The 143,182-nt window shown below is 46.4% G+C and overlaps 2 protein-coding genes and 1 non-coding gene across 7 annotated transcripts; 1 reads left to right on the top strand and 2 right to left on the bottom strand.

The window, feature by feature from the left end:
* The first annotated feature begins 2,486 nt into the window (after positions 1 to 2,486).
* On the top strand, positions 2,487 to 77,810 carry LOC122445932 (nebulin related anchoring protein). Of its 5 annotated transcripts, none has more exons than XM_043475493.1 (42): positions 2,487 to 2,801; positions 3,099 to 3,193; positions 3,754 to 3,841; positions 8,248 to 8,352; positions 9,663 to 9,767; positions 11,891 to 11,995; positions 12,759 to 12,863; positions 13,837 to 13,944; positions 14,239 to 14,343; positions 18,715 to 18,819; positions 19,781 to 19,897; positions 22,542 to 22,646; positions 24,107 to 24,214; positions 25,254 to 25,358; positions 29,862 to 29,960; positions 31,513 to 31,617; positions 33,338 to 33,445; positions 33,712 to 33,813; positions 35,388 to 35,585; positions 36,182 to 36,286; positions 39,144 to 39,242; positions 40,548 to 40,652; positions 42,208 to 42,315; positions 43,961 to 44,272; positions 45,400 to 45,504; positions 48,589 to 48,687; positions 50,503 to 50,607; positions 51,571 to 51,678; positions 52,228 to 52,341; positions 54,010 to 54,207; positions 56,159 to 56,263; positions 57,514 to 57,612; positions 59,796 to 59,900; positions 60,243 to 60,350; positions 61,216 to 61,527; positions 67,811 to 67,915; positions 68,722 to 68,820; positions 70,073 to 70,177; positions 73,749 to 73,856; positions 75,601 to 75,912; positions 76,892 to 77,023; positions 77,564 to 77,810. In XM_043475493.1, the coding sequence occupies exons 1-42, from the start codon at positions 2,730 to 2,732 to the stop codon at positions 77,666 to 77,668; spliced, it is 5,193 nt and encodes a 1,730-aa protein (XP_043331428.1). In that variant the 5' UTR covers positions 2,487 to 2,729; the 3' UTR covers positions 77,669 to 77,810. The 5 variants fall into 5 exon arrangements, with proteins under 5 accessions (XP_043331428.1, XP_043331427.1, XP_043331431.1 ...); XM_043475492.1 differs by having other exon boundaries at positions 2,553 to 2,801; positions 11,888 to 11,995; XM_043475496.1 differs by lacking the exon at positions 75,601 to 75,912 and having other exon boundaries at positions 2,553 to 2,801; positions 11,888 to 11,995.
* On the bottom strand, positions 65,735 to 65,807 carry TRNAC-GCA. The gene has a single exon. It is a non-coding gene; the product is annotated as a tRNA-Cys (tRNA).
* Positions 77,080 to 111,862, bottom strand: HABP2 (hyaluronan binding protein 2). Its single transcript, XM_043475498.1, has 13 exons — positions 111,710 to 111,862; positions 97,706 to 97,742; positions 91,455 to 91,565; positions 89,891 to 89,998; positions 88,358 to 88,474; positions 87,503 to 87,622; positions 86,808 to 86,979; positions 85,511 to 85,608; positions 83,311 to 83,566; positions 82,779 to 82,921; positions 81,808 to 81,942; positions 80,681 to 80,826; positions 77,080 to 78,394 (listed from the first exon to the last, which is right to left on the bottom strand). The coding sequence occupies exons 1-13, from the start codon at positions 111,776 to 111,778 to the stop codon at positions 78,230 to 78,232; spliced, it is 1,677 nt and encodes a 558-aa protein (XP_043331433.1). The 5' UTR covers positions 111,779 to 111,862; the 3' UTR covers positions 77,080 to 78,229.
* Positions 111,863 to 143,182: the final 31,320 nt, after the last annotated feature.

Genomic DNA, 143,182 nt, shown 5'->3' on the forward strand with positions numbered 1-143,182 from the left:
GGGAGTACAGAGTCTTAGCCACTGGACCACCAGGGAAGTCCCTAACCTGTAGGCCTTAGTTCTTTGCCTTTACTGTTCCCATTTGTTCAGGCTGTGTTGTATCACATTTCAGCCTGAGTCTTCCTGAATCTGGGGCCCCTACTCAGAGTCTCCTCTGGTGCTGAGAGGGCAGCTCCGCGCCCCCTCTTTCTCTGTGGGGAACCTCACAGCATCCTCTCAGCGTCATGGTGACGCTGTTCTTCATCTGTTCTGTGGCCTCCTCCTCCCCGTGGTTCTCCTGTCACAACACAGAAGTACTACTGAGTTCTCTGTCTTACCTGAGGTCTCCCCAGCAGAGTTTCCTCAGAGCCTTTTCTTGAGGTGGAAAGTCACTAATTGGTAGTCTGCCGACTAAGTCCTGCCCATGACTCTGTTTTATTGTTTTATTCCCAGTGTTTTGCAAAAGAGGGAATTGCAGGTGCAGATGCGGGTATCTGGCTTTTCTGGAAAAGTCAGAATATTTGTCCCTGCTGGCTACTGATTCCCTCATCACAAGTTGGCTGGGGTGGAGAGGTGGTTCAGATGGGGCATGTGACCTATGGCTTCACCTCGGTCCTTGCAGGCATTTTGGTATCAGTGTTAATTTCTTTGATTTGATAAATATTTGTTGAGCACGTTTTCTGTATCAGACCTTGTTCTCGGCATTGGGGATACAGAAAGGACAACATGGACCAAGGACCCTATTTTGATGAAACGCATATCTTGATGGAGGAGACATAATTTCTAAAAGCAGATATACTAATATTTAAGGTGTCAGGTGGTGGTAACTGCTGTGAGAACATAAAGCAGGAAGAGAGTTGTAGAAGATAGTGAGCAGAGGGGTGGGGACAAGTGTGTTGCCATTTTTTGTAAGCTGTTCCTGGAAGGTCTGTTTTCAGTGACATTTAGGCAATAAGGGGCTTCACAAAGCCAAGAAGAGAAAGTTTGTCTTCACGCTGCTCCTTTCAAGCCTGAGAGGCAAGGGACTAAGGAAGACCTGGAAGGCAAGGAATTTTTGGAACCAAAATCACTGCAGATGGTGATTGCAGCCATGAAATTAAAAGACACTTGCTCCTTGGAAGGAAAGTTATGACCAACCTAGATAGCATATTAAAAAGCAGAGACATTACTGTGAGAGTTGGACTGTGAAGAAAGCTGAGCACCGAAAAGTTGATGCTTTTGAACTGTGGTGCTGGAGAAGACTCTTGAGAGTCCCTTGGACTGCAAGGAGATCCAACCAGTCCATCCCAAAGGAGATCAGTCCTGGGTGTTCATTGGAAGGACTGATGCTGAAGCTGAAACTCCATACTTTGGCCACCTCATGCGAAGAATTGACTCATTGGAAAAGACCCTGATGCTGGGAGGGATTGGGGGCAGGAGGAGAAGGGGACGACAGAGGATGAGATGGCTGGATGGCATCACCGACTCGATGGGCATGAGTTTGAGTAAACTCCAGGAGTTGGTGATGGACAGGGAGGCCTGGCGTGCTGCAGTTCATGGGGTCGCAAAGAGTCGGACACGACTGAGCGACTGAACTGAACTGAACTGAACTGAAGATAACAGAGGTCAACACACAAAGAGTTCTCATCTGTCCTTATTTTTGCATCCTTGCAGAAGCTAAACATGAACTGATATCTTAATAAATTTTCCATCCTACTCTTATAAACATTTTAGTTTATTTAAAAAAATTTCATTGAAGTACAGTTGGTTTACAGTATTGTGTTAATCTCTGCTGTAGAGCAAAGTGACTCAGTTATACATACATATATTGTTTTTTGTATTCTTTTCCATTCTGGTTTGTCACTGGATATTGAATATAGTTTCCTGTGCCATGCTGTAGGATCCTGTTGTTTATCCATCCTGTCTGTAACAGTTTGCCTCAGCTAATCCCAAACTCCCAAGCCTTCCCACCCCCATCCAGCTCTCTCTTGGCATCCACAAGTCTGTTCCCTATGTCTGTGAGTCTTTTTTGTTTCAGATACATTCATTTGTATCTTGTTTTAGATTCCACATATAAGTGATATCATGTAGTATTTGTCTTTCTCTGTCTGACTTACTTTTAATCATCTCTAGGTCCATGCATGTTGCTACAAGTAGCCTTATTTCATTCTTTTTATGGTTGGGTGATATGAAACATTTTTAAGAGATAAGGCTAAATTTCAAATATGGTATTTACCCTCCATGGAGTGAATAAATCCTTTTTCATTTTCTTTGGAGGGGTGAGGTGGACTTTCTGCTTTAGTCACAGGCCTCACAGAGCGAGCTTTTCTCATTTAGTCGTTGTATGAGGGTGTGGGGTATGCCTTTGGCTTCTTTTCTTGGGTTATGATCACAGCTAGTGTTAAACTACTGCATGCTGCCTGATCATACACAAGGATTTGGTCATCCACATAAACATGATGCTGTTGTGAGTTCACTTTTCTATTTAGAGAAACATGTCAGCTAGAAATACCTCCACCTTATTACCCAGACGCATGCGTGCCGAGCAAGTCTCCAAAATAGCCCTTTGAGTAAGTGGCAGCTTTAAAAACCATCCAGCCGCCGACTTCAAACCAGAAGGTCAGCAGAGGAGAGTGGAGGTTGGATTCTGAACGGTCAAGGTGCCCACAGGAGTTTAGTAGGAGTCAGGATTTTGGAGACTTGAACAGCCAGACAGCGGCTTCTCCTTGGATTTCTTGCCTGTTCTTGGTCTTTTCTCTTCAGACTTCACGATGAATGTGCAGGCTTGCTCTAGGTGTGGGTACGGAGTGTACCCTGCTGAGAAGATCAACTGTCTAGACCAGGTCAGTAGACATTTCTTGGCCTTTGCAGATTGTCACAAACTTGGGAAATATATCTTATCATATATGGACATGTGGGTTTTTTTGAACCACCAAGATATGATGTTTTCCCCACTTTTCTTCAGTTCTACCCATTTCTAGCTACATCTCCTGTATTGTCTCAAAAAAAAATGTGAGTTTTATCACCATTTTATCCCTAAAGCTCATTTTTTCTTTTTTTTTTTTTGCCCAGAAATATATAAGATTCCTGAGAACGAAGGAAAAGGTAATTTTGCTCAATCTTTTCTGTTTGGTTTCTAGATATGGCACAAAGCTTGTTTTCACTGTGAAGTTTGCAAGATGATGCTGTCGGTGAATAACTTTGTGAGTCACCAGAAAAAGCCATACTGTCACGCGTAAGTGTTTGATGCCCCTCCATACCACCTCTTGAATTATATTTGTTTTGTTTTTTTTTAAATAAGTAACCAACCAGAGGTTCAAATCGCACACTCCAGGGTTATATCTAAGAACCCAAGAAATGTCTTCTCAAAAATTTTTACTTACATACAGTCATTAAAGAGATCTGACACAGGATTTTATGCAATGGACAGAAAGTTGAAAATTTCAAATTTCTTACAAGTGAACGACAAAATCTATCCTCTATAACCCCATGTCAAATTATTAAAGATTGTGCAGAACAGTGTAATTGCTGTGGATATACAGAAAGCTTTAAAATGTTTTCTTTTAAATAATTTCAGGTAAATAATTTCCAGTTAAATTTGGTGTTTATGTTAAATAGGTTGAATTTATTTGATTTGCTTTTCTTTCTTTATGCCTCATTGCCTGGAAACTCTTGAATTTAATTATTACGTCTTATTTTTTTTGATGTAAAAAGTAACTCTTCCTTTAAGAACAGTCACTCAGTCATCTTGGATAAAGTACATTTCTAATTCTGATTTATATCTACTTTTTGTAGCCATAACCCCAAGAACAACACTTTTACAAGTGTCTATTACACTCCATTAAATCTAAATGTGAGGAAACCTCCAGAGGCCATTTGTGGGGTAAGTTACTTAATTTTGAATTTCAAAATAGTGTTTAAAGAAATTCTCTTAGCTCAGGCACTTCTTAGGTTTTTAAGTGTCTTTGTAAATATGGAGAAAATGGGCAGGTTTATACCTAGGCATGTTTGAGTAACAAATATTGCTGTTTGTCCTGCCACAACATAGAGGCCCATACAGGATAATCCAGCTTGAATATCTGAGGATCTTGTATCCATTTTAATCTCCTTGTGCCTGTCAGCTCTGTACACATTGATACAGCAGGCCATGCATACACAGGTGCTTAATACATAAAACAAAGTTCATATAGTTGGAAAATATTACAAAGGCCTTTCTTTCCCCATTATATTTGGGTACAAACATGGAAACCTCTAGTTCCACACTATTAAATCTCTCTGCATTCGGTAGTGTTTAAGATCTCTTTCCCCATGGGTAGGGGGTAGGTCAGAGATATTCTGATCTGTAACTGATGTTTCGGTAGGCCAGGAGGCCATATTGATTAACCAACCTGTTTTGAAAAACTAACAGTAGAGTTTTGTCAGAAAACTATTGATTGAACGCTTGCATTTATTAAAATGATGAATCATTTCACTTGCCTCCCCCAGGCCTCATAGCAAGTTGTTTTATGGGGTGGAACTAGCAGCTTTCTAAAATTAGAGAATGACACAGGAGGTGGAAGGCTCTCTAGTAATCTGCCTTCCTCATGTTACCTCACCCTATCCTGACTCTCCTGCCTGCCCAGGCCACGTCCTCCTCAAGAAGATGGTTTAGGTTGAGCTTATCCTTACCATGGCTTTCTATACATAACTGCCAACTAGCTTATTTCACTAAGTGCTTTGCTCCAATTGTGAGTTTATTATTTTTTTTAACAAGCTTAGGTAATATTTACTGTGTAATTACTTAACTAATTTAACACATTACAATCCAATAGAGTAAATACTATTATTATCCCATTCTACTGGTGAGGAAACTGAGGCTTGGAGAGTTGTTCATGTATCTATCATTGACTTCTAACAATTGAGAAGCCTGAAGAATTCATGAGCCATTGATTACTGAGAAGGCTGATTCTTTTTGCTTTCAAAAATCCTTTTTGTTTTTGCTTATTTGTGTGGGTTTTGTTGTTGTTTGTTTTTGTCTCTTAACATCTCACACAAAATTGACAGTACTGAATTTAACTCTCAGTTCGACAGAGTGCCAGACACTTTGCAATGCCCTTTATCTGTATAATCTCACTTATTCTTCACAAAAACCCTCTGCAGTATTATATTACAGTTGGGGAGGCTGAGGCTCACAGAAGTTAAGTAACTTACCCAGTTTTACTGGGCCTGTTGAATGGGTACAAATCCAGACATTTATCACTCTAGGACCCGTATCCTAAACTGCTCAGTCAGCCTATTCCCATGTACTTAGGGTGTGGCAAACTCTCCAGAAGTAAAAAAAAGCACTTGTTTATGTTTACAAGCAACCAGATATTTCAGCAGCTCTGGGGCCAGAGTTTGCCCACAGATTGGAATACAAGGAGGTGTGCTTATATATCAGAATATTGTTTGTGTTTGTCACAAAAAGATCCATAATATCTCTATCTTCCACCCTCAGTGAGGTGTCAACTGGCATGTCCCCCTTACAAAATCTTACAACAGATCAGGCAATACTTACCTTCCTTTGAAGTGGTGGTGAAATCAGTTTTTTGTAACTTGTATGACAGGCCGGACCTGGAACGAGATTATCTCTCATTCTATTTCCAGCCACAGGCAATGACGTGAGCTTCCCAGGAAGCCTGTGTGTGTGTGTTAGTTCAGATCTATGTGAATATGTGTGTATGTGTGTAAATATGTGTGTTTGCATATGGGGAGTGTATGTATGTGTGTATGTAGGTGTAAATATGTGTGCATGTGTATACATGTGTGTATACACAGTGTATATACATGGGCGAATATATATGAATGTGTATATACATGCCTGTGTGCACATTTGTGTATGTGTATGGTATGTGTATATATGTATATGTGTGTTATCTCTGTGTGTATATGGTGGATGTGTGTTTACATGCGTGTGTTTACATGCATGTGTATACACTTGCATATGTGTGTGCATGCATATGTGTGCATGCATGTACACACACGTGTGTGTCTGTGTATGTATGCATATACGTGTATACGTGTGCATGTGTGTGTGTGCGTGTGTACAGAACAACTGACTGCTGAGACCCCTTTCTCCTCCTTTCCCACCAGGGGAAAAATCAAGTGGACACTCCTGTCCCTTCTAGACCCCAGATCTTACAACCCCTCTGGGGAATGTTGTGGATTGCATTCTTACTCCCTTTTCTTCTCTGGGAGACTTTGCCAATTGAATAAAAAACAGATTCATAGTGCATGTGCTAAAATTAAAAAAGGAAAGAAAGGGATTCTTCAGTTACGGCGATGAAGGTGAAATGGCATTTGAAGCTGTCAACATTTTTCTGTTTTTTTTAAATGTCACTCTTTGAAAAATAAATGCATAAATAAATATTTACTAAGACAGAATTTCCTGTTTGGTAGGTGTGAATGGAACTTTTAGCAGAATAGAACATCTAGATTCTCTCCTATTCAGAGAATGAACTTTAGCCCTTAATGCTTCCTTACTCCACAAAGAACATTTATGGCTTTTTTCCTCTTCCTATTTCCTCCGAATAGTCATGAGCCCTGTGAGAGGTCTCTACGGAGGCAGGCACCCCCCTTGCTGCCTATACTGTGGGAGAAGGGCAGAAAATACAGATTCCTGTGTACTTTGGTCACGTGATTCTGATTCCTTTAGTCAGTGGCTCTAAAGGAGGTCGGTTTTGCCCGCTAGGGGGTATTTGGTGATGTCTGAGGGACTTTTTCTGGTCAAAACTGGGAAGGTAAGAATACTGGTGGCATCTGGTGGATAGAGACCACCCATCTTGCTCAGCATCCTGCCATGAGCTAGACAGGCTGCCCCCAACAAGAAATGAACTGGCCCCAAATGTCAGTGGAGCTGCTTACAAGAAACTTTGCCGTGAGTTTATGTAGTGTTCAAGGTAATTTCTCAATAGCCAAGAGAAAAGGCATGTAAAGATTTATCAACTTATGTACTTAAAAATATACATGTTAGTGCTGCATTAAATAAGTCCAGACAAAGTGCCCTTGACAGGGAACTAGAATTCCCGGGTTCTGAACCTGGCTTTGCTAACCTGCTGAATGATTTCAATAAGTTTACTTCTCTTCTCTGAGCTTCTTTCCTCATCTGTAAAATTAATGATTTAAATTTCAACTTGTTTAAGTTGCAGATTTCTGGGCTCCATCTTGGATCTCAAACATTATGATATCTGGGTTTGAACCTAAGCCCCGATATTTTCTTTTGTGGTTAGTTCTTCTTATGTTCTCTTTAAGAAATCTTTGCCTATTCCAAAGTCATGAAGATGTGGTTAGACATCAGTTCTCTTCAAATTGATCAACGCATTCAATGCAGTCCCAGCCAAAACTCTGGTGTTTTTCATAAAAATTGACAAACTGATTCTAAAATTGATGTGAACATACAGCGATTCTAGAATGGCCAAGAAATCTTGAAGAACAAAATCAAAGGACTTAGGTGACCAGGTTTCTAGGCTCCTCTGTCCATGAAATTCTCCAGGCAACAATACTGAAGTGGGTTGTCATTCCCTTCTCCAGAGGATCTTTCCCATCCAAGGATCGAACCCAGGTCTCCTACATTTCAGGTGGATTCTTTACCATCTGAGCCACCAGGGTGCCTCTTGTAATTGTTAACTCAGTGGAATAATATTGGCATAAGAATTGACAGGTCAGTGGAAAACAATACAAGGTTCAGAAATAGAGCTGCACATATGTGGTCACCTGAGTTACAGCAAAGGCACCACTGCAATTCAGTGTAGCAAGAATCATCTAAATAAATGGTACCCGAGTGACTGGACACTTACATAGAAGAAACGAACCTTGATACCTACCTCATATCTGTACATAAACATTAATACAAGGTGTGTTATGGATCAAGATGTGAAAGGTGGAATCATAAAGCATAGGAGAACACCTACATGAATTTGAGGAGCCAGCATTTAACAAGCTCCCTAAGTGTTGCACAGGCTAGTTAGGAACCACTGCTGTCATGTCTAGTGTTTTCTAAGCTGAATACTTGGTGCTGGGCGATACGCTTGTAGAGACATTGTCTTTTTATTTGCGCTGCAAAATAGAACTTTTCACACAGTAGGTGCTAGCCAGGTGCCACTTGGCTGGTGGTACAGATGAAGCCAGTGGTGACACTTGTCAGCACAGTACAGTTAAGACGCTCTGCAGTTGAGACTTCGGATCTGCTCCCCCTCCCAATTTAGTTCTATATTATTTGTTACCTTTCTCGTGTCTGATGGAAACATTACTGACAACATCTTCATTGTGCAGATCGATGGCCAAGAGGATGGTGAACGGTTTAAGTCAGTTTTTCACTGGGACATGAAATCCAAGGATGAGGCCGCTGCACCAAACAGGCAACCACTGGTGGATGAGGTGAGGCGAGAGTTATAAACAGGTTTGGAAGCAGAGAGAAGAATGACACATTGTGCAGATGACATGTGTAGTCAGCATTACTTCTAGAGGGAATTGGTTAAGCTTTCTTTTATCCATCTTGTCATTCCAGCGGTCTACAGAAGACCTCCATGGTCTGTTTCCCACATTCTCACAATACTTGGTATTACCAGACAAAAGTTTTGACAACCTGTAGCTTGGTTTTTTCTATTTAAACTTTCCTGATTGCAAGTCTAGTTGAGTGTATTTTCACACATGAATGATCTGACTTTTCAGATCGCCAAAGGATGGTTCTACTCAAACTGCCCAATTTGCCGTACCTCCAGCCCACTTGGCTCCCTATCTCTTCCCCCCAATTCCAGTGAAATCCATTTCCTCATGGTCTTTCACACGAAGTCTATCATTGCCTTCATGCTTTTATTCATGGCAGTCCCCACTCTTAGAATTTATCCAACATGTGTTATTTTTTTTCTTTTTTAAAGTCAGCATGTATTTATTGAGTATTATATGCCAGGCACTATTCCAGGCTGCTGGAATACTTCAGTGCACAAAACAGACAAAAATCTTTGCCTTCATGGAACAGACCTCCTTGAGCAGATGCTTTTTCTTGTCCCATTGCATCATCTGGCAACTGACCTCATCCCTGTAGGTCCAGCTCAAATTCCTGTCCAAATCAGGGGCCCTCACATGGAGATTGCTTTTTCAAAACTCTCACTGTGTTTATCTTCAATACAGTACATTTAAGCACCAAGCATTTTCTAATCGCTAATTGTTTCATGTGTTAGTTTTATCTCCCTAGATAAACCACACATATCTTAAAAGAGGAACTTTGTCTTCTTTTTTTCTTTTTTGATTTTCTTTTCCTAGTGTTAATTGCTTAATCTAGCACTTGGCACACAACAGGTAGCAGGATTTTGAAGCTTGGCTGAATAATGCTGATTACTCTCAGATGACCTGTCCACAGCAACTCCCTGCTGCCCCATCTTGATGCAATAATGAGCAAAAAAAATGTTACGTTACGTTTGGAACTGCTATGATATCAGTCAATCTCCGAAAGTTTTGGTTATTTAGGAGATTAGGTTATTTTCTAGTTTGAAAAAAATGAACATTCTGGTTAGCTGAGACCTGCCATGTATCAGGAGGAGTTTATCATTTTTAGAGAATTTCTGTCTTTTCTGTCATATGTTGACGACGTAGGTGAGCATTGCTGGGAGGGTGGGGTAGGTGGGGTGATCTTATCAAGCAAGTGTGTGGGCTGTGTGTTTATATGCATTTGTGTTTTTCCTCCCCAGAGAGCCTATTGGAGTGGATACAGGGAAGGGAATGCCTGGTGCCCAGGAGCTCTGCCAGACCCTGAAATCGTAAGGATGGTGGAGGCACGAAAGTCACTGGGTGAGGTAAGGGCCCTAGAAAATTACCTTAGCAGTTAGCTTGAATGTTCATTAAGATTATGATAGAATACTGGCCCTCCCCCAAACATTCCCATGTCCTAGTCCCTGGAACCTATGAATATGCTACTGCTGCTGCTGCTAAGTCGTTTCAGTCGTGTCCAACTCTGTGCGACCCCATAGACGGCAGCCCACCAGGCTCCGCGGTCCCTGGGATTCTCCAGGCAAGAACACTGGAGTGGGTTGCCATTTCCTTCTCCAATGCATGAAAGTGAAAACAGAAAGTGAAGTTGCTCAGCTGTGCCTGACTCTTAGCGACCCCATGGACTGCAGCCCACCAGGCTCCTCTGGCCATGGGATTCCCCAGGCAAGAGCACTGGAGTGGGGTGCCATTGCCTTCTCCGAATATGCTACTATGCATGGCCAAAGATATGATGAAGGTAGGGATTTTTTTAATTGAGGTATAGCTGATTTGCTTCCCAGGTAGCTCAGTGGTAAAGAATCCGCCTGTCAGTGCAGGAGAGGCTAGAGACATGGGAGACACGGATTTGATCCTTGGGTCGGGAAGATCCCCTGGAGCAGGAAATGGCAACCCACTGCAGTATTCTGGCCTGGAAAATCCCATGGACAGAGGAGCCTGGTGGGCTACAGTCCATCGGGTTGCAAAGAGCTGGACATGACTGAACCATGGAACAAACGTACATATAGTTGATTTACAGTGTTGTGTTAGTTTCTGATGTACAGCAGAGTGATTATATGTTATATATATGTTATATATATGTTATGTGTATATGTATACATATATACACATATATTCTTTTTCCTGTTCTTTTCCATTATAATTAATTACAAGATAATGAATATAGTTCCCTGTGCTATCCAGTGGGACCTTGTTTTTTATTTTATACCTAGTAGTTTGTATCTGCTAAACTCAAGTTCCTAATTAAGGTAAGGATCTTGAGATAGGAAGATTATCCTGGATGATTAACGGGGACCAAATGTGATCACAAGGGTGCTTATAAAGAGGGAGGCAGGAGAGTCAGAGTCAGAGAAAAGATGATGTGGCAACAGAAGCAGAGGTCAAAGCTGTCTGGGGCTGTAAACCAAGCACTGTGGACAGCCTCTTGAAGCTGGAAAAGGCAAAGAAATGGATTTCCTACCAGAGATTTCAGAACCAGCCCTGATGCCCTATTTTAGATTTTGGACCTGTCGCACCATAAGAGAGATCTTAGTAGGTTTTCATCGTAGGAAAGACAGTTTTACCCCAGGTTATGGAATTCCTTAATGATCTGCATGCTGTATCCTCTAGTTCTCTCCCTAAACACAGGGCACCTGTCCTTTGAAGAAACCACTTTGGAAAATGTTGCTAGTCTTGAGTAACTTTTCTTTAGCACATGGAAAGAAAACAACTGAAGCACAGTTGCTAAGGTGCTGTGTTTTGTTAGGAAAGCAGACTAGCAGAGATATTCAAAAGTAAGGAGGAGAAAAGAACAGATATTTCACTCCCAGCACTGTAGAAATGTGTCTGGTGGTGGTTTAGTCATTAAGTCGTGTCCAAATCTGCAACCCTATGGACTGTAGAGCCGGCCATGGACTGTGGGCCCATGGACTGAGGAGCCTGCCGGGCTTCTCTGTCCATAAGGACTTTCCAGGCAAGAATAGTGGAGTGGGTTGCCATTTTCGTCTTCAGGGGATCTTCCTGACCCAGGGATCTAACGTAGGTCCCCTGCACTGGAGGCAGATTCTTTTTACCGACTGAGCTACCAGGGAAGTCCAGAACTGTGTCTAGTGGATGAGTTGCTGAAGGGTCTCCTGCATAATAATTGCTGCATTATCTTACAAGCCTTTGAGTCAAGGGGCCTCCCTTGGGTTGTGCCAGGTTCCACAGAGTTTAATATAAACATTGAAGGGGAAACTCTTTGACCTGGGAAATACGATTTCTTCAGCCTTGAAGGTGTTAATTTAAATCACCAAGTGAATAATTTTCAAATTTTATTCCAGGAGACCAAAATATTTTCCTAGTACTGTATACATCCAGTTGCATTGGTTCTGATGATGCTTGCTATTGCAGTTTTATTCGTTCTCATTGGAGATCCTATTGGTTTTCATGCTGACATTGGTCTGACCAGCAGGAGTATCCAGAAGACTGTGAGCAACAGAGAGGCAAAGGGAGTTTTCCAGCCATGATCACACCTGCTTATCAAAGGGCCAAGATCGCCAACCAGCTGGCCAGCCAAGTGAGTATCTTAGTGCTTACTCACCGTTGATTACACTAATTTTTGTCATTAGTGAATCCCTGGAATTCAGGTAAAATCCAACAAGAGAGTTCTTTGGGGGGCAGTAAGTACCCCAGTACAATATTATGAAGAAGACTGTGTTCTTACCTTTTCTGTATCAGTCATTCTCTATGCCCGTGCCTCCTCTATCAATGGAGAGAAGACCATGTTGTTCACCCCAGAACTGAACCAAATAATTTTTAGAGGTTAAGCATCAAGGACACTGATTTTTATTAAGAGGATGGCAGATCCTACTGAAAAACAGCATAGCTGGTTGATTTAGAGCTCAGATTCTGGAGCCAGCTATATTGGGATTTGAATCCTGGCTCTCTTGCTTCGTAGCTATGGGACCCTGCACAAATTACTTAACCTCTCTGTTCCCCAGCTGCTCATCTGTAAAATGGGGAAAATCATAGTCCTGCCTCATGTGACTGTTACGGAGACAAATGAATATTTGTTCAAGTTTAGCAGTTCCTGGCGCTCTCTTGGACTGAACACATGTGCATGTTTTTGGAGAGGAGCCCATAAAGCAAGCCAGGAAGACCTTCCATAGATTGCCTTAAGTGTTGCCATTAGATTGCCATAGATTGCCTTAAGTGTTGCCATTAGATTGCCATAGATTGCCTTAAGTGTTGCCCAGTGGTGTAGCTTCAGCTCAGTCACAGGGAGAGGTCCTACAAAGGCTGCTGGGTGTGACCTTGACTCCATGCTATCTCCTCGCCAGGTGGAGTACAAGAGAGGACATGATGAGCGCATCTCCAGGTTCAGCACGGTGGCGGATACTCCTGAGCTGCTCCGGGCCAAGGCTGGTGGACAGATTCAAAGTGATGTAAGAAATGATAGAAGCTAGGGACTTCCCTGGCGGTCTAGTGGTTGGGACTTCAAGCTTCCACTTCAGGGGGGCCTGGGTTCAATCCCTGGTCTGGGAACTAGGATCTCCCATACCATTTGTGTGTTAGTTGCTCAGTCATGTCTGACTCTTTGCGACCCCATGGAGTGCCACCTGCCAGGCTCCTCTGTCCATGGAATTTACCCAGGCAAGAATACTGGGGTGGGTTGCCATTCCCTTCGCCAGAGGATCTTCCCGACCCAGGGATTGAACCTGGGTCTCCCACATTGCAGGCAGATCCTTTACTGTCTGAGCCACCAGGGAAGTCTGTGGAATCCCATGCCATGTGCAGTTGCCAAAAAGAAAAGAAAGCAATGACGATGGTGGCCAGACACTGTGACTCTTCTTTAAGGTTCCCCACTCTTTTCTAACATGGAGAAGGGTGGTCAGGTCAGATTCAGCAGCTAGCACAGACCACGTGAAAACTCCTCCTTAGAAAAGTTTACATGGTATTAGTAACAAACTAGATATTTCTGATTAACCTGAAAGAATTCTCTCCTTGTCACTGCAAATTACAGAATAGAACTTCCAAAGAATTTGTACCATTTGCATTTTCCATTCCAGTTGCTCCACAGCATAATAAGATGGAAAACTTAGTGTTGTTCTGATTGGGAAGTTTAAGCACGAATCCAGGTTCAGCTTAACGAGTGGCTTCCACTTGCCTTGGTTGGCCTGCACCAGCTGCTCACAAGTATGTGTTGAATTCTGCCTTGAGCATCTCCATGTACCAGACACTGAGTGTTGGGAATAAAATGGTAAATAAGGGCCCATCAAGCACTAAACCTACTACATTGCCTAAGAGATCTGATGGAAGATGTGCAGGTGTTATGGAGCCCTTAGCGGGACTTCTCACTCAGATTGCCTGGTAGATGGTGGGATTGTGGTATGTGATTTAAAATATTTCTTTTTCCAGGTGAGATACACAGAGGCCTATGAACAGCAGAGAGGGAAAGGCAGTTTTCCTGCTATGATCACACCTGCTTATCAGATAGCCAAAAGAGCCAACGAGCTGGCAAGTGATGTAAGTGTCCCGGGCAACGTTGTCACGTGAGGGGAGGGGTCAGGAAGTTACCCAGACCTGGCGAGTCCAACTTCCTGCCTTCTTTTGTGCGCACTGTGGATCCAAGAAGGAACTTTCCTTCAGAGTTTTCAGTCAGTTTTACTAGAACAATGATCTGGCACTTTTATGTCTAAGACACACTCCCTAGACTCCAGCAGAAAAAGAACTTTCCGTAGACATTCATTTTGACTCTTCTGACCCGTGTGCATAAGAGGCTAAATTTACCAGGTGTATCCTTCTCTCCCCTTCAAATAGGTGAGATACCATCAACAATATCAAAGAGAAATGAAGGGAGTGGCTGGCCCTGCTGCTGGAGCAGAGGGCCCGTTGCCAAAGGATTACATGGACCAGTATGGCCAGGTATGTGATAAAGTGACTTCCTGGGAGACTACCCTTTTGGATGGTCAGGTCTCAGTTTGGCAACCCTCTAGCCCGTGACCCAACCTGTGACAGTTTACTCAGGGATTGGGCTGTCATTTGTATTTGTCCTATTTATGGAAAGTGGATTTCAAAGCCAGAAAGTAGCAGGCAAACAATTACACAGGTTTCAACTTGACTCACTTAGGAAAACAAATTCTAAGTACTTTATCTTTCCTTTTTTAAAAAAAAACTAAAGGACCTATATCAGAATGGTGCATTTGCTAGGAATAAAGCATCTTCACCTATTCATTGAAGAAAAATCCTGAGGACTCAGACTGGCTGTGTTTAGCCTGTCATTACATAGTAGTACCAAAGGGATCAATGCATGTATTGAAAAATATTTCACTGAGTAGCAGGATTCTTTTTCTTAGAAAGTGAATTTCTTATCTAGGTTGCCAGATAAAGCAATATGCCAGAGGGGGGAAAAAAAAAGCATATTGCTTTATGCCTTTTTTTCTCAATTTCATTTCTTCAGTGAACTACATCTTGACAGGATGTAAAAAGATTGAGTGACAATTACAAGCTAATTTTATTTACATATTCCTCTGTATTTTCTGGTACTAGACAGCTGTTATAAGGGGAAAATGGAACATTAATTTTTCGTGATTGTAACTAAAGAATGTTGGAAGATCAAATGTGTGTACTGGAAGAGTGTGTTCAGTTGGGCTTAGTTGATATTTTTCTCTTAATTCGACAGTTGTTTAAATTTTTTGGCACTGAGTAGACTTTACAACACATGTAACTTATTCGATATATATAATTTATAAAAGGAAACAAATAACTGGTTTCTCTTCTTCAGAAAACTGAGTTGCTTATATTGGGGGATATATTCATGTGAAACTTTAATTTTTTTAAATTTTTAATTAGTTTATTAATTAATTTTACTTTACAATATTGTATTGGTTTTGCCATACATTGACTTGAATCCACCATGGGTGTACATGTGTTCCCCATCCTGAACCCCCCTCCCACCTCCCTCCCCATCCCATCCCTCTGGGTCATCCCAGTGCACCAGCCCCGAGCACCCTGTCTCAAACATCGAACCTGGACTGGCAATTCGTTTCACATATGATGATATACATGTTTCATGTGAAACTTTAAATAAATATAGGTTTCGACCCCTTTGCAAATGTCTGTCTGAACACAAATGTTTGAATTTATAAGGCCATTTTATTAAATTCCACAATAATTGTTAGTCAAATGGTCTCTTAGTGCTTAAAGCTCAAGGAGAATATTTTCTGTAATTGTATTTATTTGTTTATTTTGGTGGTGCTGGGTCTTTGTTGCTGTGCGGGCTTTTCCCTGGTTGCAGTGAGCGGGAGCTGCTCTCTAGTTGGCGTGTGCAGGCTTCTCATTGCAATAGTCTCCTTTGTTGCGGAGCACAGGCTCTAGGGTGCTCAGGCTTCAGCAGTTGTGACACGTGGACTCTAGAGCAAAGGCTCAATAGTTGTAATGCATGGGCTTACTTGCTCTGTGGCATGTGGGATCTTCCTGAATCAGGGATCAAACTCATGTCTCCTGCATTGACAGGCAGATTCCTTACCTCTGAGCCCCCAGGGAAACCCCAAAATATGTTTTTATTGGTTTTATGTTCTAAATATGTTGCTCAGATACTCTGGACAACTTTTCAAAGTCAGTTTTAAAAATACTTGGCTTCCATATTCAGCAGAAAATATTTTGTTCTATATTTGGGCCGTCCTATCTACCACTGTTATTACACACATATAATTTCTTATGTGTGTCTAGGCCTTTCTATACACAGTGATGAAATCTAACTTCCTAGTGCCAGAGTGGAGCCTTGATTATTAGGGCATTTTGGTTGAAGTTTCCAATCGTGATAATGGGCTTCCCAGGTGGCGCTACTGGTAAAGAATTCATCTGCCAATGCAGGAGATACAAGAGACATGGGTTTGATCTCTGGGTTGGGAAGATCCCTTGGAGTAGGAAATGACACCTCAGTCCAGTGAACTCGCCTGGAAAATTTCATGGGCAGAGGAGCCTGATGGGCTATAGTCCATGAGACTGCAAAGAGTCTGATATGACTAAGCGACTGAGCACACAGCAAGTGGAATCATGATAATAACAAATACAAGAATCAAACTGAGTCTGGTTTGATAGCACCACCAGCAGCTGTCAGTCAAGAGGACTCCATCCCCTGTGGTGTTTCATTATGATTTACATGACTCGTCAGCGTGAGAGTAGCAGGGAGTGAGAGGGAAACAGGCAGTCAGATGAACTATAAATATCTGTAATGCCTAAATGACAAAACAATTCATTCTTTTTAATGCATATTTTTAGGTTAATGGACTTTAGCATGTAATCTATTATTGTAACCAGTCATCTTCCCAATAGGATTAAGTGTCTCAAAAAGATTTACATACTAAAAAAAAAGATTTACATACACAACATATATTCATATAAACAGAGACGTTAAAATAAAGCTACAAACCAACTCCAAATCATAATGCAGAAAGGGCAAAAGGAGGCTACCAAAGAATTTGAGTCTTTGTTATTATTATTTTTTTAGCTTAACTATTTTCGCTTACTACATGTGGCCCAGAACCTTCTGGCAACCGACCAAAAAGGAGCTCTTAGGCTAAGCAGTTGTCATTACTGGGTAGAAAGGGACCCTGGGCATTCTAATTTGACCCAACTCTTTCATATAAGAGAGTAGTATGCCAGACTTGGAATGGTGTTTCTGGAGCCAGGCAGCCCCACCACGGAGGAGGCCAGAGTGAGATGGAGTCATGAGCCCGAGGGGACACACTAAGGGTTGTTTCAGATCGGTGGGAGCACAGATGAGGAAGCAGCCGGTTCTGCCTGGGGCAGGCCCGGGAGTGACGGAGGAGTTCCCTGGAGAGAAGGTGGCATCTGATGGAGTTTTGAAGTACATCTGGTTCCTGACTGCTGGGGAAAGTGTACACCAGTGACGTGGGGCTTCCCAGCTGCTGCTGCTGCTGCTAAGTCACTTCAGTCGTGTCCAACTCTGTGCGACCCCATAGACGGCAGCCCACCAGGCTCCGCCGTCCCTGGGATTTTCCAGGCAAGAGTACTGGAGTGGGTTGCCATTGCCTTCTCCATGCAGGTGGCGCTAGTGGTAAAGAACCTGCCTGCCAATGCAGGAAACGTAAGAGCCTTGGATTCGATCCCTGGGTCGGGAAGATCCCATAGAGGTGGGCATGACAACCCATTCCCATACTCTTGCCTGGAGAATCCCATGGACAGAGGAGCCAGGTGGGCTAAGTCTGTAGGGTCGCAAAGAGTTGGATGTCACTGAAGCCAGTTAGAACAAACGTGAGGACATTTCCATGAGAAGGAAGGTTCTCCTTTATGGGAGCGGCAGGGTGATGTGGTGGGGAGGAAGGAAGAAATCGAGACTCAGATTGTAATACTTAGTTTGAAGTATACATTTGGTCCCAGTTGAGATCATCTTATGGAAATCTGAAATCTTTTCCTCCAAATATCAAAAATTCAAATTGTTATATAACCTTCCTTTATTGGTAAATGAAATGAATCCATCGTTGGGGGAGGCAGTTTGTGGGATATCAGTGCCTCTCTGCGTAGATCTGCCAACAGGTCTGTGAACAGTAGCATTCAAGACCCTTGGAAGGCAGAGAGACTTTCCTGGTGTCTTTTAAGAAATGTTTACTCCATGCGCCTAGGAGACTCATACAGTGTCTTATCTGATGGGAACAACGATGCCAATGATAGTCATTTCCGTTTACTTAGTGCTCACCCCAGTAAGTGTGCTGGACAATAGTAGGTGGGTCTGCCTCCAGAGTCCACCAGCTCAATAACCACATGTACTGCTCTTAGGGTTGAACACAGGAGGGTTCAGTGTGGACAGGCCTCCATGGGAACAGGAGGTGTAAGGACAAGAGATGTAGGAGAGATCATTGCTAATCCCCTACCCATTCCAGTGATAGAGCATTGCTGATTAAAGTGTTTTAAAATTAGCTAATTATTTATTTGGCTGCACTGAGTCTTTGTTGCTTTGCTTTCTTTGTTGCTTTGCTTTCTCTGTTTGCGGTGAGCAGGGGCTACTCTCTGGCTGTTGTGCATGAGCTTCTCAGAGCTTCTCAGAGCTTCTCGTTGTGGCGGCTTCTCCTGTTGCAGAGCACAGGCTCTAGGGCACTTGAGCTTCGGTAGTTGCTGCAGTCAGCCTCAGCAGTTGTGACGCACAGACTTAGTTGCCCCTGCGGCATGTGGGATCCTAGGTCCCAGGCCAGGAATAGAACCCGTGTCCCCAGATTCTTAACTGCTGGACCACCAGGGAAGTCCCCTGATTAAAATTTCCGATTGACCCCACAGGGTTACTCAGAAGAGTATGCTGAGCACAGAGGAAAGGGTAGCTTCCCGGCCATGATCACCCCAGCTTATCAGAACGCCAAGAAAGCCAACGAACTCGCTAGTGATGTAAGTACCTCATTGCGACAACCCACAGAGCCACAGAAGCAGAGGAAAGATGAGACTTTGGAGACTGTGCTTGCTGAAACCTACAGCCAGTTAAATTTTTCAGAGCTGAGTCAAAGCAGAATGTTAACCTTCAATTCCTAACCAAATTTCCGACATCTGCTTTTTGGGTTCATACAGTTAGGTCACATTTGTCTGCTTTAAAGCAGACTGACATGGACAAACCACATCACTTACTTGAGGTCAGCCGAAGCAAGTGCAGATACCAGTCCAGCCAAATAAGATGGAGTTAGGAGAGTCTTTGCAAAATAACCCACTTTAGAAATTGGGCACTCAAGAGGAATAGCTGCTTAAAATAAAGAGTATGATTATCAAACTGGGTATAACCCAGTTGATAAAATAATTTTTATTTGTAGAATGTTAGCCAATTGTCCATCGTTGCAAGATAAGCTATCATTACACCTGGTAAAGTGACATGCACACTGCAGATCTTTCACCATCTTGATCTTGATCATCAGAAGCCCAGCATTCGTCTCATACCCCCTTTGCCCTTCTTCTTTACTTTGTTCCTACTCAGTTATTACCCATTTCCCTAGAAAAGTGCACTTTGTCCTGAGAGGGGAAATAAAGGACACATTCATCACTCGAGGCTGGGTGAGAAATGGTTGTTAAAACCAAAGGCAGAATGGGTTTTTGGATGATACTTCTAGGTATGATCATTTTGAGACCTTTCTTCACGCAGAACTAGAATGTAAAGTGTAAAAAATGTGAAAGGGGGCAGTAATATTTTAGTCTAAAAGGGAGTCAGTGGTGTAGGGACTTAGTGGAGGAAAAACCCATGTGATTGTTTTTTTCCTCCAGGAAATTGTATGAAGTAAATGTTGACATGAAATGTGGGGTAGATGTGGAGTGACTTCTCTCCTGGAGAATGAAAGCAACTCTGTTCTTTGTGTGCTTCTTTCAGATAAAATACAGGCAGGACTTCAATAAGATGAAGGGTGCTGCACATTATCATTCCCTCCCAGCCCAGGACAACTTGGTTCTGAAGCAGGCTCAGAGTGTGAACAAGCTCGTGAGTGAGGTACGTAGGGGGACAGCCCCATCTGTGTGCTGTCACCTCCTTTGATTCCGACAGACAGTGAAGGGGTGACCCCAGAATGAAAAATTCTATGTTAACGCCACATGAGCTACACACGTGTTACCAGTTGCCAAAGAACGAATAGGTAGTCAAAAGCAATTCATAACAGAGCCTAGAACCAAACTAATTAAATCTTTCTCTGATGGTTCAGAAGTTTCCTCCTAAAATTCTCACAGGGCTGTGGATATTCCAAAGTTCCCGGGAGTAGATTTCTAGTTGCCCGAATATTGGATGAGCCAACCTTTATAACCATAAGTCATTCTTAAAGAGTGGAAATCAAAGATGAGGAGTGTTTTGAACATGGAACCTCCCTCATTGTCTTGTTTTTGTAGTCAGGTTTCCAAGAAGTTCTGTGTGCTATATGAATTCCCCTTGCCTTAGAGGCAGACCTGGCTGCCAGAGACAGTGTTTCGTTTGGCCTGCCAAGGGGTTAGGATTTTTAGAATTGCTAGGGCTGTTTGCAAGGGAATATCCCCTCTAGTTCCCCATATCCTTTTTATTGTTCTTGAGTTTCTTATAGCAGCTTCTTCTCTGTTGGCATCACCTATCAGGACCCTGAAGTCTTTCGAGTTGTCAGCCTCTTGCCAGGCTCTGCATAGGACTCATCTAACAAGTTGTCTGAAACTCAAAAAAAGATACGCAAATATCCTAAAAGATTTTTCTTCTCTTTCCTGAGAGTCAGTCCTTTATTCCAAAAAGTGCCTTAGCCTGTGATGCTGCTCAGAATCACAAGAGTGTACATTTCCTGGGCATCATCAGAAACTTCAGATACTTAGAAATAGTGGATAGGTGCCTAGCCCTTGGAACCTGCATTTAAAAAAAAAATTGTATATTTGGCTGTGCCAGGTCGTAGTTGCTGCACATGGGATCTGGTTCCCTGACCAGGGATCGAACCCAGGCCCCTTGCATTGGGAATGTGGAGGCTTAGCCATGGGACCACCAGGGAAGTCCAGAACTTGCGGTTTAAACAAATTATCCATATGATTCTTATGCTCTAGGCCAGAGGTCAGCAAACTATGACCTGAGTAACAAATCTGGCCTGCAGCCTGTTTTTATAAATGAAGTCTTATTGAAATACATCGTATATCTGCTTTTGAATGATAAAGACAAAATTGATAGAGATGGTATGTCCTGCAGGGCTTCCCAAGTGGCACATCGGGTCACACAGAGTTGGACACAACTGAAGTGACTCAGCACACACACACACACACACACATGTCCTGCCAAGACTCAAATGTTTACTATCTGCTCATTTATAGAAAAAGTTTGCTGAATCTTGTGTTTTGACTCATGGAACATTAGATCTAGGTGGGGTATTTGCAGTCTTTTGTCCCTGGCTTTGTCATAGACCTGGAAAAGTCAAGTGTCTTATTCTGGTTTCATAGGCTTCTAGGGACAGAACTAGAAACAGACCCAGGAATAACACTTACCATTTTGGCCTTTTTCTACGTGAAAGTGTTAATTGCTCATTCGTGTCCAACTCTTTGCGACCCCATGGACTGTAGCTCGCCAGGCTCCCCCATTCATGGGATTTTCCAGGCAAGAATATTGAAGTAGGTTGCCATTTCCTTCTCCAGGGATCTTTCTGACCCAAGGATTGAACCCAGGTCTTTTGCATTACAGGCAGACTCTTTACCATCTGAGCCACAAGGGAAGCCTTTTCTATGTGAATATACTATAAATAAATATATGAATATAAAAACATATTTTCATAGAATTAGAATTCAACTGTGTGTACAGTTTTATATGCTTTTTTCATTTTATATCATATTATAAGCATTGTGATGCATCTTGCAAACTTTAAGAGGCATATTCCCACCAAATGTTTTATACGTATGATAATAAATTGTATTTCCTTTGGTAAGCATCACAAGGGAACCTTCCATTTCTTTTTGCCCTTATGTTTATTTAGTAAGACTAACCAGCCCTGCCTCTATTAATGGTAACTAGCCTTCAGCTGCCTTCTCTAATTACCTGGAACAACTTGGAGTCTATTTAATAATGACCTCACATCTTACATACAACTACCCAGAGGAGCTCAACTAGCCATTTAAAATTAGAAGGCACTCTGCGTTTATGTGTGGTCTCATTTATTACACTCTTTTGTAAAGTAACTTTTTTGGTTAAATTCTACTGAAGTATATATACAGAGAAGTGCATATATCATAAGTGTTCAATAGGAAGAATTTCCACAAGTGGGCTCATCTTTGTAATAAGCAATCAGATCAAAAAACAGAACATGACCAGAAGTCCTGACATCCCCCCAGACACCTGTCCCCAGAAGTGACCACTTCCCTGTTTTCTAAAACTATTTTGCCATTTTTTGAGCTATACTATATAAAAATCTTAAAGTATTTACTCTTAAAAGGGACTATATATTTTTTAACATTCAGAACTAAACTGATTATTTACTTATTCACTATTTGAAAGGAAAACATGTACTGTTGACCTACAGTAGCCTATGCCTGATATTTTAAAATCTTCGGTTGAAAGTTTTCTAAAAATATCCCAAGTTGAGCCCTGGTGACATTTTTAAGAGTGACTTCGGGTTTGGTTCTCTTGTGCATCTGGTGTTTTGGTTTCCAAGGTGGAGTATAAGAAGGATCTGGAAAGTAGTAAAGGTCATAGTATCAACTACTGTGAAACGCCTCAATTCAGGAATGTGTGCAAGATCTCAAAATTCACCAGTGATGTGAGTTTTTAATGCCTAAGCCTTTGTTTGGCCTTTTTTTTTTTTTTTAATGACCTGAATTTCTTGGTCTCCTAAGAGAATGCATCTGGGTGTCTTGGAGAAGCATGGCTTCTTAGGCACAGATACTATGAGTGTTGATAGAGATTGCCTGCTGGGCTGGTCCATGGAGTGTTAAATCCCCAGCATGCACTTGACCCTGAGTCCTTAGGGCGGCATCTGCCCTCTTGCCTCCTTCATGTAAAACAGTATCCGGATCCTAGTGGCAAATGCCGGTGAGGAAGCCTAGCTGAGCATGCAGTGTTCCCTCTCAACTTGACTCTGTGCTTCTTAAATTAGTACACAATCTCAGTTATCCTGCCCGGTCACCTGGGGGGCCAGGTGTTACTTCCCCATCTTACAGCTGAGCAGATGTATGCTGGCGTGGCATTTGCAAATTTGGAAATTCTCCAAGTCTGGGGATGTATCCTTGAGAACATCAAAGACTGGTTTATATGATTATACTTCTACTTATACTATAAAGTATGCTTATAGTAGTAAAATCTGAAATCACGTGGGACTTTGTAAGGCTCAGTAAGGAATTTTTTTTTTTTTTGCCTACATGCCATAGTTGAGCACACCAGCTTTGGAGCTGACGGGCCTGGTTCCATAATTGGCCAAGTGGCCTCCTCTGGGCAAGTTGTTTAAGTTCCTGGAGCCATTTTGCCTGTCTGTAAAATGGGGATGATAATAAATCCTTCCTCCTCACAGAGTGTTTGTGAAGATTACTGAGATAAGTAGAACTGTATCTGAGGCAGAGTAATAGTATTCTGTTAAAATACTCTCAGTGCCTGGACACTCAATGGCCTCCCAAGGTAGGTGATTTTAATGTAACTTTATTAGAAAGTACTCCGATTTTTCTACTTGTGACTTCTTGTCTTCTTGTTTTGTTCTTTGTAAGCTGCATTTGGGACATAATATAGCTACTTAATATGGTTGCGGTAGTAACCAATGTGTCATGTAAAAGGCGCAGAATTTGGCAAAGCTCAGGTTTTATTCTTCATATATCTAGAAAGAGTGGTAATGGCATGCAGTGCAGGGGCCTGGGGCATGGGGTTGCATGCAGCCCCTATATCATCAGTGCTTGTCCTTGGAAAGCTCCACATTCATGTGATAGGTTTTCACATTGGAAAAATCTGGTATGTTTACAACTGAAAATGTTAAAAAAAAAAATCAGGTCTGTTTTGTGCTGTCCATGCATCAGATCCTGTGTTTGCTTGTATGCTTGTTTTACACCAACTTCTTGAATTCTAATTTTTTTTTTTTTAGGTTTGTCTTATTTTTAATTTGCTGACCCACTGAATACATAAATAGGCTCTATTTAATCATTTATGTGTTGGATTTAGCACATTAAGATGAGTCGTTTGTCTTCCATGAGTTGGGGGAGAGAATGCTTTTGTTGAAGGTTTTGTGTTCCCATGTAGAATAAATATAAAGAAAACTACCAGAACCGCATGAGAGGCCACTATGAAGGAGTTGGGATGGACAAACGGATGCTCCATGCTCTGAAGGTTGGAAACCTGGCAAGCAATGTGAGTCCTGTTGTGAAGGGCCTGCGTGTCTCTGGGGTCTACTGGGGTGGAAGGAGAAAGGGCACGAGGAATTCAGCCAATTCTTTTCCAACCTCCCTTTTAAAAAGTCAGTGTTTTGTTGTGTAAAGACTGACCTCAAAGAGTTTCTAAATGTTAATCAATACAACCAAGGCTAGGTAAAAAATCCTTGAAAATTTTCAAAAGCTTCCATGTATTAATCTCAGCTTTCTCTGCTTTGAAGAGTACTTGGATCTATTGTAATTGATCCAGTGTAACAAAAACTTTCAGTTTCTGAGAGATAAAGAGAAGTGGATGAGCATAATTCTCATTTGAAATGCTTCAGATTTCCAAAGCATTTGTGATTTATTTGAAATTGATTGGTTGGTTGACTGATTTATTCATTCGTTCCACCTCAGTGTTCATTGTAGATTTCCTGTGTCCAGGCAATGCTCAAGACGGTGGGATAACAAGATAGATCAGGCCCCTCTTTTTGCTAAAGCATGTGATCTATTAATCTCTGGCTTTGTCCATTCGGTTTACACATTTGCAAATGCCAAATTGTACATCTTGGAAGTAAATGACACCAAGAAGAAGCTGATCTCATTATTAAAACATACACATGTCAAATTTAATCTGCCTGAGAAAGTCAAATTTGACCTTTAGAAAAAAATTTCAAGTACTCTGAAGACTCCTGAATTTTCATTTATTTTCTGGGCATTAGCCAAGAAGCTCTTTTATTGTATACTTGTATGCAAATGCTTCTTCTTTACAAAAAAATCTACAAGGGACTCCATGATTAATAAGAAAGATAAAATAAATGTGTTACAGATGAAGTTAGCTAATTTTGGGTTAATTAAGAAGAAGAATTCAAATTAATTAAAGGCAAAAGTATGAATGTAATTTAATTTTCCTTGGAGGTGATGAAACTGAATTAATTTTGTTTCTGGTTATTTAAAGAATATTTTTATGACATTCAAACAAGGTCACAAGAAAGTGGGAGGCTAATTTCTCTTTTCTTGCTCTTTTCTTTGTGTTTCAGATCGCCTACAAGGCTGATTACAAACATGATGTTGTCGACTACAACTACCCGGCCACTCTTACCCCTTCCTATCAAACAACAATGAAACTGGTTCCCTTGAAAGATGTGAGTCCTTCTCCAATAGACCTTTATTCCTCAACACGTCCCTCCAACGGAGTGATTCTTAGGCAGTGAGATGGAAAGAAACAGGATACAGCAGTTCATAGGAGATACAAGGAACTGAGAAAAAGTAATTCTTTTCTAACAGGACGTTCATATATGTCTGGAAACCCTTGGATTTCCAGCATAAGGCAGAGACAGCCCTGGTTTCATCTTGGAAATATCCTAAAGTCCCATTTCACCTCTTAGAATTTGGGAACTATATCTGCTGCTGGGCACATTTAAAGTAATTATTTGCTAGCAGTGATGAGGTTTTTTTTTTTTTAAGTTTTATGTTTGAGGACCAGAGGAAGTAAACTGAAATAGCTATAAGTTGAGAGGAAATGGTAACATTGGCTTAATTATTTTCTCTAGAGCACTTAATTATTTTCCCCAGGAGAAATATGTGTGTAATTTTAAAATTTAGTTTTATATAATATTAAATAAAATAATTTAAGATTAAGTAAAATAATTAATATTACAGCAGTGATTTTATTATATTTGGTTTGTCTCCAATGAAATATATATAATTAATTAATTTCATTGTTTTCTAATTACAAGAATTTTGCCACATGTTTATTACAGAAAATTTAGAAATACAAAAACAAACAAGGGAAAAAAAAAAAACAAACAAGGAAATCAGAAGTTATCTACTGTTTTAAAAAGTACATAAGGTGGTTTAGAACTGAGTTGTCAGTTCATGTTTGTCAGTGAAGGTTATCTTCAGTCAATCATTTAATGTAAGGACTTCCCTGGTGGTTCAGTGGTTAAGACTTTGCCTTCCAATGCAGGAGGTGAGGGTTGGATCCCTGGTCAGGGAGTTGAGGTCCCACATGCCTCATGGCCGAAAAACCAAAACATAAAACAGAAGCTATATTGTAACAAATTCAATAAAGACTTTAAAAAGGGTCCACATCAAAAAAAAAATCTTAAAAAAATAATTTAGTATATCATTCAACTTGTGCCCATTGAGTGCTCAGGGCTACTTTCCTTCACCTTCCTCTGGAGTCAGCACAGCTCCAGCAGTTGACTTGGTCTGTGCTGTTGATAGATAGGTCTTTGCAGCTCTTTCCCTTTTGCTTCGAGTCGGAGCAGTGTCAAGTTTAGCTGGACATCTCCAGCATCTAATATAGATACAGGGCAGTGAAGGCCAGTCAGTGGCAAATGACAGCTTGATGGATGAAAGGGACTTTTCAAATGTGTGAATAAGCAGGGTATGGGAAGTAGAATATAAAGAGCCCCATTTTGCTTCTCCCTTTTCCAGAAAGTTTGGTTGCATTGACTTACTCATTCCACCTTAATGAAATTCAAGTTTAAACTTGACTACCAAAGCCAGGTTTCTTTTTTTGGCTTTCTTTTTTGACCTGAGAAACTTGAGGAATCAAGAGCATCTCATAAAAATCTTGAGTGAGTTCTTTCACAGGGGGCTTCTGAGTGAGTTCTTTCTTTGAGTGGGCTTCCATAGTAGTTCAGTTGGTAAAGAATCTGCCTGCAATGCAGGAGGCCGGAGTTCAATCCCTGGGTCAGGAAGATCCCCTGGAGAAGGAAGTGGCAACCCACTCCAGTATTCTTGCCTGGAAAATCCCATGGACAGAGGAACCTGGTGGGCTGCAGTCCATGGGGTTGCATAGAGTCGGATATGACTGAGCAACTAACACTTTTCACTTTCACAGTAGAATTCTAGAAACAATGCTTAGTAACAAACAAAATGAGAGAGGGTCCTACAACTATTATATAGGGTCCTATAACAGCAATCCTGTTATAACATGACTTGCTATGACATTTGCCTATATAAGACAGTGGATCAAACCAGGCACCTGAAATAGAGCCAGCTCAACCTGGAGAAGTCTGAGAGATGAATTAAACCAGATTGGATTAGAAATATTAATTGGAAGCAGAGGTAAATTCTGCACTGGCAGCCCATGAGCCAGATCCAGGTTGCAGAGGTATTTGGTGTGGCCACACAGTGTTAAGAAAAATTGTTTTTTGAAACGATATGTAGAAATTGTGAGTTCATATAGGAACTGTGGCCCTAGTTCGTGCATGGCAGCAGTTGATGGGGCCTGAGTGGCCACTTCTATCACCTTAACCTGCTTTACTTTATTTTCCTGGCTCCTGTGTGAAAATTTTTACCGCCCTTAGTGTAGGACTTTAGTTTTCAGAAAGTTTGCGTATCCATTTATAAGTATATTTGTGGTCTGTCTTTCTGTCTGGTAGTCTTAGAGTTGGTCAGAAAGCCCTGAAATTAAGTAAACAAGCATGGGCCCTTAATTAGAGAACATTCCTTTCAGATGGATTTTAAAAACACTAATAGCATTAAAATGAGACTCTACCCTCAGCAAAGGGAGCTTTCAGAAAGTAGACTGGAGCATTGACCGAGCATCTGTGATGTTGCAAAGATATCATTAATCATGGAGAGTGTTAATTATGTCCTGCAGAGGAGAGTAATTGTGCTCTGCAACATACTTAAGGCAGAATTATCAGGAAGGAATGTGCCATTTAAAAAACACAGTTTTGTGACATTTTACCATGCATAATTCTGAATTCTATTAGACTCTGAGATGATAATTTTCCCTCTGACTTAGTGCGTTAGGAAGCTACTATAGTGTAATCTCATTAATATTTGACATTGAAATGACTTCATATTTCCTAGCTTTTCTACATACCCCAGGTCCAAAACTCAGAATGTGCAAAAACTTTTTTTCCTTGAATTGTTAACTAAATAGAATGAAGCAATGCTGTCCCTTTTCTCCAAATCCCAACAAAAGATTCTGTGGTCTAGTATCTGGAACACCCTGTTCTTAGATCTTGTTCTAGAAGCTAATTTATAAGTCTTTTTGTTTTGTTTGTTTTCTAATTTGTCATAATACATTTCCTTCTCTAAGCAGAGATAGCTCTGGTTATAGGGAACCCCTGGCTCATCTCTAAGATAACAGGTAACAGTTCCAAGTACAGCAGCATTGGCAAAACCACAGTTATCGTATGCAGTCTGGGAGCTACTTTGGGAGGCCGACTGCTGGGATTTGAACCCTAGCTCTGACACCAGGGACTTTCCTGGTGGCTCAGACAGTAAAGAATCTTCCTGTAATGCTGGAGACCGGGATTCGACCCCCTGGGTGGGGAAGATCCCCCTGGAGAAGGGAATGGCTATCCGCTCTAGTATTTTTGCCTAGAGAATTCCATGAACAGAAGAGTCTGGTGGGCTACAGTCCATGGCATCTCAAAGAGTCGGACATGACTGAGTGATTAACACTCCCTTTCTGACACCAGCTGGTGACCTTGAGCAAGTCACTTCAGGGCTCTGTGCCTCAGTTTACATGTTGTGAGGTGGGGATAACAGTGCTCCCCACAGGGTGGTTGGGAAGATTCAATGTGTAAATAAATGTAAAGCACTTGTAGTAGAGCCAGGCGCATGGTAAGTGCTATTTTTTTTAGCCGTAATTATTGTTTAGCTCCTGTTGGGACAGGTAAGAAAAGAGCAAGTCCAAGGAAGAGATGCAGTCTCAAGCTTTTCATTGGGTCTGTTTCCCTTGGGTCAGTGGGTTTTAAAATATTGAACTGTTTCTCAGCATTTAAAATTGTAAGAATTTATATAATAATATAGATTTCTGGTTTCTTTGGGCTAACTGGACTGTCTGGCCACTCCGAGTCCCACTTTGATCAAGATCACCATCCCCCAGAGCTGAGTGGTAGCTTTGCCCTTTGCCACAGTCCCCACCACTCCGCATTACTCCCCCACAATGAGGCCAAACACCGAGCCAAGATGAGTGCCATCTGGCTAGTGGTCTGTGACTCACAGGGGTGAGCTGTCACCCAGGGAGGTGGCAACAGGAGGTGACAGCAGGTGGGTAGGATGGCAAAGACCTCAGACTCTGGTTTAGACAGACAGGATATTGTAGGAAAGTGCAAGGCTGCCCCCTGTGAGGGCAGAGCCCCCTGCTATGGGGTCATGGTCAGAGGCAGTAGATGGAGTATGGACAGAGAAGTAAGAGCTAGTGGGATGCAGGAAAGTGGAGTGTGGAGGCCTAAAGAAGCTGCAGTACTGTGCCGGATACTGGGTGGGGCCCTGGGCTTTGGGCAATTAAACAGAGGCATGAAGATCATGTGTGGGATGTTTGATGGTGATCTGACTGCTACTAACAGGTCCAGAACCTAACTGACTAAACGGCCTAGCATGGTGATGGTAGGTATTAAAATTCCTTTCTCTGATTAGCGATGTGGACGGTCACCCTTTCTTTCATTCCCTGGCCATTCAGTTGAACTCTTTTTATGAGCCGCCTGTTCAGTCACTCACTCTCCAATGAACTGTTTTTCCATCTGTGGGCTTGGAGTGTCTGTTGGTCTCCAGTTGGAATCTTCGGGTTTTTCTTTGGTCATTTGAGAATCACGGCTCTATAGGGCTGAGGGGGAGGGAGCTAAGGAAATCTTAGAGCAAAGTACAGCTGACGCCTTGTGCCTTTCTGCATCCAGGTCAACTACAGGCAAAGCATCGACAAGCTGAAGTACAGCTCTGTGACCAACACGCCTCAGATTGTTCAAGCCAAAATCAATGCCCAGCAACTGAGTCATGTGAGTGACACTTCTCCACCCAGCTAGATGTGGGGGACTCGCAGTTGCTTTGCAGGGTTCTGGATATCTGGTTCCCAGAGATTTGACTTCCATCGATGGTGTCATATGTCCTGTTACAACCATGAAATGACTCTTTTTAAAAGTTATTATTTTTAATATTTATTTATGTTTGGCTGCACTGGGTCTTCCTTGCGCTGTGCATGTAGCCTTTATATAGCTGCAGCAATCAGGGGCTACTGTCTGGCTGTGGTGCTTGGGCTTCTCATTGCGGTAGCTTTTCTAGTTTCGGAGCATGGACCCTAGAGTAGTTGTAGTGTGCTAGCTTAGTTGCTCCGCAGCATGTGGGATCCTCCCAGACCAGGGATCAAACCCATGTCTGCTGCTTTGACAGGTGGATCCTTAATCACTGGACCCCTAGGAGAGTCCAGAAATTACTCTCTTTGATTTAAACTTTATTTTATAAAATTTCAAATACATTCAAAAATAGCAAGGACAGCATAATGAACCCCCAGGCAGCCGTCACTCAGCTTCAATGAATTAACTCGTAGACAGTCTTGCTTCTGTATGCACATCCACTGCCCCCCTCCATATTATTTTGAAGGAAATCCTAGGTACTGTGTAATTTAATCTACAGATATTTTAGTATGAATCTCTAAAATATAAAAATAATTTTAAACATATTTGTACAATTTTGATATATCACACCAAAAAACGAACAAAAATTTTTAACATCACCAGTGTCCAGGTGGCATTCAGCATTCCAGTTGTCTCATAAGATTATTTTTTTTTTTACAGTTTGTCTGAATCAAGCTCCAGATAAGGTCCACACTTTGTGATTGATTGATATGTCTTCAAGACTCTTTTCATCTTTAAGTTTTCCTCTTTATCTCTTTTCTTGCAAGTTGTTTGTTGAAGAAACTGAACTGTTTATCCTGTAAAGTCTCCCACATCTGAGCTTTGCTGACTGTATCCCAGTGTGGATTGCATATGTGTTCTTCTGGCCTCCAGTGCCTATAAAATAATAGTTGGATCTCTAGGTTTGGTCAGGCTCAGGTTTAATTTGGGGGCAAGACTGCTTCTCATATGATGCCATGTTCTTCTGTTGAGAATCATAAAATGTCTGGTTGGCTGCTTCTGTGTGTGGTTTAAGATGGTCTGTTTCCAATGTGGGCAGACATTTGATAATTACTCTTTGAGTATCTAACTGCACATAGCGAGAGATTTAGCATTGCAGTAAGTTTAAAAAAGCAAGTTTCATACCCTCAAGTGCTTCAGAGGCCAGCGGGTGAAGTAGCCACAGGGAAGTCTTTTGCAAACTTGTAACTGTGAGCATGCCTTTGAGTTGTTTGACTTTTCATTTGGCATCTTCCATCTGTTAATTTAAAATGCTCATAAAATTACAGGCTTCCTTGTGAAATGCCTTTTCCAGAAATTCCTTCTCAGCTACGGGCCTACAAAAAGAGAGTGTAAAAGAGTGCATTCTCTCCAAAGTTCTCCTTCTGCCATGTCAAAACCATGTGCTTACCCTTCGGGTTTATTTTAAATCCAACAGGTGAATTACCGTGCTGACTATGAGAAAAACAAGTTGAATTACACGTTGCCCCAGGACGTACCTCAGCTGGTGAAGGCCAGAACCAATGCAGAATTGTTTAGTGAGGTGAGCAAGGAGCGTGGGTGAGAACACGGTGGGGGCTATAAACAGATGTGAAAATGAAGGGACAAGAGCAGTCCAGCAAACAGGGCCCAGGGACTCCTCTGTTCATGGAGAGGTTCATCAGAGGCGCCCATCAGGTTGTAATTTTGAATGTTGCTGCCTCATGGCATGTGGTAGTTCAAGAGAATAAATTGATCACAGCAATTGAATTCTCACTGTATGTACATGTGTATGGTGTATGTTGGAACACACACACATACACATACTCATACATACTCATCATCATCCTGATGATTCCTAGCTGGTGCTTTGCTGTGTGGGTAAAGTTTAAGTTTGAAGAAGACCAAACTTAATCACCAGGTTCTCCCAGGAGTCACTATGAGGCTATGACTAGCCTTCTTATTCTAGATGGGAATTGTAGGGCAGAAGAATTCTGCACTGTGGGCAGATTCTTTACCGTCTGAGCCACCAGGGAAGCCCAGTTAAGAGTTTGGGATTAACATATGCACACTACTATCTATGGGATAGGTGAATAATAGGGACCTACTATAAAGCAGGGAAGCCTAGTGTGCTACAGTCCATGGGGTCGCAGAGAGTTGGACTCGACTGAGCGACTGTACTGAACTGAACTATATGGCACAGAGAACTGTACCAAATATCTTGCAATAACCTATAATGTAAAAGAACTGAAAAGGATATATATGTATAATGTGTATGTATATATATATCTATCTATACATATATGTGAATCACTTTGCTATGCACTTGAAACTGGCGTAGTATTATAAATTACACTTTAATAAAAAATCTAAAAAGGAGAAAATAATCTTTTTTGTATGCTTATTCTGTGCTGGACACTGAGATAGGCATTATGTATGGAATTTTTCATATATATTATATTCATATGACCCCTTGGAGTTATTTATTGCAGAGACACAGTTGGTGGCATGGGCTTTGGTATCAGAGAGCCAGGTGTTCCTCCCATGGCAGCAGCAATACCCTGTATCTGTTTGCACTTTACGAACTGAGGATATCTGTTCTCATGTACACAATATATTCTTACTGCCACCCTTGTGTGAAGTCACTTCAGCTGTGTTTGACTCTTTGCAACCCTATGGACTATAGCCCACCAGGCTCTTCGGTCCATGGAATTCTCCAAGCAAGAATACTGGAGTAGGTTACCATGCCCTTCTCCAGGGGATCTTTCCCACCCAGGAATTGAGCCCAAGTCTCTTATGTCTCCTGCAATGGCAGGTGGATTCTTTACCACTAGCGCCACGTGGAAAGCCCCTTAGACAGATATATAATATTGTTTTTGCAAATGGTAAACTGAGGACCAAAAAAGTGAAGTAATTTGTCCAAGGTCACATGATCAGGCAGCAACAGTGCTAGGATGAACCCATGGGTCTTCTCATTGTCCTATCCCATCACTACCCCACATGGCCCTACAGTGAGGGAATCAATGGTGTTAATAATTGTTGTTTTTCACCTCCATGGTATTTCCATTCCTCTTGGTGCTGCTCCTTTTCATATAACTCATATGACTTAATAAAAGAATGAATAAAATATTGAAAAAAAGATTGTTGTTATCACTTTGGTTGTAACAGCCAAGATTCTGCTCTGTAAGCAGATGAAGGCTCCAACTTTGTATTTAAAAAACTTCTGTTCAACTTTTGACAAGACTGGACAGTGAGTCCCATTCACCTGTGATTCTGTTTGTCAGGTCAAGTACAGAGAAGGCTGGGAGAAGACAAAGGGGAAAGGATTTGAGATGAAGCTGGATGCCATGTCTCTGCTGGCTGCCAAAGCTTCCGGAGAGCTTGCGAGCAATGTAGGTTTCTCTAATTAACTCAGAAATGCATAAAAGACGGTTCCAGTAAAACATCAGTGGTCCCGCAGAAAAGAATAATGACTGTTAACATTGTAAGCATTGCTACGCTTTAATCTTCAACTGGGTTTGTGAAAGACTGGGAGGTGTTTTTTTTCAGGATAGTTCCCCTTGTACTTGTCACCTGGACATGGTGCCCCTTGCACTAACCACAGTCCCTCACATGGCAAAGTTTATCTCTCACAGTTGACTTTCCTATTTCTTTCCAGATTAAATACAAAGAGGAGTATGAAAAAGCAAAAGGCAAAGTCCTGGGAACTACAGACTCGAGGCTGCTGCACTCGCTCCAGGTTGCCAAGATGAGCAGTGAGGTAAAGTCTTCTCTATTCCTCAACCCCCTGACTTAGGGCTGTGTTGCTGTGAAAGTTTTTCCCAGCCTGCTTCACTTGAGGCTGCTTGTAAGTTCTTTCCTGGCTGATGTGGGAAATGTTTTCTTTCTTTATCTTGGCAAAGACTACTATTCTTTGAAAGTAGATGAGAAGTGTGTGGTCCCTAAGGGTGACCGGCATCTGCTGTTCGCAGTACAGGATGTTCAGCCACATCTATTCACTCTGAAATGTTTACTAAACACCTACTCTGGCGAGATATTGTGTCAGACACTGGAGTCGTAAGAGTAAACAACGTATAACTGGTTTCTCTCTAATGGGGTTTAATAGACAGGAAGCTTTCTGTTTATTGAGGTGGTGTCCTGGATGAATCCTCTCGTCCAAACACATGTGGTATTCAAGATGTTTAGCCAACAACTGGGGCATCTAGGTTCCAGCCACTCAAAATGGCAGTACTTATAAACAACTCTGGTGGCAGGGGGTTAACCTGGGTAAGTATCCCTTAGCAGAAACCTTTGGGGAAGGAGTGGTCTGCCAAAAGGGTCAGATTTGGTTTCCAATGAAGACTTCCCTGTCGATGCCGAACAGGCAACAAAGAAGCATGGTCATTGATTGTGCTTTACCATGGTGAGGCTGGCTAATGCTGCTTTGGTTATGATTACCTGATGAGTCATGGAGGAACCAGGGCTTGAATAGAATAAGAGAATTGGCATCTTGTAATCCTTTTGGATGTGCCCTGTGGAACAAGCCCTCTAATGTCCTCAGTCATGAAGCATACAGAGACGCTGAGTATTTGGCTTCAGTTTAGACAGAGAACAAAACTGGTATTTCATACTTGTAATTGGAGCAAATGGGGCCAAAAAAGATGGCCTTGCCCAAAGTCATATTGTAGTCAGTATGGCTGAGAAATAGAGAATTAGACCATAGAACTCTTAACTTACTGGCTCTAGGCTTCTTCTACTGTACCACACTTCCTCACCATCACACCATCATCACCACCATCACACCATCACCACCACCATCACCACCATCCATCCTCATTGGCCCCCTCATTGCCAACATTTATCAAGTGTTTGCTTGCACTTGATACCATCCCTGCACTAAGTGGGTTTCAGCTACTGTTTTGTTTACTTTTCACAATAGCCCTCCAAGGAAAATGAGCCTTTAGAGAGGTGATGTGACTTCCCAGAGGCCATCTAGCTGGCAAAGTTCAGATCAGATTTGAACTCAAGCTTGGCTGACCCTGGAGCCCAAACTTTGCTATATTTGCCTCTCAAAGCTTCCACAGAAACCATGGATCGAGTGTTTTCTTCCTAGAGCAGCTGGGTGAAAAGAGTCAGGAGGCATTTCTCGGGGAGACAAAGTAGTGTGAAACCTCAGTTCCCAGGTGCCACCACCTAACAGAGCCAGGACTTGGATCTCACGCTTTGGACAGACGGGTGGCATTGCCCAGAGTGCCAGCTCCTCCTGGAAGCCTGGGCTTCTCTCCTGGGCTTGTTTTCACATCACTCCCGCCAAGGCGGGCTTCCAGTAATACAGTGTGTTTTGGTGCCTTCAAGGTTGAATACAAGAAAGGCTTCGAAAAGAGTAAGACCCACTTTCACCTGCCCATGGACATGGTCAACATCAGGCATGCTAAGAAGGCCCAAGCTCTGGCCAGTGACCTGGACTACAGGAAAAAACTGCATGAATACACTGTGCTGCCCGAAGATATGAAGACTCGCTGGGCCAAGAAAGCCTACGGGCTCCAGAGCGAGGTGAGCTCTGACTCTTTGCCCGCTCTCCCCATGCAGCTCTTGCAGCTGGATATGGTGACACTTTCAGAGTGATTTAGAACTTGTCCATGAGTCTGTTAGGTGACTCAGGACCAGGAAGAACTGTTGGAGATGTGCGAGGCCCAGGGAAGATGGAGGGGGAGGCAGAGATAGAGATGGAGTTACAATCAAGACAGTGGAGACTGGAGGGTGGAGGGTTGGGACTCAGAGCTATTGTGAAAAGTCAAGGTGTGTTGATAATGGGATGAGCAAAGAGGAAAGCAAGTGCTGCAAGTGGTAAAGCTGATACATGTTGTAAAGTAAATCTAGGAAGTATAGCAGGTTGGCAGATAAGGTTCTTAGGCAAAAAGTCTGAAAAGCCCTCTCTTTTGGTAAAGGTGGTGGTGGTGTTTCAGAGCTAAGGTAGAATAGCCTCATTTGATTACAAGGTGGGCTGTGGCTTCACCCCCGAGCAGAGTTCTGCCTGACTATAAGATGAAGGGCAGAGAAAAGGCAGGAGTGAGCGCTTTCCTATGTCTCTGTTAACTTCTCCCAGTCCGCATCCATGTGTCTGATTAAGCTTGGTCTTCCTCTTGCAGCTGCAGTACAAGGCTGACCTGGCGTGGATGAAAGGGGTTGGGTGGCTGACTGAGGGCAGTCTCAATTTGGAACAGGCCAAGAAGGCCGGACAGCTGGTCAGCGAGGTAACCTGAGCCCAAGCCCCTGGCTTCTTGTCCTTCTCAGACCAAGTCATCCCGGAGAGCCATCGTTCCCTCTGAATTCTCCTCAACCCCCAGGCTTAGTTTTTGAGTGAGACGGGGGAGTACTTCTTCATTTTGCACGTGTAGCTCACCCTGAACTAGCATTCTACACCCTTATGCTTCCTGGGAGGTATTTGTTAGAAGCCGACCAATTTAAGTAGTACTTACATCCATGAATCAGAATGGTTGTGATATACAATTAGGACATAGGAAATGTGTTTGTCGTGTGAGGAGTGTGTGATTGCTTCTGAATCAGAGGATCTGGTATTTAGAGGTCAGGGCTTCCCTGGTAGCTCAGACGGTAAAGCGTCTGCCTACAATGCAGGAGACCTGGGTTCAATCCCTGAGTTGGGAAGATCCCCTGGAGAAGGAAATGGCAACCCATTCCAGTATTCATGCCTGGAAAATCCCATGGACCGAGGAGCCTGATGGGCTACAGCCCAGGGGGTCACAAAGAGTCAGACATGACTAAGCGACTTCATTTCACTTCACTTCACATTCTCATCATACTTTTTGGAAAAAGAAAACACCTGATGCTGGGAAAGATTGAGGGTAGGAGGAGAAGGGAACAACTGAGGATGAGATAGTTGGATGGCATCACCGACTCAATGGACATGAGTTTGAGCAAACTCTGGGAGATGGTGAAGGACAGGGAAGCCTGGCATGCTGCATGCACTCCATGGGGTTGCAGAGTCGGACTAAGCAACTGAACAATAATTCTCACTGTGTGTGTGCCTTAAACTCACTGTAGACTTTGGGCAAGTCATTCAACCTTTCCAATCCTCCTTCTCTCTTATAAAAATGCGAAGGTTGGCTAGGATCCTCCCCAAATCCCTGTGGCTCCAAGCCTGTGCTTCTCTTTACTCCGTGTACAGCTGGTGTTGGCAGCAGGCAGAGGAGGACTTTTGAAGGACATTTCATTTGCAAATGTGACTATTTCAGGAACCCTGTTTGGGATCTTCAAAGGGTGTTCTTATTTTGGTGCCAGGAAGGCTGAGTCGGCATTTTTCTTGCACATGGTAATCATAGCGCTGATAACAGCTGCCGTTTATGGGCTGATAATAATTATGCAACCAGTGCTATCTTTCATTGATGACTGTGGGTGTATTACACACCCATGGTTCGTTTATCACTCACATTTATTACTCCTCTGTGAGTAGACACTAGTATTATTATATTCATATCCCCATTTGACATAGGTGGAAGGTAAGACAGAGTTACATTTCCAGAAGTGGCAGAGCTGGGATCTGTACTTAGTGTTTTGGTCCAATGCACCAGCTCTGGACAATTAAGCAATATTGGATTCCCGAAGCACCTTTTCTAATTTATTCTTATTTATCCACTGCACTCATGCTTCTCTCAGACACAGACACATTCAAGGTTAGGGTGTATGAATAAGGAAGGTAGAAGAGAATACCCTTGAGGGTTCCCATCACTTAACTTCTTTGAGACCAATTGAAATCCAAGTGGAACAAGCTGAGCCCCGTTTGTCTTGGACAGGGGTGTGGTAAGGGGACCTTCTGCCTTAGGCATGCCTGATCCTGTCTCACTCCTGTGCTGACTCATTGTTAAGCTCCTTCAGGGCCAGGAAGATACCTATCCTTTACCTGTCTCATAGCCCTGCTCCGCCCTGGGCAGGGTGGGTTCTTGGCTCCTCAGCACTCCTGATTTGACCAATGCAGAGGCTGGGACAGCCAGGGATCTCCAGCCATGGAAAGGCAATGTGACTTCCTTCAATTGTGTGGTGAAGGAGTTTTCCCATTCGACATGCTCCAATGAGAAAGGGAAAGTACAAGTTTCTTTGGAATATTTTTTGTAGAATTTCTTTTCTTCCTCCTGGGAGAAATATTCTGAATATTTCAATATTCCAGTCCCTATCTGTGCTTCAGTTGGTCTCGACAACCCTCTTGCTGACGGCCCTGGGGATTCTGCTTACCTGTGATCTCGCCACAAGTTTCTGCTTCAATAAGCCATTCTCAGCAGCTTCCTTTCCCATCAGCTTTGGCAACTCCAATGGAAAAGCCAAAGGAACTAAACCTCCGGGAAGGACAGGAAGTCCCCGTGGGGGAACAGAATTGCACATGTAGTTTTTGCCAGTGGCTTTGCGGCTGTGAGATGGGGACATGAGGAAGACAAGCCCTCAGTAATCTGGAACACGGAGGGCTGTGAGGGCAGAACCCACGTGGCCACCTGCCTTCTGGCTGTGTCTCCTGGCCTTTCCTTTCACAATACTTCCTGGAACATCTTGACAGCGCTGTGAATAACAGTGACTGCAAGCACAGTGAACGCTTACTCTGCCCACGGACTCCACTCGTGGGAAGGGAGGCTTTGAAGCCTCCGCACCACCCGCAGTGAAACAGCTTCTATTGTTTTCCACATTGTACAGTCCACGCCTGAGCAGCTCAGGGGACCCAGGGATCTGCCCAAGGCCGTGAAGCCAGAAAGAGGTCGGAGGAGAAATCTCCCCCGACCTTGGGATTCATGGCTATCAAGTCCAAGTTCCCTCCACTCAGCTCTCCTGTGTCAGATCTAGGTTTACAAAATGGATCCATCCCAGGGCTCACGGTGACACGGGGTTCACTGAAGGGAATATTCAAGTCCCATTCAGTAGAAGGGACTTAAACAAGCTCACCAGGCTGAAAGTCTCAGGTCTGAGTGGTCCTCTTTAAGCTAAAGGAATAGCTGGACCATCCCCCTTGGGAAAATTCTTGGGTCACAGAAAGTATATGGGTGATTGCATGTATGTGATGGTGGGGACAGCCCAATCTAATGCTACCGGGTCTCTTTTCTTTGGAAACAGAAAAACTACAGGCAGAGGGTAGATGAGCTGAAGTTCACCAGTGTGGCAGACAGCTCCCAGATGGAGCATGCCAAGAAGAGCCAGGAACTGCAGAGCGGGGTGAGTCCCGGGCTGCTCTTTCTCCTGTGAGCTGCTGTGTCATGGGCCTGGGAACCTCCGGGACCACAGCAGGTGCTGCCCAGGCATGAGCCAGGAGCCAAAGAGCCTTCCCTTTAAATAGGCTGGACCCTTATTTCCACGGGCTTCCAGGCCTCCCTCCCTCACTCACCATATTTCTTCTCTGGTTGTTAAGGACAGATGTCAACTGACATTGTTCCTTTTCAGTTTTCAATCTTGCCTAGTTCCTTCTTTCTTTCTCCTTCTCACTCTCTTATCAAGGACTCCAGAATTCTGGAGCCAGTAGAGAATTATCTTAGAAGAGGATAGCATTTGCTTGTGAGATGGGTACACTTCATGCCCACTTGCACTCAAATGTGGAAGGTAGAACAGTGAAACACCACATATGTTATTTACATGTTAGGGATCAACAGCTGAGCAAGTGTAGTTGCTACCATCTGGCCAGGACGTTCCTAGCTTTCCTTTCTAAAGGTCTAGATACATCTGCCAGAAAGGATGCAATTACCGTAATTCAGAGTTAGCAGAAAGCCACCGCATGGAAACTCAAGCTGGGAAGTGGGAGAGAAGGGAAGAGAAAAAGAGCAGGAGTGATTCAGTTTCCATGGAGAAGATGTTCACTCAGCTGCCTTTTTGGTCACTGTTCACTTTCCAGGTGTCACTACCTGTGGATGTGCTAGGTTTGATCATGGGGTGCAGGAGGCAGGAGATACTTCTTATTTTTCCCACTTGGCGAGTCCATGTTCATCTTAGCCCTCTAGTGGGTCATTTTTGTGGCCATGGATACTGTGGATGGGAACAGCTTGGGGAAGTTGATGCCTCCTGGGAAAATGGGGCTTCTCTGCTGGCTCAGATGGTGAAGAATCTCCCTGCAATACAGGAAACCCAGGTTCGAGGGTCAGAAAGATCCCCTGGAGAAGGGAATGGCAACCCAATCCAGTATGCTTGCCTGGAGAAGCCCATGGACAGAGGAGTCTGGCAGACTGTAGTCCATGGGGTCACAAAGAGTCAGACACGACTGAACTACTAACATTTTCACTTTCTTTAAGGGAAAATGAGAACCTTAGAGGGGTTCTCAGATTGGTCCCCTGGCCACGTTTTCCTCCCAGCTGCTCACTGCTGCTGCTCATTCCCTCGTCATCTCTTCTGCCTTAAGCCTCATTTCCTGCATGCTGCCAGCCAGCATCTGGCCTGATTGATCTTGTAATGGAGTTTCCATGTAAGACACAGAAGAACCGAGCAGCCAGCTGCCTCCTCCTTTGCTCCTGACCCAGCGTTCTCTCCCAACAGGTGGCCTACAAGGCAGAGCACGAGCAGTCTGTCCATCAGTACAGCATTAGCAAAGACGAGCCTCTCTTCCTTCAGGCCCGAGCCAACGCTGCCAATCTCAGCGAGGTACAGTCCAGGGGGTGGGTGGCCGGGGGCTCTACTTTCCTATATGTAGGCACCTGATCTGTAAAACCCAGCAGCCATATCAGTGTGTCTGTGTCTGGTGAGGCTGCGTACATCTGGTCGTTGTAAACTCCTTACCAGTATTAGTGAGCAGGAGGGGCTTTCCTGGTGGCTCAGCGCTAAAGAATCTGCCTGCCAAACAGGAGATGCCAGTTCAGTCCTTGGGTCAGGAAGATCACCTGGAGGAAGAAATGGCAACCCACTCTAGCATTCTTGCCTGGAAAATCCCAGGGACAGAGAAGCCTGGTGGGTTACAGGTCTGTGACCTGGTTTGAGGTCACAGAAGAGTTGCCACTGAGCAGTGGAGCACACACACATGCACGCATGCACACATGCATGCATGCAGACAACCTTTGGTAGGAATGAGCACTGACTATATGATGGAGGAGGAGGCAGTGGTTATTCCCGGGTTGGAGTTGAAACAACATAAGACTAGTGATAGAAAGGGGAGTGAATAAGAGCTCAGACATTGGCTCCAAACTGTCTGGGTTTTTAGCACTTACTAGGTATGCAACCGTGGACAATTTCTTTGCTCTCAGCGTCCCACTGGCAAACGAGGGCACTCCTAGTTCCCTCTACACTGAGTTGCCCCGAAGTCTCGGTGAGCTGATATATGGAAAGCACAGGGAAGAGCATGCTCAGGGAAATTATTCCTTAGGCACGAAAGCTTGCGGAGTTCCAACTTTTCTTCTCTGTCTTCTAAGGAAGGGCCTTTCTTGGTTCTTCTGCTGGACTCCCAGGTCTTTGGGGTCCTGATGCAAATATTGGGGAGAGCGGGGAGAACTGGAAGGAGAAACAGAAGCTAAATTGATTCACACAGAGAAATGGAGGGAGCCTTAGATGGTAAAGAATCCGCCTGCAATGCAGGAGACCTGGGTTCAATCCCTGGTTTGGGAAGATGTCCTGGAGAAGGAAATGTCTACCCACTCCAGGATTCTTGCCTGGAGAACCTCATGGACAGAGGAACCTAGTGGGCTACAGTCCATGGGGTCGCAAAGAGTTGGACACCACTGAGCAACTTTCACTTTCCAGAAGAAAGAACTTGAAATCTGGAGGTGGGGGCAGGACAGGAAGTGGGAGGAGCAAAGGAAAGACTCACATGCAGTAGAGGCTGGGCTCAGAAAGGGGTGCACCGGGAGCAGCTGCTGGGCTGGTGGGGTGTGCAGACAGAGACGGGGAGCAGACTCTTTGGACGTTCTGCTGGGTGTTGTGTGGTGTCATTCCACCTATGACCTGTCACTAGACTTCTGTGAAGACTCTTAGTATTTTCCAGGGCTCTGGAGTTCAGTGTCTGCTTCTGTCATCCAAAGCCCTGTAAGGCAGGAGGCCTTAAGGTAGGAACAATAAGGCCTGCTTGTATTCAGGCTCTAGGTTTCTCTGGGTCTCAGGGTTTCTATGGAAGGATGTAATGGGTGTTTGCCCCCTGGAAAGGTTGTTATAGAGTCTAAGGGAAGTCCTCTCATTTCAGGATGATCTCTTTTCTCCTAAATCCCCTTAGAAACTGTACAAGAGCAGCTGGGAAAACCAGAAGGCGAAAGCGTTTGATCTGCGTCTTGACTCCTTGGCCTTCCTGGCAGCCAAAGCCAAGAGGGACCTGGCTAGTGAGGTGAGTCAGTCCCCAGTTTGTACTCGGCACCAGGAATCCTGACATCTATATCTGGGGGAGTCCGAAAGTGTCCTGGCAGGTTTTTAGTCTCTCTGAGCCTCAGGATTCTAATCTGCAAAACGGAGATAAGTATGACCATCTTGCAGTGAGATAATCACGTAAGTGTCTAGGACACTACCTGCCACACACTTGTTTTTGGTAAGTGGTCACTGGTATTATCACTAGTAGTAGCGTGAGTAGTAATCCAAACCACTCATTTTACAGGTAAACTGATGCCCAGAGACATTCCATGACTTTTTAGGGATGTGGAGGCCTGCTGAGGTTAAGAGTACAGGCTCGGGTGTTGGAATGACTCAGGGTAAAATCCCCGCTCCATCACCAAATAGCCTGTGACTCGTGGTAGGCTGTCTCACCTTTCAAAATCTCAGTGAACTCATGGGTAAATTGGTAATTGCAAAATGGTTATGAGGAAATGAGATGCATTGATGTGTGTTAAGTGTTCTGTAGCCCAGTGCTGTCTATTACGGTTCCGATGTGAGAGAAGGAGCTTAGGTTATAAGTCTGGTGGCTCAGACAATAAAGAATCTGCTTGCAATGCAGGAGACCTGGGGAGCAGCTTTCACTTTCACTGCTTCCTTCATCGAGAAAGTCTTGCTTCCAAAAAAACCCCAAATATACATGTGTGTATACATATTCTGTATCTATTGTGTATGTATATGTAATAATATATATATACACAAAAATATACCCATAAAAGTGTATAGCTATCAGCTGAACTAAACAATGGCTTGGCAATGTGGTTGATATACATTATAACACAAACCCTTTGTCTCATCACAGACCAGCACTTGTCTATAGATGCGCTTTTGAGAGGCATGGATTTATACCATCCCTGGCTCATTATAAGGGTTCAGTAAATCATGGCGGATAGTGATCCTGTTGTTCTTGTTGGCAGATTTGAGAGTAGAGCCCACGTCTCCTGATGACCCCAGTAATGACGATGTTGAAATGATGCCACACACCACCATCCTGCTACAGTTTTCAAAGCATTTCCATATTTATTGTTTCTTCGGATCCTCATAAATCTTGGCCTAGTGTTTCTTTTTCAGGCCGGTGTGCTCCCTTTTGCTCCCCGTAACTCCTAAATATTTACATGTACCTCAGTTGTCTTTCATTTGAACTTCTTTCTGAAATAGCAGTTGTATTTTAGGTATTCTGTGTCTTTTTCATTTCCTGATGACTTTCCATACTATTCTCGCTGTTATCAAAAAAGATTACAAAGTGGCTTTCATGAAAGCAACAGGCCACTTAAAAATAAACCCAGAAAGAGTAATCTCAAGTCATATAGAGACAAGGTGGAATTTCACCAGGAAATGGGGAGAAGACTGTTTGATAGCTGAACTTCAAGTTTAGTTCTGAGGTTCTGGCAGTGCAGGTGTAAAGGGAAATAATGAGTTGTAATGTTTTTTTTTCAATATTTGATGAAAGGAAATATATCAGTTGTTCAAAGGAGGCATGCTTTTTATGACACTAATTCTGATAGGTCCTGTTGTATGGCTTTGTTTTAACTTTCTTGTGTGGCTTGACGCTTAATTCCTTCAGGAGATATCTGCTAAGGTACCCCTGCTCTCTTTCTCTCGTTTAGGTGAAGTACAAAGAGGATTATGAGAAATCCAGAGGGAAGCTCATTGGAGCTCAGGGTGCCCAGGGGGATTCGCAAATGAGCCACTCGCTGCAGATGTCCAAGCTTCAGAGTGAACTGGAATACAAGAAGGGCTTTGAGGACACCAAATCCCAGTGCCACGTCCCCCTGGACATGATCCACCTAGTGCATGCCCGCAAGGCTCAGCACTTAGCCACGGACATAGGCTATAAGACGGCATCCCATCACTTTACAGCTTTGCCCACAGACATGAAGGTGGAATGGGCCAAGAAGGCTTACGGTTTACAGAGTGATGTAAGCTCCTCGTGTGTGTGTGTGTATGTGTGTGTGCATGCTAGTGTTTCCCAAACCCTTCAGGACATAGTCTGTTCTTTGAGATATCTGTTTCTGGATCCCTCAGTGGAAACGTTTAAGCTTCCTAGTGCTTTAATTTTACTCAGAGCTATGTCCATTTTAGATTCGGTACTACCAAACAAAATTATACAGCTTCCTTTTTCCTCTTGGCATTCCGATGGACATAGGTTATCTGTATTTCTCCTTATTCCTGGGTTGGCGGGGGGATATCTATGTGACATTCTTAACTGTGACCCTGCCCGTGGAGAGAGCATTCTGGTACTCAGTCCAAGGTCAGTAGTCCTGTGTTTAGAAAGGGCAGCTTGCTAGTCCTCCACAGCCCTCTCCCCTTCCCCATTATGTTCTTTCGTCTTCAGTTGACTCTTGCACAGGAAAGTGGGCGAGCTGAAAAGACAGGTCAGCGACAGTCAGACTGTCGCCCGTGGAGGTGGGGTGGGGGCAGTGCGGACACACCCTTCCAGGTAGAGCTGTTTTAGGTTGGAGAGGTGATCTGCTAGTTTCAGAGAGGTGTCCATACAAATGATTTTCCATTAAAACTACTACTCCTTCCATGGCAAAGAAAGAAATGAGAAATACCCCCCTGCTGCCCTGCACTGAGGTTCTTAAGAAGGAATTGGCACTGTGGGAAGTCTCGCACGTCTTGTGAAATTCCCTCAGATAGCGCCCCACCCGGGTTCCGTTGTGGATTCTCATTTTCTTCTCCCCTGCGTGTTATTTTAAACAAGAAACCGGGGAAAGCAGACAATGAGGCCGCGCTTCTTCCTGAGGTTGCCGTGGACCTGTAATGAGGGATGCGACTGATGGGGGCCCCCCTCCATCCAGCTTCACCCCCAGCAGTGTCGGGTGGGGCTAAAGCCACCATCTGCGGGTCGGCTCCAATTAAGGGAGACATTAATTTACATTTTGGAGCCCTACCTGTGACTGTGCAGAAATGGATAAGACAAAAGTGGCATCTAATTTGACTCAGCTGGCACCAAGGTGGCATCGGGGAGCCATTAATAGCCCTTTAAATGTCTGCACACCAACAATGGACTGCCTTTTTTTTTTCCCCCTTTCTCCTTTGTCAGAACCAATACAGGGCAGATGTGAAGTGGATGAAAGGGACGGGCTGGGTCGCCACCGGGTCATTAAATGTGGAGCAGGCGAAGAAGGCAGGAGAACTCATTAGCGAGGTGAGATTCCCTGACAGCGTGCGGCGGGCCTGGCTGCATTAGGCGTGCGGCATTTCTGTATAAAATTAAAATAATTTCCACTCAAAAGGCAAAGAAAAAGGCAAAGCTACATGAAAGGCCTCCAAACCCAGACTAGGGCCAGTAATTAGAGGAAAACCACATACCAAACACACCCCAGTAGGGGCCCACAGAGCCCTGGCAAAAACAAAGTGGGTGACAAATGATATTATGAATAATAATGACAATCAAACAGAGCTCAATTGCTACCCACCAACTTACCTTTTTAATGAAGCAACACGGGAGAGATGATAAAAAGACACATTTATCGCACCCAGAAAGCCCTTTGGTGACTTCACGCACATTTTCTTCCTCTTTCTTTCCGAGGCAGGCAGTGTAAACAGTTTTTGAATATTCACGTGGTGTCAAACATGTGACATGGTTCTTTTTTTGTTGGAGGGCCTCATTTCTGTTTGAATCTCACCACTGTCTACTTGCAGACACCCTGGTTGGACCCACAAGCTTCTGAAAGGAACTGTTTCCTTGCTTTTTAGGACAGTATCCTTGAGCAGATCTTTTAAAGACTAGGTCAGCATTTCTTGACCTTGGCCCTGTGGACATTTTGATGACTCTTTGTTGTGGGGCTGTCCTGGGCCTTGCAGGGCATTTGGCAGCATTGCTGGCCTCTAAGCATTAGACGCTCACGGCACTCTTTCCCAGTCGTGACAAACAAATATGCCTCCAGACACTGTTGCAAGGTGGAGTGACTGCTCCTGGGCTGGACACTTCAGAGTCATTTTGTCTCACATTCACAGAGAGGCTGCACACCCTCAATAAGCCAGATCCACTCTGTATGTAATGTCTGCTTCGGGAGGCGCTTGCTCGGCAGCCTGGTCTTTCTGGATGTTCCGGGGTGAGCAGGAGACATAATGACTATAGCCCCAGAAGACTTCAACCTTGAGACAGTGAGCAGCCTGGGACAGTGTTTTGGTCCCAGGTCCTCCTAAATGTAAAGCTAAAGCAGAAAGACACCTGTAGTGTAAGCACACCTGCCAAGCATTGATATTTTCCCGTGGGTGAGCATTCCAGTCACCTGACACGTCATAGTTTATGCATGATAAGTCGCTTCAGTCGTGTCCAACTCTTTGCAACCCCATGGACCGTAGCCTGCCAGATTCCTCTCTCCATGGGATTCTCCAGGCGAGGAGACCAGAGTGGGTGGCTGTGCCCTCCTCCAGGGGATCTTTCCCACCCAGGGATCAAACCAGCGTCTCTTATGTCTCCTACATTGGCAGGCGAGCTCTTTACCACTAGCACCACCTGGGAAGTCCAATGTGTCACAGAGCTGATTTCAAAAATGGCCTTGCTCTGATTGACCTAATTTTTAGAAATGTTAGTGGACATTCAAGGCTCAGAAGACCCTGGGAGTTCTGTAGAGATTGTACTGCCCTAAGTATTAAATAATTCAGTCTTATTAAGGAGAAGCTCCCTTAGGAGGGTGAACATGAGAAACTTACAGGAGGAATCTTTTAGAGTTGAAGATTCATGCTCCCAAACTCTCCATATTGGACCCACTCATAAAAATAAAGGCCGTTGTACACATCATTTAGACTTTGAGATGATTCCTTCATGTATTTAAGTCTGGAAGACAAGGGATCTTTTTTGGAACCATCTTTACTATAGGGGCCTTAATTTTCCATCACATTTTGCAAACTTATTTAACAAATTTGCTTATCTTCTGTGCTTTGTGTGTGCTTACCCAGTTGGGTCTGACTCTTTGCGACCCCGTGGACTGTAACCCACAGGCTCCTCTGTCCATGGAGCAGGAAATGGAGCAGGTTGCCATTTCCTATTCCAGGGGACACTCCATGCTTTATACAGGTCTTCAGACTTCAGGAAGGACATCTTTCAGCAACTTTTCCCAACCATCTCATTCTAGTTCGGCATGTTTCCAGTTTAGGGTCAAGTTGAATTGATTTCTTAGTTTTCAGATGGAATGCCAGGTTCTATGAAAGAGCCACAGATGCACACACACTTGTCATTTAAACCAGGAGTTAGCAAACCTTTTTTTTTATAAAGGACCTGATGGTAGATATTTTTGGTTTTGTGGGCCACCCCACTTCTGTTGTAACTACTCACCTCTACCATTGTGGCCAGATACAGCCATAGATAAACATGTAAATGAATGAGCATGACTGTCTTCTAATAAAACTTTATTTACAAAACAAATGATGGACCAAATTCAGCTGGACATTTAACTGTCTTCTTAAGATAATCCAGTATACAAATATTCAACCCGAAGGAAGTGTTTCTAAAATAATTGTTTTATTGGATAAAGGATACACTTCATAATTCCATAAAGAAAGCAACCATTTTACTCTCCTGGAACTGTACTTTGATTAAAAAAAACAAATTAATTTAAGCATGATTTTCAGAATGTTTCAAATTTTCAGAATGTTTCAGAATGTATCTCAGACTTCGTTAGCATTTGTATTTCTTGTAACCCTTATTGTTTGTTTCAGTCTCTTTCAAATTGTCTGATGATTCCTTTCAATAATAGCACTCTTTTTCTTGTTATTATAACATTTATAGAATTATTGCATATGTTAACTGAACCAGTTTGTAGGATCACTGACTGTTAAAGTAAGGGTTTTGACTGTGATATCTCTTCCAAGTTCTTTTGTGGAAAGAACTTAGAAAGCTTCAACGATAAATGTAACTATGAATGTTCTTTCTTGCTTGGAAGACCCAAACTAAGGTATGTAAACAACTGCAAGACAGTATCTGAAGGCTATATAAAGAATCCTTTCCTAAGTGTGTATCCTACAGTATTTTACCCATATAACCTAATTTTGAGATGTTTTCTTTGCACCAGGTAGAAATACTTTAATGTTAATTGACATGAGGTTATTCTTAAATTGAAACAAATATTAACCTGAAGGCACCTAGGATATAAAGATGGAGGAAGCCGAATAATAATTATGTTCACAAATTCACTCTAATCTCAAGCAACCTATGATTTTCTCTTTCAAATGGCATGAAAGAGCAGCACAAAATTCACAGCTTTGATCTTTTTCTGCTCAACAGAAGAAGTACCGGCAGCATCCAGATGCTTTGAAGTTTACCAGTATTAAAGACACTCCGGAGATGGTCCAGGCCAGAATTAGTTATACCCAAGCAGTGGATGTAAGTGATAATGTATATACATCATGACTCTAAGCGTGGGCTCTTCTTTCAACCCTGCGATTGAAGCTGAGGGGTTCTTGGCTTGCTCCTTCTGTTGTTCTAAGGATGAAGGAGCTTCTTATCCTTTGCTGAGACTCACCTTAGCGGGGGTGCCTCTTCATCAGGATGCAAATGGGGTGTTACCGCTGCTCTTAGCCGCCAAGTGGGGCGCCACCACCCCAGTGCCTCTGGCTTTCATTCCTTCCCATTTGCATGTCTCCAGGATTTGTCTGAGGTCAAGGCCTTTTCCCCTCTCCTTTTGTTTTGAAACATTGTTTTCAGAAATGGGACTTTGGGGCGAAATTCTTGATGATTGGAATATTTAGGAATTGGAATGCTTAGGGTTTCTTGGGACCCAGGGCAGGAATTCTGGCTTTCTGAATTCCCCTAAAGACTTCGAAAGTGATTTGAATCTGATTTATGTACATTAGACTAACTTTCAAGCCATTTCCCATCTTCCCTTTATAAAGTGAAACCAGGATCTGGCCTTTTGCCTCTCGGCGCAGGGTTCCTTGGAGACTGGGAAGAATGACGAGGTCCTCTAAAAATTCACGTTAAGACAGGATTAGCCCTGTTTGGCTGATTCTACTGAGAGGGGCCCCTGGGTCATTGCGCAGGACAGACAGGCCTTTAAAATATCTTCAGACCTTTTAACTTGCCACGAGGGAAACTGATAAACCTTGGTGGGGAGGAGTTGCCAAATGTCTCCCTTGCTTCCCAATTGAAGAAATTACTCCTGTTGTGCCATATTCGATAGTCATTCTGAGATGGCTTGAGTGCCTATCTGAATATGTTATGGGATGATTTACAGACTTACGGGTTTAGAAATTTTATTATTTCTTGACCATCAGCCCGTCAGAAGCAAATTTAATTCTGGGAAGCGTAGATGGTCAAACAAGAACTTGTGTAGCAAGAGAAAAAAAAATACCTGCTTTTTCCTTATCCTAGCCAACTCTAGGGGGCACTGCTGTGATACGTAGAAACTTGGACATGTCTAATAAGATTTGGGATGGAAAGCCCGGTTTAGAAACTTTCTCTGGTGGTGGATGCCAAGTCCATGTGTCACTGCTAACTGCTAGAATTATCATAAGCCCAGATCAGAGATCTGGATGGACAGAGCCCCAGACCCACCCAACCCACCGGGAAGAGGTTTATTAGCTAGCATAAGAATCCTTGAGGTGGCAGGGATGGGGGGAGGATGGAGGTAGGTCCAGGGAAAATCTCAGCTGTGGAAGAACCATTCTCTCTCGTGCCTGCTGTATTTTGAGGTCCTGTCCTTGTTTGTTCAGCCGCTCAGTCGTGTCAGCTCTTTGCCACCCCATGGACTGCCGCACACCAGGCTTCCCTGTCTTGCCCTATCTCCTGGAGTTTGCTCAAATTCATGTCCATTGAGTCTGTGATGCCATCCAACCATCTCACCCTCAGCCGCATGTCCTCTCCTAGCTCACAGTTAATAACAAAATTCCTAGAGATTAACCAGACCTCATTCTCTCATTGGACACCCATCTCAGCAGTGTGCTCCAAGGGGAGTGTTCACTGAGAGGGCAGGTTTCAGCCTGTCAGGTTCTGGGCTGGGAAGTAGAACTCGGGAGGGAGTGAAGTGCATGTCACCGGGGAGAGGATCACTGTGCAGTCCTGGAGGAGGCAGGACGCCCAAGATCCTGTCTCCACGGGGAGGGAACGGCGGCAGCGCCTATGTCTCCTGGAGGGTGACCTGGCTGATGGCTGCGTGGGGGAGGCTTCTGGGTTTAATGCAGAACCTCTCTGCATCCACAGAGGTTATACCGGGAACAAGGAGAAAACCTAAAGCATCATTACACACAGACCGCTGACCTCCCTGAGGTCCTGCTGGCCAAGCTGAATGCCATGAATATCAGCGAGGTGAGGCTGATGGAGGGGAGAGGGAAAGTGTTAGTCTGTCAATCACGTTCGACTCTTTGTGACCCCACGGACTGTAGCCCACGAGGCTCCTCTGTGCATGGAATTCTCCAGGCAAGAATACCAGGGTGGGTAGCCATTCCCTTCTGCAGGAGATCTTTCCGACCCAGGGATCGAACTTGGGTCTCCTGCATTACAGGCAGCTTCTTTACACGTGAGCCACCAGGGAAGCCCTGATGGAGGGGTTGCTGGTTTTAATTGCGGGAGATCCTGGACCTGCACGGTGGCACCGCACCCGTGCTGGGAAGCATCCCGCACTCCTGCTTTCGGTTTAATGCTCTGCTGTCACCGAAATGTGCAAGGTTTCTGACAAGGGGCCCCACGTTTGCCTTTGCGATGGACCCTGCACGCTGTGTGGCTGGTCGTGCAGAAGAGCCAAGCACATTGATGAGGATGAGACTAGGAAAACTTCCTTCATACAAAGGGCATTTATACCGAGGGGCTGGAATCTAGGTGAAGCCCTATTTTCTATATAGAAGCTATATTCTATAGCCTCATAATATAGGTGAAGACATCCAGCCAAAGAGAGACTTGGGAGACCGAGCTCTTTCCTTCCCTCATCCCTGTCGGCACCCGCCTTGCCTCTTCTTCAGCGGAGACAGTCGAATCCTCTTGATTCTCCGTCAGGAGCTGTGCACCTCCAGCCTCATGCCTCCTTCTTCCAATCAACTTGCTGCTCAGAACAGTCTGGTTCTGACTTCAGAGCTCTTGCCTCTTAAACCCCAGCCCCAGCCCCACGGCACTCCCCTCCAAGGCTGGACACGAGGCAGGTTCCAACTCTCGGTTGGTTTTTGCCGGGCCACAGTGATCTCTTAATTGGGGGGGAACACGTCACAAGAAACCAGATTCTTGTTTTGATCGTGGGAATTTAGGAAAGGTCTTTATTGGCGCCCGTCTTCTCAACAGACACGTTATAAGGAATCCTGGAGCAAACTTCGAGACGGTGGCTATAAACTGAGACTGGATGCCATTCCGTTCCAGGCAGCAAAGGCTTCTGGCGAAATCATAAGTGATGTGAGCTTCACACCCGCGTTCCTGTGACAATGTTTAATACTCACCCATTTGTATTCCTTTTGCCCCTAACCCCTGCCTTCTTTTGCCTGTGGCTAATATCCTCTCCTATCCCCAACTGACTGTGTCAGGGCCATCAGATAACGACCGGCGAGAAAGAACATGCCTTATAACAACAACAAAAATCCCCTAGCCGGGGTACAAAGCTGATGCTGGACTGTAAATATGGACCCCGGGCAGATGAAACGCACCCTCCGCCAAGCGCTTTCCTAAAGCCAGTCCATGTGACGAGACTGTTAACAATGCACCCACCTTCCTCCCAGCCTGGGCCGCCCAAGCGCTCTCATGCCCTGCCATTTCATATCCCAGCCCTTTAGTCATTGGGAGGCTTGCATATGAAAGAATAGGCCTTTTGACGACTCCCGCGCCTTTTCTTTCAACTCACCCAGTTACTGTCAAAAGAACAAAACATTTTTTGCCCAATACCCACCTCTTCCATTCCGTGTCCCTTGTCCCCGAGCTGTTACTCTCTCCCGCTCTCTTTCCCTTTAGTACAAATACAAAGAGGCATTTGAGAAAATGAAAGGGCAGATGCTCGGCTCCCGGAGCTTGGAAGATGATATCAGCCTTGCACATTCAGTGTACGCGAGCTCTCTGCAGAGCCAAGTAAGTGGGAGAGAACTCAGTGGAGCCTGGACCCCCAAACCTAATGATGATGCACAGCCCACAGATGTCCTGTGTCCTTCTGGTTGTGGGTTTTGGCTCTGTCCCGGCTAGCTGGGTGGCATGGTCAGGACCCTTGGCCCCTCTGGGCTTCAGCTTCTTCCTCGGTCAAGTGAGAGACTGAGCATTCTTTGATTCTCTCATTCTATGATGTTGACCAGCGGCCACAAATGGAGGCCTGTGGGTTGGGTTTTGGACTGCAGAAGTATTTTGTTGGGTCTGCAGAGAAAATGAATTGCAGACTTTTCAAAATGGGAAACTTGGCATGAAAGTTTTAAAGTTCTGTGCCGAAGCCAGGCCTGGATTCCTCAAGGCTACCGTTGAAGTTGATTACTGAGAGCCCCATTTAGAAGGGATCTGTGCCCTCCTGGTCATGCAGCCAAGCCCTGCTCACCCACTTCCTCCTTCATTCAATTATGCTACCTATCTGGCTCCTGGTGACATCTGGGTTTGCACCCCTTGACTTTGATCCTCTGGTTGCTGGTACATGCGTGTATGGTATCTCCTTGTACATATGTGAGTTGGCTAATGGCTGGGATGAAATCTAACATGTGTCCGACATGTAGCAGAGGGCTACACCCTTTAACATGCAGTGCCTCATTTAATCATCAGCTTATTTCTAGGAACATTGTTTGTTCACCCTGGTTACTGGTAAGGAAACCTAGACCCTGAGTGTCTCAGTCCCTTGCCCAAGGTCGGCTGGAAAGGGGCAGAGCTGCACATGGAGCCAGCTCTCCATCACGTGCTCTCTCCACAGCTTCTCTGCCTCAGTTTCCCTGTTTCTAACACTTATTTCCACTTTCCGTACCAGGGTGGGATTGGACATGAATTGTCCGTGGCTTTTAACTAGGGGTTGGGGGAGGATGAGCAGAAGTGGGGGTGGGTGGTTAGGAAGGAGGGTGGGCAGAGCTTGGAGGGCAGTGAGAAGACTGGAGGAAGAAGAGATGGTGATTATGCATCTGACTCCTCAGAAAGCCCAGAGTGAGTTTCAAGGACCTTCAGACAGCTCCTCCGAGGACTGGGGTGGAGCTTGAGGTCTGCAAATGGGCCTCCCCCTTCCTGCTGCAGGATGTGTGTTGGGCTCTTGGGAACTCATCCCTCAGAACTGGCTTTTCAAGCATCTGCCCGCTGCTCCTGGTTCCCAGATTTACTAGGATGTCATTGTCTAGTGTTTGAAGACGCTGTCCATTAGCTAGCGTAGGGGGAGAAACCCTGGTGTCTCAGTCTGAACTTGTGAGGGTGATACGAAGTGCTGGGGAGCAGGAGGCAGCTCAGCCATGCCTCCTCTTGCTTTTCGAAAGCGAGACGATCTCGACTGGAACTAGGGAACCACTGAGATTTTATCTGCCCCTTGAACTTCTGTATTTTCCCCAAGTGGGGGAGCCCTGAGCCTGGGTCCCAATCAATGACCGCAAAGAGCTGAGAGTGGCGAGTGGCAGGACCTAGAGATAAGTCCTGCTTATTAAGCCAGTCCCCGTAAGAAAGGAGGACTGGGCCTGCCAAGAACACCCCTTGGGGCTCACCTGGGACAATCGCAGCACGTTGTTCTCCCTTGTGGCCCTGATGTAAACGGCGGCTTTAAAATAACTGTTGATCTGTCTGCCCATCTAGGTGAATTACAAGAAAGACTTTGAACACTCAAAGGCGCAGTTCCATCTGCCGTTGGACATGGTAACCCTGGTGCATGCCAAGAAGGCTCAGACCCTGGCCAGCGACCAGGACTACAGACACCCACTCCCCCAGTACACGTCCTTGGCTGAGGACCTGAGGCTCAGCTGCGCCAAGAGAGCTCACAAGTTGCAGAGTGAGGTAAGGGGACCTGCCTCTCTCTTCGGGCTCTTTTCGTCTTAAATTTGACTGTGAGGCAGTGACCCACAAGCTCCTCTTGGCTCAGTGGGGGCTCCAGAGATGAAGAATCCTATACCTGGGATTTCTTTTGAAGCACTGCCCCTGTTGTTCCTGCCTTGCTCTTCATAAGCCCAGTCACATAAATCTATTAATAACAGCAACAATTTATTGAGTGTGTTAAGTGTGTGTTTAGTCGCTCAGTTGTGTCTGACTTTGTCACCCCATGAACTTAACTTTCCCCTGTGGAGCCTGCCAGGCTCCTCTATCCATGGAATTCTCCAGGCAAGAATACTGGAGTGGGTTGCCATTTCCTTCTCCAATTTATTGAATATTTCTGCTGAATTCTAGGCGTTGCGTTTATAAGCATTGTCTCTTTTAATACTCAAAATAACCCGATAGTTTTTATCCCCAATTTGCAGAGAAACTATAGTGAGTCTCAAAGACGTTAAATAGCTCATGCAATATCACAAAACTATAAATGAGAAAGGGGGTGCTGAGTTTGGAGGGAGTTCAAGGAAGATGCCTTTGAGGCTCACGGTTTAGCATGTTCAGGACCCAGGTTGGGCTGGGGGTTCCTCTGGGAGCCTCATATGTTCCTGGGTCACCCGTCTTCTGAAGAGGCCTGAGGTCTGCCCAGACAGGTGCTCAGAGCCCCTTTGGAACTAACCCAATTCAGGCAGAGAAGAGTGTCGGGCGGTTCTTGTTCAGTCGCTCAGTCATGTCCGACTCTGTGACCCCATGGACTGCAGCACGCCAGGCTTCCCTGTCCTTCACCATCTCCCGGAGTTTGCTCAGGCTCATGTCCATTGAGCCAATGAGACAGAGCGCAGGGAAATCAGGGCCCCAGAGACCATCCGTGGGCCCTCCTAAGGACTCTCCCGAGGCCTTCACAGTCCCCCCAAGTGCGTTTCTAGCTCATGCTGCCCATTTTCTTAAGCAGCCAGGCCTGGGAGCATTGGGAAGTGTTGAAGAATTTCCTCACTTACCGATGTATCTTCCCAACTGGCAGCAGCATCCTTTTTGGTGCTCATCTTATCCCCCAGCTTGCTACATTTCCATTGCCGGGAGATTTGCAAGTAATGGGCCTGAGTTGGAAATAAGACAAGCTCTCCCCGCTACACCCCTCCCCCTGAAAAAAAAAACCAGCTTTCTGGTTTGGCAGAGCCTGAGAGCTGAGTGGCGCTCAGATCTGGGTAGCTGTCATCTGTTGGAATTTTCTGCCCGTGTGCAGCGTTTACTGAGTGACATAAACTGTCGGGAACCCAGGAGCAGCTGGAGGAACTAGCGAGCCGCCACGCTCAGCTCAGGGACCCGTTTGTCACTTGAGCAGAGCCCTGGCTGTCCCTGCCTCTCATTGCCTTAGCAATTGGAAGGAGACACACCCAGGGGGTGCCTCGGTGGCTGAAGGGGAGTGAATTTGAGGCCCTCTTTAAACTGTCAGCCCAGACCCTTCCGGTACACCCCCCCGCCCCCGCCCCCATCCCTGCAGACTCGGGGCTTTGTCAGATTATTCTGGATTCATTTATTAGTTCTTTCTTAACCCATGATTAATTCATGCCGCCCTCTGCTGCTGGGGTTTGTTTTGAAGACCTATTAAATCATTTCCACATTTGCCCCAAGACAGCTGACTTTCTAACCACAATCCGCTCCAGCGATTATTTTTTGATAGCCCACATGAAAATAAAAATCCGCTGAGCACCCCTCTAACAGCTACAGAGACGAGTGACAGCAGAATTATTTTCTTCTGACCTACATTTTTGTTTCCCTAATGAGCATTTACTCAGAAGCCTGTGTGCGCTCGCTGAGTATTATGTGTCTGGAGACGCTGATTTGGCCTTGAGTTCTAATCATGATGCTGTCTGTTATGGGTCCTTCCTTGTTCCACGTGATTGGTTTTTCTGATTCCTTGTAGAATTTGTACCGGTCGGACCTGAACTTTATGCGAGGTGTTGCCTGTGTCATTCCAGGCACATTAGAGATTGAAGGGAGAAAGAGAGCATCTGAACTCATCAGTGAGGTAACTGGGGGCCCAGGACGGGGTGGGGGTGTCGAGTATATTCCCCAGGAGAGATTAAACAACAATCAGTTGTGTCTTACTAAAGCCAATTAGATGGTACATTTGTTAGCCATAGTGATTCGCCCGGCGTCTCCCCTTACTCCCTTCTCCATTCAGAAAGGGTGCCACATAAGACAACTTTCCAGATTCCAGGTCAGGTCCTGTATTAATACCATACAAGAATTATTCACTGGCTCGCAAGATGTACTTTCCCAGAATCCCTTTGAAGAGTGGCTTGTGAAAAGAGAGCAGGCTTTGGAGACACAGATGGTGATTCATTTGCTGTGTGACCTCAAGCCAGTCACCTGCCCTCTCTGAGCCTCAATATCTTAATCAGTCAAATGGGACTACTCAGACCTGTCTCATTTAGTTTTTGAGAGGATCAACAGTCATCTAAGCACTGTGCTTCTCTGTTGGCTGTATATGAAATTGTTGCTGTGAGCCTGGTGATAATTTCTTGGTAAAAATATAGAAGTCTGGAATTCTAAGCTTTTTGAACTCCTGAGGAATCTTGCCCACCCCTGGGAGGACTCTGGGACTTCTGTTCCCAGTAGACTGGCATAGTGGAAGGCATTGGAAGTGAAAGGCGGTCAGCGTCCAGCCTGGGTGCCTCAGACTGGCTTATGCATTGATTGATTAGAAGCTCTGAGCAAGCAGAAAGGGCCTCACTGTGGGAGTTGAGATTTAACTTTGTGCTTTGCTTTTCCAATGAAATCTCTAAAGCAAGTGGTTTCTAAACTTCATGGCGCATCAGAATCCCCTTTGGAAACTTAAAAAATTTACAGAGGCCTGAGGCTACTGCCGATTTATTGAATCCCATTTCCTGGGGTGGTGTGCAGGCATGTGGGTTATTTTAAGCTGAATGATTGTTTCCCGTGTACCCCCAAAGCTGAGGAACCCAGGGTCTTCAGTGAGCAGAGGAAATTTGGGACCAAAACATGAATTTCAATAGTCACGTTCATATGCGTGGCAAAGGACTAGCTCTCCCTTTCTTGTTAATAAGCCTCTGATTCCGTCTGTCCTCTCCTCTCCTCCGTTTCTTCATCTCCCTGAGTTCTGAGGTCACAAGAGCAGGTGATGGACTGGATTCTGGGTCACAGACTGGCAACCTTTGCAAAATGAGGTTTTATAACTAGTGCTTAAAGAGCTGATTCTTCCTCTGGTTTTTCATTTCACCTTGTCCTCTTATTCCCTCCTGTGTGTGACTTCAGAGTAAATACCGTCAGCATCCCCAGTCGCTCAAGTACACAGCCGTGACAGACACACCCAGCCTCACTCATGCAAAGCTCAGCAACCAGATTACAAACGAGGTAAAACCTTTGGATGACTTCAGGATGGGCTATTTAAAAAACTGCTGGATTGTTTGTTTTTTTTTAAAAAAGAATATCAATATTTGTGGGATGGGGGAGGTGGGGAGCAGGGGAAAGCATGCGTGTTTGCATGGAAAGAAAGGAATATCATTAGATGAAGCCTAAATGGTTTCCAGAAGGAAAAAAGGCCCAGTAGAAAATCTGGTTTAGTCTGTGGTCTTGCCCCGCCCTGCCACCCCAACCCCAAATGCATTTACAGATTGACAGCCTCAGCATCCCCTGGGAGCTTGTTAGAAATGCCGAACCTCAGGCCCCACCGGAGAGCCATCGAATCCACAAGGTCATTTAAGACCCTCACGGCTTGGCTTTGCACATGAAAGTTTGAGAAGTGCTGGTCTGTCATTTGTCTGTTCTAGCTGGGCAGATATTGGCTAACCCTTCTTCCATTGTCATTCCGTCGATGGTGATGGGGAGGATTTGTGGTTGTCCGGGGACGGTGATTGATACAGTGTGAAGTCTGCCAGGCTTCTTGGTTCTCTGCCTTCCCATCTTCTCGCTCACCACTTGCCCAATTCTCACTGTAATATTCGAGCAGAGGGGGCCCAGGGGAGAGACTCTTAACTCCGTCAAATCATCGTTCCAGCTCTACCTCTTCGGAGTGGCTCTCTGACATGTTTGAAATAGCAAGTGAGCTTGGCAGAGAATGAAATGAGTTTTTCAGATTCTCCTTCTGACCCTAGCTTTTAAAATTCAGTTGAGATTTGGGTATTTATATATTAGTTTCCACACTTACCCCAAGATTGAGCTAAGAAGACCCAAAGGGCTGTGTAGCGATGTTATCGATTTAAGAGTCCCACCGAACCTATCTTGCCTGCTTTGTGATCGGGGTACTGTGGGATAGTAATGCCTCCTTCAGTGGCCTCTGGCCTCGGAGAGCTCGGCAACCGCAGGCCATTTCTAATTACAAGAACATGTGTTTTCACGCCGGCTGAGGCCCTGCACGGGAGCACTAGTGTGTTTGCCCGTGGGAGGATCCTGGGACTTTAGTGAAGGATGCAGACCGGGGTTTGGGAACCTCCTTTCCAACCAGCAGAACAGCTCCTAAATTTCCCAGATATTAATATTGTCTTTACACCGTGTCCTCAGCAAAAAAAAAAAAAAAATCTACAATGGAAAGATCTGTAATGGTATTCCTAAAGGTGTTTTCCAACCGCCGCCCCCCCACCCCCCCCACATTATTGAGCAAAGTAGAGGGCAGGGAAAAATATCTTTTCTTTGACTCACCTTGAGTTCTCGGCTGGGGCTCTGTAACAAAAGACAGATGAACAAGGGAAAAGCATGCACATTTATTTAATATGAACTTTAGGGGATGCAGGAGTCTTCGTAAGGAAATGGAGATCAGGAGGAACCGTTAAACCTGAGCGTTTTTATTCCAGGTTTGATGAAGAATGTAAGATCATGGGCAGGTGTCATAGAACAAAAGGGGATGAGCTGAGGGTAGGAAACTAGGGGACACTGAGTTTGTTCAGATGCCTCTCGGGTTCCTCGGGGTTCAGAGATCAGATGCCCGTTTCCCCCTCCACCAGAGGGAGGGCAGCTCCCCCAGAAGGCTGTGACCTGCTTTAGGGGGGAAGGTCAGAGAGAGGTCTTCCATCTCCTGCTACTTCCAGATTCCTTCTGCTTAAAATATGCACTACACTCAGGTACCCTATTTGGGGGTAACATGTCCCGAACCCCGTCACAACCAACTTGCAATTTTTTTACGTATTCCTTTCATAGCACTCAATTTGACTCATGAAGGACTATCTTTCCTTCAAGTTTTTTTTTAAATTTTGATGTGGACTATTTTAAATCTCTCTTGAATTTCTTATAATATTGCTTGTTATTTAAAAAATTTATGTTTTTGGTTTTTTGGCCGTGAGGCGCACGGGATCCTAGCTCCCCAACCAGGGATTGAACCCACACCCTCTGCATTGGAAGGCGAAGTCTTAAACCCTGGACCTCCAGGGAAATCCCATGAAAGATTACCTTTATTGAAAGAAATATCTTCCCCAAGCTGAGGGTGTGTCCATGACACAGTGAACGGCCTTTTACAAATGGATTTCCCTGTTGCAAAGGAGGGACCTCCAGTCCTGCAGAAATGCACAGCGCTTACCTTCTTGTTTTTTTCCCCTCCTGCCCAGCGCCTCTATAAAGCAGCAGGAGAAGATGCGAGACACCAGTACACCATGACCCTGGGTCTGCCCGAGTTTGTCCGAGCGAAAACAAACGCGGCCAATCTGAGTGACGTAAGCCTTTCCCATCGCTGGGGCTGAGATGTTCTCCAAGGCCAAGTCAATGTCTGTGATGGGACGTAGCAGTGACCCTGCTGGCATTTGCAGAAACTTTCAACCATGTATCTTGTTGACATGCATGTTAAACATACCTTTCCCCAGATGTGTTGATATATATGTGTCAGAGCCCACTTCCGGGAGGGTGCTAATAAGATTTTCTTTGCCAAATCGAAAGCTTTTGATTGTCAGAAATCCGTTCTGCAACACCACACTACAAATGAAGTGGGTAGCCTTTGTTCATGGAGTCATGTAATTTTTTTTTTTTCTTAAGAAGATATACATGTGTTCCTACCATAGGCAAAATACAAGGAGTCTTGGAGGAATCTCCGTGCTCAAGGCTACAAGTTGACAATAGATGCTCTGCCCTTCCAGGCGGCTCGAGTCTCCGGAGATATAGCCAGTGATGTGAGTTGAATGATACGACCTTCCATTCTGCCTAATTTCTGTTAACTTCATGTAAAACAATGTCTACAGCTGATTTCCCTGAATTAAAGCAGATCTTTCGCCATGTGAGACAGCATGTCATCCATGGAATATATTAGTTATGAATGAGATTCTTTGATGAGAGAGGGAAAGAAAGGCCCTGGTAATCAGAAGCTAAATGCAGGCAAAGATCTCCAGCAGAAAGGAGATTACAATTTATTTCTAATTGTAGCATCTAGGCAACCATCTCTCCGTAATGTGTGAACTGTCTGTTTTCTAACTCCACCCAGAATTAGAAAGAATTTGCAGTAGAAATTGTAATGTGGCCATAGCACAGTCCCCTCTTGACTCTCTGTAGCTTCCTGCATCGGCGGTAGGGTTTGCAGCTGTGTTTCAGCCACTATCCTCATAGCGTCCATAGCTTTGGGACATGAAGGTGACTTTCTCTTTCCCACAAACAAATCACAGAAAATGTAGACTTCAAATAAATGGATCCTGTCTTTTGGGTTTGATGTTTTGCCAAGTGTGAGGGGATAAAGCACAAGTTTCTCTTCCACCCTTTTTGATAAATTCCTTTTGGCCATAGAACTCGTAAGGGGAGCGGGCCCTCACTCTGGTTCTAAGGATCTGGTTTTAATTAGATGGGAGGAAGGGAGCAGTGTTTTAATTGTCCCTCCCCCGGGGTGGGGGAGGCAGGCTCTCAGGCCAGCCTCGCGATGCCATTTCTTTATCATCATCCCCGTCTCGTGTAAGAACAGGTGATCTTCTTAGTGACCGCGAGGAACAGGCACAGATAGAACATCAGGGGGCCACACGCCGACCCCTGACCGCCTGGTTCCCCTTCCAGTTTCTCTACAGACATGACTTTGTGAAGGAGCGAGGACGGCTGATCGGGGCCCAGAGCGTGAGTGACGACCCCCGGCTCCAGCACTGCCAGCGGATGGGCCGGCTGCAGAGCGAGCTTCAGTACAGGAGGCAGGCGGCGGGCAGCAGAGCCCAGTGCCACCTGCCCATGGACATGCTGCCGCTGGTCCACGCCAGGAAGGCCCAGGCCCTGGCCAGCGACCTCGACTACAGGACGTGCTGCCACGCGTTCACGGCGCTGCCCGAGGACCTGAAGATGGCCTGGGCTAAGAAGGCTCATGCGTTGCAGAGTGAGGTAGGGAGCCTGTGGATCACACATCTCCCCGATCTTCTTCCTCCCACCAGGCCTGGGGGTAACCTCGGCCTCTTGCTTAGCCTTTCAGATCCCTTCACCAGCCCCCGCCCCTCACCAATGACTTGCTTGGTCTGCATCATCTTGGTTGGAATTATTCAGTTAACAGATATTTATTGAGCACCTACTATGTCACAGGCATCCCTCAAGGCCCTGGGAATATAGCGGTCAGCACAAGAGTCCCAAAGTTCCTGGTGTCAGGGAGCTTCCAGTCTGTGGGAGGGAGATACGGCAGGAGTGAGCTGTGTGGTGTGTCAGAGGGAGACAGACAGAGCAGGAAACTGGGGTGTGTGTCAAAGTGTGAAAGTGTTAGCTCAGTCATGTCTGACTCTTTGTGATTCCATAGACTGTGGCCCACCAGGCTCCTCTGTCCATGGGAATTCTCCAGGCAAGAATACTGGAGTAGGTTGCCATGCCCTTCTCCAGGGCATCTTCCCGACTCAGGGATCAAACTTGGGTCTCCCCTGTTGCAGGCAGATTCTTTACTATCTGAGCCAGCAGGGAAGGCCAGGTAAGCATTATGTGTGCAATGTAAAAAAATGGGGGACAGGATCATTCTCATCCTCTGTCACCCCCTTCTCCTCCTGCCTTCGATCTTTCCCAGCATCAGTGAGTCAGCTCTTCGCATCAGGTGGCCTAAGTATTGGAGCTTCACCTTCAGCATCAGTCCTTCCAATGAATATTCAGGGTTGTTTTCCTTTAGGATGGACTGACTTGATCTCCTTGCAGTCCAAGGAGGATGAGATGGTTAATGGCATCGCCGATTCAATGGATATGAATTTTGAGCAAACTCTAGGAGATAGTGAAGTACAGAGACAGGGACAAAGATAGCACTGGCGTGCTGCCATCCATGGGACCGCAAAGAGTCGGACACGACTTAGCAACTGAACAACAACAAAAACGGCCACTCTCTTTGCAGAGGTGACATTTGAGTAAAGACCTTGGGCGGCAGCAGCCTCAGCATATCTGGGACTGAACTGAAGCGAGTGCCTGAGTGCGTGAGTGAGGAGGATGTCCCAGGGGATGGGATGGGTCCGAGAAAGAGACCCAGGGCCCGACTGTGTGCTGGGGGTGTCCGTGAGGCGAGGTGGAGAGCTGGGCCCAGAGCTGCCGTTCCCTGACCGCTCACCAGTATGGCACCCTCACTCCAGCTCTTGGGGGTGAGGACCTTGCTCCTCCTGTTGCGCAGATGAGGTCATGTGGGAGGGGCTGAGGCAGGCCTGGCTCCAGAACCCACACTCTCAACCATGCCACCCTCCTGGAGCAGGGGAGTCACGCTTTCTATGATGCAGGTGTGGATGCTTAGGCCCCAGAGAGGGGACGTCCTGGCCCACGTGGGGGCATTAAGTCCCACCCTCAGTGGAAGTCTCCAGACCAGTGCCTCTGAAGTCAGTCCCAGGCCACTCCAAGTCTCGGCTCCCTCAGAAGGGCCAGAGTAGTGATGAAAATGTGGTCACGGTCAGCACTTCCAGGCCACATGCCCATAGCAGGCTCTGCACCATGTTTGCTTATGTGTATCATCTCCCCCAGCCCCACAGCTCCCCTGGGAAGAAGGTGCTCTCGTGAGATTTTAGAGTAGATCTCATGAGACTATAGTCCCATGAACCCTTATCATCCATATCGGGGTTTCCAAACGTGGGCACCTTTGACACTTGGGGCTGGATGCTTTGTTGTGTGGGCCTGTCTTGTGCATTGCAGCATCCCTGACCTCTACCCTCGAGATGCCATTAGCACCCCCCTCAATGTGACAATCAAAAACGTCTCCATATATTGCCAAATGCACCTAGGGGGACAAAACTGTACCCGACTGAGAAGTCTGTTCCCAGTTGAGGACTGTCTGTATGATGCACCGTGCCGAGCACAGACAGTGCATAGTCCATAGGAACATGCCAGAGGGGGTGAGCTGTGAGGATTATGTTTTCCACCAAGCCTTCTGATTCTGGAGGCCTTCAGGGCAGTGACTACTCCTAGTTTAGTTAGATGACACAGGCAGAGTGTTGAAAATACCCAGTTGATGATTAATTATGACAACAATGATGTAATGATTTAATGAATGCCATGATGGTCCGATTATGAATCAAGATTTGTTGGGACTGTAGTACCGAGTGGGCACCAGTCAGGAGAGCGTGGAGCAGGGCATGCGTTTGCTGAAGCACAGCCCAGGACCCACTTAGAAAGCCTTCTACTTACTAGCAGGCCACCCTGAGGCCCCTAAGGAGAGGCTCTTAGTGTGACTCAGTGCCCAGTCCAGGACCCTCCTGTTGGTGGCCTCTTCCAGGGAGAAGATAAACCTCCTGGGATGGGACCGGCCACTGTGGGGAGGTTGGGGGCCCAGTTAGAAGCCCAGCTTCATCCTTCAGCAGCCACTTGGCTTTCTAGGCCTTCATGCTTCTACTGGAAGAGCAAAGATGTTTGATTTATTGGTGATCTCAGATTTCAGGATTCATAGATAAATGTTTTTTTAAATGCTAACATCATCATAGTATCATACTAGTTTACTCAATAAGGAAAAAAACCAAAAACCAACTCTTACCTCAAGCTACCATTTATATCACCGTTACTTCTGAAAAGAAAGGATATTTTAACACACACACACACACAAATAAAAACAACAACAACAACAAAAAAGGTAGTCCTTCCCAAGAAATGCTTGTTGGCAATCATAGACTTAACACTTTACCAAATGAAATATGTTTTGTGCTGATTGCCTGATTTAAGAATGACCATGTTGGGCTTCATGTGTTGTTTTGAAACTTCAGGTTTGTTAAACTGGGTGGTCTTGGACCCCAAGATCCTGTGAACAGCAGACCCCCAGAATGTCCATCTGGTTTGGAGGCTTGTTTTCTTGCAGTCATCACTGAAAATCCAATTCCATGTAGTTACGTTCTAGCGAAAAGAAAACAAAGACTCGTTATGAGCTCACGCAGTTCAGCAGAGTCTGGGGCAGGAACAGTAGCTCCCATAGCCATCAGTCGTCCTCCTGACCTCTCCCATCCAGGCCAGAAAGCAAGCTGTGGGTGTCAGTGCTCACCCTTGGCGGGAGGGTCCTCAAGGCTGGGACTGCTGAAGTCTTGGGAAAGTCACGCTTACCTCAGGCATGCATCTGAGACACGTGCTCCGCCCAGGCTGTGCTCCACCACCAGGGGGTGCTAGTTCAGTCACCTGTTGCTGCTGCTGCTGCTAAGTCACTTCAGTCGTGTCCGACTCTGTGCGACCCCATAGACGGCAGCCCACCAGACTCCCCCGTCCCTGGGATTCTCCAGGCAAGAACACTGGAGTGGGTTGCCATTTCCTTCTCCAGTCACCTCTTAGTCCTTTCCAAATCTGCCACTCCACGCTCCCCTCCGTGATCTCACGGGCTGTGGGCATCCTGCAAAGCATATGAAGGGACAGTCAAGGGGACAGTCTTAGCACCAGCCTTTATGGCTGCACAGCTTCAGGAGACTCCTTAAGCGTCCCCGGCTTCCGTTTCCCCATCAGAAATAACAGCAACGACAGTAACAATACCTAAGAAGTACGGAATGCTTATCCCGGGCTAGGCATTTATTTAACTATTTTGCACAAACGATCTCGTGTCGTATCTAGGTAGGTACTGTAAGTACTCCCATTTTTACAGATGCGGTGACTAACACACCTATAAATCTTCAGGAACTTGGTCAGGGTCATAAGCTGCCAGGGAAATGACTTGCTCAAGACCATACAGCTTAGTAAGAGGCAAAGCCAATGACTTGCTCAAGACCATACAGTAGTTGAGGCAAAGCCCATGTCTGGGCTCGTGACTCTGCGGTTAGCGCTCTCTGGCTCCCCCTGGTGGCCAGAGTAGGAACCCAGGCGTTCTGGCTCTTGAGGGTTCTCTTAAGGACCACCTGCACAGGATCCCAGAGGACAGCAGCTGGTGACTCTTCTGAGAATCTGAGCAAGCATTTAACGCCCCCCCCCCCCGCCCAGATTGTTCTATAGTTGGGAATAAGAGCTAGTCCTTTGAGAACGGCATGAGGACTGAATGAGGTAATGGAAGTTAAAGCAAAGTCACTCAGTCGTGTCTGACTCTTTGTGACCCCATGGACTGTAGCCTACCAGGCTCCTCAGTCCATGGAATTTTCCAGGCAAGAGTACTGGAGTGGGTTGCCATTTCCTTCTCCAGGGGATCTTCCCAACCCAGGGATCGAACCTGGGTCTCCCGCATTGCAGGCAGATGCTTTTACCATCTGAGCCACTAGGGAAGCCCCAAATGAGTCTGAAGCAAACCACACCCTTTGCAAGATAGTTGTTATAGTGATTCTTATTATTAATATGACAAATATACCCCTTCCCCTGGCCACCTCCTGGGTGCACCTCCTGGTTATGTAATTCCTTTTAGAGCTCAAGGGGTGAAAACCACAGCTTGTGCGTCTCCAGAATGGGGGTGCCAGGAGCCCCACGTGTGACTCTGAAGGTGGCATCCAGGCCTTCATATGTACAAGGGCAAATAGTGAGGTGGCCACTTGGGGAAGTGAGATATAGCTGGGCAGCCCAAGAAGATCTCTTATCTTAGAATCCTTCTTGGAAACCATCTTTGGGCCGATTCTCCTCGATACCCTCCTTGCTCCCTGCCCCCCTCCCCTTTTATGGTGAGGTCTGGGGCAGGTGTGTTGTTTTTAGGGTCTGCGTGAATAGTCAAAGCGGGGCTGGGAGCAGAAATATCAATAGACAATCCATTTATAAGAGAGTCGGAGGCGCAGTCAGATCTTTGGGGAACCTGCGTCTTGCCTTCTGACTCACCTGCGCTCGCACTGTTCAGCTCAACAAAAGGCAAGTTGAAAGCATGCGCCCCCACTTCATCTCACTTATGAAAGGAGCAAGGCCCGGCTGTGAAGAGGCCCTGTAGGATTATTCTCTCTAACTTAGAAATTTATCCAATTTTCTCTGTTCTTTATCATAGTGGAAGGCAAAAGCTTTGCTGGTGTAGACTGAAAGATCGCGGTATAAAAAGCAATTTCACTGACATGGGGTTTTGAAACGTGCTCCCAAACCCGAGTGATGTCCCCCTTCACCAGTTGGAAAGCAGAGTGGAATTTGCACAGGGGCCTTAACCAGCAGACAGTAGATCAGAAACGGACCCTCTTTGAGGCCAGCTGTGAGGAGCACTGTGATTCCTGAAATGAAAGAAAACTAAAAAGGCCGAAAGGCTGATTTCAGGAGTGGGTATTTTGCGTTACCGCAGAGCTTGTATCTAAATTAGAGAAATGCCAGCAACTTCGTTTAGGTCCAAATTTCACATTTCCTTAGAGAGTCCTTTTTCTTCCTTTAAAAAGGCGTAATTTCCATATAGAGAGGAAGAAAAGCTTTTTCAGAGACTGTCTCTATGTAGGTAATGGTGGGCAGATCAAGGAATGGTAATAAGGTTAAACATTTCAGGAGATTGCTAATCAGGCCCATTGTCTTAAAACCCCACTTATTATTTTCTTCCTGGAATTGACGCTGTAGTTCTGATCTTCTGAGTCCTTAAGAGGAGGAAAATGGATAAAGTTTAAGCCCACTGTACAATGTAGGCAAATCCTGAGTAACCATAGGAGGAGGGGTAAACTGAGGCATGGAAATATTAAGGCAGTTTACACACCATTCCCCAGTTGTAGCCAGGTTTGTTGCAGTTTTGAGTCCTGCAAAGAACTCCCCCTCCCCTACCACCGCAAAGAAAAAAACAAATCTAACACACGAGAGTGTCTTTTACCCCTCAGGACTCTCAGGTGTTTCCATGAGAACAGAGGGATTGTCATGACCTTCGCGTATCACAGAGAGAAACTGAGTCACATTTTGGTACAGTGATTTGCCCTGCGTCACAGCAGGTTTGATCCAGAGCTCAAAGCCCTTTGATCCACTGAAAGTGTGTAAAACGTTTCTGTTTAGGCAGGCGGTCAATCGCCTCACTGCCAGAATGAAACCAAATAATCAAGGCTGACGTGTGGGCTGGGGTGTATATCTCAGATCTTTCTTAAGGGATCTTTCCCATAGGTTACAACCTTCTGCTTGGAATCCAGCCAGTTTACAAGTGGGACCTTCTTGTGTCTTACACATGATCCGTTACTTAATTCTGGGCGAAATGCACATACTCAAATAGTTTGCCTTGATGACATGCAGAACGCACCCAAATGAAAATATTGAAATGTTGTGATGAAGCATTTTTACGGATGCCCCAATGATTTGCAACCGTTTCCTGATAAAAGCCAGTGTTTTTTTCTTCCCACAGTTGCGCTACAAGTCGGACCTGATGGGCATGAAGGGGACAGGATGGCTGGCGCTGAGTTCCCCACAGATAGAAAGTGCAAAGAAAGCCGGAGAGCTCATCAGTGAGGTATCGTTAACCTGAGTCTACCACAAATGCAACCTGGCGTTTATCTCCTCCTGACGAGGGAACCTGCAGATGGACTGGAGAGCCTGGGAGGGCCCCATGGCACTGGACTCCCGATATCTTTCTGGGGCTATTTGCAACCAAATCCCGAGACAGAACAGTTTTGGCTCCCAGTGAATTCACTTGCTGGGGAGTTAAAAGTCTTGTTCCAATCAGGCAGTGAAAGAGGGGTGATGCATTAGACGATGACCAACAAATGTATTATGTACAATTATGATCTAACCTGACCCATTATCTTCATGGAGGTGAGGAGAGGGTTTGCCACCCGTCTCCTGAGTCTACTCAGTTCAATGTCCTAGGCTTACCTGACTTCAGAGGGTGTTAAAAGTTGCCCAGAGATGGTTACCTTAACTGAACTCCCCACCATGTTGATGACCCAGAGATTCTTGCCCTGGGAACTCCTTGAAAGCATGGCACTGCCTTCCTTAATACCAGAACCTACTTGAATAGGGTCAGGGCAGGGCCGAATTAAGGCTGAATCCTTCCATCTAGTGAATTCCTTATCTTGTGATGAGCTTTGGCATTTTGCAGCCTTTCTTTTCAAGAATGTAAACACCTGTAAAATGGTCCATATCACAGAGGCAGCTTGAATCTCTTCTGTGTGCTGGTGAGGTGGCCACAAAGAAGAGAGATTTCTTTCCCAAGCGTGTCATTGGTACTTTTGGTACTGAGTAGGTAGGGTGATGCTGCACCCAGAAAAATGCATGGTGTTTGACTGTTTATTGAGAATCTTGGCCTTTCTCTTACAGACCAAATACCGTAAGAAACCAGACACCATCAAGTTTACTACAGTGGTTGACTCTCCAGACCTAGTTCATGCCAAGAACAGCTACATGCATTGCAATGAGGTGGGTGTTTTCTGCTCACTCATCCCAGGCTTAATAGTGGGTAATGCTTCACAGTGGTCAGTGCTTAAGATGTAAGGACAAACCTTCTGTCCCTTACCTGGGTGATCTTGGTCAGTTTTCTAATGTCTTCTAGTCATGGTTCCCTTATTTGAAAGAAAGATAAAGATAGCAACCATTTCATAAGATGGAGTGAATTAAATGAGGATGAAGTAAATAAAACTTCATGAAGCTTTTAGCAATTATTTAGAATATATAGTGAGTTCTCAGTAAATGTCCCTAGTTAAACTCTTAATCATCACATAGTAATACTAAATATTATTGATGGACATTACCAAACACTAGGTCATATATATCATACTTGTCCATAGATATAATGGAATTAAATCTTAACATAAGTCGATTAGAAAAAAAAAAGTAGCTATATAAAGAACGTCTTTCTACTTTTACTCTGTATAATTTAGCCCCATTTCCTGTCTCCTGTATTAATTTTGAAGAATAGGAAATTACATATTTTCTTCTCTGAAATCATCCAGGGATTGGATTTTTGCACACCGACAAAGCTGCCCCATGCTCACAGAGTCCACGTGCAGTACTGACCAGTTCGTGTTTGCAAAACACAAACTGAATTTGGGAAAGGGTTGGGATGTTAAATATTATATTTCCTCTTTAAAACTGGGTGAGACTCAACCACCTCCTAAAATTATTTGCAGTCCTTAGATCACTGCCCTAAAAATAGCCATTAAGAGAAAGCTTGAGTTCTAAAATTGTGTCTTCTTGGGACACAGGGTGGACTATGAAAACTTTAAATTTCTTAAGAGATATTAAGGCGTTTAAGGTTTTTTAGCTGCTATGTCTTTTTATTATTACTATTAATGTTTAGTAACAAAAGCATTGAGGCATTTTGTTACTAGTAAAAAGCTTGAGCAAATGCCTGATTGCCAAGATCCTCTGAAGTATCCACCCATCTTTTACTGTTTGTGAAACACAGGTACAGCGACCCAGGGTGATGGTTTGTGACCCTTTTGGAGCAAAACTTGATGAATATTTTAAATACTCAAAACCAGCTCCCCACCACCTGACCCTGGCCACTCGGGCACCTCCTTTCCCGGGTGGCATCTGGAGGGATGCTCTCCAAGTGCAGGATGGCTTCTGTACCCTGGGGTGGGAGGGGCAGGAAAGGGCATCAGCCCCCTCTTCACTTTTGACTGCAGCAAGTGTGGCTTCCCATTTACCGTGAGCCTTCTCCCTGCAGCGGCTGTACAGGTTGGGGGACGCTGAATCCCGACACAGGTACACGCTGGTGCCCGACCACCCCGATTTCACCAGAGCCCGCCTCAACGCCCTGCATCTGAGCGACGTAAGTGAACTGGCCGTTCATGTGGTGTGTGCCCATTTCTGTAATATGATCTGTGCCCAAATGGGATTTTTTTTTTTTTTTTTAAGAAAAAGAATTCCTAGGAAAGGAGCTGGGAACAGAAAGCACTGTAGACTGAGAGTAGGATAAATGGCATGTATAACTTTGAGCCACTTTTCTCGCTGGGCCTCAGTCCCCCCAGCTGCAAAATGGGGATGGAGCTGCGCTAGCCAACTCCTGTGGTCCTGCCAGCGCTAGCATCCCAGTGCTGGGTGTGGCTCCAAAGACCTCAGTCAGGTGCTGGGCTCCAGCCAGAGGAGCGGTGCCCTGGCCCCGCGGGTGTAGACACCTGCTCTGCTTGTTCCCCAGACTCCTCTCCTTAGCCATTCAGAGCCTTGTAAGTTTGGAGACCGAGTGGCGCTTTCTCTGCTTTCTGCCGGTTAGAAAGACGCTGCAATTGTAGTCCATGGGATCCCAACACAATCCGCTCCTTTGTGCCTGAGGCTGTGGCCCCCGACACGTCTATTCCCTTGGATGTGTGCCCTTTGCATGCATCTCCAAGATGCTGTTTCCTCAGCCCGGGCTTGTTGTTGGCAGGGGTCGGAGGCCCCTGGTCGTAATAGAATAGGCGGCCGCTCTGCCGGCAAAGCTGTGATCCTGGGATAACAGGTACCGAGGCGGCAGAATCAAAAGACGCTGTCAGATCAGAATAACACAGGCTGAGTGTGTCGGCCTGGGGCCGCGCGGGGCCTCCCAGAGTCCGGCCATTCTTCCCGCCCTGGCCCTGCCATTGTGTCCTGGGGCTCCGTGCAGATCAACAGCTGCTGCTGCTCACCCCAGAGGTAGCCGCCTCGCAGGGGTCGGCGAGAGGCGCCTTCTAGTTAGCGTGTGTATTAGTTTGTTGCGTTTGTAAAGCCCTGTGGGATCCCACGCGGTGAATGTGCCGGTGCTTTGTAAATATGAGTTATTATGACCATTTGATGCTTTTGAGGGATGCGCGGGCGATAATTTTAGAACAGCAGCTCTGGTGGGCTGACCTCCATCTGGGGAAGCGGGACCTCCCCCTCAGCGGAGCTCGGACAAAACATCCATCTCATTAATGCCTCAAGGATGGGGAAAGGCCAGGCCTCCATGTGAGGGACTCCTGGAGGCCCATCACCCTGGACGCTGGGATAGAAGTGCCCGTCCTGCGGGGACCCGACTTAAGGAGGACAGCCACCCTGGGCTGGTGGCAGAGGCATCCTTCCTTCGACAAGGGGAGCCAGTCTGCAGAGTCCCAGAGCTGAAATTAGCTGCCAGGGCACGCGGGTATGGAGGACTCACGAACCTCTTTTGAAAGAGCACTTCTTCGGGGGCGTGTAGGATACGCACAATTGGATCAAGTGCTCTGTGAGGAAGATGTGGAGGGAAAGTGACCTTCCTGGGCAAAGAAAGCCATTGAGATGTGTAAGGCAGCCGAAATAACTAAAAATCAAATGACTCTAATGTGTGAGGATGAGGGCAAAGCTGTGCCCACTGTGATAAAGAAGAGGAACGCCCAGGGTTCCAAATCAAAGAGCCTGCGGAATCTAAAGACTCCCAGTGGCAAGGCAAAAACCTCAACAGAATAAAAAAAAAAAAAACTCAGGGAGGAAGCGATGACAATCAAGCAAATAGTTTACAGGGAGAGGTGGGGTGGGGAGACGGGGAGCCAGCGCCTCAGGCAGAACCCCAATTTGGGCCTGCCCTTGAGTTGACTCCCATGTGGTGCAGTGGTAAAGAATCTGCCTGCCAATGCAGAAGACGTAAGAGACGGGAGCGGGTTCAATCCCTGGGTTGGGATGATCCCCTGGAGGAGGACATGGCACCCCACTCTAGTATTCTTGCCTGGAGAATCCCGTGGACAGAGGAGCCTGGTGGGCTCCAGTCCATGGGGTTGCAAAGAGGCAGACAGGACTGAGCACATGCACATACTTAGACTTGAGTTGACCCCCAGTTACAGAGACTCTGAGGCTGGGGTGCCTTGACACCAAAGCAGGGTGACCTTGGAGTTTGATGCTGTGAAAAGATTGGTGTCGTTTCCTGCCCCAGATCTGGTGGGGAATCTTCTTAGGAAGGCACTGACAGACCCCTTTCCAGGGGACGATAAGGGTTTTGACTCTCCTTCCTGGTCTAATACTTGTAGGACCCTCAAAACAAGGAAACGCGATGCTAGAGGGGCTGGTTGTCTGTCATGATCTGAATTCCGCCTCCCCTTCTACATACCTCTCAGTCCTGCCCGCTGAACTCAACAACGACCCAGGAAATCTAATCCTTTGGGCACTGTTTGTGATCTGCCAATGAGGCGATGACGTTAGCGATGATTAGTTCTGTATTTCTAGGTGCATCAACAGAGTAGGCATTTGGCTTCTGGTTTGTGATGTTGGGACTGGAAGAAGTGATGAAGGTAAAGGTGATGATGAGCAGCAGGACTTAACAATGAGCTCCACCATGTTTGGCTCAAGCTTTCCGTGGCCCGCTCTAGTCCCAGGCTCAGTTGTAGGGAGGCATGAGGGCACTCTGCTTTTTTCTCTGCCACTCTTCCTCCGCTTAATCCCCCCAATCCCCTGTAGAACAGAGTCTCAGCCTTGACCTCTATTTCCAAGTGACAAAAGTAAGGTTCTTAAGGGCCCCCTGACCTGCCGTGGCTCTGAGATGCGTGAGCGACCGAAACGGTCTGGGGCTGTCACTTTGTCATCTGCTGGCGATGCGCCTCGCCTGCTGTCTCCCTTCTCTGTGACAGAATAAAGGACAGCCTTCCGCTGGGATCTCCAGATGACTCCTTTCATGGAGCCATTCCCTTATCTTGAAAAAAAAAATATGAGCTACATGAAGGCACGGGCGGTTTTGATGCCTCCATAGGTGATGTGGGTCTACCTGAGGACTAAGAGGATGTGATTACAGACTCCCGGAGGGTGTGCAAGAACAACTTGAAAGGGGGAGAAATAAAAGAGGACGATGTGAAATGCAGGGGTCAGGAACTCGGTCAGGTTCCTGACAATCAATTTAATTCAGGTGAAGGCTCTCCTCTCGGTGCAGACACCAGGAGGGCATGGGGGCTGCAGCACGCTTCACAGGGATGCTGTGACGTGGCATCAAAGGTGGCCCAGGGTCCCCCAGGAAGTGAGTGGAGCCCGTGAACCTGAGGGTGCCAGGACCCAACGAACAGAACTGGCAGCGTGTGGGGAGAAACAGGGCTCTTTAACTTTGCATTCTGGCAGCTGGAAGCTGCAAACTTGAGGTGCTGGAGTGAAAGCAAAGACAGGGAGAAGGGGGACGGGGGAATATGGTACCCACAGGATGTAGCAAATCAGCCAGACCCCTGCGACCCACAAGAGCAGGGCCTGATGCTCAGGCTGGGGGTTTAGAGCCAAAGCCCTTCATAGCCAGAGCTGGGGAGGTCCTCAGGGTGGCCGTGGGGCCATGGGCTCTGCCATCTGGGCGCCAGAAAGACAGAGGGCACCTGTATAGGAATTACTCTCTCTGAGAACTAGCAGGCATGGAGGCACGGAGCTGCCCGCTTGTCCCTCACTCATTTCTTTGTTTCCCCAACTAGAAAGTCTACAGACACTCCTGGGAGCAGACCCGGGCTGGCGGCTACGACTTCAGGCTGGATGCCATCCCATTCCAGACGGCACGGGCATCGAGGGAGATCGCCAGTGATGTAAGACCTCACGTTCTCTCCCTGCCTCTGTCAACTGATAGGTTGCACTCTGGTTTTCCCAGTTCTCTTGAAAGGCAAACCACTGGGAACCAAAGCTGAAAAAGTATTTCAAGTGAAAGGAATAAAAGTTGGCCTTGTTTTCTAGCATCTCAGTCAGAAATTTGGAATTGGGAAAGGTTTTATTCCTACTTCCCCTCCTTCAAGAGAGCCATTCTTAAACATTGATGCATGTGGACAGAAACTAGAAATCAGTTAGCAGAGGACTGATTTGTTGACCTTCAATAAAGGGACTTCTTTTGAAAGCTGAAGTGCACTATGGGACAGAAAGAGATTGGGTTTCTCTCCTAGATTGACTTGAGTTCAGATCCTGCCTCAGTTGGTTAGGAATTGGCTCTGTGGTCTTGAGCAAGTTGTTTAAATCCTCTGAACTAAAATTTCTGCTTCTATGAAATAGAGATCTAATACTTGACTCTACTGATGACAGGATTGATGTAGAGAAAGTGAAAGTCACTCGGTCTGTCCAACTCTTTGCCACCCCATGAACTATCCAGTCCATGGAATTGTCCAGGCCAGAATACTGGAGTGGGTAGCCTATCCCTTTTCCAGGGGATCTTCCCAACCCAGGGATAGAACCGGGGTCTCATGCATTGCAGGTGGATTCTCTACCAGCTGAGCTACCAGGGAAGCCCAGGATTGATGTAGGAATGTAACCAAAATGGTTCACAGTGTCATGTACAGAGGAGGGGGACAAAACATGGTAGCTGATATTATTGAAGAGAAAGACATCACTAACTTGAGAGGAAGACATTACTAACTAGATACATGGTCATTCATGAACAACTTGTCATTGGTTCAAAGTGAAACAAGTATAGAAACCAAGCATTCAGCAACACTTTTAGCAATTAGATGTTCTGATCTCCAAGCCTGAGATGGGTGGATTCCTCTGGCTGAGCAGAATAGAGGCCGGTTTGGGTTTATCAAATGCACCTGGTACTTTTTACATACTAATCACAGGCTTCCCAGGTGGTGCTAGTGGTAAAGAACCCGAGTGCCAATGCAGGAGACATAAGAGATGCGGATCGATCCCTGGGTGGGGAAGATCCCCTGGAGGCGGGCATGACAACCCACTCCAGTATTTTTGCCTGGGGAATCCCATGGACAGAGGAGCCTGGCAGCTACAGTCCATGGGGTCACACAGAGTCAGACACGGCTGAGCAACTGAGCGCACATGCAGTCACAGGCAGAAGGACCACATACCGGACTTTGATGGATTGGAAATTTTAAAAAGCAAAACTAAGTGAATCAATCCCGTTTTTCACTATATATGGTTTCTCTGGATTGGGTCCCTGAAAGCTGGAAAGAATCAAAGGATGAGTGGCTACTGGTAGAATGGGTGCACTTCTTGGCTGTTGGATTGTTACCAAAGCAATACCGGCACCTACCACTGGGTGGACGTGAGCCTGTGCCGGACATGAAGCTCAGCCCCGTCTCGCTGAATCCTCTCAAGATCCTGTGGGGTGGAGGTTCACGCACCCATTTTATCAAGTGGTGAAACCAAAGCTCAGAGAGACCCAAGGCCACACAGCTAAAAGGAAACAGAGGGAAACCTGGATCCCAGGCCTACTTGAATCCAAAGCGGTACCCTTGACCCACTGTTGCACTTCCTGCTGAGAATCCTGAGGGCTGGCCCTGGAGGGAAGGGGGCACCTGTGACCCCCACCCCCCCCGCTCATCTTCCCTGCAGTTCCGGTACAAAGAGGCCTTCCTGCGGGACCGGGGCCTGCAGATTGGGTACCGCAGCATCCACGACGACCCGAGGATGAAGCATTTCCTCAGCGTCGGCAGACTCCAGAGTGACAACGAGTACAAGAAGGCCTTCGCCAAGAGTCGGTCCCAGTTCCACAGCCGCCCAGACCAGCCCGGCTTCCTCCAGGCCAAGAGGAGCCAGCAGCTGGCCAGCGACGTGCACTACAGGCAGCCCCTGCCCCAGCCCACCTGCGACCCGGAGCAGCTGGGCCTGAAACACGCGCAGAAGGCCCACCGGCTGCAGAGCGATGTGAGCTGCTCTCCCCCCCGCCCCCCAGGCCTAGGCCCTGCCTCTGGTTCCCTTCATCGGAGGTGTCCGTAATCCCACATCCCGTGTTACCCTCAGGGAGGAGCTGGGCTGAGATAGAACCTAGGAGACCTAACATGATAGAGCCAGAAGAGAGGACAAGAATCCCAGTGTAGCGAGCCCTTCCTGTGGGCCAGGCTCCGTGCCAGATGCTTTCCACATTGTGCCTCGAGGCTCTCACAACCAGCCGGTTTACAGATGGGGAACCGGAGGCTTTGAGCGGTGAAGTCACTGACTCAGGACCCCATGGCAATCAGTAGCAGGTCTGGGGTCTGAACCCCATATGGCTTAATGTGAGAGCCCAAGGTCTCGACTGCTGTGCCTTACTCTTTCCAGGGCTTTCCAGGTGGCGCTAGGGGTAAAGAACCCGCTTGCCTGTGCCAGAGATGTGAGAGACACGGGTTCGATCCCTGGGTCAGGAAGCTTCCCTGGAGAAGGGCGTGGCAACCCACTCGAGTATTCTTGCCTGGGAAATCCCATGGACAGAGAAGCCTGCTGGGCTACAGTCCGGCAAAGAGTCAGACACGACTGAAGCGACTTAGCACATACACACTCTTTCCAAGGGATCTTAGTAGTCAGCAGCCTGGGCCCTTTATCTCTGAGAGGCAACTGAAGCCCCTGAATGGGAAATGACTTCCTTAAGGTTACAGGGCAGGTCTAGATAGGAGCTCGGCCTTGAACCAGGTCTCTGAGCCTCCACCCCCCACTGCAGCCCCCTTGAGTAGAGAGATGCAGGGGACAGCGCTATGCTGGCCTGACTCCCCAGCACGGTGCATCCTCCGTGCCATGGAGCTCCTGTGTAAGACAGCTTGGCTCCCACATCCTGGTTTCACTAACAACATAGTCCCCAGGGCAGCCTTTCTAAGCCTCTCCACTCTATGCCCTGCTGACCTATTCCCCTTGCCTCCCTCGTTCTCCCAAGGTCAAGTACAAATCCGACTTGAACCTGACCAGAGGTATTGGCTGGACACCTCCTGGCTCCTACAAAGTGGAAATGGCTCGGCGGGCTGCAGAACTGGCCAACGCGAGGGGCCGGGGTCTCCGAGGGGCTTACGTAAGTAGCGGGCTGGCAGGCAAGGCCACGGCGGCGGGGAAAGGCGAACTCAATTGTTTCTTTTCAAACTTTATTTTTGGCCAAAGGTTAGCTGGCTCTAAAGACGCGTGCAATGCAGCTCAGGCAAGGCGCCTAATTTCATGGGTCTGAGATGACCAGGCAGATGACACCTGGGTTAAACTTCCTGCGGGGTTTTCTCTGAAGTCACAGCCATTAGCTCTTTGGAGGCCAGCGTGCTGGGGCTACATCAATCCTGGCCACGCGGGCCAGGCTGTGCCGACTGCTTGCTCGTTACATGCGCGGAAGGGGTCAGACCCGCACTATCTACCACAGTCTGGGTTTTGAACCCTACTTTGTTCAGAAGAAAGGTGCCCTTTCTAAATGAGAGATGGGCTTTGCTTCTTTCTGTGTCTTGCCTTGAGGTTCCTTTTTCTTGGGGAGGATGGAGGAGGGGGAAAGGAAGGAGAAGGTGAGCTTTTTAGACAGCTTGTCTTGTGGGAGCTTCCGCTTCACTCAGGGAGGTGTGTTTGGTTTCTGCAGGGGGTGCCGGAGGCTGTGGAGACCGGAGATGATCAGAGGGGGGTTGTAAACCCAGATGCCACCGAGATTCTGCACGTCAAAAGGAGGAGGGCTCCCCCATTCTGAGTGGGCGGCGTCCACCCTTGGTTCTTGGGAGAGAAGCTGGAGAGGAAATCTGCACGTCCAGTTGGAGCCAACTGTGAAAATGGCGCCCCTGCCCTAGTCCTCCTTTATTAAAATAACAACTCCCTGAAAAAGGGTGGAGAAAGTTGTGTTTTGGTCCTCATCTAACACCTAGCAGTGGGTGGCTCGCCCTGTTGTGCACCTTGAGTGTCTGAGGAATAAAGACGTAAAGGTGACCCCCACCAATGCTGAGCCGTCTGGAAGCTCACACTTGCCAATGTCCCAGGTGAAGGCAGGCTGTGAACACTGATTTTCTAGAAGCTACGATTGTTGGAAGGGAAGCAAACGTCACGCACTTCAGGTTGATTCTGTCATTTCTGGGTTTCCCAGGAGGGAGCCTGAGGAAGCGGGGGCCATGCTGGTCCCGGGTGCCCTGGGCTGGGCAGCAGTGGTCTCTGCTTAGAGCCTGGATACTCAGAGGCTCCAGGGCGCGTCCATTGCTGCCCACGGGGCCTCGCCTTGTCTGGGTGTTCACAGGACGGGCTGTGAGCCTCAGAAGACACCTCAGAAGCTAGCCTCCTTCTCCATGGTGGCTTTGATCCACGTTAGGAATTTGGTCACTTGGGTGTAGACCCCTGGCTTCTTCCCACACTCCAGGCCCCAGCTCACGATCCCGTAGATGTAGGAGGTGCCATCCTTCTCACAGGTCAGAGGGCCTCCAGAGTCGCCCTATGGGAAAAGATGCAGGAGTCCACTTTGTGGTTCAGTATACACTCAGAGACACCCCCACCTTCCATGAGGGGATGCTGGGGGGTGAGGGGTGGGACCATTGGCCAACCCTGGGGAAAGTGGCAACAAGGTTCTTCCTGTGCCTCATACGATGCAGTGCTCTGAAGGGAGAGAAGCAGATACCAACCTGCATCCTAAGTCAGAGAGGGCTTGGCAGGGAAGCCACCAGGCTGGGCCCAGGTCACACCCTGACTTCCTAACCCACCATGGCTCCATCATGCAGGTATTACTAAGGGGCTCTCGACTTCTCATTCCATCCTGGGATCTAACAGGGGCTGGAGGGATGCCCTGTTTGGACAGAGCACCTTCCAGGGCCCACAGGGCACACATTGGTCAGGAAGGATGGAGTTCAGAGGCAGCATGGCCATGATGTTCAGCATGGTCTGTGGAGCTGTCCATCTGCTGGCCTCTGGGGCCTCCATTTCTCACACTGTAAACCATAGGTGGCAACAGAACCCACCCAAGGGTTCTTGTGAGGACTAAGGCTTGTAAGGCTTATGGGACAGTGCGTGGTTCACGTTAAACCCCCAGTTAGAGTGGAGAGAAGGAGGATGGTGGGGAGGCAGGAATGAGAACGATAACTCACATACACACATGCACACATATCTGCTCCTGCTTATACACCTAGTAGGATATTTAATGAATTATTTCTTTCAATCTTAGCCACAATCTCCCAGTTTTATGGATACCCTAGTTCCATTTTCTAGATTAGACACCTGAGGTTGGCTAATTATTTGAGGGCAGCAGATTGAACATTTGTGTCCTCCCTGCCCTGCTCAAAATCCTGTGTTAAAGCCTAATGTTTTATTAGAAGGTGGGGCTTTGGGGAGGTAATTAGGTTGAGAGGGTGGGTACCATGTACAGGATTAGTGCCCTTGTTGAAACTTTGTGGCTCAGTCAGTACAGAGTTCACTTGCAATGCAGGAAACCCAGGTTTGATCCCTGGGTCAGGAAGATCCCCTGGAGAAGGAAATGGTAACCCACTCAGGTATTCTTGCTTGAGAAATCCCATGCACAGAAGAGCCTGGTGGGCTACAGTCCTTGGGGTCACAAAGAGTCGGACACAACAGAGCGACTAAGCACAAATGCAGAAGAGACATAGAGCTCTCTCTCTCTCTCTCTCTCTCTCTCTCTCTCTCTCTGCCACGTGAGGACACGATGAGAAGTTGGCAGTCAGAGAGGGTCCTCCCTGGAACCGTGCCGACACCCTGATCTTAGTCTTCCAGCCTCCAGGACTGTGAGAAATAAATGTCTGCTGTTTAGCCACCCAATCTGCAATCACTTATATAGAAGCCCAAGCTGACTAAGCCATTCAGTGACTGATAAAGTTCACAAAGTACAGGACAGAAGTAGGTTTCAAACCTTGGGCTGTCTTTTTAAAATCCTGCAATCTGTTTCCTTATCCATCTTCTAGGGACTCAGGGAAAATCCCTCCCATCTGCCCACACCCTTCCTTTAAGTAGGTAGATACCTATGGCTCCTTGGGAAAGGGCAGAGGGTCACAGGAAAGCCACAGACCCTGAGAGTGACCATGATTTCCCATCCCAAAGCAGGCTCGAGGTTGCAGATCATTGTTGAGTTCCTTTATAGGGAGGAACTCAGGTTTGAATGTGCCCACCTTGTCCCCCAAAGTCCTGTCTGGCGGTGGGTGTCAGGCAGGATCTAAATTGGCTCTGGTCACAGAGGAGCCACTCAGCCAATTAGTGTATTAGGGCTAAATTTCCTTCCCCCTTCACATACACACATTTAAATCCTAATGGTGACTCAGTATTGTGAATTCTCTGGCCCCTCATCTTTCTCTTTCTAACCACTGGTCTTTGCAAATGTCCCCTGCTTATTGGGATTTTCAGACAAGCTGCCCAGCGCTGAGGGCAGAAACACCCTCTTCACATTTTAACACAGAGGAACAACTTCTTGCTCTGCACTTTCCACCCAGGATCTGTGGACCAGATAATTTCTCTAAGCATCTGTACAATGGTGATAGTGACATCCTTCACCAGACTGGTCAGAATCAAATTCAACAACAGTGAGCAAAGTGACTGCTATGGTATTGATGCTGAGTCCTCCTGGTCTGGTGTGGATTCAGGTTTGCCAGAGGACAGATGTGCCCACCTTGACTGAATGGCAAGGAGGTCTCTAACCCCTCCTCACTGCCCGGGGCTCTAAGGCCCTCTGTTTCCCTGTGTAAGGCCTTGCTTTCTCCAAATGCCACGTGGAATCTCTGACCTGGCAGGAGTCTTGTCCAGGCTTCTGGAGGTTTCCTGCACAAATCATGCTGTCGTCGATCGAGTGGTCATAGAGGTGGCGGGAGTTGCACATCGTGTTGCTGATCAGCTTGACCTTGGCATCCAGGAGCTGGCGGGACCCTTCTCCTGATGGGCAGAGAAAAGACTTTGCCACTGTAGAGACCAGGGTGGAACCTGCCCCACCAGAAGTCAGCAGTGGTCAGAAGAGGGCCCCCAGCCCCAAGTTCAGGCTGTGGGAGTGTTTCTAGGAGATGGGGAGAGAAGCCTACTTAAAATGATCCTTGCTTTCCGTTATTGAGAACAAGATTGAAAGGGAGAGAAATCTATTTTGAGAATTTGAGAGACGCTTAAGATACTACTTCTGAATTTCCATATTACAGGGCACAGGCATTGGAAGGACTGATGCCGAAGCTGAAGTTCCAATACTTTGGCCACCTGATGGGAATAGCCAACTCATTGGAAAAGACTCTGATGCTGGGAAAGAAGGAAGGCAAAAGGAAAAGAGGGCAGCAGAGGATGAGATGATTAGATAGCATCACCTACTCAACAGACATGAATGTGAACAAACTCTGGGACATAGTGAAGGATAGGGAAGCCTGGCATGCTGCAGTCCATGGGGTCACAAAGAGTTGGACACAACTTAGGGCCTGAACAATAACAACATAATCGTGTCAGTACTTTATCTATCTAGGAAAGGAGGAAATTCTCCATGGATACAAGATCAATGCTTGGTGAAAGTCAAGGAGCTAGGGGCTAGGGCCAAGGACAGATATGGAGATCAGAGGAGACTGTGAAGGTGATGAAATTTAACTAGAGCTAGAGAGATGGCCAGGAAGATCCCCTGGAGTAGGAAATGGCAACCCACTCCAGTGTTCTTGCCTGGAAAATCCCACAGACAGAGAAGCCTGGCAGGCTACAGTCCACGGGGTTGCAAAGAGTCAAACATGACTGAGTACATACACAGAAAGCTGGGGCAATCTTTTTCTTTTGATAGTCATTTTGAATATAACTCTGATTTCTAGTCCAGGAGGGCAGTTGAATGTGACCCTTTCTTGCCTGATGGATGTAAGTCACCTGAGTCTCAGAAGAATGCATGGCCAGACTCACCTGTTTCTGTGACACCCCAGCCAGAGATGTGGCACTCAGTCCCAGAGGGAAAGGGACTGTCGGGCAAACAGACAGTTTTCACATATTTGGATTCCAGGGCACAATGACCATCCACTGGCTTTAGCTTGAGCAAGGCTAGGGAGAGAGAGGGGAAATGGGTGATGAAACCCTCTCTGTCCAAGAAGCATCAGCTTTAGCTTGATTGGAAGGTGGTCATAGGAAAACCCCACTCCCGATACCCCAAATTCTTTGGTTATCATTTCATGCTTTTAACCTTCACCTGGGGAGGAGTCATAACACTTCAGGCTGAGAGTAATACTAAGAAATAATAACTGAGTTTGAAATCATTTTGAATACCATTTTAGAAAAACAGGCTTTAAGGGGGGAAAAGATGTTGGGGACAGAAGAGCCTAGTAGGCTGCCGTCCAAAGGGTCGCACAGAGTCGGACGCGACTGAAGCGACTTAGCACGTGTACACAGTGTTGAAGAGGGAGAGTGAGAAGTGTGTGAAGAAGAAATAAGATACAGAACTAAGGAGCAAGAAGCTTAAGTACATCATTGCCTACCAGGTGCCAGAGGTACCTGGGACACATGTACATCATGTCACTTAGCACACAGGAAGTGAACAGTTGGACATCAGTGTCCCGTTTCACAGAAGAGGGAATTGAGACTTAGAAGGGTGAAACCGGTGAGTAAGTGGGGGAGTAGGGATTCAAGACTGAGCTCTGCGCAGCACACCGTTCTTGGCATCGGATGTTCCATCCCCTCAGTTTAAAAGTTTGTGCACATTTATCTACAACAGTAACACAGACCTTTCAGAACTAAAACGCCCTGGAAGAAAGGCTTCACCTTGCAGGGTCTATGAAAGACCTGCTTAGAGCACCTTCCAGAGCCAAGCCTCAACTTTCTGTCAGTAGAGAAATCCATCCCAGGACAAGAGAAACAGGAAAGCCACGATAGAAGAGACTTGCCAATATCATTGTAGGGAATGTCATCTATTTCAATATAGTGACTGTACTTGAATATCTTCTGCACCCCAAAACTCTGCTCATGGAATTCCGTCTTCTTCAGGTCCTGGTCTCCAAGCACCACTCTTAGATATTTGGTTTTTATCCTGTAAGGGGAAAGTATGATGATCAGGAACTAGTCTTGCAATTTGAGAGGCTGGAGCCACACCCGTGAGCTGTGTGACCTTTGACAGATGACCTGACTTCTCGCCCCGTGGCATCTTCATCTGTAATCATGGTCTGGCTCACAGGGCTCTCCTGCTGGTCATTCAGCCGTCAGTTTTGAGGCTTGACTGTTATAACACATGTAATGCATGTGGTAAGCATTCTACACACAGGAGCTTTCTTCTGTTGTCTGGTTTTAAGGAGACACGCTTTTGCCCTTGGAGCTAGATCTAGTCCTGCCAGAGTTGTCAAGATGCTGATCAGATGGGAAGGGGACAGCACCCCCTGCCGGTTCTGGCCACCCCGGCCTCTGCTCCCAGCAGGTGCTTACTCAGTGCAGTGGGCGGCAGTCAGCACCCAGCACGGGTGGATCAGCGCCCCCCCACAGTAGTGGCCCTGGGGCATGGAGACGGTCAGTCGTAGCGAGGTCTGCAGGGACGCCTGCCACGGGTGCTTGCCCGCCGTGCTCTTAAAGCCTCCAAAGATCCTCTTGACCTTCCTCTCTGCTATCTCAGTCCTCCCACAGGACCCAAACTCAGGAAACTTGGTCAAGGGCTCCGCGGGTCTTCCCTCTGGGTTGGCAACGTCTGTGAAACACAAGAGAAATAAACCACACTTCCACCCTCCCTCTTGGTTCTCAGGAGGACCTTATCAGAGGTATGGCTCTGCCTTAGAAGCTGAGCTAGTGTCCAGAGCTAAGAGACTGTACTGGTGCATACAGGATGGGCGCATGTGCATTAACATTTGTTGGCAGAATTCCCTGATGGTCCAGTGGTTAAGACTCCGAGCTCTCACTGCTAAAGGCCCAGATTCAATCCCTGGTGGAGGACGAAAGATCCTACAAGTCCACTCGGTATAGTGAAAACAAACAAAAAAAAAGTCTGCATGCTTATACATACCCTTAAAAAATTGTTGAGCACATTGATTAACACAAAGCAAGTCTATAGAATTAATGATGAAGACATTGCTTTTTCCTTCTTATTTTGATGTGTATACAAACACATAAAAATGTATATGATTTATATATGGAATCTAAAAAATACAAGAAATAGAGACTGTAACAAAAAAGAAGCAGACTCTATATAGAGTATGAACTAGTGCTTAGCAGTGGGGAGACAGAGGGAGGAGAGGCAAGACAGAGGTAAGGGATTAAAAGGTACAAACTACTAGGTATAAAATAAACTACAGGGCATTTATTTTGTTGTACAACAGGGGGAATATAGTCCATATTTTATAATAACTATAAATATAGTACAACATTTAAAAATTGTGAATCCTTCTAGTATACACCTGTAACTTACATAACACTATATAGCAACAGTATTTCAATAAAACTTGTGCAAATAAGTATCATTATAGAAATCCATCTCTGGTGGTTTAGTTGCTAAGTTGTGTCCAACTCCATGGACCGTAGCCCACCAAGTTCCTCTGTCCATGGGATTTTCCAGGCAAGTATACTGGAGTGGGTTGCCATTTCCTTCTCCAGGGAATCTTCCAGACCCGGGAATCAAACCCAGGTCTCCTGCATTGCGGGCAGATTCTTCACTGACCTTTGGGTATGTATTTAACTATGTTAACGCACACATAGATTTTTCTAGGATTTTTTGGTGTCTAGGGGAAGATACCAGGATGATAGAGTTGGGTAGATGAGACATTTGTACAGATAGTTGTCAACCAAAGGAAAGAGCAATAAGAGTTGTATGGGTGGTGCCCAATCTATTTCATGAGGTTTGAAAGGAGTGAGAGGTAACACTTCACTTGGTAGATCATGGAGGGCTTTCTGGAGGAGTGATCGAAAGTGGTAGTTGCCCCTTGTGTCAGACTCTTTGTGACCCACAGACTATAGCCAACCTAGATCCTCTGTCCATGGAATTCTCCAGGCAACAATTCTAGAGTGGGTAGCCATTCCCTTCTCCAGGGGCTCTTCCTGACCCAGGGATTGAACCCAGATCTCCTGCATTGCAGGTGGATTCTTTACCATTTGAGTCAGGAGGAGTGATTACTTGGGGTGATTCTCAAAGAATGGTTAGAGATGGACAAGAGCATATATGGGACAGAGCAAAGGCCCCAAAATGAAACTGTTCTTGGAAGTAATTCCACTGATCAGGGCAGAAGGGTGCATAGCTTCAGATGTAGGTAGAGAAGTGGACCAAGGCAGCCTTTCAGAAAGACTGTGAAGCTGGAACTCAGTCCATGTTGCATGCTGAGAGGCTGTAAAGGCCCAGCCAATGTTTGATCACCACTGAAAACTGAAGGCCTGGCACAGCGCCTGGCATGTGGCAAGCATGCGATCAGTGTTTGCTGAATGCACTAACTGGGAGCCAGGAGGCCTGAGTTTACAAAGCTGCCCAAGTCTGCTCGACCTGCGAGCAGAGCATCGGGGAGCTGCATTGCCACTAGGATGGCAAATGGTGAAGCAGGTGTGGAGGGAGGGTAGGGGTATGAGAGAGAGAGAGAGAGAGTTTCAGGAAAATCTGTCTGTAGATCTACAACCTCCCCACTACCGGACCTCCAGACAGCCATGGTCTTACCTAGGGCAGAGCAGGCGGAGACATCACAGTACTCCCATTTCACCTTTGCATTGTCTACTTTAAAGAAACACCAGGGCTTTTTGTCTCCATCTGGGTTTCTAAAAAAACAAACAAAATAAGCCGGAGTCAGGGCTTGGTGAACCCACTGGACTTCATTAAAGGACCTTTGGGTAAAAGAATATCAAGTTCTTGCACCCTCTGCCCCCCACACCCAGGGCCACCTTCCGTTCCATTCCTCCAACAGGTTAGCAAAGCTTGGCATATAAGGGTGGTTATAGCTCTGGGACCAAGTCTTAACTTCTGGAGAGGAATCTCAATAACCAGGAAGTAGTTCACAAGCTTTATGCCAGATCCACAAAACACAAATTTTTTTGCAGGAAAGTAAATGAGATCCCTATTGAAGATCCTTCTTTGTTAGGAACATGAAATAACCATGGAAACAGGGTGAGAGAAGGGCTCCTTTGCCCAAAGTTTCAAATTTGGAGCTTGAGAATTCTCTGAGAGAGGCTACCCTGAAGACAATCCCATGGAAGGAACAGCTCAAGGTCAACGAAAGTGGAAGGGCACTTGTGTGTTGTGCAAGGGAAATCCTTCTGCTTAATGGAACCAGTTGAAAGCCATACACAAAATCCCTGTTTCTATATGGAGACCGTATAGAATGTCCTTGGCCTTGGTTATACAATGAGCAGAGGGAGGAAGGCAACAGAATGGTCTGGAGGCAGCAGATGGGGACGAAGGTAACTGGTCATCACCAGGGATGAAAATAGCATTATTCTTATCTGGGAAAACCTGCACATCCTTGTGGCAGAGACTGTAAGGCTCACCAAACCTTTCATTTTCTCCTTTGATGTTCCATTTCTCCCTTGAAGTTTATGTGGGACCATGTGACTATTTCTGGCCAATGATATAGGTGTGCCAAAATGATGTGTCACTTCCAGCTCAAGGTAGTAAAAATCTCATGCTCCATGTTCCAGCCTCTCCTTGCCCTCCCTGGATATTTGAGTAACTTTGTTGGGTTAAGAATCCCCCCACCCCAACCTACATGAAACACAGAGTGTGAGAAATAAACACTGATGTTTTCAAGCATCTGGGGTTTGGGGTTGTTTGTTATAGCAGCATAACATAACCTATACTGAGTTGGAAAATCTTTCTATTGATAGTAAGCTGATGAGTTTCAGTGTTCCATCCCAAAATCTCTAAGCTGGTTCAGGAAAACTAGTAGCAAGGGGAAAGGTCAAACAAATCCTCACCCTGACAAGTAGCCAAGACTGAGCAGAGAGAGGAAAGTAAGTTTTACCTGCAGAAGTTGTGTTCCCCAAGCCCATGGGCCTCAGCATCCTCCATAAACATGTTGTAATTCTCCTGCAGGAGGAGGTGGGAGTTCCAGTAAAGGCACGAATGCTGGTTGACTGTCTTACTCGCTTTCCCTCGGTAAGAGTAGCCGTCGCCGACATAGCAGTCATCAGGACCTCGGAGAGAGCAGGCAGGACTGTGAGGGCTGAGGCCAACTGGCGTGCCACGCCCGGAAAGGACTTGCCAGGTGTACCAGGTGGTGAGAGGACTGGGCCTAAATCTTGATCACCCAGAGATTTCACCACAGGTCCCAGAAAGAAGGTGGTTTGAGAATGTTCCACCTTCAACCCAGCTTAAAAACACAGAATATCATGGGGATGGGGGGTAGGGGGTGGTGGGGACTGAATTCTTTAATTTTGGCTCAAATAAGAACTGGTGCACTGAGGTGCATTGAGGTAGGTGCATTGAGGACCAAGGATGCCCAGGTGTATTTGACTTGCCTATATATATCCCCATTTATTACATCCTTTACATGGAGCAGGATACACCCTATGCCCTTTGGTTGGAAGGCTGAAGCAATAGCAGTGCTTGGGAATCTTGACTTGAATCCTGTTCTGCCAAGTCCCCAACAGATAAAGGATTCCAGAGGCCTCCTGTGTGGCTCTGAGATTCTGGAGAAGTGGTGGTAGAGACCCATACCTATTTCACAGAGTTTCCCCTTGAACTGGTCAGGACAGGCACAGGTGAACTTGGACCTCCGCCTCTGCCGGGAGCAGGTGCCACCGTTCTGGCAGGGATTTGGCCTGCACACGGGAACCACTGTGAACACAGGGAGTGGGTCCGAGAAGACTCTTTAGGAGGAGTTGCAGCTACATCTGAGCCGATGAGGAGATGCTGGTGGCACTTTTCTGGTGTCCATCCTTTCACAGAAGATGGGTCACCAAAGGGGAAAGAGAGACCCACTGACATGCTAGTAAACACACACACACACCTTCTGAACATAAACAAACATGGGTGAAGCAATATGATGGAGGCCAGCAAAAATGAGTATATAAGTAGATGGGTCATTCAGTAAGGAATAACAAGATGCATGGACCGAACAGGAATTTGGGGTCAGTCTGAGCGAGGCTGAAACTTAGCTCTGCCCCTTGATAGCTGTGTAACCATGAGCAAGTTAGCTAACCTCTCTGAACTTCAATTTCTTCATCTGTAAAACTCTTTCTTGTAGTGTTTTTGGGAGAATGTAAATCTCCTGGGACAATGCCTGACTCACAGCAGTGAATAAATATACATGACTCATTCTAGGAATGGGCCAGGGCTTACTTCCTAGAAGTGCGTTTCAAGATGATTTTTTCCGGGAAGGCACACAGACCAGTCAATTCCCCCTGAACTCTCCAGGGATAATGAATAGTAAAAAGTCTTAGTTAAAAGGGCCATCTTGAATGCCACCAAAACTTTGGATTGGTATCTGGACTTCACACAGTAGGATACTGACATCCCAGGCATAAGTCTGGGTAGAGAGAGCTTAGCGTAGAAGAGGCTTCCAGTACTTACCTCTGGAGCAGTCTGAACCCCTGTAAGGATGTTTGCAGGCACAGCGGTGGTAAGGAGGACTCTGAGTAATGAGACAGTCTCCCCGGCCACATGGGTTGTTTTTGCACTTGTTTTGCACTGTGGGAAATCAATAGAGAAGTTTTGTCAAAGTACAGGATGTTATTTGGGGCACATTTTACATTGAGAGGTACCTGCACAGTACAATATTTAGGAGGTGGTCCTGGGGAAGGTAGTGATGGTAACTGGTAGAGCATGTGCCCTTGTCCGTGGTTCTGAAACACCATGCTACCCATCCCCCATCCCTCACCCCACCCCCCACCCCCCCAGAAAACTTCCCTTATCCTTGGGTCATGGATGATTACTTCCCAGTTCCTTATGAGTTCCTAGTGCTCATAGCCTTTATTATTCTATCTTTATAAGCACTTTGATAATTTTAAACCTTCAAAAAATCCAAATGGATCTGCAATTTGAGTTTCTTCACTTTATAGCTGATTTTATGTTCCATTTACAATTTTGTCACTCTTCCAAGAAGTGGAGGGATAAACTCAGATGCTGTGTTTGTGCCTGATGTCCCAAACCATCCTGAAGCATTTATTTAGACTTTGTAGGGTTGAAAACGATAGGAGGGACTTCACTGGTGGCCTAAGGGCTAAGACTCCATGCTTCCAGTGCAGAGGGCCTGGGTTCAATTCCTGGGTGGGGAACTAGATCCCATATGCTACAACTAAGAGTTTGAATGCCACAACTAAAGATCTCACATGCCCAAACTAAGACCCAGCACAACCAAATAAATACATGAATTTTCTTTTTTAAGAAAATGGTAAGAATAATTGAAAAGGGCACAGAGAAAAGAAGTCAACCTTAAAACCCTCACTGCCTCCCCCACCCCAGCTATATGGTCACTAGATAGGACAGAATCCAGGTTCTCTCTAAGGGTATAAATGGCCCATAAGAATTATATTCCCAGTATCTCATCACCTCAGGCTATGTCCACAAGAGGTCACTAAAGGCAGACACAGCTTTTGTCAGAGTCTCCATGAGTGAGGGATGGCAGAAAGAGAGCTTCCAGCTGGAATCAGGCTCCAGATCTCTAATTCCTGCTCTTCTCCTAACTAGATGTGTGACCACGCACAAGCCTCCTGTATACTCTGGTCTCCCTTCTCTAACAGGATTGGGGCTTATGTGCCCTGAGCACCTTCCTGCTCCCCTATTTGAGAACACTTTTCTGTTGAAGTTGGTCTAAACGCTTCAAACAACAATAATAACGAGCCCTGGTCAGGATCCAGTTCTTATCTCGTCAGTGTTCTCATCTGTGGAATGGACATAATAGTCCAATCTAACACGTGGGGAAGAGGACTCAGGGAGATGTTGCCTTGACCAGGCTGAGGAATCCTTTATGCATAATATAATATGTGTGGTTTTCAGCCTTTCCATAGGATTTCTGAGAGCCTTCATGATCCCCCTAGAATTGCAGAAACAAATGCCTGTTATTCAACTTGGAGGAAAGAGTGGATCTGGTGAAGGTACACTCACCATTCTGACACCTGTTTCCAGAGAAAGGGTCCCGACAGCGGCACGTGAAGGTGGTCCCACTGATGAGGCAGTCCCCACCGCGCGTACAAGGGTTGGACAGGCATGGGTCTAAAGCACATGGGCAAAAGTCAAGGTTTGCAATGAAAAGCAGGTGAGACACCCTCCTTCTCTCATTGGATTTCTGCCTCCTGCCCCCAAATAAGAGAGGAACTACAGAGCCAGTGATCAGGGAAAGGGGGAAACACACTTTGCCCTTAAAGAGCCAGGAACACTGCCATCACAAGGGCAGAGGGAGGGATTCGGGTTAGTGAGAGGAGAGGCGAGAAGGAATCGTGCCTGTCTCCCTCGGCCTGGCTTTGGATGGGGCCTTTCTCCTGGAGTAACTCCCCTTTCCCGTCATCACTGTCTCTCTCCTCCCAGTCTCGCTGGGAGTGCCACGGGGTCTGTCTCTGATGCTGAAGGCATTTCACAAGCCTGAAGACCTCCCCTACTCCCAGTGCCCAGGGGTGGAGGTCAGGAGTGGGGAACGAAAACCCACCCCTAATGAAACACCAGCCTTCTGAACATCAGGAAAGAAGACCAAAGGCAAGAGGGGGACAGAAGAATTGACGGTGAGGAGGAAATGACCCAGTGGCCTTCATCTTTCTTCAACTACTTGTTCAGTTAGATTTTGTCATATTTCATCTGTGCCTTTGGCTTTTCATGGTTGTCTGAATGGATCTTCCCTTGGGGAATTCTTTATCCTTCTGTTCACACACATTGTTCTTTGGTTCAGGAACTAGGATCCCTGGGCCTGGCTCTTGTTTTGATGGTCCCTTCTGATGTTCCCCTGATGCCCCGGATCTTGGCCCTGCCTTCCAGGCCACTTCGCAGTTACACAGCTTTTATTCCAGCTGCTAAGTGCTTCCCATTCCTTCTCCTGGTTTAGTCACGTGCCTGTGCTTAGGCCCAGGTTCTCATTTTCCTTTCTGTCCCTTTGCGTGGGGTAAGAAGCCACAGGAACAAAAACAAATGTGGCCGAAGCACACGTGTGAATACACACATGCACACACACACAACCTAACAACCATGCAAAGCTTCCGAAGAGTGAAAAGAGAAAGGAAACCCCGGCGCAGGTGAAAGGGAAGTCCCGATGCCAGCTGTGTGTTAGCCACAGTCTGATGCCTGATGCTAACTGAAATTCTTTTGCATAATTAGGACCCGCATGTCATGAAAGCTCTGGGAATGACTTTGAACATGACTCTAACCCGCAGGGTGGGGAGACCTGGATGATGATGCACTAACTTGCCGTGTGATCTTGGCTAAGTCAGCTCCTCTCTTGGCCTCATTTGCTTCCCCTGTCATTTGAGGGTGGAAGAGATGGTCTCCAACAACCTCCCCAGTTTTCACAGTATATGATTCTAACCGGAAAAAAAAAAGCCACTCTAAATAACTTTTTCAAAACCTGTTTTATGATGCCATTCAGAGAGGAGGGGGAAAGCCATTGCATGTGGTCATAGGTAAACTCCCCGCTAGGTACGCTGCTCTCCTTTCGGGAGGGCCCCCAAACAGCTTTGGTACCCACCATCCTCTTCGTAGTACCAGTCAGGGTTATCAGAATAGGCAGGGGTAGAGCTGGCATTCTCTTGCTGGTTATAATCCTCTTGACTGTACTCATACTGGTCAGGAGTCCAATCTACAGATGTGGGAACAGGACAGAAAAAAACCCTAATCGTTAAAGAAGCCACCATTTTATTTCACTGACAACCCCGTTTTCCAAAGATTTCTAGGTCCTAAAAGAGGCTTCCTCTGTCTTTTCAGCTCCTGACACTGATAGGGTGTATAGAAGGGGTCAGGCATTGTGAATTTTCATTTGGGGGGGTTGTTATGACCCAGTGAGACAGTACTGGCATTTGGCAAGGTCAAGAGCACGTGACTGGAAATGGGCAGAAGATGTCAAGTTCTGGCTTTTCGCTAACCATGACCTGGGACACAAGCCAACTGTGTTCTCGGTGCCTCAGTTTCCTCACCTGTAACAACAGGAAGATGACTGGGGTCTAGGAATCCTCCAAGTTGCTACACGAGATCTGCCCAGGGTCAGATCCAGGGGCACTTGGGTGCCTTGTTGGGTGGTTCTGTGAATGAAATTTCTCAGTGGGACTTTACCGGTCACTTCAGCTCAATCAAGTCAAAGAAATTTGTCACCTCCCTTTCGGTCACAGCATCAAACTGCTCCCAAGTTATTTCTATAGAGTCATCATAACTGTTAATATTTACTGAGTCTTTACTATGTACCAGGCTCTGTACTAAGCATTTTACATGAACCATCCCATTTCATTCTCCTGAAAATCTAGGAAGTGTATTATTATCTCTACTTGAAACTTCGAAACCCGAGTCTAAAAGAGGTTCAGTAACTTGTCCAAGGTCACGCACAGATGGTGGCTTATGAACTAAGGCAGCTTACCTCCGCATAACCCCTAAATTGCACACTCTCAGCTTCTTCAGCGGGCCTCTCACAATGCCTCAGAGAATTCACACTTGCCCTTGACAAAGGGGTCCAGTCATCCCACTGCATATCCAGCCTGTTAATTAGGAATCACCCAAGAACAACCTTGGGAAGGTCCACAGATCTTGCCCACTGAGAGAAAGGGCAGTGTACGGCCTTGGCCATGGCGGTAAACCTCACACTAGACCAGGCCATTGGGAAAAGCAGGTGTGTGTAAGGCTGGACCCAAGCTGTTTGTTGTTTGGGGCTTTGGAAGATGTTGGTAGCTCTGTGGCTGACAGAGAGAAGTTTGGGATTTAAGAGAAGTAGGGTTGACTTTGCTGTCTCCAGCTGGCAGGAGTATGGCAAGTTGGCAAGCTGAAGCTGCAAGAAAGCCCTCAGGAGATTCATATGATAATGACGTAGGGGCAAAGGCAGATAGCCGACTTGAAAAGGCACTCCCACAGAGCCAGCTGATGGCTCGGAGGATGCCACTTTACCTAAGCCTGATTATCAACCACATTATCTTACTGGTCTCTCAGTCATTCCCTGATAGTCTTTATCTCTCTGGCCTTTGAAAAATCGACTTTTGCACAATGGCTGTTTTATATTTCCCATTAAAATGGAACTATCTTTTTATTTCCTTTTTGAATACGCCAACTCTGGTTCCTTGCCAAAGTTTCACCTCATTTATCACAGTGTCAAGTCAAGACTCCCTTTGCTTCCTCATTATTTCGCTCGAGCCGCTTTCCCCCACTATGAAAATGCTCCCAGAGGAGGCCACCTTCCCAGGCATGAGGATCTAGGTTGAAGATAAGGCCATTGTCTTCCTGGAGCAAATCAAGTTTCTTTCCAGCTAGCTTGATAAAGTAGAGAAAGAGAGGGAGAGAGTGAGGGGGAAAAAAATGTTTTTCTGAATTTGACATGAAAGATTTCAAACTGACATTTTGCAGAGACAATGGGTTTGGTAATGAGTTGATGGCCCCATTTCTTTCTTCCTTTTTTCTTTGGAGAATTGATTTTTGTTTTTCCAACAGGTGTTTACAGATAAGTGCCGTTGAATTGCTCCTGTAATTTCTCCCATCACTCCCGCAGTTGAGGGTCAGACTGGCTGATCTTGGTTAGACCATTGTAAATATTTGGAAATGAGGGGAGGTTTTTATAGATAGATGGGATGGAATGATTTTTCCAGAGGGATGGATGAAATGTCTGTTGGAGGGTTTTGACTTGAATCCAGCTCTATTTACAAGGCCTGTTCACCCCTCAGTAAAGCTAAGGAGGGAATAAAACACATAGATGTTGAATTATAGTCCTGCTAAGCAAGGCAGTGTGTGTGTGTGTGTGCTCACTCATATCCAACTCTTTGCAACCCCAGGGACTGTAGGCTCCTCTGTCCATGGGATTTCCCAAGCAAGAATACTGCAGTGGGTTGCCATTTCCTTCTCCGGGAGTCTTTATGACCCAGGGATCAAACCCACGTCTCCAGTATTGCAGGCAGATTCTTTACTGCTGAGCCACTGGGGAAGTTAAGCTGGGGGTGAGGGGGACTCAAAGTAGATTTTTTACTATATTGGGGTCAGCATCCCTGACCCTCAAATCGTTCAAGGGTCGACTATATCATGCAGTAATGACAAACAGACCCACATAGCTTGATTAATATTCAGTTGCTGGTGGGATACAACTTTTAGGCACTAGAACTCCTCAATGGCTCAGCTGGTTGCAGGACTTTAGAGGTTGCATGGCTCAATCTCAGAGGGCATATCTCCTGCATTCCGTATTTAACATAGTCTATCCGATTTGTTACCTCCAACTACATAGATGGCTTCTTAAGAATAAGAGCAATGTCCATTCCTCTTTTTTACTCCACAGTGCCCAACACAGAGCCCTATTAGCCCCTGACATATGTATTTGATAGATCAAGCTTTCCCTCGGTGCCCAAGCCTCCCTTCCTTCTGATCAGCCAACACACAGTGGGCACACGGCTCTGCCAGCAAAGATGGTGTCTGTCTGGTTTAGAGTAAACAGAAAATTCAGGAGAGAAACTGTGAGATTTGGGTCATCGATATTTGGTGAAGACAGTGCCTGATGAGCTTGACAGGAGTATAGAAGTGTGTCCAAGGGCTTTCCTGGGGAGAGAGGAATTGCATGCAGCCTGACATGAAATTTGGTTCCATTGGTAGATTTTGAAAAAAATCACTCCAGGTTCAAATACAGATTATCAGAAACGTTCTCTAGTCTATAGAAAAGGAGAAAGCTTTGGGGGAAGAATGGGGCAGCTGTCAGAAGCATTTCATATCAGGTATAAAAAGAACCCCTTGTGGATTTGTCTAATTATCAGAGTCTGCTTTTAGAATTTATCAGGAAGAATGGTAAGAGTATCTTAACTCCAAAAATCCAAATAAGAGGTTATTATACACTCACTATTTTCTGTGTATTGCTGACTATACTAAATAAATGTGGTTTCTCACAATCTGTTTAACCTTAAAAAAACAAAACAAAACCCTGTGGCATAGGTCTTCTTATTTCTATTTTACAGGAAAGGAAAAGTTAGGGCAGAGATGATGTCAGAACCCCGGTCTACCTGACTCCAAGTCTAGTTTGCTTTTTATGAGCCCGGGAGCCTCTTGTGGGTTTGTGTTTCCTGAAAGTCCATGGGTTTTAGCTTCCAGGAAGTAACACGCATTGGGAAATCTCCTTTGGCATGTGCTCCAGGTCCCTGGACCGGGATTATCATGGTCCCTACAGAAAAACTCCAGAGTTCCTGGGATGGGGCTCTGCAGCTGTTTGGGTTAAAGAGCTCGCCAGATGTGTGGAACGGAGTAGAAATCCCTGGAACGCCGTCCCTGTTGGCACCATCCATCACTGTGGCACAAACCATTCCTCCGAGGGCCGCCCCCAAACCCCAGCCCTGTCGGCCTGCACTTGACGCTTCCAATCTGGCTGACAGGGCAAGCCCAGCAGAGACCCTTGCTGGCAGGCAGCAGGACAGCTGATGGATGCGCTCAGCCTGTGTTGCTGGGCCCAGTCTAGCCGGCTTTGAAGAGGCATTTCCATAGGCTTGTGGGCTGTCGCGTCACCTGCGTTGGGGAGATGGGCAGAGTCTGTGTGGTTTGATGGCTACCTCCTCTGCCACCCGTTGGGGACTGTGTCCTGGCCTCTTCTGTGCCAGCCAGGCCCTCACCACGCACTGTGTCCAGCAGGATCAACCACAGCAGCGGCTTGCCCGTGGACACGAGCACAGTGTATCTCTGGCCCCACCATTGTCTAAGGCCGGCGGGGAATCTGACAAAATTCCATCAAAGGACAACCCTCAGATGAAATTAAATCAGGCACAAACAGAGGAGTCTTTAGAACCTAACCTGTTTTTTGCAGACAGACCCAGTCACGACATCTCACCCCATCCCACAGCCACAGGCTGACCGAACACCTTGAGAGGGACTCAGAAACCTGTGGGTGGCCTGCTCCAAGGTCCCTTCTTCCACTCACTGAACTCTCAGAAGCCATTGGCAGAGTTCTTATAAAGCCCAGAAACTCAGCATGTTAAACCCCACTCTTTCCACTCCCTATTTTTGTTGTTGTACAGTTGCTGAGTCGTGGCCGACTCTTTGAGACCCCGTGGACTGCAGCACGCCAGGCTTCCCTGTCCTTCCCTGTCTCCTGGAGTTTGCTCAAATTCATGTCCATTAAGTGGTTTTTCAGCCTGTGCTTGAATACCACCAGGGATGGAGAACGCGCTATTTTCCAAGAGCCCCAAAGCCCACTGAGATTTTTTTTGAGAACTCTGATGATCTACTATTCGCAGATCAAATCTGACACTATAGTTTCCAAACTGTTTAATTAAAACTGAGAGCTTTGTGGATGCATAGAATGTATCCAGTCCCTTTTCTGTGATGTCTGTTCAGCAAAACCACTGCATATAGTCCATGTTCTTTACAACTGTTCACGGCACAATCCAGGGCGTCATAAACTTAGAGTCATTGTAGATGTCTTTTGCAACTTTCTGGCAGGTGGCAGTAAAGTGCGTTGAGGTAAATACCCCTCTTAACTCCCACAAAGCCTACCTCATGGACTAAGCGTGGGGCAGCTTTTCAAATACGTGAAGAGAGTAAGGTCCCTTGAGTCTTCAACATCCTGTTTTCTTCCTCTGTGCGACCCCACAGTTCTGCAGCTCCGTTTCTTGGGCACCCAGACTACAGCAGCCCATTCAGTGGTGCCTGAGCAGTTTTGTGCAGAAGGCTGGGGTGGGGGCAGCTCATCCCATCTCTTGACTTTGGATCTTCCCTGGATTCCACGTGTGGACACTGCTGGTCTGGCCATCTGAGGGAGCCCTCCCTGAAATATGATCCTTCCAAGGAATTACATGTTGTCGAATTCAACACTCTCTTGTGCTTTGAGGAAAGACCACAATCCTTTCAAACACCCGCATGCCACACTCATGTGTATTTCGTACCAATTTCACAAACATTCCCTAAGCACATGGGGTGGGAGAAGGTCACCTGCCTTGAGCCAGCACAAGTCTGTCTGCCCATGTAGGGCTTTGCTGCCAGAGAATATTGACTGTCAAGCTGAATTTGACCCGGTTAGCGCCATCTTTGCTCCAAAGAGACCCTTGATCCAAAGCTGAGACGTGACTGTAGTCTCCTTGTGCCTGGCTCGTGTCCTCTGTAGGTGACCAACATGGGGGCAATAGCAGTGGGGGATGCGTTCTCTCCCCCCACAGTGAAGTAGTGAGTGGAGTTATCGCCCTTGGGTCTCAGAGCAGCAAAAAGAGACTCGGACCTGGAGACAGAGATCCAGGGGGGGCCAGATGGCAGGAAGGAGCCGCTTTGCTCAGCCAAGGGTACCAGGCAGGGGAGACAGGATGGGGAGAAGGTGAGAGGTGGCAGGTGTGTCTGTGAGAGAAGAGCTTGTCTGAAAGGACATTGAGGAAACAAACTCGGAGGAGAAGCATCCCAGCGGGGCTGCTGGTGGGAGGCCATCTGCAGGGATGGGCCAGCCTGGAGCCTGCCTGCACGACACCACCCTCTCCACAGAGAGTTGCTGGCCTCCCACTGAAGGAGTGGAGACAGCAGGGCAAGCACAGGGCTGGCCTGCCTGGAGCCCTTGCTCAAGACATCCTCCCTTTGCCAAGGCAAAGTGTTTCATCTCAACTCAAAATTGTGTGAAATGCTGTTTGTGGACGCATAAACGCCCGGGAGTATATTTCTTTGGGGAAATCCTCAAAGGGGTCCAAGCCACTTCCAAAACATTGGAACCCTGGGGTCACACCCACACTCACACAAAGGGCCCCCTTTCTGCATCCCAGAACCAGCCTGTGGGGCAGGCAGCCCCAGGGTAGTCTGCACACTCACCTGGGTCCGGGTCTGTGAGAAAAGACAGCAGGGAGAACTGAAAAAGAAAATCACACAGAGGGGAGCAAGGGTGAGTTCTCCGAGCTGGCTGGGCTCTCTCTGGAGCTCCTGTGAGCCCAAGGGCTGTTTGGGGGTCATAGCCAGGGCATAGCAGCACTAGATACTTTCTGATGGCTGGGGGGTGGGGCTGTGGATTGGAGAGAGTGGTAGGGCCTATTTGACCACGTTCCCCACTCTTCCTGTGCTGGTTGAGCATCCGAAACATCACTCTTTCTCCCCAGTATGGATGCAGAGTGCTTGCACTTACCTGTTCCCATGTTGGAACCTGGCTGCCCAGGTACTGACCATCTTCTCAGTTACCGTGATCACCATGGATTGTGTGTCTCCTCTACCTGACTATCCATTGCTGCATTTAACTCTTACAACAACCCTATGAAGAGGTTATTATTAGCCTGTTCACAGATGAGAAAATTGAGGTTCAGAGGTCACACAGCTGTGAGAGGATTCACATTCAGGCCCATGTCTAGGTGATTGCCTTAGACTTCTTTGATGGCTCAGAGGGTAAAGAATCTGCCTGCAATACAGGAGACCTAGATTCAATCCCTGGATTGGGAAGATCCCCTGGAGAAGGGGATGACAACCCACTCCAGTATTCCTGCCTGGGAAATCCCAAGGACAGAGGAGCCTGGTGGGCTACAGTCCATGGAGTTGCAAAGAGTTGGACACAACTGAGCGACTATCACACAACAGCTCTTTAAGGTTGGAGATGGACAGATGCTTAAACTCCCCAGTTGCTCCTCATTGGTCTTGGAACAAGATAGAAACATCTGCCATGACCTATGAACCTCATCCCAGACCCCTTTCTCCAAATGTTGTTTCTCTCCTGATGCTCCAACCAGACCTGGGTTCAAAATGGCACCAGCCAAGCTCTTCCCTCCTTGGGGCTTTTGCACTTGTTGATCCTTCCGCCTAGATAGCTTGCCCCACCATTCCTCCCTTGCCACCATGTCAGCTTTAATGTCATCCTCTCTGCATCTTCCCCGCCTCCCCCATCAGTATGACACACCCCCAGAGTTTTGTCTCTGCACCCATTCATTTCCTCCACGGTCCCCATTACAGCTTATAATTTTGTATGTGTTTATTTGCATGTTATCTGTTGCTCACATCAAACTCTGATCTTCTAAACAATCAAGGCTCTTTCTGTTTCACCACTGATGTATTTAGCCATTATCCAGCACATGGTTTGGCATATGGCATGCCTCAACATAGTTTTGCTGAAAAAATAGATAATGGGAGGAACAGTGTTTACTTTGTTTTTAAAATGCAGTCAGTCAGTTCAGTCGCTCAGTGATTTCCGACTCTTTGTGACCCCATAAACTGCAACGTGCCAGGCTTCCCTGTCCATCACCAACTCCTGAAGCTTGCTCAAACTCAATGTCCGTTGAATCTGTGATGCCATCCAACCATCTCATCCTCTGTTGTCCCCTTTGTTTTTAAAATTCAGTACATCAGAAAAAAAGAGAAAGTGTTATTTATCTTATAGGTGGACTATTTTCTTCCAGTTAAATCAGAGATCAGCCAAAAAAAAAAAAAATAGCCCTTAGGCTGAAGCCAGATTGTGTTTATGCCAATAAAGTTTTATTGGAACATGGCCACGCCCACCTGCTTATATACTGACTCTGCTTCGATGTTATAAGGACAGTTGTGACAGAGACAGTATAGTCCCAAATATTTCCTGTCTGGAACTTTGCAGGCAAGGTTCGCTGACCTCTGACTTAGAAAACAGAAGTTCCATCTTCTGACAGGCTTCCTTTTGGTTCTCAGTGGCCCGGAAGCTGCTGTCAGCGTGATGCATTTTCCTGGTACCCAGTCTAGGCAGTTTGGTGTATTTGCTTCCCCCACCCCCCAGCAGAAGCTTTAGTTTTCTGTTTCACTGTAGCCCCTTCAGTCATTTTTAGGTAAAATGGTAAGAAGAAAGAATGCATTCCGACATGGTGTACGAAGGGCACAACAGTCTAGACAAGAATGCTTATCCTGAATCTGCTCATGAAGAACACGACAGACACAAACCGTGGGCTTTCTGCAAAACAGCTAGCCTCAACTCTGCAAGTCTGCCAATGTCATAAAAGAGGAAACAGCTGGGAAGATTGTTCCTTATTAAATGAGACTAGAGAGACCTGACAACTAAATGCAGTGAAGGATCCTTGATTGGATCCTAGATTTTTTTTTTAAAAAAGCCCTGAAGGATATCATTGGGACTATCGGGAAATTTAAATATAGACCTAGGTTAGACAGTATTATTGTGTCAATGTTGAATTTCTTGAGTGTGATAATAGAAGTGTGGTTTTATAGGAAAATGTCTTTGTTCTAAGAAGGTCCTGAAGCAGGGAGTGGGATGGCTGTAATTTAGTTGCAAAAGATTCAGCAAACCAACCAACCAACCAACCACCAACCAACCAACCAAATCAAATGTATGTACATAAGATCAGGGCAGAAAGCAACTATGGCAAATGATCGGTGTTGCATCTGTCTGGGTGAACAGTATTCACTGTATTATTCTTTCCACTTTTCTAGAGGTCTGACGAATTATAAAATAAAAAGTTGGGGAGGAGAAAGGATACAGAGAAAGAGAGAGGTCATTTGCTGCCTGGAGTGTGCCTGTTTCGAGAGGGGAGGGCAAGTTGGCAGAGGAAGGGTAGGTTCAGGTCTCAGGGTGTTTCTGTGCCTGGGGAATGTCTGATGTTGATATATCTCTGGGCTTGGGTGCCAGGTAGGTGCCAGAGAAGAGGAATGAGGGGACCCTGAGAACAAATGTTACCCCCTCCTCCAATCTTATCCTCTTCACAGCCAGTCAGCTCAGGCTTGGTCCAGTCCTTTGTCTCTCCATCTCTCCTTGAAGCGGTCTGGAGGCCAAGTCCTATCCTCGAAACCTGCAGGACTTAGGCCAGGCCAGAGCCCCACATTTTAACTGGAAACTGGAGCCTGAGGGACAGCTGGGTGCTGCACTGCCCATGGCCAGCAGGTGGCAGACGTGCCCTTCCCAGGAGTTGGAACCGGAGCTGGAGCTCATATGGAAACTAAACAAAAAGAAAGCAGGACCTTCGCGAGCTGGGGGCCCTTCAGGTCCCGCGGGCTCTGGGAGTCTGGAGCAGCTGCCTCCCCGCTGTGCACCCTGGGCTGATGTCAAGGGGTCGCAGGGGTCCGAAGCAGGCCCACTTATTTCGTGAGTCATTGGATCCACAGCAGAAAAGAGGCTGTGGTGGAAATGTGGATACTGGCAGTCGCAACACCAGGCTGGACCAAACCAGAAAGGCCACAAGAATTGTCAGTTGTTTGTGCCGAACACCTGGATTCTGTAACTCAGCTGGGTGAGGGCGGGGCATGGGGATTGTGAATAGACAGCATCTCCCTACTTTCATCCCAATAATGCATTCTCTTTCTACAGAGAGACAGAGAAAGGATAAGAATTCTTATTCCTGGGACTTGTAAATCCAAAGAGGAAGATCACTGGTGCAAAACAAGGAAAATGGGGAGAAGGAGGGGACAACTGTGATCTCAGTTCACATTTATTAAGACCTGACAGTTGCCAAGGGCTGTGCTAAATGTTTTATGTGCATTTTGTCTCTTTTATTGTACATAATCTTCGATAACTGGAGTACTATAATTATGTCCATTGTAGACGTTAAGTTACCGAAAGTAACTCAGGTAGTAAATGCTGGAGCCAGAGTAGAATGGAGCCAGTCTTATGCCAGAGCCATTGTGTGACGGATGAGGGACCCACTGCATGCAAACATGATAATGAAGGGGTGGAAAAGGAAGTAGGAGAGCCACCTAATCCTAAGAGAGGCAGGGCCCTCAGTCTGGTGATGAGATTGGGCCCCTGTCTTTGGAAAGTTTTTACAGGTCCTACCCAGACTAGCCCAGGCCTGGCAGACACAGAAAGGGCCGCTAGGCTCCAGGGACATCCAAGGTAGGCACAAAAGTCAGCTGGAACCTCAGCCGGTTCACTGTGACAAACACGTCTCAGCAAACATCCCCACCTAGATCGAAAAGCGCACAAGCTACTGCCTGCTTCTTCCATCATGTGTATCAGTCTCACCCGGGCTGAGTGGTCACAGCTGCCCCAGCTCCTCTGAGAGGGCTAGGAATAGCTACTTCTGGCACATGGAAATGTAGATGTGTTCCAGTAGATTCAGTGAGACCCCTTGAGATCCAACTGCTGGTCCATCTCTAATCAGGCTTTCACAGTGAATCCATGCCTCAGGACTTTGGCCTTCCCCAGTTGGAAGTACTGATGCTGAAGCTGAAACTCCAATATTCTGGCCACCTGATGTGAAGAACTGAGTCATTGGAAAAGCCCCTGATGCTGGGAAAGATTGAAGGCAGGAGGAGAAGGTTTGACAGAGGATGAGATGATTGGATGGCATCACTGACTGGATGGACATGAATTTGAGCAAGCTCCGGGAGTTGGTAATGGACAGAGAAGCCTGGCATGCTGCAGTCCATGGAGTCGCAAACAGTCGGACACAACTGAGTGACTGAAATGAACTGAGTTAGAAGCAAATTACTAGTAATGTTAACATCCCACCGCCTAACCCAGTCACCAGTGAGCATAATATGGTGTCTTCTAGGCTAAGGATGGTTGGTGGGGAAGGCAGGGAGGGGCAGAGAGAGGGATCCTATGACTTACAGCATAATCTCCTTGGGGGTGGAGGGCATTGTGGTCTAATCTCTTCTGTCCTATCTTTAATCTAGTGATTATTTCAACTCAGGTTCTTCCTCTACCTTTTACAATTTTAACCTTCTAGAAAACAAAACAAAAGAGCGGAGACTAAAAGTCTGTGTTGATGGTCTCCAGGAATTAACTATTAGGACATTTTCTCAGAAGGCAGAATGCCAAAGAATTGATGCTTTTGAACTGCTGCTGGAGAAGACTCCTGAGAGTCCCTTAGACAGCATGGAGATCAAACTAGTCAATCTTAAGGGAGATCAACCCTGAATATTCTCTGGAAGGATTGATGCTGAAGCTGAAGCTCCAGTATTTTGGTCATCTGATGCGAAGGGCTGACTCACTGGTAAAGACCCTGATGCTGAGAAAGATCAAGGGCAGAAGGAGAAGAGGGTGTCAGAGGATGAGACGGCTGGACAGCATCACTGATGCAGTGAACATGAACTTGGGCAAACTCTGGGAGATGGTGAGGGATAGGGAGTCCATGTGCTGCAGTCCATGGTGTTGCAAAGAGTCGGACATGACTGGGAGGCTGAAGAGCAACAACAGCAACATGTTCTCAGAGGAATGGCAAGCAGTAGAGCGAAGAGGTGGGGCTAGATCTGACCTTTGGGGCCAGAACCTTGACTCAGAATGAGCCTATAGCAGAACAACCTTTCACCTGGTAGGTAAGATTGGAACTCATATCCCAGCCATCTCTTTCTCCTTGGATGTTCTACCATGCCCTGGTGGCAGATCAGATGTCACCACACCGGGGAAGGATTTGCATTGCTCCTAAAGGCAGCTGGGCAGGAGAGAATTGCACTGTGGTTACGTGAGGCTGCAGGGCTGGAAACTGAGCCACGGGCAGGAGTGCACAGCTCAGCAGGGTCTGCCCCCACTGCTGGACCAAGGGCTCAAGGTCAGGGTAAGAGGCAGAGGCGACAGAGGACAGGGCTTGCTGGTATTCCAGTCACCATTCCAACTGCTGCCTCCCTCACACCATCCTTCTGCTCTGGCCCCTGCTGCAAACAAGCTACGTCATGAGATGAACAATTATGCAAAGCCTCAGTCATTTTTTAAAACTGTAAAACACATACACATACTATTTTTCATTTTAACCATTTTTAAGTATACCATTTAGTGGCGTTAATTACATTCACAGTATTATGTAACCATCACCACAATCAATAGTCAAAACTTCGTCTTCATCCCCAACATATAAACTCTGTACCCATTAAATGATAACTCTTGGGCTTCCCTGCTGGTCCAGTGGTTAAGAATCCACCTTGTAATACATGGGACACTGGTTCCAGCCCTGGTCTGGAAAGATTCCACATGCTTTGGCATAAATGAGCCCAGGAACCACAACTATTGAAGCCTTTGCAGCTATAGTCTGTGTTCTGCAACAAGAGAAGCCACCACAATGAGAAGCCCAAGCACCGCAACTAGAGAAGCCCCCAGTCACCACAACTAGAGAAACCCCGTGTGCTGCAACGAAGACCCAGCACCGCCAAAAATAAATAAATAAATAAAACTTTTTAAATAGCTCTCTTCCTTCGTCCTCCAAGCCCTTAGTAGCCTTTATTGTACTTCGTCACTATGAATTTACCTACTCTAGGTACCTCATGTAAGTAGAATCATACAATATGTGTCCTTCTGTAACTGGCTTTATGTCACCACTATTCATAATGTTTTCAAGGTTCATCCATGTTGTGGCATATATCAAAATTTATAGCTAAATAGTATTCCAGGGTGTATCACAGTTTGCTTATCCATTCATCTGCTGATGGACACTTGGGTTGTGATATCCTTTGCCTATATGAATAAGGCTGCTCTGAACATTGGTGTACACGTACCTGTTTGAGTCCCTAATTTCCATTCTTTGGGGTTGATATTAGAAGTGGAATTCTAGATCACATTGTAATTCTGTTTAACTTTTTAAGAAACCACCATACTTTTCCACAGTGGCTGCACCATTTAACATCCCCACCAGCAATAAATGAGGGTTCTGATTTTTTCACATCCTCACCAATCCTTGCTATTTTTCATTTTTAAAAGGTCTAGGCATCCTGATAGGTGTGAAGTGGTGCTGCTCCATCCTTTGTGGTCACAAGAAATCTCATCGTTGCTTTAGCACATGAACTATGTACCCATTGCACATGCGCAATGCTATCCTAGCAGTGGCTTCACTGTGTCTTTGCTTTCATCTGGAGCTGGAGGTAAGAAGGGACGGTTCTAATGGGAAAATTTGAGGCCAAAGGAGAAGCAGCAGCCAGTGGTCCCTCTGGGTGGTCTCCTCCTTGGGAGACTGGGAGAAGCTGTTTACAGGACCACAGTGATGAGCCCGGAGGTGAAGAGGAGCTGGCCCAGATCCTTTACAAGCAGAGGAAGAAGCTCAGGCCCAGTGGGATGATGCACTCCTGTGAGGACACAAGTGGATCGGGCCGGGGAGGAAGTCAAGGCTGGATCCCTTCACTCTGAGGCGGTCACCTATGTCCGACCCAGAGCTGCCTACACTACCTCTGCTCAGGTAGCTGGGACTGGACTGCACAGCATTTGCAATCGGTTGCTCTTCACATAAGCACTTGGTGAGAGACACTGGTGCAAATGGGTTATCCCAGGAGCTTGCAGGGAGGGGGCCGAAGGATCGGGCATGAGACCATCCAGGAGAAGGAGGTTGGAAAAAAATACTCATTTCTGGATGTGATCATGCTCTTGGGAGCCCATTGAAAAGGCAAATGAACAAACAAAAGCCTGGGTTGGCCTTGTGTCTGAGGACCACCACATGGGCACGAGCCCTGATATTCCCCTCCTCGGCCAGTCAGTTCTCAGGAAAAGCCCAGGGCTTCCCAGGGAAGCAGACTTCCCTGGTGACTCAGACCAGGGAAAGAATCCACCTACAATGAAGGACACCTGGGTTTGATCCCTGGGTCGGGAAGATCCCCTGGAGAAGGGAATGGCAACCCACTCCAGTAATCTGGCCTGGAGAATTCCATGGACAGAGGAACCTGGCAAGCAGGCTATAGCCCACGGGGTCATAAAGAGTCAGTCGCAACTGAGCAACTATCTCTTTCACTTTTTTCACTTTCCCAGGAAAGTAACTTCCCACAATTAGGAACCAACTCCATCTGCGAAGCTGTCTTTACGTCTGTGTTTTCCCTGGTATGGGATGTAAACTGCTGTTGGTACCCAAGTTGATTCAGGTGATGCCTAGCTATGGAGAGACATCACATCAAAACACAGCGTGAGAAAGCCATTTCCTTCTCAGTTTTACTATAAGCTCTCCCAATCCCATAACAAAGACAGACTGGGGTGGTGCTGCTAAGTCCTTCTCTTCTAAAGTGAAGTGTTAGTTGCTCAATCATGTCTGACTCTTTGTGAGATCATGGACTGTAACCCACCAGGTTCCTCTGTCCATGGAATTCTCCAGGCAAGAATACTGGTGTGGGTTGCCAGTCCCTTCTCCAGGGGATCTTCCCGACCCAGGGTTCGAACCCAGGGATCTCACTGCGGGCAGATTCTTTACCATCCGAGCCACTCGTCCTAATCGTCCCTCCTACCAAAGAGAAAGCAGAGTTCCGCGCGGAGTTTTAGAATGACAACTGCAGCCAGTTGGAATTCAATATCATTGTTTCCTTTTCTTTGATTTTCCAACTGATAGTAGTGACAATCTCCTTTAAAAATAAATCTACTTAGGTTGACAGAAAGTATTAAGAAACTAGTCTGGGCTTTGGCAAAATATCTAAAGATGGATTCATTCATGACTAAAGTTTTCAAAGCTCTGCGCTAACAGGCTAGCCATCTAGCAAGACTTGATCCTTCTCGTGTTGGCAAGGAAAGCTTCAGGGATTGTTGGAGAAGCTTCCAGGTGGTAGTGACTTTTCTCCTGCCTGATCCTGGAATCTGAGGCCGCTGTCCCCCTGGACACATTCCATCCCACATTGAGTCTCAGTTGTTTCAGGGTAGTGCCTGTCACAGCAACCTCTAACACGGAGGTTATGAATTTGGGACCAGCATCAAGCCATTCTGGGTTTGAATCCCAGCTCTGTAACCTCACAGGGCAGCCATCTGTGCAGATTATTTAATTTCTTTAAAGCTTAGTTTGTTATCTGCAAAATGAGGATGACAGCAGTCCTTACCTCATGGGGCTGTGGGGAAGCTATACGTGAGGTAATAAATATAATGCACACAATGTCTGACATATAGTAAAGACTTAATAAGCTTAATAAATACTTGCTACAGTGATTATTAGCCATTGTTGTCAATATGTTTAAAAAAAATTTTTTTTTTTTCAAATTATGAAGTGATTGAGGAGAGCTCGCTCAGCACAAACTCTTCCTGGAATTTGTTCGTTGGGTCACAGGCACGTCACACCGGCCCCCTCCCCCCATTTTTCCTGGGATCTTTGCCAAGTCCTAAGCCAGGAAACCTTGTTATATTAATTATGAAGAAAAAGCATGTTTTATTTAAAATCCCGGCTGCCGAATATTCTGCCATGCTGTTTCTCTGTGACAGCAGAATTGCTTTTGCATTTAGGAAACGCTAATGAATTGAAAATATAAATATATCTGTGCCTACATACACATACGATTTCCTGCGACCTGATTTCCCTAAATACCAGCGTACACCACCAAAGCTAATGAGTTGGACTTGTGCTTAGGATCAGGTTTTTTTTTTTTTTAATCTGTAAGTACATGCAGTGCAAATCAGTTCTTATTTTTTCCATAAGATTCTGAATGGGTTACAGCATGAAGGAGGGATGTCTCCTATGTCTGAAAGAGACTCTGACATTCTGGAGCACTGAGGCTTTGAAAAGGGCTGTTTGTATCCCTCGTCAAAGCCCTTGTTTGGTCCTGGGGGCCATGCGGTTATGGATTCTTGAATTAATCAGACAAGGAGCCCTGTTACTTGACCACCCAAAACTGACTGTAATATTTCAGCATCCACAGTGTTTCTGAACAATAATCAGACAAGCATGCTCTCTGTGTTTCTTTCCTTGTTTGTCTCTCTCTTTTCAAGGTAGAACTGGACAGGTACTGGACAGGTAACCCATCGAACAGAGACAGGGTCCAAAGTAGAGCGTGCTGGGACCTGGGGGACCTGGGGTCTTCAGTTTCTAATACCAGAAGCAGTAGTTCCTTGTCCCCTCCGTGGCATATAAGAATGGAAGCCCATGTTACTAGAATGTCTGATTTTCAGGAAAAGCTGGGGTCTGTATTCTCAAATGTCACCAGCAACCGAAAGGAAATGAAAACACTCTTCAGGTTGAACTTTTACCTGCCAAATAAAACATGGGCTGTGAGCTGCATGTATCCCAAGCCACAAATTTGCAACCTCTTGTCTGTGCAGATATTTTTGTGACTTTCTACCTAGGAGGATTCTGGAGCCCTAGAGTTCTTGAGTTTCAATTCTAGGGTTTAAAAATCTAAGAAATGGGAGCAAACATGCATTTTAATTGCAAGGCCCCCTGTTGAGGACGAGCTGAGATAAACAGGGCAAACCTGACAAGCCTTGTCCTCTAGCTTCTGATCCTGGAAGAAGTCAAATTGCATTACAACTGAGCCCAGGGGCACCCCAAGTCACCCTGAGAACCGCAGCAGGAAAAGAAGTCAAAGCCCCAGAGACAGGACACATAGTCGAGCAAACCTCCTGTGATGGGTGAGGAGTCGAACAGAGCTGAGTCTCAGTTCTGACTGGGGAGTTAGGTCACCATCTTTGGGCTTGTTTCTCCTTCAGAAAATGGGAATAACAATACAAGATGTGCTGGGGATTTTGTTATTGTTGTTTAGTCGCTAAGTTGTGTCCGACTCTTTTGCATCTCTGTGGACTGTAGCCCTCCAGGCTCCTCTGTCCATGGAATTTCCCAGGCAAGAATACTGGAGTGGGTTGCCATTTCCTCCTCCAGGGAATCTTCCCAACCCAGGGATTGAACCTGACTTTCTTGCATTGGCAGGCATTCTGTACCACTGAGCCGCCAGGGAGGGCCCTGCGCTGGGGCCAAGTGTTCAACACTGACGGGTAAAGAAAAACAGATCTACCAGACCAGGAAGGCACTATGAAGGATCCCCTGGAATCTATGGCAATAATATTTGACCACACTTTTTTTGGATCATGATACCTGAATATAAACCTAAGTTACAGATGAGCCCACAGAGAAGTCATCATAATGTTTGTGGTATGATCTGAATGCATAGGTGGGTCTCCAGGCATCTCTCCAGTGGGCAATGAGAGACCTGTGACTGCTTTTGTTTAAAGTTTCAGAGGCGCATGGAATCTGTGTCTGACACTTTACCCAGCAACAGGCCCCTGGTCTAAAAGCCCCCCTTCCCCATAGGAAGGATCATACCCCTAAGGCTACATGTTGTTTAGTCGCTAAGTCGTGTCTGACTTTTGTGACCTCATGGACTGTAGCCTCACCATGTTTCCAGGCAAGAATACCGGAGTGGATTGCCATTCCCTTCTCCAGGGGATCTTCCTGACCCAGGGAATGAACCTGGGTCTCCTGCATTGCAGGCAGATTCCTTACCATCTGAGTCACCAGGGAAGCGCCCCTAAAATTAGTTACTCAGTTGTATCTGACTCTTTGCGACCTCATGGAGCCCACGAGGCTCCTCTGTCCAAGGAATTCTCCAGGCAAAAATACTGGAGGCTGTCTGGACCAAACAAATCTCATCCTCGGCCAGGGCCCCTGGCAAGAGACCTTATCCAGACAGATGGAAACCAGCCATAGTCTAAGACTCCGCTCTCCCACCTCCTAGTTTGAGAACACATTCCTCAGTTTCCTGATCTGCAAACTGCGAGCAATAACAGTACTTCTTTCCTTTCTTTTTAAACTTTTTATTTTGTGTTGGAGTATAGCTGGTTAACAATGCTGTGATAGTTTCAGGTGGACGGCCAAGAGACTCAGCCATACATGGACATGTACCCATTCCCCCCCAAATTCTCCTCCCATCCAGTCTGCCACATATCATTGAGCAGAGTTCCCTGTGCTATGCAGTAGGGACTTGGTTATCCATTTTAAATATAGCAGTGTGTACATGTCCATCCCAAACTCCCTAACTATCCCTTCTCCCCATTCTTCCCCCTGGCATCCATAAGTTCATCCTCTAAGTCTGTGAGCCTATTGCTCTTTTGCAAAAATGTTTATTTGTATCATTTCTTTTTAGATTCCATGTATAAAAGATGTAACACGCTATTTATCCTTCTCTGTTTGACTTATTTCACTCAGTATGACAATCTCTAGGTCTATCCATGTTGCTGCAAATGGCATTATTTCATTCTTTTTAATAGTATCTATTTCCTGGGATTCTTCTGGAGAACTCAAAGACCAATCCCTCAAAAGCACAGAGCATGGCACACAGGATTTCTCATTAAATGGCAGTTTGTTATTACTTTACCTACATTGGGGCAGGAGAGGCCACCCTGTCCATCTGGCTATGTGATTCCTTCCTTCCTGGTGATGTCTCAAGCTCTCTAAACATCTGAGTGAGTTGGCCAGTTTCCCCTGTATCTCTGTGTACTGGCCTATGGAATGCAAGCCACTCTCCCAACCACCTGTCTGGCATGCATCTGGAGTAAGAAAACATTCCAAAGCCCTGAATCCTCTCTTTGGAATTGACTAAGCTCATTGCCTAAAGGCTAGTTCTCATGTTTTCTCTTTTATCCATTATTGACTTACAATTTCATTGCTAACCCTAAAAATTCACTAGGGCTTGCAAAATAAGGATTTGGGGGGACCGTTATCTTTTGCTGAACTTCAAACAGACTGCATCCACTCTCTTCCTTGCCTGCAAATTTTAGGATTTAATTCCTTCTGAGTGGTACTTTCTCTGGACCCTTCCTTTGTGAGTCTGATCATTTCCATCACTTTTCTCTAGACCTGTGCTATTTCTGCAGGGTCTTAGCCTCAGACATTCAATAGCAATCAGTGATGTAGAGGGTTTGATAATGACTGATCTTTGCAGCCACCCCCCACACACAAACACAAGTTATCATTGGAAAAGAAAATTCTTTCCGAGATGAGTCATTGGCAGCTTAATATGGTACTAAGGTAGGTGTCCGAGTACAGTTTACGTAAAGGGGAGGAGAAGCTGCTGGTTTTAAGGCATGCTAAGCAGAAAGCCTAGAATCTAACCTGCTTCCTGCAGGAAAAGCTCTATGAAGTGAAACTGGAAATAAAATGCAAAGGTATTTAATATGATGACTGTTATTTCAGTTCTCATCCCTTTCTTGTATGTTACTCACCACCTCCTTCAGTCTAACAAAGGTGAGCCTTCTTTGATTTTTATAAAGAACTCGTGTCACTTTGGAAATTTCAAGGGAAAAGAGCTCACATCTATTTAAAGCCACATGCATTGCTCCGCTTAATCAGTCACGACCCTCCCCAGATCTGGGGGAGATTATCAGTTGGTTTGCAGTGGAGGAAACTGAGGTTCACAGAGATGATGTTACTTGCACAAGGTTCCACACCCAGAACGTGGCAAAGCTGAGATTCAAACCCTGGCTCCTAAGCCCACACTCCCACTTCAGACCACCTCCAGCATGGAACTTGAGAGGTGTGAGGTCTGGTGAAGACCCGTCTCGTATGCCCACAGAGACCCAGCTAACACTCTTGGACTACAAGGCACGAAACAAGAGCAGACACCACAACACCTCATCTGCTCCCCAATGTCTTGAGTCCCCCATGTGAGACCCCCTGACGTCACTTTCCTTCTCCACTCACCACGACCTCCTGGGCCCCTGCTCACCTCTCTGCCCTGTTAACCATAGCCATGGTCACAGGGTGATGCGAGAAAAAGTCCTGCTTGTGAAGCTTCTCTCCAAATACGATCCATCTAAGTAAAGCTGTTGCCAGCAAGATTCTCCTCTAGGGTCAAAGTAGGGGGATTCTTACCCTAATGTCCCCCCAAAAAGCTGGAGAACTGGGTATGCATGTCAGCATGTACAGAGAAAGAGTTTGTAGCTTTCAGTGGCTTCCCAAAGGGATTTCTGTGGTTCATACCAGACAAAACATGCTGCCTTAGCAGATTTTTTTGCTCTGATCCCCTTAGTTGGAAGGTGTTCGTGGACACTGCTCCAGGATGGCTCAAACCAATTGCATGGCTTCATGGAACTGGCCACTTAATAGCAACCAACTTGAAAGACCTGCATTAGCGCTTGAAATCAGGAAATATTCGACCTGGCAACACCAGTCTTTCACAACTAAAGTTTCTCATTGCTCCTGGCCCAGCTGGTTTGGTCTTCCTAATAACCTCAGAGCCTCTCAACACCAGATATTTGAAAAGAACACTTACCCCGAAGGCTGTCTTTCCCGCCAGAACCATTAACAGCAGAACATGGAGATCAGACATTCTGGCAAACATCTTTGTAGTTTAAGAACTCTTGTTTTGCTCTAAACACAATTTCTTTTGTTGTCTCTGCCTTTGGGGGGGAGGGGGGAATGTCAGTCTCCCAGGATTCAGGAACAAATGAAGAGGATGCAAATTATTAACTAGGCATCAAATACTGTTTAATGTTTAATGTTTTGCAAACCAACTATCTTGATTAAACAAATGGTAACTTTGGGGCTGGGCTGAGTCATGGGGTTGGTTTCTTTTCTGGAGAGAAAGTCTCCAAAGAAAGCAGCAGAGATAAAGTGCCCCTGGCTCCTGGGGGTGGGGGCGGGGTTGCCAAGGGTTCAGTGCAGAAGGCCCCACTGTTCACTAGCATCTCGGTTGCAGGATAAAAGCCCGGCCAGAGTGAGGCTCCTGCCACAGGCCTCTGACATTGCTGACTCGATCAGAATGTTAATAGAGATCTGATTCATCAAATCGCAAACAGAATTAAGGCATGGATAGGCTCCTAATAACATCACGCTTTATATTCATGAAAGATAAATTAAAGGATGCAAAACTGCTATTGACAAACATTGATTCTAGGCCCTTTGAAGCATTGCCCACGATTGCTTGTTGGCTTCAAAGTTTTCTTTTAAATTTCATTACATAAGGCTTTAACTTTTTAATTATTTTTTTTTTCCCTTTCATTAGAGTCTTTCTTTGATCAAGAAAGGGGGAAAAAGTGCCCATGGTGCTCATATCTGGGGCCAATTGTTTCCTACGCTCCTTTTTTACCTACGCTGATTGCAGGTAGCATTATATAAGGCAACAGTTACCTGTGAAGCACAGGTGCTCATGGATACAATTGATCTCTTTAATAGGCATCACTGTGAGCTTCTGTAAACACCTAGCTGCCCACAGTAATCTATGCAAGGGCTCCAGGAATCCTCTCATCTGAGTCCTAAATCCAGGGTCTAAAATCCTGCTGATGACCAAGACAGGTGCTCACCTGGCTCACCTGTCCACCCATCTGCCATCCCTGCTTGGGCATGCACTTAGACTCCTGTGTGGCTGCTTCTACCTTCAGAAGCCAGGTTGCTGGTCATGGAAGGCCCCACAGGTACCAGCCCAGAAGGCCAAAGTCAATGCCCCAGTCACCAGAAAGATGGTCCTTGAGGAGCAAACCATCAAAAAAGAGCAGACCACCAAAAAGATGGTCCTTGAAGAGCAAACCATCAGAAAAGAGCAAATCACACACACAAAAAAGACAAACCATAACTTGTCTCCTGTTCACTTATTTTGTCTCCACTCTGTTTTAGGCAGACAGCAATTCATTCCTGGTCAACATTCATCAAATATCTATAAGACAAGCACAGTTTCCTGGGAAAGATCTCTAATCTTCCCCTATTCATCCCCGATCTTTCTCACTTGCTCACTCAGTTGTGTCTGACTCTTTGATCCTATGGACTGTAGCCCACTAGGCTCCTTTGCCATAAAATTTCCAGGCAAGAATACTGGAGTGGGTTGCCATTTCCTACTTCAGGTGATCTTCCTGACCCACAGATTGAAACGTGTCTCCTGAGTCTGGTGCATTGCAGGCAGATTCTTTACTGCTGAGTCACTGGGGAAGACTCAGCCTTATTCCACTCCTAACTCTCATCCTAACTCTAACGCTGATCACTCTTTAGCAAATTCATTTAGGTACCCATCTAGTTAATCCAACTTTCCAATTTCAGCCCAAACATTACTTCTTTTTAAAATTTTTTATTATTTTTTTCTACCTAATTTTATTTTCTTATTTATTTTTTACTGTCCTGGGTTTGGTTTACGTGAGTCTTACCTAGTTGCAGTGAGCAGGGGCTACTCTTTGTAGTGGTGTGCCGGCTTCTCGTTGTGGAGACTTCTCTTGTTGCGGAGCACAGACTCTAGACACTTGGGCTTCAGTAGTTGCAGCACAGAGGCTCAGTCATTGTGGCACATGAGCTTTGCTGATCTGCAGTGGAATCCTCCTGAATCAGGGATCAAACCTGTGTCCCCTGCATTGCCAAGAGGATTCTTATCTACTGTGCCACCACGGCTGTCCCAAACATTACTTCCTCAAAAGCCCTACGTGAGCTTTTCTTTCACAACACTTATCAAGGTTGCAATTGCATACCTATATTACTCTTCCATTAATATTTGTTTCCCTACCGCCCCCACTGGACTGAAAATTCGTGTGGCAGGCACTATGTTTTGTTCATCATTGAATTCTTGGTAGGGATGCCTGGCACTTGCATTCAATAGATACACCATGAATGAATGAATGAGGAAAGGAATAACCACTTCCTTACAGTGACAGCTGGAGACTTTTTAACCCAGGCACCATAGATAGCATAGCCAGCTCAATGTGAAAAGGAAAGTTGGGTACGAAAAAAAAAGCTAAAACATTGGTACACTTGTAAACATCCTTCAATTTATTCATAGACACTACATGAATATTCATCGGTTATCCACCGATGATCTGCTGTGAGCAAGCATTGGCCACACCGGGACAGAAGAGTCGGACATGAACTTTGCTCTTAAGGAACTTGCTTGCTGGTTAAGGGACAGTTAGGCAGACCATGAAAGAGGAAGCAAGTTAATTTTAATAAGTGGAAAAGAATAAGTCTGGAAAAGAATGAAACAAGGTGATGGGACAGAAATCTTTGTGAGTGGGAGTCTAGACTGGGAGGTGGCAATGGTAGTGACATGGCTAAGTGGGTCACTGTAGGGTGTAGACAGCATTACTGGTTATCTGGTCATGGAGCAAGGGTCAAAGAGGCAGCGTGCACAAACAGGTTGCTGCTCTCCAGACTCAGAGCTGGAGCCTTCGTAGTACCAGCTCAGGCTGTAAAAGGCGGAAATGGAAATTTCAGACAAGTCGAGTCACTGAATCACCCACATGACTTACACTTTTCTTTTAACCTCCATTGCCTCACGTGAACTAGCGACCTTCTGACTTTGTGGAGAGATTCCCAGAAAACCAACCAGAAGCTTTTCTTCCTGTGTCAACAGGAAGTGACCCGGTGAGTCTGTTGTTCACCTTTATTAATAGAATCCGGATTCATTTCCCCGACATGTACTCTTCCTTTTATCTCAAGCAAAAAGTGAACAATTGTGCTCTTTGTGTAATAACCACAGGCCTCCCGCATATTGTCTCAGCTCCCTAAAGTTTTGTTATCACAACAGTGTGAAACCAAATAAACTTCTGCTTGTAGCCCTGAAAGACAGAATTCTCTAAAAGATGCTTAATCCTTTTAATTTGGTGGGACAAAAGGACTAGTTTATCATGTGATATGGTTTTATCGTGGGAGTTGAAACAAACCTATCTGGGATCTCTGTTTTTTAAGTCCAAACACATGAGACTTCACCTCTCATCCCGGCGGAGGTTTCAGATGTGATCAAGTCAATCTATTCTCTAGTGCTCTGGAGGCTGTTTTCTCACGAGTAGGGTTACTTGCTGTTGGTGAGAATGTCTGTCCTGTCCTGGGAGGCCTTGGGACTCTGGTTCTCTAGCAGGCTGATTCTTCCACCCTAAGGGAAGTCTCCCTCATAATGCCCTTGCTGGAAACCCGGCCTTTGATGGACTGGGTTACATGACATCTGTTGGGCTTGGACCGACCTGCCTCATTTTTATTATTTACAAGTAACACTCTTCTTGCTTGGCCTTCAGTATGGGGAGGTAGTGGGTGTTGGGGGTAAAGAACAGCAGCCCAGACTTGAAATTGACCTGAGCCCTCGCCCAGCCACATCTCCACTTTGGACAGCAGGACAATCATTTACTCTCTCTGAATCTTGGTTTCCTCATCTGAAAAATAGGGATGCTGTGGTTCCCCCCTCATGGCATCGCCATGAAGTATACTTGAGAGAATAAAGGTAAGGCATTAAATGCAGTGTCTGGCATACAGCAGACTTTGCGAAACACACTGGTTTTAGTATCAGGAGAGTCTTTTCATAGGATGGTACTTGCTGAGCCCCCAGGCCCTCAGAGATGAAAGGACGGGTGTTCAGTGAATCTAATCCCCAACTCAGGGACAGAATGACTGTATCCTTGGGGTGACTCTTGTCTTACTGTTCTCTCTAGCACAGGGGTCAAAAAACTTCTGAAAGTGCTAGACAGTAAAAATCTTAGCTTTTTTCTAGACTTCCAGTTTATGTTGTGAATCTTCAGTTCTGCCATTTTTACACAGAAGCAGCCACAGCTAACACATCCAGCACTCCACATCCATAGTTCCGTATCCTCAGATTTGACCAACCACAGATCAAAAATATTTTTTAAAAAAATTCTAGACAATTCCAAAAAGCAAAATTTGAATTTGCTGCTTGCTAGCAATGACCAATATTTACATCACATCTACAATTATTTAGTTTGAGCAAGTTCTGATAGTTGGACAAGGAAGTTCTGATGGACAGGTAAGCCTGGCGTGCTGCAGGCCATGAGACTGCAAATAGCTGGACACGACTGAGCGACTAAACTGACTAACCGACAACTATTTATGTAGCATGTTCTTTGTATTAACCACTGAAGTGGTGGATGGCATCACTGATTCAATGAACACGAATTTGGGAAAACTCCAGGAGATGGTGAGGGACAGGGAAGGCTGGTGTGCTGCGGTCCACAGGTCATAAAGAGTCAGAAATGACTTGGTGACTGAACAACAACATTTATATTAGATATTATAAACAATCTAGAGATGATTTAGAGTATACAGGAGGATACGTGTAGGTTTTATGTAACTACTACACCATTTTTTATAGGATTCTTGAGCATCTATGGATTTTGTTATCCTCAGAGGGTCCTAGAACCAATCCTCCCCGGACACTGAGGGATGATAGTACTAATGCCAACAGCAAGACTATGTGTCAATAAAACCATATTTACAAAAAAAAAAAGCACCATAGTTTGTGGATTGTGACTCTAGGAGAGAGCCCTGAAGACGTAGCCAGAGCACTGCACAGGAGGGGCCCTGGAAAACAACAGAGACACTTTGGTAAACGTGGGAGGGGGCCCTGGACTAATGACACTGCGGTCCTCAGAGTGTGTGGTGGTGTTGGTTTAGTCACTAAGTCACGTCTGACTCTTGCAACTCCATTGACTGTAGCCCACCAGGCTCCTCTGTTCATGGGATTCTCCAGGCAAGAATACTGGAGTGGGTGGCGATTTCCTTCTCCAGGGAATCTTTTCAACCTGGGAATCGAATCTGGGTCTCCTTCACTGAAGGCAGGTTCTTTACCAACTGGGCTACGTGGGAAGTCAGAGTGTTTATTCAGAAATCATTCCTCCCAAATCCCGGAATCATCAGAACTTCTTCGTGGGGTCAGAGGACTAAAGATCATTTGTCATTCCTTCTACAAGAATTTATTGAGCACCTACTATATGCCGGATGACAGACCAGGTGCTGGCTTCATGGGGTTACATTCCCAGGACTATCCCTACTCAGAGTCACATGGCTGATCTTTGGCTAAATTCTTCAGGTCATCCCTAATCATAGACAACATCCTGCAGGGACACGTCACTGCTCCTTTCTGTTGTTCCCAGAGACCTCTGCCTGATCCACCCTGCCCCACTTCCAGGGGCACTCTCTTTTGGGGGGAAGGGGGATGGCTTGTTAACTTGTCATGTGGCAGTAACCTTCCCCCAGTCTGCCTCACACCCCCTAGCATGGTCTAATATGTTCAGATTTGTTGTAAACTTGTTGGTACCACATACCCCATTCTCTGACCTGAAAGATACTAGGGTGCCCCCCACCTTGTTTGTGAAAAGAAACCAGCATTTATGGAGCAGTTTCTGTGTTACGGGTGCTTTTTACAATCTTGAGCTCCTACAGTCTGTGTAACTACCCTGCAAGGTGATTTGGTCCATTTTGCAAATAAAAACACTCAAGAGACTCAGAGAGGTTAAGTTCATTGCCCAGGGTCACAGAGCTTGAGGCAGAGCCACGTCTGAAGCTCTTCCTACTCTACTGCATGGACTGGAGACTCTCAGGGTGGTGGTTTTGCCCTTAACCCCAAGCCATATTTGAACTTATCGAAGAAAACAACCTGTCTAAAAGCAAAGGTTGCCCATTGCCTCACCAATTTCTATGTTCACATCTTCCTTACAATTATTTATTCTTAGGGGTGGCACTGTTGCCACCAGCAGTAGCAGCCATTTGTTTTAGGTTGGGTTTCCTGGGAAACAGAGATGTTGAGATGTGGGCAGGGAGTTTGTTGGGATGAACTCTTAGGACCAACACCCATGAGGAGTGAGGAAGGCAGAAAGAAAGGTTGAGCTGCAAGGCAGTCACAACAGAGACCCATTTCATGAAATGTTCTGGAGCTGAGATGGCCTTCAGCGTTGTCCTGCCATGAGCCAAGGGGACTGGGACTTTGTACTGGGACCATCTTGTCATGGGATGGGGGCTACCCCTGGGAAGGAGGGCTGAATTTGGGCAAAGCAACCCTAGTTAAGAATAACTCTCAGAGGGGAACACAGCTGAGAGCCCCTGGCAGCCAATATCTGGCCCCTGAGAGAAAGGGTACTTCATTTGGGAACAGGGGATCTGTTGGTACACTCTAGAACACCCACTTCAACCACTAAATGGGAATTTACCTCACATCCCTTAGTTCAAATATCCAATTCAGGAAACCTGAATGGCCCAGTCAAGTTCTGAATGAAGTTCCCTGGTCAATACTTGGTCTAGTCAGAGATGGCTGGAGCCACAAGCATGGGCAGACTGATCCAGATCCATGGGATAGACAATGACAGATGTTTAGTTGAGCTAATCAATATCAATGAGAAAACCAGAATGCTATTACAGGAACCATAAACTCTACATAGTTATTAAGCAAGCCAAGTTACAAATTTATAGCTAAGCTCCCTGTTGGCCAAAGGAAATTGAAAGTCCTGACCATTTGGCCTGATTTTCATGATACTTAAATCAATTTTATAAGAAAAATTAAAAAAAATTCCCAAGACCAATTCCAGGTCAATTTTTTTTTTTTAAACCTTGTGATCTAATGAACACAAGAGGGAGTTAAGTAAATGCGATGGTGAACCTCATGGTCTCAGTGATGATTCGAATTTCACATGATCCGTCAGCGTCACCCGTGAAGGGCCTCTGTCTATCAGGCCAAACCAAGAGTTGGGGTGAACCCATGACATAGATTTGCTTCTTTTTCTCAGAAGCAGGTGTTGAGTCTCTAGCAGATAGTAGGTGCTCAAGAAATGCCAGTTGGAGGATAAGAATAATCAACAGCTTTTTCCAATCCTCTCCATTTTAGAAAATGGCATCAGTGTACACATGACTTTTCAAGTTGGAAACCTGGAAATCATCATTTGTCTCTTTCTCTTCTTCCTCAATCCCAAAACATCAGCATGTTTCTACCTCCAGAATGCATCTCAAATCCTTCTAGTACAGTCCACCCTAGTCTAAGCATGCATGATCTCCTGCCTAATCTCTTGCAAAAGCCCTTTTACTGCTTTTCCTGTTTTCACTCCTGCCTTCTCTTAAATTCATTCTCTAACATACAATAGTATGTCTTGTAGAAAATGGGTTCCCAGGTGGCACAGTGGTAAAGAATCCACTGCCACTGCAGGAGATGCTAGACTAGGGTTTGATTCCTGGGTTGGGAAGATCCCCTGGAGTAGGAAATGGCAACCCACACAAGCATTCTTGCCTGGAAAATTCTGTGGACAGAAGAGCCTGGTGGGATACAGTACATGGGGTCATAAAAGTTGGACACGACTGAGCACATACACACCACCATTGTAGAAAAGCCTAATCCAGATTACATCTTGCCCCTGCTTAAAACTCTTGTATATTTTCTTTTTGCACTTAGAATGAAAGCCAAAATTCTTATTGAGATACTGTTTGATCTGGCCTCATTGTGGGTTCTTCTCAAACACACTATATTCCCTATTCATTTCCGACACACAGTATTCTCCATAAGACCACGTGTCTGTTGTGTTTACTGCACTAACTTATCCTCTGTCCCAGAGTCTGGTATGGTGTGTCAATATTTATTCATTGGCTGAATGGATGAATGGATTGATGAAGAGACAGTGGGCAGCCATGCTAGATCAGATGCCAGAAGCCTCTCTTTTGGCAAGGGCTCACCATGGACTCCAAATTCAGAGCTCCTTCCCTCTTGCCAGAGGGATCCCTGGTCTTTGGTCATTAGTAGTTCTGGCTCCTGTGATCTATAACGTTTGGAAAAAAGTAAAACCACTGAGATGCAGTACAACTGTGTAACCTCCGAACACAATGCAACCCATTATGTATGAAACACCTCAAGGTCTTCACACAACAGTTGATCTATTTGTCCTTCTTTCCTTTCTTTAGTCTTTCAGTGAGGCTTCGATCTTTCCTCTTTCATCTTAAACCTCCTCTGTTCAGTGGTTGTCTATGGTGGAGAGTGTATTTTTCCCCCCAATCTCTCCCATTCCATCAATCAGTTCTGCAGAAACACAGTATGCCCCTTGACTCTCCAGTCTCACGAAGAGCTGTCACCTGGACTGTGTAATACTTCTTACTCTAAGAGTGTCTTTGATTTATTAGACACTTTTGAATAAAATTCTGCATACATTTTACATTTTGGAAAGTTTCCCCACCCTTCAACATAACAGAAAACCTGAAAGAGAGGTGGGATCTTGATATTTGGGTGTTCCTTTCTCTGTAGACTTGACAGTATTCTGAATAGAGGGTGCAGTTATATTTTCAAAAACCTTTTCTCTCTAGGGGAAGGCAGACCTCTGAACACTTCTCTAAAATGTGTATCTTCTAGACCCTGCCTGACATTGACATCTTTCCTAAGCACATTTTCTTTCTTTTTTTGAATTTACCAGTGAAAGTGAAAGTTGCTCAGTTGTGTCTGACTCTTTGCAACCCCATGGACTATAGAGTCCATGGAATTTTCCAGGCCAGAATACTGGAGTGGGTAGCCATTGCCTTCTCCAGGGGATCTTGCCAACCCGGGGATCGAACCCAGGTCTTCCGCATTGCAGGCGGATTCTTTACCATCTGAGCCACCGGGTTTCTCAGCCCCACCCTCAAATCCACACTTCATGGAGCCAGAGAGCCATCATCTAAAATGCCAATCTGGTTGTGTTGCTCACCCACTTAGAACTCATCAATGGTGCCTAACTGACTGTAGGACAAAGTCCAAAGTGAGTCACGTGACACAAGACGCCCTGCTAAACTGGCCTCTGGCGACCTTGCTTTCTCCTGGCTTCACCGGTTCTATTCCCAACTGCCATCTCACTTCCTTCATATCCATCCTAAACACGCACCCTAAGCTCCAGCCACGGGAGTGCCCATGCCTTCATTTATTTACAATTGTGATTCCCTGGCCAGAAGAGTCTCCACACCTCTGGTGCCTGGAAAACTGTACCCTTTCCTCTTTTAAATCTCGGCTTGACAGCCCTCCTGGGGGAAGCTTTCTACCCCTAGAAGCTGGAATTCGCTCCTCCCCTGAGGATTCCTGTGACATCTTGCAGTTTATGACCTTAAGACCCTGGTGTGTTACTCTTAGGGCTTCCCAGGTGGGTCAGCGGTAAAGAATCCCGATGCAGTAGACGCAGTTCGATTCATGAGTCAGGAAGATCCCCCCGGAGGAGGAAATGGCAACCCACTCCAGTATTCTTGCCTGGAGGATTCCATGGATAGAGGAGTTTGGAGGACGATAGTCACAGAGGCAGACACAACTGAGCGTGAACACATGTTACTCCTGGGGACACTGAGCTGAGCCTGTGATTCTCTCACTTTTGCATTTCCAAAGTTCGGCACACAGCAGGTGCTCAGTAATTGTTTTCTGAATGAAGTTAATGTGTTTTTGTCACTTTAAGGGCATGGAAGCTCACAAGGATTTAGGAACAGGCAAAAGAGAGATGAAGGCAGGCTTAGAAAGAAGCAGTGGTGCCCTTGGAGATGCTAGGGCCCCAGATCCAGTCTGAGTCTATTACATCCCTGAGTAATCGAAGCAACAGCAAATGAATACGAGGAGCATGTGTCAGTGGGCCCATGGAAACTGGTTCTTTCAGAAGCAGACTGGCCTCCCCTGTCAGTACGCTTGTTCCTGCTAGTTTTGGCTACAGCCTGAACCCTCCCACTGGCTCCCACGTAGATCTCTGCTGAGTCCCTCTAGAGGGCTGATGTTCACGTGCTTGAACAGTGGAGCTGGGGGTTTGGGTTTTGGATCCCAATAACTTCTTTTTCTCACCCAGTAATCTGAGATTGTTTGGTTATTCAACTAGTTGGGACCAATAAGGACTTAGATAATATACAGAAGCTCTTTGTACAGTACCTTGTATGTAGTAAGTACTCAATAAATGCAGCTATTATTTCTCAGGCTACCTTAGAGCAAGAAATTTAACAATCATAAATGAATGCACATATTACAAGAGAAAATTATTAAAGTTCTTTGTATAACATCCTAATGGTTCTTTTCTGAGGCTGGTATTCTTCATCTGAATCCCTCACTTGGTAATATGTGTTCACAGAAATCACAAAACAATAATAATAAATATGAATTTGTTTATAGAAAAAAATCATACATTTTCTAAAAACAAACTCATTTTGTAGTTGGATTTGGGATTTTGTGATCACATTGAGGCCAATGGATACCAGAGGTCTCTGGGTCTCTTTTTAGGTGGTTTTTTCCCAGCCCTTTCTCATAAAATCAGTTCTCTGATATGTTCTTCTATCTTTAAAACATTTACACTGGAGATGGCACTGGCCCCAGAGAGGGAAACACTTACACAGAACTATAAAAGTTTTCCCTATTCTAAGAAATTATTGACTCATCAATGACATTTAGATCAACTAGTCAATTCTTCATTTTACACTCAAGCAGTGGAGTCCTGGAAGCTGACTCACACTGGCTCACAAGAGTCAGCTGTCCACATCTCTTTCCAATTCTGCATTCAGTAACATCACATTGGTAGCTTAAAATCAACCATGTAGAAATAGATCACAGAAGTTGACAAATGCCATAAATCAGGGCTTCTCCCCCACACTCAAGAGTCAGCTACCAAACATTTACCAGCATATCATGGATCCAATGGAAATGAGAAATAGAAAGATAAAGTGACTCTTTCAAAGTCACACAGCACAGTAGTTTAGAAGAGAAATTGTTAAGAAGGACTTTTCAGAACATGTAAGACTTAAATTTGGCTTCTAAGATAAATAAATAGAATAGAATAGAAAGATAGACAAAATAATGCCCCCCCAAAGATGTCCATGCCCTAATCCCACAGAATTTGTGAATATGTTACCTTATATGGCAAAAGGGTCTTTGCAGATATGAGTAAGGGTTTGGACCTTGAGGTACTGAGATTATTTTGGATTATCTGGGTTTGCCCAATTTCTTAAAGACATGAGTCCTAAAAAGCACAGAGCATTTCTTTGCTGGGTCAGAGGGATGAAACAGAAGAAAAAGAAGAGATTCAAAGTGTGAAAAGAGTCCCCTGGTTGCCTAGTGGTTAGGAGCTGGGCTTTAACTGATGTGGCTCAGGTTCAATCCCTGGTTGCATCCGTGCACACTGCAGGGATGGGTCAAAAAAAAAAAGCCCAAACTTGTAAGAGAGGTCAGATGTCTAAGATGGAGAAAGAGGGGACTTCCTTCATGCTCCAGTGGTTAAGACTTCCTTGGTGGTCCAGTGGTTAAGACTTTGCCTTCCAGTGCAGGGGGTATAGATTCGATCCCTGGTCAGGGAGCTAAGATCTCATATGCCTTGTGGCCAGAAAACCAAACATGAAACAGAAGCAATGCTGTAGCAAAATAAAAAAGTTTTAAAATGGTCCACATCAAAAAAATCTTTTTAAAAAAGGGGAGAGGGGAGAGAAAGGCCATGTGTCAAGAATATGGGTGGCCTCTAGAAGCTGAGAAATGACCCTCAGCTGACAGCTAGCAAAAAAAGTAGGGATCAGCAAGGAACATAGCCCTGGAGACCCAAGTTGGGTATCTGGCCTACAGAAGCACCACGGAATAAATCTGTGTTGTTTAAGCCACAAATTGGCTTAGGGCTGCAAAATTGTTATGGCAGCAATAGAAAACTGATAGTGAGGCTAACATTTAGCTGCTAAAGGAAAAGTAGGGAAAGTATGGATGCCCAAGCAAAGGAGGCAGGAGGGGCAACGCATTTTCAAGGAATGAGAGTAAATGACTTGTCTGCCTGGAGGCTTCCAGTGGAATCAGAGTGGGAAGAGACTTTGGCAGGTCCAGGGCTCTGTGTGGCCCTTCAGGAACTGCTGGCAAGTGGCAAGGACAGAAGCAAGGACCTGCAGCAACAGGATGAGTCTAGGGCCACTAACATAGATGTCTGCAGAGGCCAGGCAGGAAATCTGAAATGAATGGAATGGGGGATGTGTAAAGAAAACAGCCTGAGGATGGCGATGGATATTACTGACACTTAGCTTCAAGGTGGGAAGCAAAATGGTTGGTGGAGACTGGGGGAGCTGGGGGAGCTGGGGGAGCCCCACCCAGGGTCAGCATCCTAGAGCAGCAGGACTGTGGGCCTGGTGTAGCCAGAGAGTTAGCTTTTTCAAGAGAAGCCAGAAATCCTGAGTTCTTCTGATTTCTAAATGTTGACAACTATTTCAATGATTTTTTTAAACCTGCATTGGTCATGGTTGTCTGTGTCCCATTAAAGCACATCCACAGGCCAGCTCTTGACCTTTGTCTCCCGCTCCCCGCTTTTTCTCCTCCTGGTTTTTGGATCCTGTGCTGATTCCCAATTTGGATTGAGTAAGCTTCCGGGAAGATTACACAATTCCATAGCGGGAGGGCTCAAGGCGGGCAGAGTCTGGCCTTCCGTCCAGTACGGGCCCAACTGCTTCATTATAAAAATGACAAGAGCTCATCCTTCCCCTCCCATCCACTTTCTCTCCGCAAAACAGGAAAACAAAAGTGAACATATTTTGCTGGCTCGATGGCTGACTTGCTAAAGGCTTGCTGACCCCATCTCAGACCCTGGTCTTTGATGCTGAGGAAGAACAGGCCCGGCTGGGGGTCTTCTCTCCCGGTTGACGGCTGCGGTCCTTAGCACTCCCTCACCGTTTTACCCAGGACCTGCTCGGACTTACCTGGAGCCCTGGGGAGGGTGAGGGAGAAGGAGGGCAATTATTTGGATTTGTTGTCAGAAACCAATTTATGCTGCATTTATCTGAACAGGATTCAATATTTTTTCTTCCCCAGAGCCACCATTTATTTCTTTATTTTGGGGGGTAATTGATTCTTCGTCCTTTTCCTGTGCTACCTGATGGAGTGCTGCTGAGGAAGCAGTTTTAAGTGGTAAAGTACACAGAGATGAAATAATGAAAGCAGGGATAGGGGAGAGGCTGCCCTGGGGCATTTCCTGAAGGAGCAGAACTTTGTTCCTGACATGGGCCCCTTCAAACACTTCTCAGTCCAACCCTGGTCTTGATGGAAGGGGGAGCCCAAGCTGACTTTTGGGGGGCTGGGTGGTATGATGGTTGGGAGCTCTGGTTCTGGGTGAGACTGACCCACCTGCCATTCTGAATTCACTAGTTAGGACTTGAATGATGTTAGATACATCAAACCCTAGGAGCCTCAGCTTCTTACCTTACAGGGTTTGGGGAAGATGAACTAGGGTAGGTTATGTTAAGGGTCTTGCTGTTACTTCTTGATGTGTTATATTTATGAGCTTGCAGCCCAGACTGCACGCACCCCAAGTGTGGAGACACGCACCTATGTGCACCCTGCCTGCGGATGTGTCTATTCTCACGTCTGTTCCTTGTGCCTCCCTACTTCAGTTTCCAGGAAGGGAATTACACTGATCAGCTCTCTTGCCCTCTGGCTTCTGGGCCGGTTTGGCCACAGGGTGGTGGTTGGAGGTGGGGAGGTAAAGGTGGGTTGTTGTTACTGTTCAGTCTCCAAGTCCTGTCTGACTCTTTGCGACCCCATGGACTGCAGCACATCAGGCTTCCCTGTCCTTCACTATCTCCTGGAGTTTGCTCAAATTCAGGTCCATTGAGTCAGTGATGCCATCCAACCATCTCATCCTCTGTTGCCCGCTTCTCCTCCTGCCTTCAATCTTTCCCAGCATCGGGATCTTTTCCAATGAGTCAGCTCTTCACATCAGGTGGCCAGAGTATTGGAGTTTCAGCTTCAGCATCAGTCCTTCCAATGAATATTCAGGGCTGATTTCCTATAGAATTGACCGGTTTGATCTCCTTGCAGTCCAAGGGGCTCTCAAGAGTTTTCTCCAACACCACAGTTCAAAAGCATCAATTCTTCAGCGCTCAGCCTTCTTTATGGTCCAACTCTCACATCTGTACTTGATTACTGGAAAAACCATAGCTTTGACTTTGCAGACCTTTGTCAGCAAAGTCATGTCTTTGCTTTTAATATGCTAATACATCTAGGTTTGTCATAACTTTTCTTCCAAGGAGCATTTTCATGGCTGCAGCCACCATCCACACTGATTTCAGAGCCCAAGAAAATAAAATCTGCCACTGTTTCCATTCCCCTCCCCCATCTATTTGCCATGCTAAGTGCTTTACATATATTTTAATCTTATTTCATCCTCTCAGGGCCCCTGTGAAGAGGAGGCTACCATCATTAGTCCCATTTTACAGATGAGAATACTGAGTCTCAGTTTAAACTGTGTGCCATCCACCTCACCAGTAGTCACCAGTGTCACCAGGATGTAAACTAACATAGTTTGACTCTAGAGCCTTTGCTCACCAAGGAAAGAGCCTTATAGAACTGAGCTCTGGCTCAAGTCTTACTTCATTAGCAAACCATGACCCTAACTGCCAGGCCAGCAGGCGGACACCAGCCCACGCTGGGCCTTGACAAGAAACACTTCCTGCACTACAGCTCAAGGAGGGGAGGGCTGCCTCTAAAATCTGCAGCTGTTGAAGTTTTGACAGACACCACTAGCGGGGCCTGAGAAAGCCTCTGCAGCTTTGATGGGTGACAAGATCCCATCCCGGCAGCTCCCGGAGATGGCTTTGCTCTGAACAGATAACTCAATATAAAGGAGAGGAAAAAGTGAAGGGGTGGAGGGAGGGAGAGAGGCAGGGAGAGGGGGCGGGGGAGAAAGTCCCCGATTTCACAGAGCCCAACCCCGACCAGACACTCTCTGATGACCAGGGGAAAGGCTTTGAAAAGTGGAGGGGCAGCGCCTCAAACTCTGTTCCCTGAAAGTGGGGGTGGATCCTGGCAGAAATCACATGGGGACCCCTGCTGTGGAGCCAGGGAGCCCGGGTAAGTTCAGGTGATAAAAAAAAAAAATTGTTAATAGAGGACTGAAATGCATTTGGCTGCAATTCCAGTCTTCCGATTCCCAGTTTGAAATCCTGGGGAAAGAAGGCAGTCAGGCTGCTGCCTCTTCCACCCAGAGGACTCCACTTCCTTTGGGGCGATGCCATTCAAGGCTGGCATGCCTTTTGTTGATCTGTGATGTGAGAGCCGCCATATTAAATGTAGCCAAGCAGGCACCTTGGTTTGAACGGCTCTTCCGTTAAGCATCTTCCTTCCTCCTAGATCCTTGAACCACTTGCTGGCCACAGATGAAAACATTTGAAGGCCATATGAACTCCTTGCCCCAAGAAAGATGGGGTGTCTGTGCCAATGGTTGATGAAGAGGAACCCATTGATACCTCCAGTCCGTTCTCCAGAAAGGATATTGTAAGGTACAAAAATGGGATCACATTGCTTCTCTGCTGAAATCTTCACGCCTTCCTCATGTGCCTAGATTATAATCCAGAGTCTTCACTTGTCTAACCAGGTCCTACATGGCAGGCCTGAGCCTTCTGGAAACCCCACTTTGGACTGTTCTCCTCTTTGCTCACAAGCTCCAGTGGAAGGGCCTCTCTCAGTTCCTTGAACATCCTCTGCTCCTCATCACTGCCACAGGGCCTTTGCACATTCACTTTCCTCTTCTTGGGGCCCCCCTTCAGGCTGCTCTTTGTGAACCTGGCTCCTTTGTATACTCTGGCTCAGCTTAGATGCCTGGTGGCATTTCTCTTTAGAGAAGAAAAGGTCTATGATGTTTCAGTCTCAACATCCTTTAGGGAAGCAGTCTCCAACAGTTTCGGCACCAGGGACTGGTTTTGAGGAAGATAACTTTTCCATGGACTGGGAGGGGTGGTGGTGAGGGGAATGATTTTAGGATAATTCCAACCCATTACATTTGTTTTGCACTTTATTTCTATTACTATTGCAAGATGATGATCTGAGCACCACCTCAGATCATCAGGCATTGTATTCTGGAGGTTGAGGAGGCCCGCTTTATGGTACTTCCACAGTATGCAGTTTGTTTATTTATCGGCTATCCCTCTTAAGGCCCCCTCCCAAAGTTCAGGGGCATTGTGTGTCTTTTACACACCTTTGTCCTCAGTGTCTAAGCAGAGGTGGTCGCTCAGTGAATATTGGTTGAATCCGTGACCGAAGAGGGCAAGAAGCAGAGAGCTGCTTCCTGAAGGGAAGGGGGACTTCCTAACTAGCCTGTAGGTGACTATTGCTGGAGGGGATGGGGATGAAAGGCCAACTATTAGGAGCTGGCTATTGAAGAGGGAAGATCCTACAAGGGGGTCCATGTGGGCAAGAGGAGGTCTGTGCTACTGTGTCTCCCCAGCTTCCTCTGGCAGATGTGTGTGTCGGCAAAAGCAGGGGTAGACCTTGATCCTTTCATTTTATCTGGGCCAGTTTCTAGACCTGGGTCCACCAGCTCCCCACACACGTCACTCTCTCTTTTTTGCTTCCCTGTGGGACAGCAACAAAACTGTGACAATTCTACCCACCCAGCCAACCAACTATTTTGAGATCATGTAGATGAAGACATGGTAAGAGAACCCATGAAACAGAAAATAAGGACGCTGCAGCAAATACAGACATAGACATGTGTGTGTAAATATTAATAGTTGCTGTTATTTAGTCCCTTAGTCGTGTCCAACACTTTTGTGACTCCATGGACTGTAACCCACCAGATTCCTCTGTCCATGGGATTTTCCAGGCAAAACACTACAGTGGGTTGCCATTTCCTTCTCCTGGGGATCTTCCTGACCCAGAGACTGAACCCAGGTCTCCTGCTTGGAAGGCAGACTCTTTACCACTGATCCACCAGAGAAGCCCCGTGTAAATAGTACATATTTTTAAACAATACAGATTTAGACAATTTAAACCAAGTCATTATTAGATAAATGTGACAAATAGAGGAAACAAGAATTTTGATTTAGTTTGACTGGAGAAAAGGAAGAAGGCGGGATGAGTGAGTGTCCTGAGAGAAAAATCCCAACCCTCATCTATCTGAGTAGGAGTGGCTTTGATAAACGTTTAAAAATATTTTATACTTTCTAAAATATTCACATATTTAGTTTTTCAAAAGGTAAAGACAGGTAAAATTGCAGAGGGGAAGGGGAACTAGGTCAGATGGAACGTGCTGGAAACTGAGTGAAGGCTGTGTGACTCTCCATCAGCGTACTTCTCCCGGTTCCCAGGCTGGCTGCACAGATCATTGCCTCTTCTTGCGTGTTCAGGGACAGGGGTACAAGCCCTTCCTCACCATAAGACTCTGGGAAGGGAATCAATTACAGAGAAGCCCAGGACCCTGAACTGGGTCAGAACAGACCTGCCCTGAGACTCCCAAACCCCCATCAGCAGATGTCCTTCCTTGTGCTTCCTTCCCGGTTCCTGGAGGAGAAAGGACAGGGGAACATCCATCTCAGGGTACCTTCCCCGAATGGCCCTTGAGGTGACACTCTGGTTCTCTCCTTCCTACAGCCCTGCCCAGACCTGCAGACTAGGTTCCCATCTCCCAGCATCTGTGTGGGGCTCCTGGGTGGGTCTGAATCCCACCTGGCAGTCCCCAAAGCCTCATGCAGAAGGGGGAAGGGAGAAACTGCTATTCTTCTTGTAGCCAAGAGCCATCTCCCTTCCCTCTGTGATTCTCCTCCTATCCTTTCTTGGTTTGGGGCCAGGTCACCTGTGCCATCCTTGGAACCCTTCTCCCCCTCAGCCTCGCTCTGCAGGGCCCTCTGTGAGCTGGGTCATGTCCCATTCATGCTCCTGAGAACTGGGGTTGGCAGGCTCCTACCTGCAGACGTGACGTTCAACATATGAGCATGACTGTGAACTCCTGTGACTTATTTTAAGTCAGCCATGCCTCCAAACGTGTGCTGTCCCCTTGGAAGCACTCAGTTCTCTTGCAGGTCCCAGGGAACCACTCCTTCCTTTCAGGTCAGGTGCCATCCACCCTGCTGGGACTCCCCTTCAGATGCTTCATCCTGTTAGCCCCTCTGATGGCAGCCTTCAGCCTTCAAGCAGGACTTGGATTTCTTAGGAATTGAAATGGCCAGGGTCTTGGGATTGGAAACCAGGCACACTGCAAGAAGTGGCTTGCTTGTGCACGTGTTAAGATCCTCAGCAAGTGTCCTTCTGTTCAAAGCCAGCCTGCCCTGCCCCCAGGTCTTGGCAGAACCCAATGCTTGTGCTTTGAATGGTGTGCAATCAGGCAGGTCGGTGGCCCCCCAGGCTGAGAAGGAAAGATACCTTGTTGGTCCAACAGAACATTCGAGCATCACACATGTGGAGGCTGCTCCTTTTCCTCTTCCCTCCTGCCCTGCCCCAACTGTCCAAAGGAAGCGCCATCCTCTATTCGTCCTCTGTGGGCGCATCTCACCGCCCTCTGGTTGCAGGGAAAGGATGCAGCCTTGTTTCTACAAACGGCTCAATGTGGGGCTTTACTAGGAGGCCTCTCTCTTATCTCTGCTCTCCTTTCTCACAAAGAATTGCAGGGCAGGTTTCAATTTGGGGATTAATCTCACCCAAGTATGGAATCTCCTTCTCTACACAGAGAACGCTCTCCACGCTGTTGTTTATCTGTCCCCCTCCCACCCTCCTCCCTGTTTCATCCTAATCTTTGGAGCTTAAAAAGGCTTAAAGTGCTTCTTAGGCTTGGAATCATTCTTAGGAAGCAACTATTGATGAGCTAAACAGAACTGACTTCGAAACTTATTGTGTGAACTTTCTTCTGTGACTGTATGGCCGGATGTGGAGCGAAAAGGGCAGGCGTGGGCTCTCCTATTGTCTTATGTTGTCGGATATCTTTTTTTCTAGGGAAAGACTAGCCATTGGAATGTTCACACATGGAACCTTGAACCTGCTATGGAGGCAGCAATGCAGAGGGCCCCGCCACTGCCACCCCCCGCCGCCCTTCACCTGGGAGGAGGAGTTAGTTCCTTCACATCATCCTGCTGCTTCTTGTTTTATCAGTCCACAGCAAAATGGCCTATCAGAGTAGAATCCTAACATCCAAGTGGCCCCTTGCTGTGTGAAAACTGCTTTCACATACATCATCTTATTTGTCACTCACCACAATGCAATGGCATAAGTACAATGATTCCCATTTGACAGATGAGAAGACTGAGGCTTGGAGAAGGGAAATGACTTACCCAGAGTATCTCAGTTACTAAGGTGTAGTGTTAGGATCGAACCCACAGTTCTGAAACCACAGTCCTTTTGCTGAGCATTCCTGGTCCAGCTTCTTCACTCATAGCCATGAGTGAAGCTGCAAAATGGATGATGATTGGTGATTTGAGCAAGGTGTGAGTCCTTTGCAGTATTATTAAAGGAAGAAGAAAGGTCTGTGGGTCATTCCCAAATCAAATCAGTTGGAGACTCCATGTAATATGATAGGAAAGAAACGTCCCAGAAGAAGGTATCTCTGAGCTGAAACAAACATTCGAAATGAACACAGAATTTACCTTAGCAAGTTGGGGAATTAGAATCCAGTGACCTTAAAACGACCTTAAAACCTGGGCTTCCCAGGTAGTGCAGTGGTAAAGAATCCACCTGCCAATGCAGAAAACACAAGAGACGCAGTTTCGATCCCTGGGTCAGGAAGATCCCCTGGAGAAAGAAATGGCCACTGGCTCCAGTATTCTTGCTTGGAGAATTCCATGGGCAGTGTAGCCTGGCGAGCTACAGTCCATGAAGCTGCAAAGAGTCAGAAATAACTGAGTGACTGAGTACACACAGCACACGACCTTAAAATCTACCATCTAGAGCATGTTAGAGCTGACCCACACATGGTGGGGGAGCAGAAAATTAAGGGCAAAGTCAAGTGGTTGAGAGCGTGCCGACTGCTCCTGGGGGGAGCATAGGCTGAAGTGTCTTGCTAATTCCATGCCTTCCTCCTCACCCTGCGTGAGGAGACCGGCTGAGCTGAAGGAGCAAACAGAATGTCTGCCTTAGCAGCTCCATCAATGCTGATTTTAGAGGCAAACCGCAATCACCAGTTTTGAGGTAGAAACCTTTGCTGCTGACACTAGCTTTTGAATCTTCTACTCACATTGTTGAGAGAACAGTACATGTTTGATGCTTCCTTTAAAATCCTTTTTTATTCCCTCGCTGTGGAAGGACAAAATTGGCAAGAGGTGGAAAGGAGGAATTTAGTCATAAGAAGAGATACATGCATGGAAATCTGTAGTTATTGTCCTGAGTTCTGAGGGTCCCCGGCTGTCTTGTCTAATTCACCCAAGGAGCATGATATGTACTCGGGGACTCCTGGAAGACCCAGTGGAGTCCTAATGAAATAATAATGGGGCATATCCTTCTCCCCAGCATTTTCTACAGGGAAGATATACCGTCATCCCAGATGGGGATTAGGTCTAATAAATTGCACTTCAGAATACAGGATGCACACGAAACGGCAGGGCTGCGTCCACGCACGGATGGCCCTGAGCACAGAAAATTCATCATCCTGGGGGTGGACACACAGCCGGCACCAAGCAACAGGAAGTAGCCTGAAGTGTGTCCCCCCACCGAAGCGGTCCTTGGAGCTGAGAAGGAAATGCCGACAGCGATGCAGGGGAGAGTGACTGTGTGTGGGCTCTGCAGGAGGGGGCACTCAGGTGCCGCATCTGTGGGTCCCTGTCATCTTCCTAAGAGGATGTTGCCCATTCCTGGGTCTACCTGGCTTTCTCAGCCTCAGCACCGTTGACATCCTAGGTCAGATCATCCTAGGCTGGGACGGAGGGGACTGTCTCGTGCAGTTTAGGATGTTTAGCATTCTCCCTGCCCTCTGCCCACTAGATTCCATTAGCACAAAAAACATCTCTAGACAAAACATGCCAGGATGGGGGACAAATTGCCCCCAGTTGAGAACCACTGGTCTATACTAGGAGAGATGGAGTGGCTGCTATGTCACCAGAACAGAGAATGGCTTCCAGTCTCACTCAGAGTCTACTGGAACCCCAGCTCCTTCCTCATCCACCTATCTGGCCTCACCCAACATTTCTTCCCCTGCTCACCCCACGCTTGCTGGTCCTCGTGTGCCCTAGCTGTTCCTGTGTTAGGGACTGTGTGTTTGCCCTTTATCCTGCCTGAAAGGGCACTTCCCCCTCCCCAGTATCCACGTGGCTCATTTCCTCCCCCCTTTTGGGTCTCTGCTCAAATGTCACTCACTTGGAGACATCTTCCTCCTGACCTTTCGTCTTGAAGAGCATCCTACTCCCATCACACTCTGAGCTCTTGTTCCTCATTCTGACTTACCCTCCCCATCGTACCCCTCCCCATTCCGTACCTGCTGCCCATCTTCCTCATCAGAACTCATGCTCCTTGAGGATGGGACCTTGTCCGCTAGATCAACTGCTGAAGTCCCGGCTTCTCCAATAGGGCCTGGCCACCTCAGATGCTCAGAAACCTGTTGACTGAATGAGGACAGAGTCTGTGCCCGTATTGGTCACCAATGTGAATGCAGAGCCCACAGGATGTTAAAGAAGGCTGTTGAGCTATGATTAATGACTTCTCAGATGGTGTCCTCTCTTATAGGTGTGAGATGGGGACAAATGGAAATCAGAAATAATCAAGTAAGATGCATACACTAGGTGTCTGCCTGGGCTCAACACTGCATGGGGCTAAGAGCTTGGCTTGGGATCAGACTGACCTGGATTCAAATATCTGCTGTGGGATTTCATGAAAAAGCCACACACTGGCTTTGGGACCTTTAGTAACTGTTCACTCCTCCAGGCATCAGTTTGCTTGTGTAGACAGTGAGGATAAGGGCATCCCCTCCTGGCCAGGTTGTTGGGAGGAGAACGGGAGCTGATGCCGACAAATGATTGGTCCACCCTACTGAGGCGGATCTGCCTCCAATCTGGGCCTCCATGAGATGCTGCCTGCCCCCTCAAAGCAGATGCATGCAGGGCCTGGTGTCCCCCTGTTTCCTTGACCCAGTGTGGTTTGAGTAGGTTGGGTGATGGTGGGAATGAGGGTGCTTAGAAGGAATGGAGCTACACTTTCAGCCTAGGCAAGTCCCACCCAGAACATCAGTCCAGAACTTCCCAGGGATGAGCAGAGAAGGGGGGCTGGTTGAACTCAGGGTTCAAGGTCATCAGGCAGTTCACTTGGTGGGGGAACCTGAATGGTGCCTGTTGCCACTTTCTTTCACAGGGGGATCACCTGGCCAATGCCATCTCAGTGTGGTCAGAGAGAGGCCCCATGGTTCTCTGAGCTTCCAAACAGCAGCCTGGGGCTGTGTGGGCCTCCAGCCTGGGACCTGACCTCTGCTGTCTCCTAGAGGTTCCCTAGGAACCGTGTCCATTTGGGCTTTGTATGCATAGTTCACAGCAGGATGTGACCTGAGACACCTTTCCACATTTCCATGTCTAGCATTTCTCCCTGCAGTTTGACCCAAGACCCTGAATCACCATCATACCTTTACACCAGTGGCTGCAAGAGAATATTGTTACAAATACTATTCTTAGGGTGTCCCTTAACCAGGAAGGAACCCTTTCGTTCCTACTCCTGAAGCTGAGAGTCTGAGAGCATCATTCCCTTCCCCTCCCTCCAACCTTGCCTCCCCTCCTCCAGTCTTCCTCAGAGCAGATGCTGAGATGGGAACCTGGGAACACAGGTCAAGCCCCTGGGTGACACTTTCAACAAGGAGTCATTTTTACCACACCCCTTGGCTACCACGCTCCCCGCTGCCTTCCCAAGTCCCCATGAGCTGGGAGGAGGAGGATGTCACAGGGAACTTTTAACCTTTCCTACTAAAAATTGTTGGGCTTCCCAGGTGGCTCAGTGGGTAAAGAAACTGCCTTCAATGCAGGAGACACAGGAGAGGTGGCAAGTTTCCCTGAAGGAGGGCATGGCAACCCACTACAGCATTCTTGCCTGGAGAATCCCACGGACAGAGGAGCCTGGCGGGCTACGCTCCAGGGAATCGTGAGGAGTCGGACACGACTGAAGGGCCTGAGCATGCATGCACACTTTAAAAATTGTTGGGGGATGAGACGATCATATGAATAAATACAGGAATTGGAGAAAATGTGTCTTATTTAGCCCCGGGAAAGGAACAAACAAACAAAGGGAAGGGAGCCCGAGAGGAGTCCAGCAGCTTCCTGAGGGTGACTCACCATCGGGAACATCTGATGGAAAGACTCTTTGTCCTGCAGACTGGCATCGGGCAGAACATTCCACCGAGGTGGGCTCAGGCCTGGGCAAGCTGCACTTCTGGGCAATTTCTTTGCTGGCAGAGTCTTTCCTTAGGAGACTGGGCCCTTCCCCTCCATCCAGTGTGGAGCCCTGCCTGGGACACAGCTATTGATATAACACAGTGGTTAAGAGTATAGGCTCTGAAGTCGGGATTCCTGGGTTCAAATCATTCTTCTGCCATTGAGTAACTGCAAGCCCTTGGAGGAGTTTGTTAATGTGTCTGGGCCTCAGTGATCCATCTATACAATGGAGATACCATCGTGAGCATGGAGCGAGTTATTACTAGTACATGGTTCAAACAGTTTCCAGCAACATTAATTGCTCAGTAAATGTCAGGTAGCATTATTTTACCGTGAATTTAACCCTTCAACAACAAATTGCCTTTCTACCTTACATTCCCACCTGTGAACTAGGACTTTTCAGAACCTCACAGAGTTTTAGTCTGCTGCTGGCCACCAGTGGTAGGAATTCTCCAAGGTCTCCTCAAGGACAGGCCCGGGGTCAAGTAAGGACTCTGTCTTTGCTTACTGGCCTTGGTTCAAGGACACTCCTTTGGGTTTGGTAGGGCATCCCCACCCATGGGTCAAGGGGCCATAGCACAAGTCCATGTGACCCCTCAGGAACACCTGTGTTGTGCAGACATGGGTGGAAATGAGAAAGGACCCTGGGGAGCAGACAGAAGAGCCCTCAGGAACCCCACTGGGGCACAAGCCCAGGGAACAGGACTTATGAGCTATCAAACTCCTACAGAGTTCCTGAAGCCTCTCCCACTGCGTCACTTACTGGACAATGCAATGGATGAAGAAATATACCCTCCTGGTTCCTATTAGCGTGGGGTGTCTTTGTCCCCTTGGAGGACTTCCCGGGAACCATATCAGAAGCAAAAAGAATAGCTGCTTGTTTAAAATCTGTTCCTGAAAAAAGTTAGGTGATAGGCTAAAAAGATAATTCCCGTACATTCCATGCTTATTACATGTCAAGCACTGGACCAAATCTTCATATACATCATTTCATTTGATAACCACATCAGCACTGTGAACTAGGTCCTCTGTTATCATCTCCATCTTATAGAGGAGGGAACCAAGGTTCAGAGAGGTTAAGTATCTTGTCCAAGGTCACACAGCTAGGAAGTGGTGAGGCTGAGGTTCAATGCCAGGTCTGTTTGACCTTTGAGCCTGAGTGACTTTATTTCACATTAGGAAATGGAGTCTCCTAATAAAGGAATTGTCCCTCTGACCTCTCTTCTGATTACTGGAGTATTTCAGTTAAATATATACTTTCTTTCTTAGCAATGGGGACATTCAGGGTCCTGTGTATGAGACTTACTGTTCCGTATTACCAAAGAACACTTTTTTCCTCCTCATTTTGGGTGATATTGTGAAAAGGACACTTGACCCAGATACGCAGTATCTTTTGGAATAAACCGGATTGCCGCAAATGCCTCTTAATTAAGCCGTGACCTTTACCCAGTTTATCTTCCTCCTGAATGAATGCTCTCATTTTCTGCCCAAACTGCTTTGAGTAAAAACGAGGCTGGACCTGTAAAGCATTAACCTTTTTCTCTCTTCCTTTCTAATATCTGCTGCTCTAGCTCTGGTTCCCTTCTCTCATTTCCAGTTGCCCACAGGAAATTGCCACTGGCAGTCCTGAAGGCCCCTCTGACTCCACCCCTCACCCCGAAAAAGCACCTCCTCTCCTCTGAGCCCACCCCCACTCCCGCTGGAGGTGCCATTGTGCTCCCAGCCTGCAGAGTTCAAGATCAGTGAAGCAGCTTTGCTGGCAACACTTCCTTCATTCCTGATGTAGCCCGAGTCGCCAAGCCCACAAAAGCTGCCTTCCCAGCATCCCGGGCGTTTGTCTCCTTCAGCACCTTGTCCTGATTTCCAGACTTCCTCACCTCCTCTCAGGACTCAGGCCCACTCACAATCTGCCTGGCATGAGCTGCCAGAGAGGCCTTGCCTCCAAGGGCCATGATCACATACACTTGTCCAGCCACCTTCAGAGTCCCTTTGCCAAATGCGGCAGTCTGCTCAGGGTCCCAGAGAGCAGACCCTCCGTGCCCCCTCTTTCCTATCAGTTCTATCTTCTCACTCATAATTGAGCTCACTTCACGCCCTCTGGCGAAGATGCCCTTCCCCTCCCTCTCTAGGTCTTCAACCACCCCTGTGTCAAGTCTTGGAAAAGTAAGTTAGACTCCATTTCCCACTCAGCTTAATTGTTGTAACTTCCTGGAGCTCTAGAACCCTGGGGTCATATAGTTGGTCTATGTGAGAGAGAGAGAAGAGTGTGCACGAGCTATGATTGATTAGCAATGTCTGCCATGAGTGTGAAAGCCCAAACGATTGATTAGTGATGTCTGCCATAAGAAGGAAGGGCGAAATTGAAACCAGTGGACTCTGGCTAGGCTTTCACGGTGGTCCAGCAGTAAAGAATCTACCTACAATGCAGGAGACACAGGTTTGATCCCTGGGTTGGGAAGATCCCCTGGAGGAGGGCATGGCAAACCGTTATTCCAGGATTCTTGCCTGGAGAATCCCATGGACAGAGGAGCCTGGTAGGCTGTAGTCCATGGGGTCCTAAAGAGTGGGACTGAAGCAACTTGGCACACACAGACTCTGGCTGGAGCCAGATGATAGCCTGCCTGTTGCATGCAGCCTTGCGTCAAGGCAACCCTATGCGTCATCTTGTGATCGATGCACTATCATATTAATAAACACCGTATTACAAAGGGCTCTGAGAATTAAAAACACTAAGGAGATCTGCCCTTGAGAAGGCTATGATTAGGAGTATATTTATCCCACTCTTTATTACAACCCACCCTGTTCTCTATCTGCATGAGACAATTAAAAATCTTACCTATAACAATAATGGCTAACACTTACAGGAATTACTCTGTGCTGGGCACCACACTGAGGTCTTGGCACACATCGTCTCAATTAATCATCTTGACTCTGTGAAGGAGGAACTCTTACTAGGCCCATTTTGCAGACAAGGAAATGTCTAAAGTGGTGAAGTAACTTGTTCAAGGTCACCTAGGCAGTAAGTGGTGGGACCAGGATATACACCCAGGGCTGTCTGATTCCGAAGCTTGACTGTTAGGTTGACATACAGGTATTTTTATGATTTTTTATTAGTGTACAGTGACCCATTGCGTCACCCTGAACTGCTCACTTTTGGTGACGGTATTATGAATAGACTGTCGGGTCTTTGAGGGCAGAAACCTGCCACACACACTGTGTCATTTCCTTTCCCTCAACAGCCAGTTACTTGACACAGTGCTAAACCAGAGCTGGTGGGCACTTGGAGTCTCTGATGCTCACTTTAAGGCCAGTCAAGCCATTGGAAGTGCTTCCCTGATAGCTCAGTTGGTAAAGAATCCTCCTGCAATGCAGGAGACCCCGGTTCGATTCCTGGGTTGGGAAAATTCGCTGGAGAAGGTATTATAGACTACCCACTCCAGTATTCTTGGGCTTCCTTGTGGCTCAGCTGGTAAAGAATCCGCCTGCAATGCGGGAGACCTCACTTCGATCCCTGGGTTGGGAAGATCCCCTGGAGAAGAGAAAGGTTACCCACTCCAGTGTTCTGGCCTGGAGAATGCCGTGGACTGTATACCCCATGGGGTCCAAAATAGTTGGACACAATGGAGTGACTTTCACTTTTTACTTTCACAAGCCCTATTAGTTATCTATCTAGCATTATCTTAACATGTTTTAAAGCCATTGGACGGAGGATCACAGATACATACAGGGTATGTGTGACTGGATCAAAAAGGCTCAGGGATCCGAGAAACAGTGTTACAGGAAACAAAAATCTCTCCTTCTCTGTGGCCGCGGTACAATCTTTCTCAGATGTGACAGCAACATTTTGGCCACAAGAGGGCAGTAAAGACAAGGCTACCAGGACCAAATCACACGATATTCCATCCAGGCCTCAGAAGCAAGTGGAGACCTTGGCTGCAATCGTTTCTTCTATTGGTATTACAGCCACTGTCATAAATCTTCAGCCGAGATGTACTGCAACGGCTGATGCAAAGAGCTAACTTAGGGGTTCTTTGCAATTTCCAACAGAAACTAAGCTAAATGGGTTTGTATTCATGAATGTATTCATGCCACCTTATTTATTGAGCACCTACTGTATTCCAAGTACTGTGCTGCTGCTGAGGATGACAGAGAAGTAAACTGAGAATTCTCCTGAAGGCTCCTAAAAGGCACCTGCAACCTCAGAGGAGGCACTTGCTGTCTTCCTGGAAGGGCCTGGGATGAATGGCATCGCAGGAGGTGACATGGCAGTTGGGCCTTAAAGGAAGTCTAGGATTCCCCCATATAGAGAAGGCTGGGGAGAGGGCATCTCAGGCAAAAGGAACAGGAGAATGGGGACTGCACAAGTCCCTGACCGGGAAGTGAATTTTTTTTTACTACTTTCCAGGGGTTGGAATTTGATGGTTATCTTTATATGAAGATTCCTGAGATTCTCCTGTCTCTTTTGGTCAGGTTTGTAAACACAGACAGGAGTGGAGCTACAAGCTCCAGTTCAAGGAGGGAGTGGGAACCATTTTTTCTAGAAAGTTCCTATGGTTATATTCTTCCTGAGCGCATTTGTGGGAGCTCCCAGCAAAGGCTTCACGGATCTTCCTCTGGAACAAACCCAAAGGGACAAGGTGGGAACCCCTTGGTGCACGTCCCACCCACACTCAGTTAGAGACGGCTGAGGGCCCAGCTCTCAACTTGGAAAAGCGGCCACAGTCCAGTCCCAGAGCAGCTGGATTTCCCAATCTGTTCTTCCTCCGTGAGCTCTTTTTCCAAAATGGTCTTTCTAGCCCTCCCCCCTTTTCTCCTGCTTTAGGCAGATAACAGCTGCCCTGGCAGTTGATCTGAGCCTCTGGGTATAAGGTAGGGTAGGAGGTCATGAGGACTCTGAGGTTAGCCCTGAGCTCAAATCTAGGTCATGTCCTCGCCATGGCTATGTGAGCTTGGACTTGAGGCTCAGCCTTTCTGGGCCTCCATTTCTTTATCTGAGAAATGAGGTTCAGAGTCCTTTCCTCACAGTCTTATGCTGAGCAGTCGCAGAGGTAAATGTGAGCTGCAGTCCCAAGTGAGGACCTGGGCTCTGGACCCCAGGATGCCTGAGCATCTTGAAGGCAGTGACTGGGCATGTCAGGGTGTCAGGAACACCTGGGCCAGGACCATAGCTTAATCTGCCCAGGGACCCTCCTGGGGCAAGATGGGTGCCCTCCCTCTTGCAGCCGGGGGGAGCTCAGTGAGGAAAGCACGCCCAGAAACTGTAGGGGAAGCCTGTACGGTTGTCTCCCCCAGTGCTGACCCTTGGTCCAGGGAAGACGGGAGCTGAGAGGGGCTAAAATGGATGCTGGAGGGAGGGTGATGGGGGAGCTGATGCCAGGGGCAGTCAAGGCCCCCACAACCCAGAGTTGTTCCTTCTCAAGGGGATCCCAAGAGAGGGCAGGGCTGGGTGGGAGTAGGGATTGTGTCAATCACAGTGTCAGGACTGTACCCATGACAAGAAAAGGGGACCTTAACTCAGAAACTAGAAACCCAAGAGCACAGGGGGTGTCAGGGCCTGCGGAGAATGTAAGAGTTCTGAGGCAATGGAGAGAAAGGTCCTGTGTGTCTTTCATCATCACCATCATCACCATAGCAATATTACCACTAGTAGTAATAAAGGAGTAACTTGAATTTACAGAGCTCCTACCATACTTCAGGTACTTTCCATACAGGAAATCCTCACAACAGTTATTTCCACGTATTTGTCATTATTACTCACATTTGCAGATGAAGACTCTGAGGCTCAGAGAGTCTAAGGAACTTTCCAACTTGCTAAAAAAAAAAAAGCAGCAAAAGCCAGGATTCCAATCCCAGTGTACCTGACTTCAAAGTTCAGCCTCTTTCCACTTCCCAACTGTTTCTCTGAAAAAATGAGTCACTCTTGATTCAAAGGACAAAGACCCATGCAAATATCCTTTAACAATTTGCTTACTCTGAGTTACAATGCATGGAACTCAAAGGCAGATTGAGAAAATCAGCCAATGTTTAAGGGATGAACAGTGAAAAAACCAGAAGCCTGGGTGCAAAAAAAAAAAAAAAAAAGAATGAGCTGTGGGAGGTACTCCACAGACCTGAAGGCCAGCCAGTCCTGTGCCCTTCTGTTCTCTTACCCCCTCGCATCCTAGCACCCAGCTGACTGGGCCAGATTTTGCAATGACCCTTCTCCATCTTCAGACTTGCCTGGGGAGGGAACATTCTGCTCTCTGAAGGGCTGGGACTTCCAGCTCCCGCCCCACTGGAAGCCAGCGACTGAAAGCCAGGCAGAGCCTGTTTCAAGTTCAAAGACTGGCTGTGTGGCCTCCTCCAGCATGTCTCCTAATCTCTCTGGGCCTCAGTTGTCTTGTCTGTGAGATGGGCTAATACCTGACTTGTGCACGTGTAAGATGCCCTCAGTTATAAGATGCACCGTGATCTTATGTACCACTGCAGAAAGGTTTCTAAAAGTGCTGCCAATTAAACTCTGAGTCAATACTGAGATGGCATGAACACTCAGAAACATCCAAATTGTGGTGATACAAAAATATGCAATGGATGTTTGTTTTAGAATTGATGACAGAGGGCGATGGTCCCTGCATCCAACTCTCAGCACAGTGCCTGGCATGAAGCCATCATCCTGTGAATGGAAGCCAGATGGGGCTGCATTTTCTGTATTGTCTCTTGTTTATAGTGTCCCCGCCAGAAGGCCCTCCACCCTCAGGGGTATCTTCCCAGTGCCCCGCCCTGGTGAGCGCCCCTGGACACCTCCCCCCTTCACTCCCTGCTTCTCCCTCCCTGCTTCCTCCCCTCTCAGGAGCAGCTTCTCCCCAGGCGAGAATGTGTGCTCCAGTCCCTTCAGAAATGGAGAGGGAAAAAAATATGATTTTAAAAGTTCTCGGGAAGCTTTCTTTTTCTCTATTTTCGGTGAGCCTGTCAGACTCCTACCTGTTCTTTGAAAGTTAGAACATTAGCTGGGTCAGCAGGGGAGCCCAATGCATTGCAGAGCTTCTGCACTTGGGCAAAACTTTTCTTCCTGCTGTGGCGAGACTGTGTCTTTGGTTCCATCCCCAGTTCTCCTCCACTGGCTCTCTGGATAGTGGGGCTGATTCATGTCTTGAAAGGCATTCACAGTCTGCCTGAAGGGGCGGAAGTTGAGTTGGGCAGTTCTCCAGCTCCTTGCAGCCTGCAGAGCTGCAAATAAGGACCCACCAAGCCTATACCCTGTCCTCGGGGCTTACACTGGAGCCGGTGGTTCGTCCACTGGCCCCTCACACGCCCGACTCCTCCTAACTTTGATCTATCGACTCTGGACCCCTTGCTTCCCCTTGGCCAGAAATCAGGCAGGAGGGAGGGGCAATGATCTGCAGGGATGCTCCTGCAAAGGAGGGACACCCACTCGCTCAGTCTTGTCACCTGAGCTTTGCCAATAGCGTTCATCTGGGCCTCGCCCACAGGTGCGTGTCCCCTGTGGGTCCCACACACACCTCAGAGTTGGGAGATGCCCATCTGCCTCTCGAGAGCCTTTGGTTTCTTTCTCCGGAGACCACCATGGGCGAGGGGTTACTACATGTTGAGCTATGCTCCCTGTGTGTGGATGGACAGAGACGTTTTCCTACTGCCCTGGAAACACTGTTCAAGAGACATGGAATGTTCTAGAGCCACAATTAACAGCTCTTAAGCCATGAAGATCCCAGACAGGGGAGTTGTAGGTGTCTCATTTTTTAAAAAAACGAGCCGTATTTTTGCTTTTTGTTTGCCCAGTGATGTTCCTTCTTTAGGAGACAAGGAGGAAGAAGTGGGTTTATATAAAAGAAGGCTGACGCCAAGTCCCCGAGCAGTTGAGGAATCCAGGAGGGCTCTCAACACTCAGCTAGAGCAGCCAGCCTGTGGTCCTGGAAGCAGGCCTGGCTGTGAAAGTGAAAGTCACTCAGTCCTGTCCCGCTCTTTGCGACCT

This window comes from Cervus canadensis, chromosome 8 (assembly GCF_019320065.1).
Source record: "Cervus canadensis isolate Bull #8, Minnesota chromosome 8, ASM1932006v1, whole genome shotgun sequence".
Lineage (NCBI taxonomy): Eukaryota > Metazoa > Chordata > Mammalia > Artiodactyla > Cervidae > Cervus > Cervus canadensis.

Coding starts and splice junctions, on each gene's coding strand:
- HABP2 (XM_043475498.1), bottom strand. CDS start 111,778: ATGTTTGCCAGAATGTCTGATCTCCATGTTCTGCTGTTAATGGTTCTG. Junction 87,623..88,357: donor GGGTTCAGACTGCTCCAGAG/GTAAGTACTGGA, acceptor CTGTGTTCACAG/TGGTTCCCGTGTGCAGGCCA. Junction 81,943..82,778: donor CATTCCCTACAATGATATTG/GCAAGTCTCTTC, acceptor CTCTCTCCCTAG/CCTTGCTCAAGCTAAAGCCA.
- LOC122445932 (XM_043475492.1), top strand. CDS start 2,730: ATGAATGTGCAGGCTTGCTCTAGGTGTGGGTACGGAGTGTACCCTGCT. Junction 18,820..19,780: donor CCAACGAACTCGCTAGTGAT/GTAAGTACCTCA, acceptor TGCTTCTTTCAG/ATAAAATACAGGCAGGACTT. Junction 44,273..45,399: donor CTTACGGTTTACAGAGTGAT/GTAAGCTCCTCG, acceptor CTCCTTTGTCAG/AACCAATACAGGGCAGATGT.